The 144,179-nt window shown below is 40.7% G+C and overlaps 1 long non-coding RNA gene across 1 annotated transcript; it reads right to left on the bottom strand.

Moving 5' to 3' along the window:
* Positions 1-77,556: 77,556 nt before the first annotated feature.
* On the bottom strand, positions 77,557-136,309 carry LOC104001605 (uncharacterized). Its single transcript, XR_001708107.2, has 4 exons — positions 136,165-136,309; positions 119,641-119,763; positions 87,484-87,680; positions 77,557-78,269 (listed from the first exon to the last, which is right to left on the bottom strand). It is a non-coding gene; the product is annotated as an uncharacterized LOC104001605 (long non-coding RNA).
* Positions 136,310-144,179: the final 7,870 nt, after the last annotated feature.

Here is a 144,179-nt window from a genome sequence, read left to right as displayed (position 1 = left end):
CTGGGACTATAGGCATGTTCCACCAGGCCTGGCTTTTGTTTTTGTTTGAATAAGAAAGAAATCAGAGAGTCACAGGGATCTTCTTGTGGAGCTTGTCTAGTGCTTCAGCATCAGAACAATCATCTAGTTTAATTTCTGGAAAGCATGGCACGTTAGGAAACCTTATTGACTCTGTAGGCACACGCATGGTCAGCACTAACAATTGCTCACATGGGCAACTTCAAGAACCCCGAGACTCCTTCCTGATCCACATGACTTCCTCTTTCACTTCCCTTGATCTCTGAACAGCTTTATTAGATATTCATTCTTTGCAGTTAAGAATTGACCCATAATAAAAACACAATGCTCATGGAAGAGATAACACATTGAATAACTACCAGCCATTAACTGGTAGTTATTCAGTATGTTTATTTTTGGTTTTGAGACAGAGTTTTGCTCTTGTTGCCCAGGCTGGAGTGCAATGGTGCAATTTTGGCTCACTGCAACCTCCACCTCCCAGGTTCAAGCGATTCTCCTGCCTCAGCCTCCCAAGTAGCTGGGATTACAGGCATATGCCACCATGTCCGGCTAATTTTTTGTACTTTTAGTAGAGATGGGGTTTCACCATGTTGGCCAGGCTGGTCTGGAACTCCTGACCTCAGGTGATCCACCCACCTTGGCCTCATAAAGTGCTGGGATTACAGGCATGAGCCACAGCACCCAGCCTTATTCAGTTTATTTTTATCGCAAAAGTAAGATGCTTTGCTTGTAAAACAAACAAACAAAAAAAACCAACAAAAAAAATCTAAACATTACAAATAAAGCTAAAGCATCCCTTGAGCAGGACCACAATGTCACACAAGTTCACAGAGATTACCTTGCCCAGTGAGTTATGCAGTGCTGACCGGGAGACCCTGCCAAGGACCACCTGCTCTCCACCCCCAGCCCTATCCTCTCACCAGCCAAAAACATTGCCGTCAGTTTAGTGTAAATCTTCCCAGGTATTTTCTGTGCATCTGCATACAAACATATGAGGGGACTTCAATAAGTTTGTGGAAAAATTGAATTAAAAGATAAAAATAAAAAATATATAAACTTTATTTCTTAACATAAGCTCTAACAAGTTCAAGACACTTTCGTAAGCAATGATACCAGCCATTTAGTCCCTCCCTAAAGAACTGAGAATCCTGGGAACTTAACCATGTCTAAGCAGTCTTTTTCACATTATTAACTCAAGAAAAATAGGGGCCCTTTAAGGATGTTTTAAGATTAGGAAACAAAAAGAAACCAGGAGGAGCCAAATCAGACTGTAAGGTGGATGCCTGATAATATCCCTTGGGAGCTCGCAAAATTGCCCTTGTTTGACGAAAGAAATGAGCAGGAACATTGTGATGGTGGAGAAGGACTCTCTGTTGAAGCTTTCCTGGGCATTTTTCTGCTAAAGCTTTGGCTAACCTTCTCAAAACATGATCATAGCAAGCAGATGTTATTGTTCTTTGGCCCTCCAGAAAGTCAACAAACAAAATGCCTTGGGCATCCTCCAAACTTGTTGCCATGACCGTGGCTCTTGACCTTTGCTTTTGTTTTGACTGGACCGCTTCCACTGGTAACTGTTGTTCTGATTGGCTTTGCCTTCAGGATCATACCAGTAGAGCCGTGTTTCATCTCACGTTACAGTTCTTCGAAGAAATGCTTCAGGACCTTGATCCCACTTGTTTCCAGTTTCCATTGAAAGCTCTGCTCTCATCTGTAGCTGATCTGGGTGCAACGGTTTTGGTACTCATTGAAGGGAAAGTTTGCTTAACTTTAAATTTTCAGTAAGAATTGTGTAAACTGAACAAGTTGGGATGTCTATGGTGTTGGCCATTGTTTGTGCTGTTAATTGTTTATCCTCTTCAGTTAAGGCACAAACAAAATGAATTTTTTCCTTGCAAATTAATGTGGATGGTCTGCCACTGAAATGATGGGATTCATTTTCAACACTGTCTCCTCCCTTCTTAAAACAAATTATCCCTTTATGAACAGATGACTCCCTTGGGGGCATTGTCTCCATAAACTTTTTGTAAAGCATTAATGATTTCACCATTCTTCCATCCAAGCTCTACCATAAATTTGATGTTTGTTCTTGCTTCAATTTTAGCAGAATTCATTCTGGTAAAGGTAAGGGCTCTTTTCAAACTGATGTCTTATCCTTCTTAGAGCATCGGCTAGATCCTGTTTAGACACATTATAACAAGTTAGTATGAGTTTATTTTGATTCCAACAAAATTAAAATGAATGCATAGTTTTTTCATATGTGCATTTTCCATGAATTTTTGAAGACCCCTTGGTGTGTACCCACAGTATGTAAGGAACTATTTTGTTTTGTATTCCTTTTTGTATAAATGATATCATGATGTATCTATCTTTCCGCAACGTGTTTTTTTTTTTTTTTTTTTTTGAGATAGAGTCCCATTTTGTTGCCCAGGCTGGAGTGCAATGGTGCCATCTTGGCTCACTGCAACGTCTGCCTCCCTGGTTCATGCGATTCTCCTGCCTCAGCCTCCCAAAAGCTGTGATTACAGGTGTGCACCATTATGCCCAGCTAATTTTTGTATTTTTAGTAGCGATGGGGTTTCACCTTATTGATCAGGCTGGTCTCAAACTCCTGACCTCAGATGATCCACCCACCTTGGCCTCCCAAAGTGCTGGGATTACAGGCATGAGACACTGCACCCCGCCTGCAACGTGATTTTTAAAACTTAACATTACTTGGACTTCTTCCCATATCAGTGTCTACATTTTTTTTTTTTTTGGGACAGAATCTTGCTCTGTTGCCCAGGCTGGAGTGCAGTGGTGCAATCTCGGCTCACTGCAACCTCCGCCTCCTGGTTTCAAGCAATTATCCTGCCTCAGCCTCCCAAGTAGCTGGGACTACAGGCGCACGCCACTGCACCAGGCTAATTTTTGTATTTTTAGTAGAGATGGGGTTTCACCATGTTGGCCAGGCTGGTCTCAAACTCTTGACCTCCTGATCCACCCGCCTCGGCCTCCCAAAGTGCTGGGATTACAGGCGTGAGCCATTGCGTCCGACCTCTACATTTTTATATATTAAAACACAACCAATTTTACACATGGTTAAAAAAAGTCAAATAACAGAAAACATAAAAGCAGCATTTCTCCTTCTTAATACTCCTTCCTCTTGGTCCCACAGCTCTGAGGGAGCTGCTTTTAACGACTGGTTCAAATGCTTCTGACTTTTATGTCTATACATAATATTTATTGATTTATCTATTTGAAATATTGCCTTTTAACTTTCTGTGAGGATGGATGAGGGTTTAACTTCATTTCACTGCCCCTGTGTGCCCGCTTTCACCACATTCAGTTCCTCCACTGGGCTCACCTGTACCTCCAGCCAACTCAACCTCCACTCCTTGTTTCATCTACAATTGTGCCTCTCGAATTACCTGTCACTTGAAAGTCAGCGATAAGGAAATTTCGCATGTCCTGTCTTCCATGGTAGAGCTCTATTAATTTTTTCTTGCCAAGACTGATAATACATTTTATTGTGACACCATAATTAATCTTCCATGATTGATCCATAGATTGGTTTTAGTAGCTGAAAAACAACGGAATGCCAACGGAACTTGCATTGTAATGCCCAGGCAAGCAGTGCTCACTGCAGAGCCCAGCAATGTTGAGATGACCCTTCTCTCCTTTCAGATCTGTGGTCAGAGCCTCTCATGCCTCTCAAAGGAGACAATTTAGAGCTTTAAGTAGAAATGAGTTAGTTCTTCTGTTCCTTCCCCTCCTCCTGCTCCTCTTCTCCATCTTCTTATGTCTCTCCCCCGCCCCCTTCTTCTCTGCCTCACGTTCTATACTCGCACTTTCCTTTTCCACTGTGTGTCTTTTACTCACACCTCCCATCTCAGGCCCTCTCCTCACTCCCACACTTCTGCTTCCTGGCTTCACTCAGATGGGCGCCTCCTGTGGATTCAGGCTGGCTGCTATTCATTTTGGTTTCGTCTGCTTTGTGAACTCTCTTTTCTTCACTCTGTTTTCCAGAAGTATTTAAAAACTCTCCTATTCTCTGTTGTTGTAGAGAGAGAAAAAAAAAAATTCTGGCAGGGCGTGGTGGCTCTTGCCTGTAATCCTAGCACTTTGGGAAGCCAAGGCAAGAAGATCACTTGAGGCCAGGAGTTGGAGACCAGTCTGGGCAGCATAGGGAGACCCTGTCTCTGAAACATAAAAATAAAAAAAAACAACCAGGTATGGTGATGCACACCTGTAGTCCCAACTGCTTGGGAAGCTGAGGCAGCAGGATTGCTTGAGCCCAGGTTGTCGAGGCAGCAGTAAACCATGATTGCACCACTGCACTTCAGCCTGGGCAACTGAGCAAGACTCTGTCTCTTAAAAAATAAATAATTAAAATTTAAAAATTCTTTCATCATGATTTGGAAAAAAAAATTCTTTTGCTGCCATTTGAACGGTGTCTTAGATGAGGAGCATAAACAAATGCTGGTGCTCAACTGCTCTCTTGAACCCAGATATTATTAATATCATCATGTAAATTGGTCACCCTGATCTTTTCCAAAAGGAGAACAATCTGAGAGAGGATTTTTGAATGTGGAAGACAGAAAATAATCACTAACGACAAATAGCATTTTCTGAATTTTCTTCATTTTTTCTATAATATCTGACACCATTGGCCCCTCCCTTTTTTGAAAGTTTCTCCTCCATTAACTTTTTTGTTTGAGATGCAGTTTCGCTCTCGTGTCCAGGCTAGAGTGCAATGGCACCATCTCAGCTCACTGCAAACTCCGCCTCCCCGGTTCAAACTATTCCCCTACCTCAGCCTCCCAAGTAGCTGGGATCTCGGATTACAGGTGCCCACCACCACAGCCGGCTAATTTTTGTATTTTTAGTAGAGACGGGGTTTTACCATGTTGGCCAGGCTGGTCTCGAACTCCTGACCTCAAGTGATCCGCCCACCTCGACCTCCCAAAGTGCTGGAATTACAGAAGTGAGCCACCGCACCCGGCCTCTCTGTTAACTTTTAAGATCCTGTTCCTCTTGCTGTCTTCTCAGCTTAAAAACTCTTTTACCAGCTCCTTTTCCTATGCTTGTCTCTAATGAGTCATCCTCATTCTTCTCTTCTCTATTGTTACACTACCCACAGGCCTCCAGATTTTTATCTCCAATGCCAAAATCCTCTCTGAACTCCAGATTTTCCTCTCAGGCTGCTTACAGGACATCTTTGCCTGCATGTTCCACAGACACACCAGACTCTACTTGCTGAAAAGTGAGATCAGCATCTTTCTATCACATCTGCTTCTCCTACATGTGTCTTATCTTGCTTAACAGAAACACCGTCCAATTAGTCTCTGAAGCTAGAAACTTTGATTCTACCTCTCTGTGGCAGATGCTGGTCACAAACTTATTTCCCATTCCTCCTGTGCACAGCTAAACAATGCTTCCCGGGCTCCACCGCTGTTAGGTATGGCTGACAGAACAGGAGGAAGTGATATATGTCACTTCCAGGTCTGGCCCCCACAGGCAGTCTTCCTTGAGGTCTTGCACTCTCTTCTTCTGTGCCTCTTTGCTGGCTGGAGGTTGACAGCAGGGCTCGTTTTTCCCTTTGTGCATGGTGGAAAGAGCAGTATAAAGTTCTCCTTGACTGAGGAAGGGAAGTTACAGCTTCCAAAGGGATTGTTACTGAGAATGCACTAACCCAGTGTGGTGATGAATTTCATGTGTCAACTTAGCAAGGCTATGGTGCCTAGTTGTTAGGTCAAACACTAGTCTAGATGCTGCTGTGAATATATGTTTTAGATGTGATTAACATTTAGAATCAGTAGGCTTTAAATTAAGCAAATTACCCTCTATAATGTGGATGGACTTAGTCCAATTTGTTGAAAGCCTTAAAAGCAAAGACAGGTTTCCTGAACAAAAAGAAATCGTGCCTCAAGACTGCAGCATAGAAACCCTGCCTGAGTTTCCAGCCTGCTGCCTGCCCTGAAGATTTTGGATTTGCCAGCCACACAATTGTATGAGCCAATTCCTTAAAATAAATCTCTCTTAATCTTTCTTTCAATCTCTTAATCTCTCTCCCTCTATCTATATCCTATCGGTTCTAATTCTCTGGAGAACCCTGACTAGTACACCAAGAAACGAGCCAGTTCCTCTCCATAAGATCCTTTTAACATTCCTATTATGTCAGTGTGAGACTGGATTTAAGTTGTGTCTGTACACATACCAGATCCTGCCCAGGGAGACAAATAAATTGCAAAGTTTTTCTTGAGAGTTGAAGCATAATGGCCCCTTCCCCATCCTGTCCCCATAATAGAGTTTTGGCAAACAAGCCTACAGAACAGACACCCCAATCTTCCCCTTGCTCTCTTCTCAACTTAAAAACTCTTTTACCAGCTCTTTTTTCTATGCTTGTCTCTAATGAGTCATCCTCATTCTTCTCTTCTCTCTCTATTGTTATACTGTACTACTCATTTCCCACTCCCCCTGTGCACAGGAGGAATGGGAAATAAATTTGTGGCCAGCATCTGCCACAGAGTGGCAGAATCAAAGTTTCTAGCTTCAGGGACTAATTGGATGGTGTTTCTGTTAAGCAAGATAAGACACATGTAGGAGAAGCAGATGTGATAGAAAGATGCTGATCTCACTTTTCAGCAAGTAAAGTCTGGTGTGTTTGTGGAACATGTAGGCAAAGATATCCTGTAAGCAGCCTGAGAGGAAAATCTGGAGTTAGGGAGGATTTTGGCATTGGAGATAAAAATTTGGATCCTACTCAAGTTTTATTGGAAACCTAAGAGTAACTTAAAGAGCAATAGAGTTGCCTACTTAAAGGGTCACTGATAAAAAAAACATTTTTTTTCTCTGTCAATTGATACTGGGACAGGCCCCCCCAAAAATGTGCACCTAGGAGGCTGGAATATCCTCTCACAAACATTCTCTTGAAAACATCTCATGCCTCTCCCATCCCACGCTTGCGCAAAAACCCAGATTGAGGCTAGAGAGCAGCAGGGATCCTGAAGTCAGCTGCAGAAAGTCACATCTATCTTGGCTAGGGCTGAAGGTTGCAGCTAAGACATAGTAGCCACCCCCCAAGAAGCAGTCAAATACTGAACCAGAAAAAAAGAAAAAAGAAACACAGAAAAGGTACTATGTTGCCGGAGGCATTGTCAGACCTTAAGAAGAGTGGATGTGGAATTACCTGAATTGGTGTCTCATCTAATTCTAAGGTCAAGATATCATGCAAAGCCTGGGCATAACTGGAAAGTTAGAGATCCCCTTGGCCTGTTCACCAAGCGGAATTTCTCCCCTTTCTTTGTTGGCACATTGCCACAGCACCTGTGGAATCAGTTGTGGTCTAGACGGTATCCCTCTAGAGGCTCCAAGATTAGTCCTTGGTCCACCCATCTGCTATCTGTTATTTTCTGCTCAAAAAGCTCGCTCGTTCTTATAACACAGTGATCGCCTCTCTGCTGCTAATTTCCAGCCCCACTTCTCACTACAGTTCCAGTCCCCTCAATCCTGCTACTTAAAGGGCATCCACCTTTGGTCCATTCCAAACTCCTTTCCATGGTCCTGGCTTGCCTCACTCACAATTTCAGGAGCTTGCAAAATGCCAGCTGTTGGATGAGCTTTAGAAGATTTTCGCAAACAACCTCCCGTTTCCTGCCTCAAAAACACTGTTCTCTACTCTAACCTTCACTCATCTCTGACCCCTGTTTTGCTCCATTCTTCCATATCCTCCATCTGCTCTGTCTCTTTCTATTCTTTAGCCACAATCCCATTTTAGATGCATATTCCTTTTTTTTTTTTTTTTGAGATGGAGCCTCACTCTGTCGCCCAGGCTGGCGTGCAGTGGCACGATCTCGGCTCACTGCAAGCTCCGCCTCCCGGGTTCACGCCATTCTCCTGCCTCAGCCTCCCGAGTAGCTGGGACTACAGGCGCATGCCACCACGCCCGGCTAATTTTTTATATTTTTAGTAGAGAGGGGGTTTCACCGTGTTAGCCAGGATGGTCTTGATCTCCTGACCTTGTGATCCACCTGCCTCGGCCTCCCAAAGTGCTGGGATTACAGGCGTGAGCCACCGTGCCCCGCCTAGATGCATATTCCTTGAATTGAATTATGGCAATTGCCCCCTGGCCTGATCACCACAGCTTCCATGAGAAATTCTCATCTTCCTCCCTGAACCACCTTGTTGGGGCTACTTCTTACCCAGCCTCTCTATGAAGGTACAGTGTTCAGATACACCCATAGCTCTCACACTCTCATTTCCCAATGTCCAAAATTAAGGTCATTGACTCCCTCCAAACCTGCTCCCGTTCCCAGCTTCTCTGCTTCTAACTGCCAAGGTTTGAAACTTTAAAGGCATTTTGAAATCAGATCTCTCCTTTATCCTCTAATTTCATTTAGCACCAAGCCCCAACACTTCTGTGTTTCTGCTTCATCTCTCTAAACCAAGCCCTCATCACCACCCACCTGAATCACACTGTGGTTTCTACTAGGCCTCCTAAACTCAGTTTTCCTCCTCCCTGCCTATCACTGCCATATTACTCCTTCTTGAATGCTCTTCCCTCCTATTATCCACCTACTCATTGACTTTCAGGACTCATCGTTTCCTAGAGCATCAAGGTGAGACTTGTGGTGGCACAGAATGAATACTGCTAAGCTGGGGCATAGAGCTATGCCATATATTAATTTTAGCCCTAAGACTTCTTTTTTCTTTTTTCTTTCATCACCAGCTTTGGACAGAGAAAGCCCTGGAACTTGGGCAAGTAATTAGCTTCCTTGAACCCTTTTAGAAAATCCGTACTATAGTGATAATATGAAGGCACTTAAAAATTTTAATTATAAGGCAGTATATAAACATGAAGTCTGATTGGGGTATTGTTATTAACATACTCATTTTGTGGGGAGAGGTCATCCATACCTCAAGTATTTATCATTTCTTTGTATGAGGAACATTCCAATTCCACTATTTCAGTTATTTAAAAATATACAATAAGTTATCGTTGACTTTAGTCACCCTGTAATGCTCTCAAATACTAGATCTTATTCATTTTAACTATATTTTTGCACCCATTAACCGTTTCCACTCCCCCCACCCCTTCCCAGCCTCTGGTAATCATCATTCTCCTCACTATCTCCATGAGTTCAATTGTTTTAATTTTTGACTCCCACACATGAGTGAGAATATGCATTTATATTTCTGTGCCTGGATTATTTCACTTAACAATGTTCTCCAGCTGCATCCATGTTGTTGCAAATGGCAGGATTTCATTCTATTTTAGAGATGAATAATATTACATTGTGTATATGTACTACAATTATTTTATCCATTCATTCATTGATGGACACTTAGACTGACTCCAAATCTTGGCTGTTGTGAATAGTGTGCAATAAACATGGGGGTACAGATATCTCTTTGATATACTGATTTCCTTCCTTTTGGGTATGTACCCAGCTGTGAGATTGCTGGATCATAAGGCAGCATTATTTTTAGTTTTTTGAGGAACCTCCATCCTGTTCTCCAAAACATGCAAAACCAAAAACATACAAAAGTTCGCCTTTCTCCACATCCTTGCCAGCATTTGCTGTTGCCTGTCTTTTGGTTATGAACCATTTTAACTGCAGTGAGATGCTATCTCATTGCAGTTTTGATTTGCGTTTCTCTGATTGATGTTGAGCATTTTTTCATATATCTGTTGGCCATTCGTGCGTCTTCTTTTGAGAAACGTCTATTCAGATCTTTTGCCCATTTTTTTCTCTGACCTGTCAGGGATGAATTTTGCCCATTTTAATTGGATATTACATTTTTTCCCATTCAGTTCTTTGAGCTTCTTATATATTCTGATTATTAATCTCTTGTCAGATGAGTAGTTTGCAAATATTTTTTCCTATTCTTCACTTGGTTGATTGTTTTCTTTGCTGTGCAGAAGCTTTTTAACTTGATGTGATCCTATTTGTCCATTTTTGCTTTGGTTGCCTGTGCTTTTGAGGTATCACTTGAGAAATCATTGTCCAGACCAAAGTCCTAGAGACTTTCTCCAGTGTTTTCTTTTAGTAGTTTCACAGTTCCAGGTGTTAGATCTAAGTCTTTGGTGCATTTTGATTTGATTCTTATATATGTCAAGAGAGAGGGGTCTAGTTTCATTCTTCTGCATATGGATAGCCAGTGTTCTCAGCTAACATATGCATTTGTCTGGGCTTTAGGATTCCTCATAAACTAGTCCCCAGGCAAGAGTAGGGAGGTTTCTCTTGACACCTGATCTTAAAATTTCCAAGGCAAAGGCTCCCAGGGCATAGCTGGAGTGCATCAAATTACTTTCAGATTTTAACTTGCCCAAATTGTGACATTCCCTATTGGTCTGATTCTGGGTTAGTAAAGTGGCTATAATCTAGGGAGAAGTGTCTTTGTGATCAGAGATCAGATTTTTGTGATCCTTACATACAAAGGTGGTGATTAAAGTCACTGTGAAGAATGTGCTTGCCCAGAAAGAGTGAGGATCTGAGAAGGGGACTGAGGTTAATGCCTAGGGCAACACCCACACAGAGATAGGTCATTTATTAGATTTCCTGGAGCTCAGCTCAGTGCCAACCATGCAGTGGGTAATAGATAAACATTTTTTGAATTGCATTCCATTAAATAGTATATTTTTCACTCATTGATTCATTCACTCAATAGATACTTGTTAAGTACCTAGAAACGGTTAGGTTACGGGCTGGGTACTGAGAATGCAAACTGAAGTGATCAAACTAAGCACTGTGCTGGGAACTTAGAGTTGGGGGACAGGAGGTTGGAGGCAGACCTTCATCAAATAATCTCAACAATACAATCATCAATGTGATAACATATAAGCTAGCCTGGAGTCTAGTGGAATGTATTTCTAATAAAGTGACGTTTAAACTAAGATCTAAAGCCTGGCTGTGTTTTGGAGTGGTCAATAAATTCTTATCAGCAGTGACCGATAGCCTCCGATATTTGACCCAGCAAAGAGACTCTGACACTGGGAATCTCTGGGAGAGAGAAGGTAAAGGCTGCGCCAGAGGAAGGATGCTGGGCAGCCGTATCCTTTTCTGCAAATGAAGCCCAATAGGGTTTCTCAAAAACCCTGTGCAGGTTGCTCCCCACTGCATGCATTAAGTTGCCTTACTTATGAAGAATAATATTAAAAACCTGAGCTTAAAACTTACTTGGAAAAATATTGCAAAGGCACAAGCAAAGTTTAACCTCCATTTGCACAATGACAAAGTTGTCCTCCTAAGTCACATATGTGGACATTCTTTTGGACAATCTCGCTGGAGACCATTGTGCTTAGAACCTGTCTAACCCAGCATCTGGTTCCATCCTGTCTCGGGAAAATAACACAAACGTTTGGCATCAGGCAAGAGACTTCAGCCTGTAGCTAACTAATACCTCCTCTTTACATAATGTAACTTTTTCAGCTGATGGGTTTTCCCGCACTACAATGTGATTAATTGTTTTTGCCACTGGAGGGACATGAGGCTAAGTAGGTTAAGGATTAAAGGGAGTACATGAGAAAAGCAGTTTTCTTGTTTCACTTTTGTCATTTAAAAAGAAAATAATGCTTAGGAAGGTGGGATGGAATTTCCTTGCAGAAACCACAGGATCGGGTTGCAATGTAATTGAGTGTCATGGAAAACAAAGACGATACACTTTAGTAGGTGCTTTCTGGGTCCAGCCCTTTAAAGGCTTCCTCTCAGGGATGCTAGAGCTTCCCAAGGCATTCCTCAGGCTGTGAGACTACACCCATTAAGTATTTTTTTCCATCTCCTCCTTTAACACCTTGCAGAAAAGAATGTTCTAAACACAAAACAATGTGTACATATGGGAATTAAAAAATACGATACATATAAGAAAACAGACCATACTGTTTATGTTTGTCATCTCTATTTCCATATTGCATTTTTTTTGGTCTGCCTTTGAGCACATCACAAAGCTTTTGGGAAGCTGCCTCTTCATTCATCTTTTAGGCTGTTTCTCAGAGCAACTTCATAACTACTATTTTCATATTTTATAACATTAGGGGCAGTTGCATTAAATATTAATTACTTCATATAATACAGAGCTGTAATGTCTTCTAAGTAAACATCTGGGTCACAGCTAGATTATAAAACTAGTTAAATCATTTGAAAGGGTACTTTTCTTAACATTTAATACTCTATTTGCTTTTATTTTAATTACCAAATTCTTTCTTTTTTTAAGCAAAGACATTTGTTCCTTCTGTCATTCTGTATTTGCAAGTCTGTGAAATCTCTGTCAAGCTGGAACTCACACAGCTCTGAAAACCGGGCTGCATTCACATGGGACCTGGTTTGCTTCTTGATCTCTGCAGTTTATGAACCCTCATCCCAGGCACTGTTTTTCTTTAGTCAATAGGTTTTTTTTGTGCCCAAAAGTCTCACAGGGACACATACAGAAACAAAAACACAGCACCCCAGGGTTTGGAGAACATCATCCTCACACCATTATGCTTTTGTTTTATGACCATCCTTGTTCTCTGCAAACAGCATGTTTTTAAAAGGCAAGAGGCTGAAGCAAAGGAATAAAAGAAGAGAAGTGGTAAGGGAGAAAGAAGATAAAAGCGGCCATGATCAAAGAAGAAAGTAGGAAGAGGAAGAAGGCAGCTGAGGCTAAAATTTAGTAGGAGATTCCATGGTCTCATATTTTTAGCACTTTCCGGTTTTGATTCTATTTCCATTATTTGCTGGGTTTAGTATAGAAAATCTTAGCATTTGCAGGGTTAGCCTGGAAGGAGGGAGGCTTGGATGGAGCAGATACAGGCCACATGGAGTTTAGTCTTCTCTCATCCACAGCCAAGAGGGAGTTGGACAAGAATTCTTTTACTCATGACTTTTGTGGGCAACTAACAAAAATGTACTTGAACTAACTTCACCAAAAATGGGAAATTCTCTCGAATCACTGTTAAGACATCTCACAGAACCCAAGGCAGGAAGGCTGCTGAGGGTCCACAGGGATGGAACCAGAAATTACGCATGGTGGGAGTTAGTTTCTCTTAGCTGCACTCCATCTTGTCTCTGCATCTCTCCCTCTCTCTCTGTCTCTCTCCAGTGTCTTGCTCCACAGGTGCACGCCACCACACCCTACTATTTTTATTTTTTATTTTTTTGTAGAGACAGGGTGTTGCCATGTTGCCCAGGCTGGTCTTGAGCTCCTGGGCTGAAGTGATCTTCCCACCTCAGCCTCCCAAAGTTCTGGGATTACAGACGTGTGCCACTGCACCCGGTCTGCATATCTCCTCTTTATTGATCTCTCTGTCTGTAGACTAGCTTTCTCTTCTTCTCTGTGCGTTGGGCTCCTCTCCACACCCTCTCAGTTCCGGGGTTCCTGGTAAACTGACTAGCATCTCAATATCCAAACCCCAAATGCTCAGGATAGAAAAGCTTTTGGGCTCATGCCAACAAATGCCAACAAGTGAAGGCCCTTCCTCTAGATCAGGCGCCCCCTCTTATCCAATCAGTGGAAGAGGTGGGGTCACATGATACAAACATTGCTTTAGGGACCCACATCTGTGTATGTGGACTAGTTCTCAGAGAAGGAAAGTCTGGTGAGGTGGAATTCCCCAAAGCTATATACTACATCCCAGTGCCTTTATTTCCATTTATTTGTTTCCACTCTAAGGAGAACTAGAGAAGGGAGAGGGGAAGGGAGAAAGTCTTGGTTTGTCCACTGAAAGGAGTCAACATTCACAAGTATTTATTGAATGAAACAGAAAGGTGGCAATGTAGAAAAGAAAAAGGATAGGGGGATAAGCATGGATGAAAGTACAGTATTTGATTTCACAGTCATTTTCTTCCAATGTTCCTTTTAAATTAATCCTGCTCTCATTGGGAAATGATTCCAAAGTGATCACTGTATTTATACAACTATACCCATACTCAAAAGCAGTAGACTTCAGGGGAATGCACATTAAAACTATGCTGAATATCATTCACATTCAGCAGAATGGCAAAAATTAAAAGGACTGACAATTCTAAGTGAGAGTAAGAATGTGGAGAAACTGGAACTCTCAGACATCACTTCTGTAGAATGTACAAATTTAAAAAACTGTTTGGTTAAATATAAACCTACCCTCTGATCCAGCAATTTCACTCCTGGGAATATACCCAAGAAAAATGAGCACATATATCCACCAAAAGACATGTATAAGAATATTTACAGAAACTTTATTTTTAATAACTAAAAATTGTAGGCAACCCAACTGTTCAACCATAGTAGAATGAATAAACTCTAGAATATTTATAATAGAATACTACACATCAACAAAAAAATGAACACCTATATTTAACATTGGTGAGGCTCATAGACGTAGTTTGGAGTGATAGAAGAGAAAAACAAAAAGTATATGCTCTAAGAACGTATGGCAGGATTCCATCCACATGAAATTCAAGAATTGACAGAAACAAATCTATAAATGTAGATGTCAGGTTAATGGTTACTTTTGAGGGGTTATTGATTGGCTGGGGGCATGAGGGAATCTCATGAGGTGACAGAAATATTCTATATATTAGCCAGGCATGATGGCTCGCATCCATAATCCCAGTACTTTAGGAGGCCAAGTCATGAGAGGATCACTTGAGGCCAGGAGTTTGAGGTTGCAGTGAGCTATGATCACAACACTGTACTCCAGCCTGAGTGACAGAGTGAGACAAAAAACAAAGAAAAAAGAAATATTCTATTTATTGATCTGAGTGGTTGTTACACAAGGGTAGACTTATGTAAAATTTAATCAAGCTGCACACTTAAGAAAATGAGTGCTTTTTATGTATGTAAGTTATATCTAAATTTCAAAAAATATATACCCATTTGCTCTCTTTACAAAGAAAAATACCTTGGGAGGGTTTCTCCAGTGTCGTAGAGAGTGCCGTCAGAACCCTTTCTGTCCTTTCCTTGGTGGTACTCAAACATACTGATCCAATGCCATGGCTTTCTCCTAAACGCTGCTTCTAAATGTTTGAATTTGATAAAACCACGTTAATAAGCAATAGTGGGACTCTTCAGCATTGTCTACGTGATGGACTAAGCACGAAGTAATATTTTGGTGTTTGGCAACATGGTATGCAGACGATGGGGCAGATAAAAATATAGCATACTTGGCATATGTTCTGCTCTGTGCCTGGGGGACGATTCATGGACAGAGAAACAGATATCCAATGGCATGTTAGTTAGTTCAGAGCCTGTCCTGGCTAGAAATACTGGCCTTCTCTACATTTTCTTCCCGTTTTTGACATAAGAATGCTTTGTGCGAGGAGGTAGTCAAGAGGTCCTGGAGGCCAGTGGGGGGCTGTTCCTCATCTTCAATGCCTTTCTTTAAGGAGACAAGTTCACAGCGTCTTTTGTGGTACAATAGCTAAGCACACTGAGAGGTCCATAATCCCCCCTCACATTGTCTCTATGCTGAGGCCTTCCTCAGCACCATGTCATGTCCTGGACAGGCGCTTAATGAGTTTCCAGGCCCTGGCAAGATTTGGCCTTTCTTTGTGAACCTCAGGGTGGACCCTTTTAATTAATCTCCAAAGCATCTGGATCCTGTTTCTTTACGCAGGTTAAATAACTAAGCTTCTTGAGCCCCTCTATCTAAGCTCCATGAGAATGAAAGCATGAACTACTTTCTGAGGGATTTGCCTCAATTCCATAATATCTTCCTTATATGAGTTGACAAGGTGCTGTGCCCCATTCCCAAGAGTGGATGTCACCAGAGAGTAGGGGATCAATTTAATTTCTGAAATGGGAACAGCACATTGTGGAGTCAAGCAGAAGCTCGTGTGAAATCTCTTTGAGAGGACTGAAAGGTTTTCTTCTATTTTGGATGGCTTTGTTTTTGCCACTCCTTGCATCCTTCCCTGCCTTCTCTTTCATTTCCTTTGCATCCTTTCTCTGCGCCTTCCTATTTTCTCATCGAACTGCAAGAATTAGCCTCTCCCATCAGTTGTATTTCCCAATACCCTTTCCTGTGGCATCACTTTTTTTTTGTAGGAGAGCTAGAACAGACCACCCCACTCTATGCACCTCTTTTATTCCCTCTCCTCTTCTAACCTGACTCCATTTTACAATTTGACTCAACAGAATATGGAAGATGTTGAGAACTGTTCACACAGACACCTTCATTTATTTAAATGAAGGCAGGTTTTGCTAGAAATATAGAATGCTTTTCATTTTAACAAAAATACACCACCAAGATTGATTAAATGAGCTTCTCTGTCTGACTTCTAGCTTGCTTAAGGAGATTTGTTGTTGTTGTTTGTTTTGAAGCAGGGTTTTGCTCTGTCAGCGCAGGCTGAAGTGCGGTAGCGTGATCATGGCTCACTGCAGTGTCAACCTCTGGGGCTCAAGTGTCCTCCTACCTCAGTCTCCTGAGTAGTTGGGACCACAGGTGTGTGCCACCACAACCGGCTAATTTTTTTTTGTTTTTTGTAGACATAGGGGTCTCACTATATTGCCCAGGCTGGTCTCAAACTTCTGGCCTGAAGCAATCCTTCCGCTTTAGCCTCCCAAAGTGCTGGAATTATAGGCATGAGCCACCACATCTGGCCTGTTTAAAGAGATATTTTATGATAATTCTTTATGGCTTTGACTTGTAAAAAATTTTGCAAACACATTTAATTTCACACAAATTCAAAAGCATGATGAGCTCCCATGTGCCTGTCACCCACCTTTCACAATTATCTACAATTTGTCAATCGTTTCATGTATCCACTATGCATATTTTTCTTTCCTTCAATGTTTTAAAGCAGATTTCAGATAGCATTGCATTGCATTGTTCATACTTCATTGTATTTACCGACCTTTAATACTCCTAGGGAAGCACAAAGATAGAAGGTGTGAGAAAAATCTTTAAAACTTTTCATAAAGCTGTTTGTTCATTTTCATTGGTAAATTCATTTGGAAATGTAAAGAGCCAATGTATTTATAGCATAAAAAGTTCAGTTGTGTTTCATATTATTCCAGAGCCTCAGAAACAGGAATTCGTGATAAAAGGTGTATATTTTTCAACTAGCATTTCTTCTTAGTGTTTCCCAGATATATCCATTTACCACAGGGTTCCTACCCTTCTTGGGATCCATGGACTGGAACCAAAACATGACACTTCAAATAATAAGTGAGAGGGGAGATGGCCATCACTCATTGTACTTTGTGGTTTACAACCAGTAGGGCAACGTATTTAGAAGTCTAAAATGTCTTAGTTTTCAAAGTGTTAAGCTCATTTAGTGCCAAAAGGTTATTTAATGTTATAACATGCAAACAAACCAGAGACAATGGAAGTCACCATGCATCAGTAGGCCAGAACCAAAGAGCAATGATGGTAGCCTTTCTTTTCTTTTTTTTTTTTTTTTTGAGACAGCGTCTCTCTCTGTCACCCAGACTAGAGTGCAGTGGCATGATCTCAGCTCACTGCAATCTCACCTCCCAGGCTCAAGTGATTCTCGTGCCTCAGCCTCCTGAGTAGCTGGGATTACAGACGTACACCACCACACCCTGCTAATTTTTGTATTTTTAGTAAAGATGGAGTTTCACCATGTTGGCCAGGTTGGTCTTGAACTCCCAACCTCAGGTGATCCACCCACCTCAGTCTCCCAAACTGCTGGGATTACAGGCGTGAGCCACCCTGCCCAGCCAGATGATAGCTCTTCTATTGGGTGTTCTGGTTCTTAAGTTATTCTGTGCTTTTCCTCCTAATTGAGGTGAACTGTTTATTAAGTTTATCTGGGGTCTCTTAATGAAAGCCTTGTTAAACTTAGATTCTTCTCAGTTTTATGAAGGCAGCCAAAGAGGTCTCAAAGATTTCTACTGTGAAAATGTTTTGCTCTATGTAAATTCTTGCATCCTGAGGTGATTTTGTTAACCTGAAGCTAGAAAGTTGGCCTTTAGTTTGCCTCATATTGTAGATCTTCTATTGAGGGCAGGAATAGTAGAGAATGGACCATCATAAGTCTTAGGCCAATTGTGGAGAGTTGAGGGTTCACCTTAGAATTCATGACAGTGCCAGCTCCCAATATTTCTGTATGGGGGGAGAATGAGAGATGACACACTGAGGATTTGTCTTGAAATTGCAGTTGCCTAGCACTTTATGTAAAATGTAGAAAATGTCAACTGTCCACATCAAAGACAAGGGGCAGTGATAGATTAAGGAGTGTCCAAAGGCTCTTCCATTGCTTCATGTTTATCCCTGGTAGAATCCTATAGTCTCTTCTATGCTTCTGGGTGCTCTTTCTTTTCTTTCCTTTCTTTCTTTTTCTCTTTCTTTCTTCTTTCTTTCTTTCTTTCTTTTTCTCTTTCTTTCTTTTTCTCTTTCTCTCTTTCTTTCTCTCTCTCTCTTTCTTTCTTTCCTTCCTTCCTTCCTTCTTTCTTCCTGCTTTCTTGCTTGCTTGCTTTCTCTCTTTCTTTCTTTCTTTCTTTCTCCCTCTCTCTGTTTTTTGTTGTTGTTGTTGTTTGTTTGTTTTTTTTTTTTTTTAGACAGTGTCTCACTCTGTCACCCAGGCTGGAGTGCAGTGGCATGATCTCGGCTCACTGTAATCTCCAATCTCTGCCTCTGGCTTTAAATGACTCCCAAGTAGCTGGAATTACGAGTGTGCACCAACATGTCTGTCTAATTTTTGTATTTTTTGTAGAGATGAGGTTTCACCATGTTGTGCAGGATGGTCTTAGACTCCTGGGCTCAAGTGATCCACCGGACTCGGCCTCCCAAAGTGTTGGGGTTACAGGCATGCGCCATTGTGCCCAGCCACCCCTGGGGTTTTCATAGCAAACTTTCGCCTAGTTTATTTTCTTGTGGAAATCTTAGGTGAACTTTTCCTATGAATGAACCCATAGAAAGCAGTGACCATTATTATTACTGTATTTATATTCTACCTATTTCCAATAATTGTAGGCAGCCAAGCGTACACAGTTGTCCTTAACTTTTAAAATAATGATGCTCTTGACAGCGAATTGTAATGTGTGTGCATAGGTGAAATTGATAGAGCTGATTCTGGACCACACCATACTCATAAGTTTATTTTCTTTGATTAGAGGCCTTTGAAACTATCAGAAGGGTCTATCTTCCTGGCCATCCTTCTTGGCAGATTCTCTGAGAGGAAGATCCTCATCCAAAAGCAGGGGTTTTCACCTGGGGATGGACATTAGGACGAGCTGTGGAACTCCTGGAAATGTAGGCAGTTTATTGAGGAAGGACTTTTTCTGGAGAACCCACATTTTTCATTAGATTCTTAAATGATTCCTCCCGTCAGAAAAGTTCACTATCAAGGTTTCTAGGCAGATTTGGGGAAAATTCAGAAGAACTGGGCCTTCTCAGCCTTCAGCGCGAGTCTTCACTGCTCAATTGTCATTGCCTTCGTGACCTTGGGCAGCCTGAGAGGTGAGTCCCCTGTGTTTAAACCCATTTGTCTATGCTTGCTATCTGTTGCTACAGCGACAGGAGTCATAAAAAGGCCTTCTTGTAAACATTGTCAAAAGGACATGTATCAGCCCAGGGAAGCTAGGATGAATTTTTTCCCCAGGACTTGTCTAAAACTCCAAAAATGGTGAGCCCTCTTTAGCAGGCACTGCACATGAATTTAGTGACAGAATATCTACTTGATGTGGGTGAACTGCAAAAGGTTAATTCACTTTATCCCTTTCATGATCTGTGGATATCTAACACATTTAGTTATTTTTGGAAACCAACTGTCATTTTCTATAAATGTTGAATTCTCTTTTACCAAATACAGGCATGGTGTGTATGTCAGTAATGTCCTTGACCTACTTGGGCAGATAATGGCATTTGAAAAATTATCCACAATAATGTTCACCTCCATAGATGTAAGTAATCAAGATGTAAGAATCATTAAGGATGACAGGCTTTTAATTATAGTAAAGGCCTTTATAGGAAAAGTTGAAATACAGGCATACACTATTAGAACCATAACACAGCTGCATAATTTGTCTTTATGCTAGGTATGGTAAAGTCTAGCTTTTGGATTTCCAATTCTACCTTCATGTGTGTTTTAAAAAATTTGTCTGCTTCATATTTCTTGAGTTTCTATTGTTGTTTAGCTCTGAATATAAGAAGGACACTTGATCACCATCCCTCTGAGCATCTCTTCAAAAAATAACTTCAGAACCTGCAGTTAAAAACCTCTAAATCGGGGTTTTCTAAACTGTGGCTCATAAACCTTTAGTCATGACATCAATTTAGAGCACTGCAACATGGATGTGTATTTTTAATGAGATAGAATATAAGATATCAGAGGGCATCATATATAGTAATAAATTAATATATTAATAAAGTATTATTTTATTAAATTTTTTATTTAAGTTGTTTATGCCTATGTGTGTTTTGGTAGTGATGTGCTGAAATGTTTAACAACTGTCTCCCTGGGAGAAGAGGTATGTATATATGTAAATATCTGTATAAATTTATTACATATTTTACTGATATAAGGGGTATGTAGCTAAAATTTATAAATAAATAATAAATACATAATAATAAATAAATCATTGTACATTTCATATAGCCATTTTTTAAAATTATACTTTAAGTTTTAGGGTACATGTGCACAATGTGCAGGTTAGTTACATATGTATACATGTGCCATGCTGGTGTGCTGCACCCATTAACTTGTCATTTAGCATTAGGTATATCTCCTAATGCTATCCTTCCCTGCTTCCCCCACCCCACTACAGTCCCCAGAGTGTGATGTTCCCCTTCCTGTGTCCATGTGTTCTCATTGTTCAATTCCCATCTATGAGTGAGAACATGCAGTGTTTGGTTTTTTGTCCTTGCGATAGTTTACTGAGAATGATGATTTCCAATTTCATCCATGTTCCTGCAAAGGACATGAACTCATCCTTGTTTATGGCTGCATTGTATTCCATGGTGTATATGTGCCACATTTTCTTAATCCAGTCTATCATTGTTGGACATTTGGGTTAGTTCCGAGTATTTGCTATTGTGAGTAGTGCCACAGTAAACATATGTGTGCATGTGTCTTTATAGCAGCATGATTTATAGTCCTTTCAGTATATACCCAGTAATGGGATGGCTGGAAATGGTATTTCTAGTTCTAGATCCCTGAGGAATCGCCACACTGACTTCCACAATGGTTGAACTAGTTTACAGTCCCACCAACAGTGTCAAAGTGTTCCTATTTCTCCACATCCTCTCCAGCACCTGTTTTTTCCTGACTTTTTAATGATTGCCATTCTAACTGGTGTGAGATGGTATCTCATTGTGGTTTTGATTTGCATTTGTCTGATGGCCAGTGAGGATGAGCATGTTTTCATGTGTCTTTTGGCTGCATAAATGTCTTCTTTTGAGAAGTGTCTGTTCATGTCCTTCACCCACTTCTTGATGGGGTTGTTTTTTTTTTTGTAAATTTGTTTTGAGTTCATTGTAGATTCTGGATATTAGCCTTTTGTCAGATGAGTAGGTTGCGAAAATTTTCTCCCATTTTGTAGGTTGCCTGTTCACTCTGATGGTAGTTTCTTTTGCTGTGCAGAAGCTCTTTAGTTTAATTAGATCCCATTTGTCAATTTTGTCTTTTGTTGCCATTGCTTTTGGTGTTTTAGACATGAAGTCCTTGCCCATGCCTATGTCCTAAATGGTAATGCCTAGGTTTTCTTCTAGGGATTTTACGGTTTTAGGTCTAACGTTTAAGTCTTTAATCCATCTTGAATTAATTTTTGTATAAGGTGTAAGGAAGGGATCCAGTTTCAGCTTTCTACATATGGCTAGCCAGTTTTCCCAGCACCATTTATTAAATAGGGAATCCTTTTCCCATTGCTTGTTTTTCTCAGGTTTGTCAAAGATCAAATAGTTGTAGATATGCGGCATTATTTCTGAGGGCTCTGTTCTGTTCCATTGATCTATATCTTTGTTTTGGTACCAGTACAATGCTGTTTTGTTTACTGTAGCCTTGTAGTATAGTTTGAAGTCAGGTAGTGTGATGCCTCCAGCTTTGTTCTTTTGGCTTAGGATTGACTTGGCGATGCGGGCTCTTTTTTTGGTTCCATATGAACTTTAAAGTAGTTTTTTCCAATTCTGTGAAGAAAGTCATTGATAGCTTGATGGGGATGGCATTGAATCTATAAATTACCTTGGGCAGTATGGCCATTTTCACGATATTGATTCTTCCTACCCATGAGCATGGAATGTTCTTCCATTTGTTTGTATCCTCTTTTATTTCATTGAGCAGTGGTTTGTAGTTCTCCTTGAAGTAGCCATTGACTTTTGCCAAACTTTCGCATTCATAGCCAATCTGTGGTTACAATTCAACTCTAATTTGAGAAAATCAGACTACAAATAAATGCTTGATATCTATCAAATTCAGCAAAGAAGTCCCTCACATTATTGATGAATGAGTGTATTCTGGTGTAAGTGTTAATTGATATTTTAATTTACATTAACAAATAAGATGAAAGTGAAACAATGAAGACATTTCGGAACTTCACTAGTTTATCAATGACATGGAGAAATCTTTGTTGAACTGGATAATAGTTTTCAAATATTAGAAGAGTATTTCCTCAATTTTTTGTGCTATTCACAATGTAACAGTTATAGACACTTTTAAATTTAATCTGCGTTTTTGTTTTCTTCACTTTCATGAATAGAGGATCAACAAAACAATAAATCAAGAAATCAAGCCCTGATTTATAGTGTTTGCCAGTTTCTTCTTTTTCTTTTCTTTTTTTTTTTTTTTTGAGATGGAGTCTCACTCTATCGCCCAGGTTGGAGTGCAGTGGTGTGATCTCGGCTCACTGCAACCTCCGCCTCCCAGGTTCAAGTGATTCTCCTGCCTCAGCCTCCCAAGTAGCTGGGATTAGAGGCATGTGCCACTGTGCCCTGCTAATTTTTGTATTGTTAGTAGAGACGGGTTTCGCCATGTTGGCCAGGCTAGTCTTGAACTCCTGACCTCAGGTGATCTGTCTGGCTCAGCCTCCCAAAGTGCTGGGATTACAGGCATGAGCCACCACGCCCGGCCATATTGGCCAGTTTCTGTGGTATATATAAATATTCCCACCATGGTTATTTCAGACTACCACTGTGATATCACAGGAGTCAGAGTTGGAAAGAAATGCAGTAGTAGCACATATTTATTTATTTATATTATTACTTGTTTTGAGACAGAGTCTCTCTCTGTTGCCTGGGCGGGAGTGCAGCAGTGCTATGTTGGCTCACTGCAACCTCCACCTCTCGGGTTCAAGTGATTCTCATGTCTCAGCCACCCAAATAGCTGGAATTACAGGCGTGTACCACCATGCCTGCCTAGTTTTTGTATTTTTAGTAGAGACAGAATTTCACCATGTTAGCCAGGCTGGTCTCGAACTCCTGGCCTCAAGTGATCCACTTGCTTTGGCCTCCCAAAGTGCTGGGATTACAGGCGTGAGCCACCGTGCCCTGCCTAGCGCATCATCATATGGCATTTCTACCACTCAGATAGGAGAGACGTAACTGCAAGAATAGAGATGACAGGAAAATGTATTACAATAATTAAGAAATGATGAGTTTTGAGTAATTATTATTTGTTTTTAACAGTGCTTAATTTTAACTTTCTATAATTTATTTACACATTTTATTATTTTTTGTAGAGACAGGGTCTCACTATGTTGCCCAGGCTGGTCTCGAACTCCTGGGCTCAAGCAATTCTCCCATCTCAGCCTCCCAAAGTGCTGTGATTATAAGCGTGAGCCACCATGCCTAGCCAAATTTTTAATAATGATGGTATTTAATAGTGGCTCACAATTTATAAAAACATAACAATCTGCTTTCATGAGCCCACATAAGCTGGCTCTAGCACACCACTGCTTGTGTGTCACAGTGTAAAGCGCATTTCTTACTGAAGGTTGTGGTCAAAAACAAGTATAACCAACACTGCTCTAAAAATCTATTAGTGTAGGTGCTGACATGCTCAGTGGCCAGGTGGCTTGGCATTGAACTTCATAGAGTTGTCTACCTATTAGAAGAAGTAAATTAGGTTATTTCCTGCATATTCTTTGGCATTTGGTTCCTTTTTTTTTTTTTTTTTCTTGAGACGGAGTTTCACTCTTGTTGCCCAGGATGGAGTGCAATGGCGCGATCTCAGCTCACTGCAACCTCCACCTCCCAGGTTCAAGCGATTCTCCTGCCTCAGCCTCCCGAGTAGCTGGGATTACAGGCACATGCCACCCAGCCCGGCTAATTTTTGTATTTTTAGTAGAGACAGGGTTTCTCCATGTTGGCCAGGCTAGTCCCGAACTCCTGGCCTCAGGTGATCCATCCGCCTCGGCCTCCCAAAGTGCTGGGATTATAGGTGTGAGCCACTGCGTGCAGCCGGCATTTGATTCCTTAATACCTAAAATCAGATGTTTCCCTTTGTCTTGTTTTTAGGTCAGAAGAACTTTACCCAAATATTCCAGATCAGACTCTCTTTTAGGGCTTGTTTCTGTGACCATTTGAAATCTAGAGGGAACCACTGAGAATTCCATAAGTTTGAATGTCAAGGGGACCCTTGGCTCTGCTTGCCAATCCTATTACATTTATTCTTCTCATTCTCTCTGAAATGACCAATACTACCTTCTCCTCTTTTCTCAACCATTCTTCCCAGTCCTCACAACTCAGAGGTATCAGACATTACCATGGTTAATATTTTGATATAGCTTTCTAGCTTTTTCTATATGGATATGTAGACTTTGCCTACCAAGTTTATTGAGGTATAATTGACAAGTAAATATTGAATTTATTTAAGATGTACAGTGTAATGTTTTGATATACATATACACTGTGAAATGATTACCCCAATCAAGCTAATTCACATATCCATTACTGATATGGTTTGGGTGTATGTCCCCTCCAAATCACAAGTTTTTTTGTTTGTTTGTTTGTTTGTTTGAGACGGAGTCTTGCTCTGTTGCCCAGGCTGGAGTGCAGTGGCACGATCTCATCACTGCAACCTCCGACTCCCAGGTTCAAGTGATTTTCCTGTCTCAGCCTCCGGAGTAGCTGGGATTACAGGCACATGCCACAACATCTGGGTAATTTTTGTATTTTTAGTAGCTATGGCATTTCACTATGTTGGCCAGGCTGGTCTTGAACTCCTGACCTCAAGTGATCCACCTGTCTCAACCTCCCAAAATTCTGGGATTACAGGTGTGAGCCACCACACCTGGCCCAAACCTCATGTTGAAGTGTGAGCCCCAGTGTTGGAGATGGGGCCTGGTGGGAGGTGTTTGGTTCATGGCGGCAGATCCCTCTTCAGTGGCTTGGTGCCCTCCTCACAATAATGAGTGAGTTCTCGCCCTGAGTTCATGTGAGATCTGGTTGTTTAAAAGAGTGTGGCACCTCCCTCAATCTCACGCTCCTGTTCTCACCATGTGATGTGCTGGCTCTCCCTTTGATCTTCCACCATGATTGGAAGCTCCCTGAGGCCTCACCAGAGGCAGATGCTGGCACCATGCTTCCTGTACAGCCTACAGAACATAGAGCCAATTAAATCTCTTTTTAAAATAAATTACCCAGTCTCAGATATTCCTTTATAGAAATGCAAGAATAGGCTAACACAATTACTTAATATAGTTGTATTTCTTATGTGTGGTGAGAACACTTAAGAGCTACTCTCTTAGCAAATTTCAAGTATATAATATATTATTATTAAGTATAGTCACCATTGGGTGCCCAGGATATAAATTCATCTTATAACTGAAAGTTTGCACCCTTTGACCAATGTCACCTCATTTCCCCCATCCCCAGCCCCGGTCACCACTCTTCTACTCTCTGTTTCTATGACTGCAACTTTTTTAGATTCCAGGTATAAGTGAGATCATGTAGTATTTGTCTTTCTGTGTCTGGCTTATTTCTGTTGGCATAATATCTTCTAGTTTCATCTATGTTGTTGCAAATGGCAGAATTTCCTTTTTAATGGCTGATAATATTCTATTGTCTAACTTGCAGTCTAGATGCCTTATGGTGTCATGGAGAAAGCAGGTCTTCTCTGTTTCTGCATAATACTTGACACGATATGGGCTTCATTCTTTGAGTAGTTTCTCCCTCCCTCATGGCTGCAGCAGCAGTCAAGCTGTATGCCTCTTTGTTTACACCCAGCCAGGGCAGAAGAGATTGGTTATCCATAGTTTCTTTTCTGAAGACCCTAAGAAGGCTCTCCTCAGGCCTCATTAGCCCAAAGTGGCTGAGTCCTGCCTATCTTGGAACAACTACTATGACTGAGATGATCATGGATATGTCACAGTTCTTCTCTGTGGCACTCAGGGCAATTTTAAATCCTGCTTTGTTACCTACTTTTCTTTTTCTTTATTTATTTTCTTCTCTTTTTTTGATACAGGATCTCACTCTGTCACCCAGGCTGAGTGCAGTGGCACAAAATCATGGCTCACTGCAACCTCGACCTCCCAGGCTCAAGAGTTTCTCCCATCTCAGCCTCCCAGTTAGCTGAGACTACAGGTGTGCCTCACCACACCTGGCGAATATTTTTTTTTTTTTAATTGTAGAGACGGGGTCCCACTACATTGCTCAGGCTGATCTTGAACTCCTGGACTCAAGCTATCCTCCCACCTCGGCCTCCCAAAGTCCTGGGATTACAGGACTGGCCCACTTTCCTTATTTTACAACACATTGTGGACATTTTTCAACTTTTCTCTTAAAATGTAGTTTATAATAACTGCTTTATTCATTTATGCAATATTCAATATAATTGGCATCCTAACTCTATTTCAGGGAACCCAATAGATACAAATAAGTTTCTGGAATGAATCCCTCACTATCCAGCTCTTTGTTCTGATATCTGAGCATTAGGAACAAAATAAAGTAAGATAATTTTTTGATAAACACCTCAATATGTAAACTCTCACTAATCCCTATTCAAAATTCAGAAATCAAGTGGAGTTAGATGACGCAGTATGCCTCACTATTCAAATGCAGGTACTAAATCGATTCAGGGGACGGGGAATACTTGCATCTACACTCTTGGCAAATTTTCAGTATACAATACGATATTATTAACTATAATCATCATACTATACATTAGATCTCTAGATTCACCCTACCTAACTGCAAAGTTGTAATCTTTGACCTCTTCATTTCCTCCCCCTCCTCACCCGTAGTAACAACAGTTTTACTCTGTTTTTGTTTATTCTACTTTAAAAAAAAAAGATTCTGCATTTAAGTGAGATAGATTTTAGGTGCCCTTAACACACACAGACACTGGGGTAATTACGGAAGTTGATGGATATGTAAATTTATTTGACTGTAGTAATCATTTCACTATGTATATCGAGACATTATATTATACACCTCAAGTATGTATGCTAAAAATAAACAACAAGAACATAAACACTTTAATGGCTTCCCCTTGCATGTAAAAAGAAACTCATACTCCTCATGATGGTCTGGATGTCTTTCTCTACTTCATCTTATACCACTCTAGCCATACCAGCCTTCTTCCTGTTTCCTGAGCATGCCAAGTCAGATCCAGCTTCAGGCCATTATCCTCCTCTTCCCCCTGCCCGAACCCCTCTCTCCCTACCCCACCTTCTTCACAGAGCTGGTTCCTTCTCATCATTTATACCTCAGCTTAGGTGTCACCTTCTCAAAAAGGTCTTCCCAGACTACCCCTTCTAAAGCAGTGCCCTTCCAAGGCAATTACAATGATATTGTTCATTTATTTGTTACTGTGACCCATTTCCCCTACGAGAATAGAAGTCTGCGAGAATGGGGACATTAATTTATTTTCCACTGTATCCTCAGCATCTGGGATAAATGCTAGCCAGTAGAAGGCATTTAATAAATGTTTGTTGAATTAATGAATCTCATACAGTCCTTAGAATAACTTTCCCCCATTATACAGATGAGGAAATAAAGACACAAAAAAGATAAACCACTCAATGGCAGGGGGAAAAAGATTTGGACCTAACTTGTTTAACCGCAGTCAAAACCCTTTAATACCACATTTTTAGCTTTTCATTTATAGATGTAACACCTAGATTGCATGTTTCTCCATAGGAACTATAAATAAATTTTTTCTTTTTGTCGCCTTAGAAAAATGTCTATTAGCTTTTCACAGTCGTCTGCTCTGCTGTGGAAGCAGCCGTTTCATTGCAAACTAAAAGTCATGGAAGAAATTGACAAGCAGCTCTCTTGAATGAGCAAGGCTGATTATTCTAAGAAGACATGGTTTTTCTAAACGCTGTCATCCACAAATAGGTTTCAGGAAAGAACACCATAGGTGACATAAACCTTGCTTTCTGAAAAAGAAAACCAAGGACTGGATTCAGATTAGCAAATGGAACACAATTGGTTCATCTGAACTTCGAGCTAAATTATTTCTGTAGATCTCAGTTGGCTGCCCAGAGTCCAACTGATCTGCTTTCTCAGCCACAACTTTATAGTTCACATGAAGAAGCAAGGAAAACATTCTCAGATCTTGTATCCCTTTAAAAAAATTTCAGGTTATTTCTCCAAGAAGGATTTCACAGAGGTAAAATTGGCATGATCTCAAATTTCCCATGAGTAAGCCAGCTATAATGAAAGGTTGCTAAGAAATACTTTGTTTCCATCAAAGAACCACTTGGGGAAGTGGAGCCATGGGTGTTTCCCACTGCCCCAGGCTCTAAAGCCCTTCTAAACAGGTTCATTTTAGCTCCTCAGGTATTAGCTAGAATCATACTGGAAAATCTCTGCAAGATGAAATAGTAATATGTTCCTAAATTATAGGATTATTTTTCTGGGCTTCAAGCATTTAAAGTATTTACAAGAATTAGCCGTAAGCAAATATTACAAGATATGGTCTACACATGCTACCTTGCCTCTTGTTAAGCTGACAGTCCTTCAGATTGCTAAGGTTTACCACCAGTACATATCTAATTCATACAGCTCCTCACTTTCCAATAATTTTTTCCACCAGAAATTGGCTTAAGACAAAGAAGTGGAAAGCTAGGGAGCCTGGGGTGCATTTTTAAATTTTTAAGTTATTTTTATTTTTGTTTTTATTTCAATAGTTTTTCAGGTACGGGTTGTTTTGGTTACATGGATAAGTTATTTAATGTTGATTTCTGAGATTTTGGTGCACCCATCACCTGAACTGTATACCATACCCTATATATCATCTTTTATCCCTCATCCCCCTCTCAGCTTTCCTCCTCGAATCCCCGAAGTTCATTATATCATTCTTATGCCTTTGCATCCTCATAGCTTAGCTCCCACTTATAGGTGAGAACATACGGTATTTGGTTTTCCATTCCTGAGTTACTCCACTTAGAATAATGGCCTCCAGCTCCATCCAAGTTGCCCTTTTTATGGCTGAGTAGTATTCCATGGTATATTTATACCACATTTTCTTTATCCACTTGTTGGTTAATTGGCACTTACGCTGGTTCCATATATTTGCAATTGTGAATTGTGTTGCTATAAACATGCAGGTGCATGTGTCTTTTTCATATAATAACTTATGTTCCTCTGGGTAGATATGCAGTAGTGGGATTGCTGGATCGAATGGTAGTTCTACTTTCAGTTCTTTAAGGAGTCTCCACACCGGTTTCCATAGTGGTTGTACTAATTTACATTCCCACCAGCAGGGTAAAAGTGTTCCCTTTTCACCACATCCATGTCAACATCTATGGTTTTTTCACTTTTTAAATTATGGCCATTCTTGCAGGAGTAACATGGTATCTCATTGTGGTTTTAATTTGCATCTCCCTGATCATTACTGATGTTGAGCATTTATTCATATGTTTATTGACTGTGCATCTTCTTTTGAGAATTTTCTATTCATATTATTTTGCCCACTTTTAATGGGATTATTTGTTTTTTTTCTTGCTGATTTGTTTGAGTTCCTTGCAGATTCTGGATATTAGTCCTTTGTTGGATGCATAGTTTGTGAATATTTTTTCCTGGGGTGCATTTAATGAGACACATGAGGAAATAAATTATGTTTACATTAGGAAGAATGTATAACATACTGCAAACATGCTGAAAATATTCTGATTTCCAAATTCTATTTAAAAGTGTCCTGGCCTATGCCTAGTAGTGGCAAAGAGGCAGAGCATGATAAAACTTATACTCTTCTTGCAGTTTTGCTTATCTTGAAGGTCAGCCACCACTTTGGACCTAGTGCCAATTTTCTCATTACAACATGAAAAGCAAATAACTCTGTTATTTCTCTCATACCCCAATGCCAGGATTATAACAGGGTAGTTTTGTTGTTGTTGTTTTTGGTTTTTTGCCTCGTTCTTATGTCTTTAACATCCTAGGAAATACTTCAGTGAATCTTTTCACTTTATCAGATTGGCAAAGAATAAAAGCCTGACAATACTGAATGTTGACAAGAATGCGGAACAATGAGAACATTCATACAATGCTGATGGGACTATATATTGGTTAATCCCCTTGGAAATCAACTTGTCAATGTTTAGAATAGATTCATATAACCTCAGACCTAGCAGTGCTACTTCTGGGAATAAACTCTGAATGTTTCTATAAAAAACACTTATGAGAATGTTCCTTATGGCTTTATTGGTAATTGTAAAAACTGGAAATAGGATACATTTCCATTTAAAGTAGAATAGATAAATTGTAGTATATATTTGTTTCAGATCTTATATTTGTTTTAAGGGAATATGTACATATTTTTCTATATTTGAAACAAATATAGCAAAATGTTAAAATTTTATAAAGTTGGTCTGTGGATACATTGGTGATGGCCATATATTCTCTATACTCCCCTGTTTTTGAAATGTTACGAAAAAAGCACTACTGCTATAGGTTGTTTATTTTCATTCAATAAATGAGTTGAGCATCTTCTACTCAATAAATGAGTCAGGCATTATGCTAAGTGCTAGGAGTCCCTGTCTTCAGAAAACTTGGAATAATGTGGGGACTTTCTGAAATAATCCTCTCTGACTCCATGGCAATTAATTTGTACCTCTGTTATCATCTTCTGCCTTCTATTATGGCTTCAGGTTCATGACATTTTTCTCTCTATAGCAATGCTATCCCATACAACTTTCCACAGCAATCAAAATATTCTATAGCTCTGTTGTTCAATATGGTAGCCACCAGCCACCGTTTAGCCATTGAATACTTGAAATGTGACTAATTTAACTGAGGAACTGGATTTTTAATTCTAATTAATTTTGTTTTAAATAGCCTCATGTCACTAGAAGCTACCATATTGGACAGCACAGCTGCAGAGTATCTGTTCTTTGAGGGTAAGGACTGTGTCTTTCTCATTTTTGTAGCCCCTGCCTGGAGTCCTAGTTACGTTCTCAGAGAGTACCTAGCAAGATACTGTATCTCACAGAAGATTTTTTTTTTTTTTCAGACAGGATCTCACTCTGTCACCCAGGCTGGAGTGCACTGGTGTGATCCTAGCTCACCACAACCTCAAACTCCCAGGCTCAAGCAATCCTCCTGCTTCAGCCTCCCCAGTGGCTGGGGGCTGGGACTAGAGGAATGCATCACCATGCCCAACTAATTTAAAAAAAATTTTTTTTTTTGTAGAGACAGGATCTCACTATATTGCCCAGGCTGGTCTCGAACTTCTGAGCTTAACGGTCCTGCTGCCTCAGCCTCCCAAAGTGTTGGCATTACAGGTGTGAGTCACTGCACCTGGCTCACAGAAGACATTTGACAAATATCTGTTGAATTCTGGAATTAAATCCTTGTTGGTGTCATTACCTACCATGTTCTCCTGGGAAATTCACTTAATCCTTGTTTATTCATTTATCAAATATGTACTGTACACCAGTTCTGTGATGAGCCAAGGGAATACAAAAATAAATAAAATATAGACACTGTCCTTGAGGAATTCATGATCTTGTCTGAGCAATAGTTGTCTTAGAAATAAAACAAGAAGGTTAATCCTGAAGATTTCTAAGATATCTTCCAGCCTTAACGTTCTATGAATACATTTATTGAATTGTTCATTTGTGCCTATGATCACTTTGAAAGTTTATGCAAATTGACAATAAATCAATAAAATAAAGGTATTTAAACTTGTCAACAGCCTTTGGTCTCATTCATTCATTTAACAAATATTTACAAAACACTTGCTATGGATGTTTTGATTGCCTCCTCTTTGGTGAGAGCAACTTTCACTCCAGGATCATGGGGATAGCTGAACACACAACAGCTCACTACTAGACAGTTGAGATTGATAGTAGTTTGTTAGTCACATGAAGTCACAGCCCGGGGGAGGAAGATACCCCATGCCATGCAGGGCCACACAGGGTTGCACTCAGGGCCAGAGTGAAGAGCCAAGTGCCATGGAGGCAGGATTTGTAGTATCAAGGGGGTGAGGTGGCCTAGTTCCTGTGGGAGGAAGTGATTGACTTGTTTGAATAATTCCCTAAGCAGGCAGAGAACCCACTAGTACGGGATAAACAGGAACTCTGTCTGGTTCATTTGATAAGGAGGGCTATTTGGCTAGGGGACCTTATTCATGGGAGCAGAACAGGTGAGAAGAAACTTGCAGTTAGGCCATTTGATACCCTCCTGATTTTACCATATATGTCAAGGCAACACGTAAAATTGAGGCTTAATAGGCAACACATAAAATTGAGCCTTAATTCTAGGATTTCCATCACAATGGGTCAGACATTATGCCAGGCACCCTCATGGGCAAGACAAGAACAAGTGGGTCCTGCCCTCATGGGTCTTACAGTTTAACTTTTAGGGGCATATTGGTGGAATCAGTGGATTATACTGTAGTTTACAACAGGAACCTTTGTTGCCACCTCTCTAACTCTGCCATGGGTCCCAGGGCCCAAGAGCATGGAGAATGGATGATGGCGTCTTTTGGCCACTAGAGGGCATTTCCTGCTTTCTGCATAGGCCCCTGGGTTCCTTGGGTTTTTGCTAAAATTGCGAGTTCAGTGCGCCGGTTGATTCTTAACTCTGGTACGCATCAGAACCAGTTGGGAAAATTTTAAAACAGAGCTTCACCTCCAGAGATTCTATTCGGTAGGAATAGGGTTGAGCTCGGGCCTCTGTGATTTGCCATTTCCCATGTGATTCTGATGGGTAAGCAGAGCTGAACAGTGAAACCTTTCAATAAGATAAGACTACATTCCAATTTACAGGGATTCTCATTTTAGCGTAAGAAATAAAATGAGGATTCCTCACATGTTTACCTATTCAATTAGCCCATCACGGCATAAACAACCATCCTTTTTTTTTCTTACAAAGCATGTCTGAAGGCCAGAACAACTATCCCTTTTGAGTTAAATTTTAAAGTAAAATTTGATCATTCTTGGGTTCAGGATTTTATTTTATTGATTTTTTTCAATGTTCAATTTCTTCTTAATTTTGTCTAGATTCTCTGTTCTCCAAATGTAAAATCAAGAATGAGAACGCTGGCAGAAGTAAGGAAAGATGAGACCTGTTTTGAAAACGAAGTTTTAGAGGAACGATGTGAACAGATTGTGTTCTTCAGGGGCCTGGCACACGATGACATCTAACACCCATGGCCAACAGCATTCATAATCACCAATACGCAGCATCATACTCTGCCTACTGGCAATTCCCAGAGATCCAAGAAATATGTAAAACACTGGCTAGAAAGTGTTCTTGTGGCACGAGGCGGTGCTCCTCAGGTGGCTTTAGGGTGCACTGGTCACCTGTTACGTGCAGGTCTCCTGGAGGACCTGAGTCCCTGCCCCAGCTCAGCCCACACCACCTCTGTCACCCTGAGACTTATAACCAGGCCAGGCGCCATGGCTCATGCCTATAATCTCAGCATGATGGGAGGCCGAGGCGAGTGGATCACTTGAGGTCAGGAGTTCAAGACCAGCCTAGCCAACATCTCTACTAAAAATATACAAAAATTAGCCGGGCGTGGTGGTACACGACTGTAGTCCCAGCTACTTGGGAGACTGAGGCAGGCGAGTTGCTTGAATCCGGGAGGTGGAGGTTGCAGTGAGCTGAGATCGCGCCACTGCACTCCAGTCTGAGCGACGGAGCAAGACCCCAGCTCAAAAAAAAAAAAAGGCCATTGAGTCCCTGTCTCTTCAGTAGTACTCTCCTCAAGGTCATTGGGAGGATTAAATGAGATCATGTAATGTACATTAAAGTCATTTATAAATATTTCTAAATGATTTATAAATTATTTCTAAAACCAAAATAGCCCAGACCTCACCAGACTCAGCCTGTGAGTGGCAACAAGTCACACTGACATTCATGCTGAATTGTAATGATGGGCTACTTAAGAATGAATGCTTGTGGCTGCCCTGAGTCTAAATACAAAAGCCGCCTTGCCTTTGGAAGCAAGGTAGAGGTGGGAAGGCTGGCCCTATCACCACCCAATGCTGCGCATGTCGTCTAGATTCCCAAAGCTGCAAGCTTGCAAACTAGGTGCTTTGGTTTGGGCTCTGGAGAAACCCCTCCAGCCAGTGTGAACCTGTATGAGTGTTGGGGGGTGGGGAGGGGGAGCAAAATAGATGGGACTTTATGCCTTCCCCTTCTATTTTCTTTATGCGCTCTCCACCATCTCTCTCCCAGGCCAGACACAAAATTCTTCTCTTCTTCTGCCCAAAAACCAAACTCTCCCAAGCATTCACTTCTGCAAGCAGCTACCTGAAGGAGTCACCATCTATAAACAGCTCCTGTCTGAATGGCATTGAGGCACAATAGGGCACCCTGCCACAGAGATATACAGGATTATCATGCCCACCTCCTGACTCACTCCTTTCTCATTTGATCCTGAGAAACAGGAAGTAAAAGGCCACAATAATTGGAAATGACCTGACTTCCCATCCACTTAACATTGAGTCACCGAGTCCTTAGGTGCTCTCCTCTGTTAAAGTTTTACCATGATGACTTTTGCTGTTGTTGCTGCTTCGTTTTGATTGGTGAATGAAATGGCTCCCCCAAAACCTTAAGTAAGTTCTTGAGTGATGTGTGTATGGTTGCTTGTTTTAAAATCAGTGTTATTATTTGATTATAAATTCTTCTATGAAAGAAGTTGAAAGGAAGACTCCAGGCAAGAGACACACGGAGTTATTTAAGGATTATAGACTTATTTTCAAGGCAGTTATGCTAAATTATGGATGATGCACTCCCTGGAAGACAATGTGAGCCTCTCTAGAAAAGGCAAGTGTTTCTCTTTTAGGTAAGTTGACAATTTATGTCTGCCCTCCGGTGACTTTAAAATCACACAAAAGACTATCCTATTTATTAATTGTCAAGAATTTTTTTAAAGCTCCCAGGGCTAAATTATATATGTCCCCTTCCAACCAGGATAATTAAATAATAGAATACAGTATATCGGGTCCTGGTGGGGTGGACAGCAGAGCTGCCGACCAAACACGCTGGGACCTCACTTGGCCTGAGAACTATCCGAGAGCACATTTTTTTTTCTTTTAAAACCCAGTTTAGGAGGCTCATTTATGAGCCTATGCAAATCAGACGTTCCTCAGTGTTTGCTTCTGAATTATTCATTTGTATCCCTCATCCTACTACTCAGGAAACAGAACAAGAATTTACCAAATAATAACTTGAATGAAGTTGTCTGTCCCAATGCCCAAGACATCCCACAAAATTTGAAGTTTTCTCCAGGGGCATGGGTGTGTCAGGGTGTGAACTTATAAATGATTCTCTCTTGCACAAAACATGTAATTAGAAATTCCATATCAGATCTGCCTACTTCAGATAGTGCAACCAAAAAGAATCATAATGTCATTTATATTAAAATGTAACAAATAATCTATTATAAATCTTGCTTCTCTTTTTCATAATTGCCCACCATTTACAAAATGCGTGTCTATGCAAATCAAGCTCCTCAACAGAGTATTAGAAAGTATAGGCTTTACTTGTTTTATAAAGCCAAGCCATAACTGTAACAGCTAGTAATAACAGCTGCCATTTTATAGAACACTGGCTTACTATTCACAGGGCACCGTCCTTGCATTTTACACTCGCTATCTCATTTAACCTCCTGCCAACCCTCGAAATAGGTACTGTTATTTTGTCTGTTTTACAGATGGGGAAACCAAGGCTCAGAAAGGTCAAGCAACCTGCTCAGGTTGACCAATAGTAAAGTCTGGATAGGGCACTTACATAGAGTTGCGTAAGTCACTCACTGCCCCAAAGGCACTGGCAGCCAAAGGAATAAATAGAGGCCAAAATCCAGCCTGTGTTTCACTTGCCCAGCCACATGCTGGCAGGGCTGCACCCACTAGAGGGGACACCTTCCTCTAACATGAACAAAGGCACTAAATGGGCTAGCAGCAGCCCTGGGGCTGGAACCTGGCATCAAACCCACTGAGCTGATTCCACAGCCCCTGTGCTTCACACTAGACTGACTACCTTGCCACGTACATTTTCCTACCTCAGAGGGGCCCATAAAGGTCACACACTATTCCATTATTTTCTACTGGCTGGGCTTGGGGATGGGCATAGGCAGGAGGATGAGTTTATCCCCCAAAATAAGGGGATAGATACCCTGTAACTTTGGAGTAGCCTGGTTTTCTGTTTTAGTGTGAAGGGTAGTGACTGGGAGCAGCAGCAGAGCATTGTCCCATAAACTGCCGGTGACCTGACCCTTGGGAGGTTTTCCTGGCCTGCTTTATGGAGCTCACCCAACTGTGAGAGTCAAAGTGGTGCTGATGAGTGGCTGCAGAGGCGCTGATGAGAGAAAACACTCCAATACAATAAGCCAACAGACAGGAATCCTCACGCTGACTCCACCACTCACTGTCATTTGACCTTTGATTGGTCACTTAGCCTCAGTGACTTCTATTTTCCATCTGAGAATGCAGACAATGATAACAGATGCCCCTGAAGTCTTCAAGGGAACAGTGCTCAGAAGTAACCCTAGGCAACATTTTGAAGCAGGCATTTATCTTTGGTACTTATGTCACCTGTCCAGCTCTTTCTGCTTCATTTCTTCCCACCCCACCCCCACCCAGCATTCCCCTCTTCCCTAATCTTTCTATGCGGAGAGAGGAGTCAGCCGATAAAACCAATTAGCAATATAGATGTTAGGGATTAAAAGTATTCACTTTCCCAAAACTATCTTTATCCCAAAGAGAAGGCAAGGAAGGCTTTGCCCAAAGATCCAATTACAGTTGGGTGAATTTTTGTGGCAGATGCGGGTTTTGGTTCTTTCTGGAGCCTGTAAATTACATAAAGTAAGCAATGAAGGATTAGGCTGTCCTGGGACAACTTTGTAAACTAGTTTTTTAAAAAAGAAACTCACACACATATATATATATATATATATATATATATATATATATATATATAAGCTTGGTAGAATATTGCATAATTATTATAAATAGTCATTTACAAAGATTATGAGGCAACAGCAGGGACAACTCCCAAGTATAATACCCAGAGCACATGCCCTGAGCACCACTCCCAGGTGTAATGTGACACTATTTAAAGAAGCAGGGGCCCAAAACATGTGTCAGCTCTGAGACACAGCTACATAAAAATTACATGCATAAATAAACAGAGAGAGCCTGGAACGTACTATAGAAAAGTGAAAACAAATTATTGGTTGAAGTGATGCAACAGTGAGTGATTTTTAAACTTTTATTCAATGTTACAACAGTGTAAAATATATTTAGAAATGCTAAAAAAGAAAAAATCATTAAAAATTTATAGAAAATTGATAGCATAGGTAAATTAATTCTGTATTGTCATAATTTCAGAATGGTTATATATATATATTTTTTAACTAGTATAAGATATTTTAGCTGGGCATGGTGGCACACACCTGTAGTTTCAGCTACTTAGGAGGTTGAAATGGGAGGATCACTTGAGGCCAGGAGTTTGAGGCCAACCTGGGCAACATAGCAAGGCTTCTCTCCAAAAAATAAAAAGTAAAAAAGGAATTTTAAGATTTAACATTTCCGTGAAGCTCAATATTGTTTTTGCCAATATAAACACGCTATGTCATCAACCAAATGCTTGACAGTCTTTTTATTAAGATGTTATGTTTATCTAAAAACAATTTGTCAAGGTTCTTTTAAAAAGGAAAACTAGTCAAAAATATAGGAAAACATTGTGGTGATTCTGAGGACAGAGAATAGCATGAGGCAACTTTATACCTCAGGACAAATCAGAGGTATGTGCTTTGTAAATGTTCACCAAATAGATGAGTGAGTCATTTTCCAGAAGTGTTCAGATGAATCTAAAATCTCCTTTAATCTAATCACCACCTTCGCAGGGGTTTCTGAATGAATACTCACAGACACCTGTTAGGTAGAGAGCTAATGATCGTGTCATTCCCATCTCCCACATAACAGATACGATGTTTCCTGTTAATGTGATTTCTGTTCTAATTCAAAGGAAAAATTAAAACAGAAATTTCACACACTGCAACTAGCTTTGCGCTTGATCAGCTTTAAAGATTTTTTTCACACGCATACCTTAGAGTCTGTGACCTTTTTAAGCTACCCTCCTGTTCTTCACCCTTAAAAAGCAAATCTGTTGAATCACAGACTGCCAAAGCTAGAAGGAACTTTATCAGTCATTTGGCTTATTTTACAGATGAGAAGAATGGAAGCTCAGAAGCTGAAACAACTTGCCCAAGGTCACACAACAGGTTAGGAGCAAAATCAGGATGATTTGTTTTCTTTGGACACTTATCCTGCTCTAAGATCTGCCTATCCATGACATACATTTAAATTAATGGACTCTCCCACTCCAACTACAAGAGTAATTTGTGCTTGCTACATGAAATATTAAAATATAAAAATTATTCATAATTCTACCACCCAGAGATAACCACCATTAACACGTATGTATCTTTCTGGGCCCTTAGTCACTGCAAATGGACAGGAGCACGGGATAACAAGTGTGCAGGGGACTGGGGGACGTGACATGGCTGAGCTCTGGTCAAGGCAGGGTTCCTGCACCACATGCTTCTGCTCCTTTGGCTTCCCTCCTGGGGCAGCCTTGGCACATGGAGCCCAGGGTAGTCTATGAGAGGGACTTACATCATGTCTACACCAGCCATATCCATCTTGGGTATATCCACCCATCTCCAGAACTGTGAGGAAATAAATTTTTGTTGTTTATGCTACCCACTCTGTGGTATTGTCTTATGGCAGCCCAAGCTGACAAATAGATTTTGGTACCATGAAGAGGGGTGCTGCTATAACAAATACCTAAACATGTAAAGTGGCTTTGTAGCTGGGTAATGGGTAGAAGCTGCAAGTCTGAGATGAGGTCACCCACGTGATTGAGTCCTAGTAAGGGCTCTCTTCTGGGCCTGCGGTTGGCCGCCTTCTCACTGGGCTCTCACATGGCCTTTGCTTGGAGAGAGATCTCTCTCTTTTCCTCTCCTTATAAAGGCACTAATCCCATCAGAAGGACCCCACCGTCATGATCTCATCTAAACTTAAGTACTTCCTAAAGACCCTATCTCCAAATACCATTGTATTGGCGGTTATGGCTTTAACACATGAATTGTGGGGGGACAGGAACATCAGTCCATAGCCCTACGGGAGAATGCTTGAATTGTGAGAACGCCAAGTTGGGGACAGCTGGGAGAACAGGAATATTTGGTATACACCAATTTCTTCTTTCCTTTTCCTGTCCACTCCACTACATCTAATAAATAGCTTTATTTTATTTTCATTGTAACTAGTCCCTCTTTCTATAGGATAAAATGTACGGATCGAGGAGGGTTTAGTTATCCTTCGATTCTTCTACCTATCACTGAGGTTTTCTGCAAAATTTATTTGCCAATGAATTGTGAACATTTTCCTACATTAATAAACCTTCTTCTATAATTGATTGTTTAGCCTCTTCATAAGAGTCTACAAAATGCATGAATCATACTTAATTTAATTAGGATTATTTTTGGAAATGTAGATTGTTTCCAATTTTTTACTATTGAAAACAAAACTGTAATGAACATCCTTGAATAGTAAAATATTTGTGCACATCTACTGTTTTTTTTAGGATAAATACTTAGAATTGCTGTATGAAAGAGTATAAATATTTTAAAGGCATGTGATACACCATGCCTAATTAACTCCAGAAAGATGTTTTAATGTTCAATTCTACCTTTCTGAGTTGGGCCCTGTTTTAGGTTGGCCAAACTTTGGAAATCATTCCCTTGTGCCATCTAGGCCTCACTTTGGTTACTTAAATCACAAGAAGGTAGAAAACTTAGGTTGCAGGAGACACAAGTTTCAGATAAGAAGAGAGAACCCAGTCAAAGGGTTTTCCTTGTCCCTTTATTTCCTACTTAAGACAGAGCTAAGCAGCATTCAGACATCCCCTCTGCTCTCTGCCAAAGTGACATAACGTTGAACATCTGAGAAGTCCAGGATTTCTGAACTGACTCAGTTCAGTTTGGACAAAAAGAAGGATAAAGAGGGTTTTGTCCACAAATCACAGCCAAGCTCAGTGGGGTGACAGTTTCTGGGCCCTTTGGTTACCTCGCCTTGGTCAGAAATGGTAGACCAAGGCGGCCTCTAGTCACAGTCCCTTTCCTCTTTTATTGCAGACTCAATACCAATTGTCCTTCCTCATTTAAGACACTGTTGTCTAATGAAAACATTAAACAACATGCAAGCAAACTTTTTGGTTGAGAAGGAACTTTTCACAAGAATTCTGCAAACATTGCATGTTTCTTTTTTTAATTCTCTTTGTTCCAAATATTTAAATATTTTGTCTGCCTCCAGGGAAAAGGATTCACAGATCCTAGTAGAAAGTGCTTACTTCTACCTTCTGAAAACAGGAAATAATAGGGACTAGCATATATACAGTACCTACTCTGTGCTAGCAGTGTCATAAACACTTTATGCCAATTTATTCACTTTATCTTTGTAATAGCCTGCTCTTGTAGATATTATTGTTGACATTTTTATCTCCATTATACAGATGAAGTAATAGAGGCACAAGAAGTTAAATAATTTACAACTAGTACATGGCAAAGCCGAAAGCGCAGCTTGGCTTAGGGATCAAGCTCAACAGCATTACACCCGTGGGCTCCTGACTCCCTCTGTGATCCTGGCTGAGATCTTGCCTCACAGGCCCTTTATTTTTCATTCACAGCAAAATAGACAGACATGACTGGAAAGGGTCCCTTTCAGTTATTGTAGTGGCTCCTGGATTATCTTCCTACCTTTGTCCATATCTTTCCTTCCTAATCCCGATTCCCTTTTCTTCTTTGTCCAATTTTATCTATTTAACACCATTTCTCTTCTGCCTTCATCTGGCTATGGTTTTTGGTTCTCTCACCCATGCTTAAAACCTATGAAATCAGTGTGGCTCAGAGTGGCTCAATCCCTTTTCCTACCTCTCAGCCCAGTTTTCAGGCTGACAGTGGTTACTGTACATTTGAATTGCAGTAACACTTAATTATAACTGTGACAGCAGCAGGTATGACATGCAGAAGACAATACATAGAATTGATTTAGTAAACACATGTATACACCTATGAAAAGTATTTCCATTATTCGAGTAGACAAAAGAAATACTTTTACTTGGAAGCTTAAGGGCAGCAGGGAACAGAACCATGCCTTCTGTAGCTGGCATGTTTATATCAAGGTTGTTTATGAGAATTTGTCATGTGCTTGCTTGCCATTCCTCCAAGGCACACAGTGTAAGCTCTCTTTTGCAAATGGGACTCTTGAGACTGAAGAGGTAAGGTGAGCTGATTCCAGTGGGTCTGAGGCAAGGCCAGATGTGTACCAGTGCTCCATCCTGCTGGTTCAGATGCTGATCCAGAGGCCTGTGCTCTCTGATTCCCTTGCTATTGATGTCATATGATATAATGAACCAGAAAATCTAGGACTGAAGATTAACATCTTCCTCTTTGGAAAGAAATCTTCCTCTTTGCCAATGACAATGCCAAGATATGGGTTATAAATTCCTGTAAGAAAGAAACATCAGCTGGCTTAAAAGGAAAAATCACCCACCCCACCTACATTTATCAGTGATAGCTGATAGGACTATCAGATACTGAAGAAGTGAAAAGACAGGTCTCACCCACACCCTATGCAGTGACTCTCTGCAATCTTTTAAATGTGCTGGTGGTTTCACACAAGGTATCCAATCTGCCCCAAATGCCCCTCAGTTTGTATTTCATTTTCTTTTCTTATAAACCATTCTCTGTCTTTTTTCTCTCCCCCACCAACACTCTGTATATACATATACCTATATTGTACACATGTATGCATATACATACATGCATAGATGTAATCACACCTTTTAAGCTATATTTTTCCCTTTTTTTCTTAGCTCACTCTTTCTTCTTTCTTCCCCTTCTTCTCACATGAGCCACTCTCCAAAGGAAACCATGTTGTTTACATGACTGTTTCTTCCATAGTTTTACCAATGCTCATCTAATCCTATTTAAATAAATATGTAAACACACAAATGCATTTTCACACATACATTTTATACAGGTGCATGCCATTTTTTTTTTTTTTACAAAGATGAGATCATATTATATGTACTTTTTTTTTTTTAATGAGTGTTGCCCTGTCTGTTGTCCAGGCTGAAGTATAGTGGTGCAATCTTAGCTCACTGCAACTTCCGCCTCCCAGGTTCAAGCGATTCTCCTGCCTCAGCCTCACGAGTAGCTGGGACTACAGGTGCTTGCCACATGCTCAGCTAATTTTTGTATTTTTAGTACAGATGAGGTTTCACCATGTTGACCAGGCTGGTCTCGAACTCCTGACCTCAAGCGATCCGCCTGCCTGGGCCTTCCAAAGTGTTGGGATTGCAGGCGTGAGCCATCGCACCCAGACTGTATGTACTTCTTCGAGCCAATTTAAAATAAATCTTTGTATAAAATGATGTTGATACTAATTTTTCAGCATTATTTGAATTAAAATATTTTTTCCAGGTAAGTAAATTCTAGTATCAACAATATTGTACCTTGTACCTGTTCTGTCCAAAACTTCTTGTGTGATATGAGGTTTTTGGGGTTTTGTGAGTTTTGTTTGTTTGTTTTGCTTTGTTCTGAGAGAGGGTCTCCCTCTGTCACTCAGGCTGGAGTGCAGTGGCTCAATCTCAGCTCACTACACCTCTACCTCCTGGGCTCAAGTGATCCTCTCATTTCAGCCTCCTGAGTAGCTGGGACCGCAGGCACACGCCACCAAGCCTAGCTAATTTTTAAGCTTTTTCTAGACACGGGGTCTTGCTATGTTGCCCAGGCTGGTCTGGAATTCCTGGACTCAAGTGATTGTCCCACCTCAGCCTCCCAAAGCTGGGGTTACAGGTGTGAGCCACTGTGCCTGGCATGATATGAGTTTTTAATATTATATAAACACGTCTATCTTTGTATTTATTTATTTATTTATTGAGACAGGGTTTCACTCACATCACCCAGGCTGGAGTGCAGTGGCATGCTCTTAGCTCACTACAACCTCTGCTTCAGGGGCTCAAGCAATCCTCCTTCCTCAGCCTCCCAAGTAACTGGGGCTATAGGCAGGCACCACCAGACCTGGCTAATTTTTGTATTTTTAGTAGAGATGGTGTTTCACCATGTTGCCCGGGCTGGTCTCAAACTCCTGACCTCAAGTGATCCATCTACCTCCGCCTCCCAAAGGGTTGGGATTACAGGTGTGGGCCACCGTGCCCGGCCTATCTTTTCTATTATAGCTTCTTGAGTTTCCTCTTTATTTTCTTCTCTCATCTAATCCTTCTGACTCACACTTACTCAACTTCCCAGAATCAACTCAAACTCAGAAGTCACCTCTTAAGTATCAACTTCCCTGACTCACCCTTCCTTCCATCCCAGGCAGGGTTAATTCTCTTTCCTCTGTGCAAAGCTCCTTAGCACACATTGAATTGTTCTTGTCTGAGTTTGTCAGCCCCACTGATTACAAACTTCTAGAAGGCAGACTCAGTATCCTATTCACCTTTACCAAATCCAGCAGCAAACAGAGTGCTTTAAATGCCACTACTCGATATTTCATTGACAAATTACATATTTCAATGTTTTTATGTAAATTTTTATTTTATACCTAGTGTAAATGATTTAATCAGTGCTTCCAAAAAACAAACTGAAAGCAAAAGATTAGGTTAACTTGATTTCCTGAATGAGGTGACAAGAGTGTATACATGTGATGCTTAGTGGATCTTTTAGGGGGGAAAAAAGCATTTATTCATTTTACCATAGACTCTGAATTACTACACAGAGGGAGACAAGTCAAGAACCAGTGCAATATTTGTCCTGTGCCTGACTTGTTTCACTTAACGCATTGTCCTCCAGATTTATCCATATTCTCACAAATGACAGGACTTTGTTTTTTATGACCAAATAGTATTCCATCATATGTATATAACACATTTAAAAAATCCATTCATTTGTTGATGAACACTTAGGTTGATTCCATATCTTGGCTATTGTAAATAGTGCTGTAATAAATATGAGAGTACAGATATCACTTTGACACACTGATTTCATTTCCTTTGTATATATACCCAGCAGTGGTATTGCTGAATCACGTGGTACTTCTATTTTTAATTCTTGGAAACTCCATACTGTTTTCCATAATGGCTGTACTAATTTACTTTTCCACCAACAGCGTATAAGAATTCCCCTTTCTCCACACATAAGGACAAATACTGCATGATCTCACTCATAGGTGGAATATTAAAAAATGGATCTCATAGAAGTAGAGAGTAGAATGGTGGTTATCAGAGGCTGGGGAGAGTAAGGAGGAGAGGGGGATGGGGACAGGCTGTCAACAGGTACAAAGGTACAGGTCCATTGGATGGATACTGCTGGTGTTCCAGGGTACAGTAGGGTGACTATAGTCAACAATAGCTATTGTATACTTCCAAGTTGCTAGAAGAGAGAATTTTGAATGTTCTTACCACAAAGGAATAAAAAGTGTTTGAGGTGATGGCTATGCTCATTATCCTGATTTGATCATTATGCAATGTATAATATATGTATCAAAACATGACATTCTACCCCATAAATATGTACAGGTATTATGTGTCAATTAGAAATAAAATAATCATTTTTAAAATGAATTAATGTGCATTTTTGTAGACATTAAGTCTTTATCAAAAAATTAAATGCCTGAATGTATGATGTGCATGTTTCCAACAATATAAAGTGATTGATACTGATACTCACCGTCCTAAGATGGCCACCATTATGTAGATGCTTTATTGCTTTAGAATTTTAATTTGCTGTCAGAAAGTATTCTGTTGGGTAAAATTTCCTGTGGAGTTATCAGATCTTCTTACTTTCTTACTTTCGTCTTTTGTCTACTTCAAATGATTATTGAGGAGAAAAGCTTAGGAATGTAGATATTTAAAATGAAAGCCTTGACTTTGCCTAATTCTTTTTTTTTTTTTTTTTTAATTTTGGGACAGGGTCTTGCTCTGTCACTTAGGCTGGAGTGCAGTGATGCAATCACTGCTCACTGCAGCTTCCATCTCCCTGGCTCAAGCCATCCTCCTGCCTCAGCTGCCAGAGTAGCTGGAAGTACAGGCTCAGACCACCACACTTGGCCAATTTTTTTTTTTTTAATTTTTAGTAGACATGAGGTCTCTCTTTTTTGCCTGGGCTCAAGAGATCCTCCTGCCCCAGCCCCCTAACGTGCTGGGATTACAGGCGTGAGCCACTGTGCCTGGTCTACTTCTTTATCAAAAGTTTTTTTTTCCCCTTAACAGAACCAGTCACCTTGAAAACTATTGGAATAAAATTATTGTGATTATCTTAAAACCTAGTGTTTGTTCCTGTTTCTGTAACATTTACTATTTGGAAGGCAATAGTAAACTTCAATTTATCTTAAAGTTAAATTTGGCTTAAACCAACATGTAGTTCCTGGAAGATGATAGATGCTTAATAAATATTTATTGGATGAAGAACTGATGAATTGTGGTAACTGACAACCTCATTTCTAACTCTGTTAACTCACATATATTTGCAGTTGTTTTAAAATACACTCACTATTTTCTAACTTGTTGCTTTAAAAAAAGTTAATCCCCAAAAAGGGCATTTGGCAGAAAGTAATATTGCTCAAGGACCCCGACAGGAAACCTATGTTTGGAGTCTTTCCTCCTTGGCAATTTAGGACCAAAAGCAACTTCTAGTAACAAGCTTATGGCAGCGCTCTTTTGAGCGTTGGCTCATGCAAATATTTTGTGGTTTTGGTGTCAAGTATAAACAAACTAAAAAACTAAAAATAAATCTAAAAGTAGACCTTTCTTCAGAATTTGACTTGGGAATATGGATCTTACTCTATATGTTACTGGGCAAATAATAAGTATACTAAGGAAGGTATGAAATTTGATATGGGCTGCAATGCTAAAAAACACAAAATGACTTAAATCTTCCATCACCACTCAAGCCATTTGGAAGGTAAATCAGAGAATAGAATTTTCTTAAAGAACTTATTAAACAATGTATCAATTCTTTAGCAATAAATAAAAAATAAAAAGCATTGCACAATCTTCCCTTCTTCAGCCAACATTCCAGTCTCCCAACATCTGGGAAACTGGACAGGGAGGAAGCAGACTGCTTCTAATTACCCTGTGGCAGCCAAAGATGGCTTCAACTTTTAAGGTATGAGAATATTAAAAATAGTAAATGTTTTTACAAACTTCTCACAGATATTTAGCTTGAAAAATAAATAAAAACATTCAGCTCTAGTTTTCTTATTTTGCCCTTGGCATCACTTCCCAAGTATTTGATCCTGATGGAAAATTGTGATTTTATTGACGGCCCCCATCAGGATTCTGTAACTCTTCCTTGGGTACTGGAGAAAGAAACAGGTCCTACTGGTGGACCTCACAGTCCAGTGGCTCAATCACAGGGCATTCGGAGGAAGAACAATCTGGCTCTCAGAGGCACCCAACGCAAGTGACATTCACTACAACTAATGTGCAGGTGGTAAGACTGCAAAGATGAATCCAAGGCAGAGACAACTTTCCAGAACTCTCTTCCCTTCCAGAGTCTGGTCTCCATTCTCCTGGACCAGGGACTGGCTTCTATTAAAATAAGTCTTGTAATTTCCAGAACAATGAATTCAGACCATGTCAAATTTGTTTCTTTTTTAAGCTAGGGAACTCTAATGAGCCTTCCTCCAAGATTTCCTAGGTCTGAGGAAACTGTGCCTCCTTCAGGGTCTCCAGGAGGAGCACTTCTTACTAAAACTTAGCAGGCAGAAACATTGGAAATGGTTCAAGAGGCAACTGGAGCAGCCATTTCTCTGGTATGTGACAACTGTGGCCCATAGCAGGGACAGCCTCAACTCCAGAATCCTTTAATCTATATCCGTTCTAAGAAGGTAAACCTAATGTGATCAGACTCCAGGGACCCAGCCTCATGTTCAAAGGGCTCCCATGTAGAGTCAGAACATATTTATTGAGCACCTACTTAGTGCCAGGCATTGTGCCAGGCTCTGGAAACACAGTCACGTGCAAGATGGGTTTTTGTCCTCAGAGATCTCACAGTCTAAGAAAAGGAAGCAGGTTCTTACAACAGTGATTGTGAAAGTGCTAAATGCCTCAGGACCACGTGAGAGGGAGCACCCAGGAATAGAGCTGCATCCTACTCTTTTCTCTATTTCTTTCAGAGAAGTTGCCCTTTGATTGGGCAATATTGGTATTCCAGCCTGTGGACATAGGAAGACGGCAAATAGGAAATGATGGTCAATTATATTCAATGTCATGCACATACATTTTGCTCCTCAGCACTGCCTTTGCTGCAGTAACAGACTTTTTCACTTTGGGAAAGTAGGCAGAGTCCAATGTCACTCAATAAACCAGTGACCGGCACTCTTCCTGGTGGCAGGCCTTCTCAAACACCCCTCAATTCTGAGGATGTAAACAGTCAAAAGGCCAGGGCATGTGGCCAAATGTAATATTGTGTTAATGTGAGACTTACAAAGCCTCAGTCCTCATGTGTGTCGTTATCTGGACTGTGCATTTTGAACTCTGGATGCTTCTGATTGTGAGCCAAAAAGAGCCACTTAGGAACGTCAACTGTCCATAGAGGGGACTTTCCATTTGATTTTGGTCTTTGTGAGCAATGATTAAGTCTTGCTCCATCTTCCATTGTCTTCCACACAATACAGCCTTAGTTTAAGTTCTCCCGAAGCAGACCTTGAGATGTGGATTCATGGGCAAGGGATGTATAGAGAAAGTGGCCTGTGAGGAGGCTGGGGTGGGGCAGGGGGGAGTTTGAGAAGCAGGACAGGGAGGAGAAGGATCTGAGCGAAGGCACGATATCAGGCAAAGTCCCAGCTCCCGCCTGCTCCTGCAGGAGAGCAGCTCAGGAGAATGAATCATGCCTTAGAGCTTGTCCCAACTGGAGGCCAGGCAGTTGGTCTTTCATACATCCACACCAATCACTCATTGACTAAGGGCCACCCCAAGGAAACATACATTCCTAGGTATGCAGACAGTTTTCTGTGTGTGGGAAAAATGGCTCTGGTACCCTAGGGCAGGGCTCAAGGTGAGTCGCCGTTGCAGGCCATTTAGAAGTACAGGCACACAGAAGTCCAACAGGAGCACAGACTCCTACAGGGGATCCAAGGAGATCTGGGCAGAACACAGTGTTGCTGCACCCACCAGCATGCTGCATGCTCTCTCTGCCTGGTAAGCACGCTTCTCATTGACAACTGGGAGGGCTACTTATAGCCAGAAAGAAGTGATAAAGACATATTAAAAGATTTTTTTATGATATATACCATACATGTCATACTTTTTAAGCAATACATGTAAGTTTTAGAAGAAAAGAGGATTCCAGTTTATTTTACTGACACTATCAGATTAGGTGTCAGGAAAGGTGATTGCTACCTCCGTTGCTATCGCTAACCAGCTGTGTGACCTTTGACAACATAATTTGTTGCAATTCAGTAACCGTTTACAGATCTCCTGTGTTTCTGGGCTGCAACTCACAGTACCTACAATGGTGTCTTTCAGTGTACAGGCTAGAAACAGATGAGGCTCCAGTACATAAGTGCATGAAGAGCACTGGAAACGTGCAAGAGAAAAGTAAACCAGAGAAGGAAATCTTGGTGGGAGGGATTTAGGAGAGGAGTTTTGGAGGAAGTTACATATGAGCTGGGTCTCAGAGGGTGAGCAGGGTGTTGATACGTAGAAAGAGGAAGAATGTTCCCAACCGAGCAAAGGCAAGGAGGTGAGAAAGGAGCATATCAGGCTATTCAAGTCGACCGACCAGAGCAACCTTGTAGGGGTCATTTGGAAAAACAACCTGGGAAAAGAACTTCAGGGTCAGATTTTGGGGCCTTGAATATCCAGATGGGATGTTTATATTTAAGATGTTAAGTCAAAAACTAAAAGTTTTTGAGAAAGAGAACTATATGGCTTAAACGCACTCTCGGTCATTTCCTCAAGGCCACCCACAGTGGTGGAGTGTCTAGGAGGGTCAGAGAGGAGGGTCTCCCACATCAGCCCGTGTCGAACCATCTGCCATGACTACCCAGGCCCTGGGAAGAAACTGAAATCTTGTGCCACATTGTTCTCTCCAGAGGTGAGCTTCTCCTTGGGGTCATAGTGCTGTCTGCCTTGTGGCCTTGTACTGTGGCCAGTTTAATCCAGTATAGATGTTTTATTAACATCTCAAAGAAGGAAGGGGCTTGGCATCCCTATCCTTCTCCTTTGAATCTCCTTGGCTTTTGTGCCAGTTTGCAATTTATTTGCAGCAACATCTGGGCCCTTTGCTAAAAGGGGCCAAGCAGATGGATCTTCCTAAGACAAAGATCTGTCTGTGCAAGGTAACTGGATATCTCCACAGCAAGAAAGAGGAACAATACTGATTAAAATATGGTTCAATGTCTACTTTTCATGGCAGTTTCACTTAAAAGAAATGGGAGAGAAAAATGAACGTTCCCCCACGTTGGGCACCATGTGCTGCATATAGTTGAGCCACCTAGAAATTTCCCAATGTGCAGTGATTTATGTCAATACTGGGAATATTTAAACTCCAAGACAGACTTACCACAACTAACTAGGAGTTAGACACCTAAGAAGCTAGCAGGAAAGCAAGTCCTCCAGGCCGTCCATGCTGAATGAGCTGGAAAAAATTAAAGCTGCTTCACATTAAGGGTTGCCTAGCCTCAAAACAGATCTGTAAGGACCTCACATGGCACAAATCACATGCAGTGATTTGGTGGCATCATACGCAGCACCTATTATGGTGGCAACCCCTCTGCCATCGGTTGAAATTCCTGACCCAGATGCCAGACATACTGAGTCACCTGGAATCCCCTGCCCTCCACACCTCCCACTGCTGGCTGCATAAATATGTATGTGTGGTTACGAGAGTTGATTTAAGTAATTTGCCTCTAGGGGGTGGTTTGTACCACATGTAGGAGAAAACAATCTACCAACATGTATAAAATTAACCTTTTAAATTCTTCTGTCTGGGGACAAAAAGGATTTTGTCTGTTTGTTGATCTATTCTTTACTTGGAAATGAATGACATAACAGAGAAACTGGTAAAACCGTACTGTTTGCCTTTCAGATTATTTCTGGCAGGTAACCTTGTCTTCACTGGATGGAACATAGCAGCAATGTGAAATTTTAAACTTTTTGAAAAACACAGGGTCATAAACATAAGAGAAAGTCTGAAATTTGCAGTTGGAGTCTGGCTCCAAAAGAGGTTTGCAAAACATCAAAGATGACAAAGTTCTGAGTCGCAGGACATTCTTGGCCTCACTGATGAAAAACAGCTTGTATAGCACGCATGTTTTGCCACATTTTCTACTCTTTTGCATCCTCAACTATTGTTTATGAGTAAAACCCCCAAACTTAGGCTGAAATATAAAAACCTTGAAAATCCAACCCAAATCCATTTTCTAGCTTTTACTTCCACCTCACCCTCCTTAAAATCAACACCCCAATTTCATAGGATTATCCATTGTTCTTTGTATATAACATAGTCTCGCACCTCAATATTGTTCACGGGATGTTTTCTCTATTCAAGAGGCTCTTGTTATCTTCTTAACCTGACAAAACTCAGCTCAAAAGTCGTCTTTTACCAAAGGCTTTAAAACAGATCACTCCCTTTTTTGTGCACCTATAACACTTAGCACTTAATTAAAAAACGTTTTTTTGGCCGGGCGCGGTGGCTCATGCCTGTAATCCCAGCGCTTTGGGAGGCTGAGGCGGGTGGATCACGAGGTCAGGAGATTGAGACCCATCCTGGCTAACCCGGTGAAACCCCGTCTCTATTAAAAAAAAATACAGAAAATTAGCCGGGCATGGTGGCAGGCACCTGTAGTCCCAGCTACTCAGGAGGCTGGGGCAGGAGAATGACATGAACCCAGGAGGCAGAGCTTGCAGTGAGCCGAGATTGCACTATTGCACTCCAGCCTCGGCAACAGAGCAAGACTGTGTCTCAGAAAAAAAAATTATTTCCTAGGTTTTAGGGAACAGGTGGTATTTGGTTACATGAATAAGTTTATTGGCGGTGATTTGTGAGATTTTTGTGCACCCATCACCTGCGCAGTACACACTGAACCCTATTTGTAGTCTTTTATTCCTCAACCCTTTTCCACCCTTTTCCCGCTGAGTCTCCAAAGTCTATTGTGTCATTCTTATGCCTTTGCATCCTCATAGCTTAGCTCCCACTTATGAGTGAGAACATACAATGTTTGGTTTTCCATTCTTCAACTATTTCACTTAAAATAATAGTTTCCAATCCCATCCAGCTTGCTGTGAATGCCATTAATTCATTCCCTTTTATGGCTGAGTAGTATTCCATCGTGTATATATATGCCACAGTTTCTTTATCACTCACTGATTGATGGACATTTGGATTGGTTCCATGATTTTGCAGTTGTGAATTGTGCTGCTATAAACATGTGTGCACAAGTATCTTTTTCATATAATGACTTCTTTTCCTCTGGGTAGATACACAGTAGTGGGATTGCTGGGTCAAATGGTAGTTCTACTTTTAGTTCTTTAAGGAATGTTCACACTATTTTCCATAGTGGTTGTAGTAGTTTACATTCCCACCCACAGTGTAGAAAATGTAACCTGTTCATCGCATCCATGTCAATATCTATTTTTTTTATTAAGGCCATTTTTGAAGGAGTAAGGTGGTACTGCATTGTGGTTTTGATTTGCGTTTCCCTGATCATTAGTGATGTTGAGCATTTTTTCATATGTTTGTTGGCCATTTGTATATCTTCTTTTGAGAATTGTCTATTCATGTCCTTAGCCCACTTTTTGATGGGACTGTTTGTTTTTTTCTTGCTAATTTGTTTAAGTTCATTGTAGATTCCGGATATTAGTCCTTTGTCAGATGTATAGATTGTGAAGATGTTTTCCCACTCTGTGGGTTGTCTGTTTACTCTGCTGACTGTTCCTTTTGCCATGCAAAAGCTCTTCAGTTTAATTAAGTCCCAGACATTTATCTTTGTTTTTATTGCATTTGCTTTTGGGTTCTTGGTCATGAAATCCTTGCCTAAGCCAATGTCTAGAAGGTTTTTTTCAATGTTATCTTCTAGAATTTTTATAGTTTCAGGTCTTAGATTTAAGTCCTTGATCCATCTTGAGTTGATTTCTGTATAAACTGAGAGGTGAGGGTCCAGTTCCATTCTCCTACATGTGTCTTGCCAATGATCCCAGGACCATTTGTTGAATAGGGTGTACTTTCCCCACTTTATGTTTTTGTTTGCTTTGTTGAAGATCAGTTGGCTATAAGTATTTGGGTTTATTTCTGGGTTCTCTATTCTGTTCCATTGGTCTATGTGCCTATTTTTATACCATGACCATGCTCTTTTGATGACTATGGCCTTATAGTATAGTTTGAAATCAGGTAATGTGATGCCTTCAGATTTGTTCCTTTTGCTTAGTCTTGCTTTGGCTATGTGAGCTCTTTTTTGGTTCCATATGAATTTTAGAATATTTTTTTCCAGTTCTGTGAAGAATGATGGTGGTATTTTAATGGGAATTGCTTTGAATTTGTAGATTGCTTTTGGCAGTATGGTCATTTTCACAATATTGATTCTACCCATCTGTGAGTATGGGATGTGTTTCCATTTGTTTGTGTCATCTATGATTTCTTTCAGCAGTGTTTTGTAGTTTTCCTTGCAGAGGTCTTTCACCTCCTCAGTTAGGTATATTCCTAAGTATTTTATTTTTTGCAGTTATTGTAAAAGGAGTTTGATTTGATTCTCAGCTTGGTTGCTGTTGGTGTACAGGAGAGCTACTGATTTGTGTACATTAATTTTGTATCTGGAAAATTTGCTGAATTATTTTATCAGTTGTAGGAGCTTTTTAGAGGAGTCTAGGGTTTTTTATGTATACAATCATAGCATCAGCAAACAGTGACAGTTTGACTTCCTCTTTACCAATTTAGATGCCTTTTATTTCTTTCTCTTGTGTGATTGCTCTGGCTAAGACTTCCAGCACTATGTTGAATTAGAAGTGGTGAAAGTGGACATCCTTGCCTTGTTCCAGTTCTCAGAGGAAATGCTTTCAACTTTTCCCCATTCAGTGTTATGTTGGCTGTGGGTTTGTCATAGATGGCTTTTATTATACTGAGGTATGTCCCTTGTACGCCGATTTTGCTGAGAGTTTTAATCTTAAAGGATGCTGGATTTTGTCAAATGTTTCTTCTGCATCTATTGAGGTGATCAGGTATACTATTTTATCACATGGTATTGTGATTATTTGCTCACTCATCTATTGCTATCTCCTCTATGAGATTTGAGCTCCTTCAGGGAAAAATACTATCTGTTTCTCTACATCTGCCCTGAGCCTAACAATAACAATGCCTGAAACATAGGATCTACTCAACAAATGTATGTTGGTCAGTGTTATTGAAGATCAATAACTTGCTGAGCAGCACATTCTTTCCTGAACAGAAGCAAAGCACCCAATACCAGGCTTAGCTGTCTCGGTTCCAAGACCAACCATGCAGTTACCCAGGAGGCTATGAAGATAATGACACAGAATCAAGTGAATTTTCATGTGCAGTTTGCTATGATCTTATGCCTTCATTGGAGAACCTGGGTTTTGGCCTTGATCCTGGAACAATTCTCTCAACTCATCACTAGACCCACATTTTAATCTTGTGTGTCCAAGTTTCTATTTTGGTAATATGCTGGTCCAAGGATTACCAAAAGTAAGGTTTCTCTCCTTTTCTAGGCAAGACTATATTTTGATTCCTTTTCTGGCAATGTAATGGAAATTTCAAAACATTAGGAAGCTAGTCAAAAAGTTTCACCCTTAAGAGGTGGAGCTTGCAGTGAGCGGAGATCGTGCCACTGCACTCCAGCCTGGGTGACAGAGCGAGACTCCGTCTCAAAAAAAAAAAAGTTTCGCCCTTAATTCTCTATTAAACACAATGTTAGGAGCAGCAGTACTTGTATTGTGTCTAGCCCTTGACCTAAAGGTGAGATTCTTCAAGTATCTAAACCATTCCAGGTGGAGGCTTTGACTAGAGCCACAGGGTAAGTGGAATGATGGGGCATGGGGTCTGTGGAGGGAGTTGTGATGGCTCTAAATCATTGCTGCAAATTTTTTGACACTCCTCCCATCTAGAAGTGGCATCTAAGTCCCCACTCCTTGAATCTAGGTGGACATAGAGAGTATGGTGGAAGTGATGCCATGTGATTTCTAGGGCTAGATCATAAAAGATCATGCAGCTTCCTCCTTATTTACTGGAAGACTACTCTTGGAACCCTGAACTTCATGTAAGAATCTAGTTTGAATCATGCTATGAACTGAATGTTTATGTTGCCCCCAAAATTCATATGTTGAAACCCAATCCCTAAAGGAATGGTATTTGGAGATGGGGCCTTTGGAAGGTGATTAGGTCCTGAGGGCAGAGCCCTCATGAATGGGATTAGTGCCCTTATGAAAGAGACCCTGAAGAGATCCTTTGCCCCCCTCTACCACATGAGGTTACAGTGAAAATATGGCTACCTCTGAACCAGGAAGCAGACCTCTATCAGACACTGAATCTGCTGGTAGGTTGATCTTCGTCTTCCCAGTCTCCAGATATGTGAGAACTACCGTTTATGAGACACCTGAGTCTAGGGTAGTTTGTTATAGCAGCCTGAATTGACTAAGACACACCATCAGCAGAGCCACGTCGCCAACAGAACTGCTGTTGCCTCCATGATCTAAAAAGCCACTGGCTCTTAAATCATGTCACCAATGCCACAATTGGGAGTCCACCACAATCAGGAAGTCACTATGATCTGGTGACTGTTCCAGTCTCAGCATTATATTACCTTGCTGCAATCTGCACCAGCAAAGTGAACGCCCTGGACCCCACCTCTGATCACCTGCAACCAACAGCTCTGTGACCATGGTTATGAGCAGAAAGAGCAGGAGGGGAAGATGTTATGGCCCCTGGTTTGCTTTCATTTTTGTTTTTTTAGCATTCCAGGCTTTGTAGCATAAAAAAGCACGCTTAAAGTGGAATGGATGTAGAGTGCAAATCTGCAATATCATCATGATGTCTTTTTTCTTCTATAGGACTATAAGCAATTTACATAAGCACCTTAATATCCAATACCCCAAAGTATCCAGCAATTTTCAAGTCATTATTGAGATAAGGAAGGGGTGTTCCTGAGGGGGCAAAAAAGAGGGAAGAATCCCGAAGTCCTATATGCCGCATGCAAGTCTGCCAGGAAATGGAGCCCTCAAGGGTAGGATGATATGGTCTTAGTCTGGAAAAAGCTTCTGTTCTAGATATTCTCCATTTGCCCATCCTACTCCAGACCCACTCTTCACTCATCTCCACTATACCTTGTGCCCTGGGAGGCTGACCTCCACAGATGGCATCGCCTGGGTTCCTGTGCTCCCGACTTCTGGTTGGGCTTAGCCAGTGAGAGGCACCAGCAAAAGATCAGATAGCAAGGAGAGAGTGGTCAGCTTGTTCATTCCCTGGCTCCTTCTGTACCAGGCTATCATTTGGCCGTAGCTACTTTTCTCTACCTAATACTGCCACCCAAGTCAGAGCACTTGTCAGGTTAGCCCCAGGCCACCAGCAATAGCTCTTGCTGGTAACTGCCTTCCCTTACCCTTTCAGGACCAGTAGTATTAATGACTTCCCATTGATTCTAGTCACAGAATGTAATTACCATCCTCCATCTTTGCAAGAATACTGGTTACTGAGTGTGCTGTTTGTTTACTGCTTGAACACAGACTTCGGAATGATTGCTAGAGTCTCCAGAGATCATTTGCCCATGCATTCCACCACCTCTTGCACAGCACCATGCTTTACAGATCCCATGTTCCACCTAACTAGTCAGACTTTCTTCCTTGCATTCAAGCTGAGTCAGCTTCTTCAGGAGTGGTGCTCCCAGTACATGAAGTAGCTGTGGCTCGACATAAAGTGTCTTGAGAACAAGTGAACCGGCTTTGAGAGGACAATGGCTGCCATTGGTTGGATATGTGGTTCCAGGCCTTCAAGTGCTCAATTTCAGTTCCTCACCTGTAAAGGGGAGAATAGCAACCACTGTCAGGATTGAATAAGGTTAAGTATGTAAAACAGCAGGGGTAAACAGCAGACAGCTTTACGAATACTAGCTATCACCTTTACCTTTTGGAAGCTTGGCACTCTTTCCATTTATCTCCACTGTTACATTTTTCCTTCTGCTAATTAAGTTTCTTATTGGTAACAAATTGATGTTTTAATTAGTACTACAATCCTGGTGGTCTACATCTTTGTTCCAGCAAGAAAGGAATGAGAAAAGAAAAAAAAGGCAAGGCTAGGGTGGCTAATAAAAAGTCATTTTCACTCCTGAAAAGAGAACACTGTGCCAGGGTCCCTACACTTTCTCACTTATTAACTTGCGGTGGACAATTGGCAAAAAAAGTTTTACTGTGGTTTGTAACTTTGGTCAGTCAACAGAGCCTTTGGCCTTGGGCTGAAATAGATAGTTTAGAGTCATTGTGACAGAATGAAACCAGAGTAAAGTGTGGCCAATCTGCTGATTTCCACGGCACTTTGGGTCCCAGTTGTTCCAGATCTCTTCCAGATCTCAGACAGCTTTTAGGATTTCAGCTAAAAGAGTGGCCAGGACAGCTGGACAACCTGGCAGAGTTTTAATAGGTTTTGAATCCTGACTTTCCATTTTATTAAAGAAGCATTTAAAATATTTAGGGGGCTCTAATTACAACCAATAACAAAAGACATCTTAAAGAAGGCAAGCTTCATATAATTATAAAAGATTAAGGTTTTTAAAGAATTCACAGGACTAGAGAGAATGATGTAATTGTATGGGAAAGGTGAAGATTTGCTTACAAGATGCAGGTAAAATTTACCAAAATTCTTCAGGATATTATTAAAAAAGAGAAGGTCTACATGATGAATTATTCTAATATCATCAAATATTCCAAATCTAAACTGAGTCACAGCCAGGCACGGTAGCTCACATCTGTAATCCCAGTGCTTCGGGAGAACAAGGCAGGAAGATCTCTTGAGTCCAGGAGGTCAAGACCAACCTGGGCAACATAGTAAGACTCTGTCTCTACAGAACATTTAAAATATTAGCTGGGCATGGTGGTGTGCACCTGTAGTTCTAGCTACTCTGGAGGCTGAGGCAGGAGGATCACTTGAGCCTAGGAGTTTGAGATTATAGTGAGCTACGATTGCACCACTGCACTCCAGCCTGGGTGACAGAGAGAGACCCTGTCTCTATAGACAAACACACACAGTCACATTTAAGCCCCAAACTAAGGCATGCCTGAACTAAAACCTATGGCATTAACTCTTCCATTATGGTAAGAATTTACAACTCAGTGACTAAACATAAACAGGCTCAAGGGAACAACGAGAAAGGTACCTGTCTGCTGACACAGCTATTTAAGGTACACATACCTGTAGGGAGGATGGTCCAAGCATTTAATAATTGGCATTGCTTGGCACAAGCACCAACCAGGTAGAGCAGATTTTACCATGATCTGCTATTCGGCTGAACCAGGGCACGCCACCTGAACACCATCTCTGCCTACGTTCTATGCAACAGCTCTCTGCTCATCACCTGCAGCGGCTCCTCAGCCTATGACAAAACCATCCACCATTCACAGCACTCCACGTTTCCCAAAAATGAAGCCTTTTTTTTCCCCAAAAAAGTCCAAATTCTTTAGCATTATTTTATTCTTCACTGTCTGTCTTCTCCATTCCACTACCAAAACCAACTTTGTAACTTCTTGGCAACTTGCAAGCAGATGGTTCTCCCAAGCAAGCAGAGAATACTGTCCTGAATTAAGAGACGCTGCCTTGAAGGGGGCAGCTGGCCTCAGTGAGTCATTGCTCCTGTCTCTTGAGGATGCAGCTCTCCTCACCTTTGAAAGGGTGATGAGGGCGTGGGCAGCTGAGCAGAATCAGGCCTGTTGAGACGTCTCTTACCACTCAAGCCTGGTTACACTGAACTCCATCCTGATCAGCCCAGTGAAAAATAAAAAACAAAGAGTTCCAGTCACCAAGGAGTTGGCAAGCTCAGCAGCAAGTAGGTTAGGTGGATTTATTTATTTGTTATTTATTAATTTTTTTTATTTGAGTGGCTTTTCTGGGCTTTCATAACCCGCTGCAGTTAGCTTTTGCTGTTCCTGCGCTGGATCAAAATCATTTCCTTAGACTTCTGTCTTTGCTGCTGCTACTCCTTAAGGGCAGGAGCTTTGTCTCATTCTTTGCTATATTCCCAGAGCCTAATCCAGTGCCAGGCATACCTGCCATGTACTCAGAGAAGATTTGTTGAGCAAAACAGGATTGGGCTTAGAGTAAAGAAAAAATTGCACTGTACTAAAACAGCAGTCTCTCTGCATCCACTTTGTGGTTAATCCAATATAAGAAAATGATAATTAGATTACATTTAATGTTTTATAATTATATATTTCTAGCCTAAGAATTTTAGTAGCTGGTGAGAATAAACTTGACGCCCACGGACTGAAGCTCTCAAAGCATACTTTTAGTATTATACATATAAACACGAATCAAAAGTAAACCAGCATTTAGAAAATATATTTTAAATTGCTTAGCATTCTCTTTTTAGAAATTATCAGCCAAGCATGGCGGCTCATGCCTGTAACCTCAGCACTTTGGGAGGCCAAGGTGGGTGGATCACTTGAGATCAGGAGTTCGAGACCAGCCTGGCCAACATGGTGAAACCCCATCTCCACTAAAAATACAAAAATTAGCCAGGCATGGTGGCGGGCACCTGTAATCCTGGGTGGCTACTTGGGAGGCTGAGACAGGAGAATCGTTCGAACCCAGGAGGCAGAGGTTGCAGTGAGCTGAGATTGCACCACTGCACTCCAGCCTGGGACACAGTGAGATTCTATCTCCAAAAAAAATAAACAAAACAAAAACAAAAAACAAAAAACAAAAAAACCACAAAATTATCTACAAAATCATTTTCTTTACAAACAACAAAATAATCAGTTTAGTAAAAAAAAAATTTTTTTAGTGATCCTGGAATAAAGTTTCCCACAAATGAAAGTTATAACTTACTGGGGAGATAAATAGAGATGTGAATTATAGGAAACAGGTCATGTTCCTTCTATTAAAAAAAAAACAAACAGCAATAAGCTTTTACTGTTTTCTCTTTTATTTTAAAAGGAACAACTTTTCCTTGATAAAACTTGGAAAAATATGGATAAGGGATTTAAAAAATCATCCTAATCTACATTCTATAAATAATCAGTGCAGAGAGTTTGAGTATTTCTTTTTAGTCTTATTTCTATACATTCACATAATTATTACATGGTTGAGATTGTATTGTTTACATGGTTTCACATCTGGTTCCTTTTTTACTTAATGTCATAGCTTGAGCCCCATTAAAAAAATAAAACGGTGACACTGATACACTTTTGGACAAGACCATGTTTGGCCTTGCCTTTTTCATGTTGGTGAGTGACAAACTGACCATCTCACTCTTGTCCCAGTACCATTCCTGGGTAGAGATGGGCTGGGCTTAGCAGTATAGTCTCTGGCTTTATGCACAACTGGGCCTTATTTTTAATGTATCTGGTTATGTCTCAAACACCTGACCAAATATTGCACCTTAGGAGGGGCAGGAGGAAGAGCAGTACCCAGAGGAAAGCAACAAATGTGGTGAAAGGGTCGTCTAAGGAAAGAACTGGGTTGCTTTCCCCGAACACAGAGGAGAATAGTAATAGTGAGTGGCCTGGCTCACTGGGAGTCATGACTGATTTGCTTTCACTACTCTGCTGGGTGTCTGCCTGGGCTCCTCCCACCCTCTCCACCTGCTGGGTCCCTGGGAGGCTGACCTGCAGGAGCGGCTCCACAGGCTCTCTTGCCCTGTGACTTCAAGCTGGGTTGGCCAGTGGGGAGCCCTGATGGGCTTAAGGAGAATGACACTGGTGTATTCACTCTCCAGCTCCCTTTCTGTGGAGTCACTGCAGACTGGCTGTATCTCCCCACCAAAGGCCACACATGCCCCGTCATGCACCCTCTCCATGGGGCCCTCTGACTCTGCCTCTGGTAAGCACCCTCTCCTCTTATCCTGTCAGGTCTGGGCATGGATGGAGGATAGAGGGGTGGTAGCAGTGCTTGTCATTACTAATTCTGGGCACTGCACTACTCTTTTCCCTACACTTTGACGATCTCTTAAATAGCCTTCTTTTAAACTCTTCAAATTATCCAATATGAGGGCACCCTTTATTTCCTGCCAAGATTCTGATAGAAATATTGAAACCACATGTCCCTCCTCCAAGGCTAGCGTATTTCATTCAATATTCAGAATCCAACTATTACCTGAATTTCCTCAGCAGGGTCATTTGAGGATAATAAATGTATAAATAACCCATCTCCAGTTCTAGCAAGTGGCTGTTTCTAATGGCGCTGCTGCTGCTGGCGATGATGAACAGTAATGCCAGCTGCCGTCATGTACCCATTCAATGCCTGGGCCACACACTCTTCATGACTGGGCTTGATCCTCAGAACAAGTCATTAACAAGGTGGCTTTTGTTCCCACTTTAGAGTTGAGTAAATCAAGTATCTAGAAATTTAGACTAATGTGTGCACATCCATTGCCTCACCTCCTTTAAACCTTGACTCAAATGACATTTTCTCAGTTAAGCCTTTCCGGGCTACTCCAATTTTAACATTTCCCATGCCCCTTCCCTGCTTTATTTTTCTCCTCAGCATATCATTGGCTAATATACCTTTTTCTCCTCATTTGTCTTGATTCATGTCTATCTCACTCCACTTGAATGTAAGCTTCATGAAGACAGTGTTTTGTTTTCTGTTTTTTTTTTTGTTGTTTGTTTGTTTTTATACAGTCTTGCTCTATTGCCCAGGCTGGAGTGCAGTGGCTCAATCACAGCTCACTGCAGCCTCGAACTCCCGGGCTCAAGCGATCCTCCCACCTCAGCCTCCCAAGTAGCTGGGTAGCTGGGACTATAATCATGTGCCACCATGCTCAGCTAATTTTTAAAAAGTTTTTCTTAGAGATGGAGGCCTTGCTTTGTTGCCCAGGCTGGTCCTGAACTCCTAGCCTCAAGTCATCCTCCTGTCTCACCCTCCCAAAGCACTGGGATTAGAGGTGTGAGCAACCATGTCTGGTGTTTTATTCACTGCTTTATCCCAGCACTTAAAATGATTCCTGGCATGTAGTAGGTCCTGAGTGTATATATATATATACACACATATATATATGCACACACACATAGATATACACATATATATACATATATACACATATATACACATATATACATATATATACACATATATATATACACATATATATATATACACACACATATTTATTCAGGACCTACTATGTGCCAGGCATATATCAATCAATACATTATTATTGCTGGCACATAGTAGGTCCTGAATAAATATGTGTATATATATGTATATATGTGTATATATATGTATATATGTGTATATATGTATATACATATGTATATATGTGTGTGTATGTGTGTGTGTATATATATGTGTGTATATGTGTGTGTATATGTGTGTGTGTGTCTATATATATATATATATATAGACACACACACACATATTTATTCAGGACCTACTATGTGCCAGGGATCATTTTAAGTGCTGGGATAAAGCAGTGAATAAAACACCAGACATGGTTGCTCACAACTCTAATCCCAGTGCTTTGGGAGGGTGAGACAGGAGGATGACTTGAGGCTAGGAGTTCAGGACCAGCCTGGACAACATAGCAAGGCCCCCATCTCTAAGAAAAACTTTTTAAAAATTAGCTGAGCATGGTGGCACATGCTTATAGTCCCAGCTACCCAGCTACTTGGGAGGCTGAGGTGGGAGGATCGCTCGAGCCCAGAAGTTCGAGGCTGCAGTGAGCTGTGATTGAGCCACTGCACTCCAGCCTGGGCAATAGAGCAAGACTGTATTAAAAAAAAAAGAAAAAGAAAAAGAAAAAAACACTGTCTTCATGGAGCTTACATTCAAGTGGAGTGAGATAGACATGAATCAAGACAAATGAGGAGAAAAAGGTATATTAGCCAATGATATGCTGAGGAGAAAAATAAAGCAGGGAAGGGGCATAGGAAATGTTAAAATTGGAGTATATATACATATTTATTCAGGACCTACTATGTACCAGGAATATATATATATATATATATATATATATATATATAAATTCTCCTGCCTCGGCCTCCTAAGTAGCTGAGATTACAGGCGTGTGCCACCACACCTAACAATTTTTTTGTATTTTTTAGTAGAGATGAGGTTTCACCATGTTGGCCAGGCTGGTCTTGAACTCCTGACCTCAGGTGATCCATCCGCCTCAGCTTCCCAAAGTGCTGGGACTACAGCTATGAGCCTCCGCGCCTGGCCTTGAATAAATATTTTTAAATGAATGGATGATAAAGTCAGAATTCAGAGTCAGGCCTGTCTACCTTGAAGGTTTTTGTTTTTCTACAATATCCTTCTTAGCTAGTCACAAGCAATGTAACTAGATAACAGCCTCAAAGAGAAAAGACAATAGCATTATTTTGTGCTAGATGTAACCATTATGCAACCTGTTATGACTGTAACATGAGACCACTAATGAAAGAAAACAAAATGATGCTGACATATTTGTTTTTAAAAATGTGTTTACTACCAAGACAACGAGACATATGGTAAGACCATGTGGGGTTTCACAGAAATGAGGAACCATTTGGAATGGAGAAGAAAGAATATTGAGCAATGGATTTTGGTGCAGATAGCAGCCACTCACTATTGACTCAGTGAAGGTGCAGGTGCTCATGGAGTGAATAGAAGCTTTCTTCAGGGTCAGAAGAGACAGATGACATAGGCATGCAAGTTGAGAATGCATGGTCAACTGGTGGGAGCATGGGTCTGGAAGAGGCAGACATTCTGGAACTGAATCCTGAATGTTGCCTTTTCCTTGGTCTTTGAGTGCTTTATGCTTCATTTCCCATGGTACTTAGGAAAGGGGAAAGGAATAGTAATGACTGAACAGATTGGTGGTAAGAAATACATTCAGCGGCGGCTGGGCACGGCGGCTCACACCTGTAATCCCTGCACTTTGGGAGGCCAAGGTGGGTGGGTCACGAGGTCAAGAGATCGAGACCATCCTGGCCAACATGGTGAAACCCCGTCTCTACTAAAAATACAAAAATTAGCTGGGCGTGTTGGTGCGCGCCTGTAGTCCCAGCTACTGGGGAGGCTGAGGCAGAAGAATCACTTGAACCTGGGAGGTGGAGGTTGCAATGAGCCAAGATTGCGCCACTGCACTCCAGCCTGGTGACAGAACGAGACTCGGTCTAAAAAAAGAAAAGAAATACATTCAACAGCAAGTTGCAAAGTCCTTGCTTTCCAACTGTGGATATTCCAGAGAGATCAATGATTACCTGGTGACTAGAGCATAGGCTGTGGCCTTAGAGACACATGGGTTTACCTGCTTGCTCCACCACTCACCTTGACCTTGAGCAAGCTACTTAACCTTGCTAAGCATCAGTTTCCTTGGTTACATAATTGGATAATAATAGTATTGATTTCATTGTTATAAAGATTACAGGAGATAACCCTTGCACCTAGCACAGAAGAGATGCCCAATAAATAAGTGTTCAAAATCACAGTTATGTTGGACTAATAACTGGATTTGGATGGAGTCAAATTGCTGACCAGAGGGAGTTACCACTCTCTCCAGCATGAGGTCTCCTGTCATTACAGGGAAGGGTAATAGTGATAGAGGACCTCAGGAACTTATCCCACCCAGGATCTGGGACCTCTGACATCACTAGGTAACAGTTTTTCCTTCTCATAGAAAGCGGGTAGAATTAAAAGACCGGACTATTTGTTCAAAGTTCTCTGGGTGCCCCTTCCCAGAGAAAGGCTCTATTTTGCCCAAAATCTTCTTAAAGATTGTGCCTGCTTGCGGTTTAACATTTCTATTAGAAATATGTAGAAGCTTGCCCTTTGGCATCCCAAACGGCATAGGAAAATTATGAGTGATTGTCACAAAGGGCCTATAATTTATTCCTTGAAAAAAATAATAAAATGACTGAGAAGACGCCTCCCACCTTAGGAAATGCAGCCCACCAGGACTGCTGGACTCATCAGCAATGCATGAGCATGCCCTCTCTTTTCTACCCCCAAGAATGTAGACATTACCTACTAGCCACGTGAGGGTATTTAAATTTAAATTGATTTAAAAATATTAAAAAGTCAGCTCTTCAGTGGCATCGATCACGTTTCTAGTGCTCCATAGCTGTATGTGGCTAGTAGATACCATATTGGATTCTGCAGATATGGAATATTTCTATCATCATGGAAGGATCTACTGGATTGTGCTGTCTAGTGGGTAATGCCAGCTCAAGGCTCAGAGTCATTCAGACGAAGTAAAAAGCTTCATTTTCAGACCAGCGTTGCAAGTGGTAAGGGCAAATTGAATATTGCTTAGCATGGAATATCATGGAGAAAATAAGAGACCAGAAAATCTTTTCAACCGGACTCTAAGTGTCCTCAAAGTTCCATGTCACTGCGATTTTTTTAAAAGTGTGATCCAATCTAGAGAGAGCATTGTACCTGCATTTTGCCACATCTTAAAATAATGATTCAAATCTTCTCTAAAATATAATTTTATTGTAGAACTGTAAGTCAAGCAAACACTTAGAATCCTGAAGAACCCTCACTCAGGTCCTTACTGAAGGCTCAAACCCTGTGTTTCAACTAAGGCAAAAGAGGTTTTGGAGATTTTTAATGAAACAGGGCCCTGGCTCTAGAGGCCTGGGTACCTCACATGACTCAGATCACCACCTACTACCCTGACACCCCTCTCCCTTATGTCTTCTTCCCCCCAAACACATTCACTCAGCCATCTCTAACCCTTTCTATTCCACTTCCTGTGTTGCCTCCCAACCTCTGCCTCGGTCATTGGTCATTGGTATTGGTCATTCTCAGTCAATTCAAGCTCCTGTGATGGATGAGGGATGGGTCAAGTAGGGTGGAAGGTCCTTAAAACCTTGAAAAGTGGGCCAGGAACGGTGGCTCACACCTGTAATCCCAGCACTTTGCGAGGCTGAGGTGGGTGGATCACCTGAGGTCAGGAGTTCGAGACCAGCCTGGCCAACATGGTGAACCCCCATCTCTACTAAAAATACAAAAAAAATGAGCCGGGCGTGGTGGTGGGCACCTGTAATCCCAGCTACTCAGGAGGCTGAGGCAGGAGAATCACTTGAATCCAGGAGGTGGAGGTTGCAGTGAGCTGAAATCACGACATTGCACTCCAGCCTGGGTGACAAGAGCAAGACTCTGTCAAAAAACAAAACAAAACAAAACAAAACCTTGAAAGATGAATGGAACAAGAGAGTCACAGAGGCCCCTGTGGCAGTCTGATTGCAGGGCCACAGAATAAAGCATCTAAAAAACAACCCGAGCTTTTGCACACAGTGAAAACACAAACACAAAAACAAAACCTCCTACTAGCATTTTCGTATTATGCTAAGAGTCGTTGTCTCCTTCTTGGTTTCGAGTTAAATTTTAAACAGCTCTCTCTTATTACTTTAGGCTCAGTAGCTGTTGAGCACTAGGAAAGCAGGCATAAAAAGACTTGTTCTGCCACACTGGCAACCTTGAATAGCCCACAGGCTCACAAGGCTAGGCTATATCATCAGTGCCAAATAAAATGAGAGAAGTTTCTGAATATAAGCAAGAAGAGTCTTCAAATATCCAAGAAAACAAGAATGATCTTATTTCCAAAGGAAATAATGTAGGGTGGTTGCCCCTGCAGTTTAGTTAAAGGGCTAGTAAATTCCCCAAGTCAGTGTTTGTGAAGTTCTTTACATTTCTTAGAAAAAAAACAGCCCAGTGGTCCCTCAAGTTAATATCATCCCATTGTGCAGTTTACATTCCTCGCACAGTGTTTCCACTGCTCTGGAAAAAGCCTACTGTGGCCCAGTGGTTTTCAGAATCTGCAAAGCTATGAAAGCTGCTCTTAAATGAAATCTGACAAGAAGCCTGACATGTAAAAGAGACGGAAGTGAAGCTGCTCTGGTTGAAGGAGGAAGGAGGCCCAGGCTGTCACCTTGGAGTCCCTAGGAACCTGGAGGGCTTGTGGAGCACCATTCGAGCTTCACTACCCCATATGGACTTATTAGAAACCTCACACTGCACAGTTCAATGTCAAAGATGCTCGGGTTGGGGAAGATTATCATCTGTCACTTTCAAAAGAAGTTTGTAAACAATGCTGCAAGCGATTACTTCAAGGACCAAGCAAATTCAAGGATGCCGAGACTAAAAAGAATTATTCATCCACATTTAATATTCATCTGCCACACTCATGCAAAAGAGTGAATTCTTTGCAGCTTTAGTGTTATTTTAATAGGTTATTGCTATTGCTTTTACCTTTATGGCGTGAGAGGGCTTCTGTACCTGTACAGACTGATGTCCAGAAGTCCAGTAAGTGACCACATGAAAGAATAAAGCAAACATTTCATTAAAACTTTTTTCTTTTTCCTTTTTTTATTGAGGTAAAATATACATATGAAATTTACCATCTTTACCATTTTTTTTCTTTTTCTTTTTGAGACGGAGTCTTGCTCTGTCGCCCAGGCTAGAGTGCAGTGGTGAGATATCAGCTCACTGCAACCTCCACCTCCTGCGTTCAAGGATTCCCCAGCCTCAGCCTCCCGAGTAGCTGGGATTACAGGCACCCGCACCACACCCAGTTAATTTTTGTATTTTTTGTAGAGATGGGATTTCGCCATGTTGGCCAGACTGGTCTCGAACTCCTGACCTCAGGATCCACCCACCTTGGCCTCCCAATGTGCTGGGATTACAGGCATGAGTCACCCAACCTGGCCTCATCTTTACCATTTTTAAACATACAGTTCTGTGGTAATAAATCCACTTAGAATCTTTTTTCCCTTTATTTTCCTCTCCTGCAAAGGTCTCATTTTCAATTTACAAAACATTTTACAAATTATTGCTTAAAGATGATCACATTCTAAATTTTTATTTTGCGATGCATAGCATTTTGGTGCTAGGAGAAGAAAAAGAAGATATTGGTGTCAGGGGCAGCTACAGGACAATAGGGGAAAAAAGAAAGAAGAAAATTTTCAGGGGAGATTTTTGGTGTTCTTAGAGGTGGCTTTCATGCCCTGTAAAGATTGCTCAGGTCTTTTCTATATTCCTTTACATTTTAAATGACAACTGAAAAAGTTTTGTTCTTTCTTAAGATGTCAACTTATAAATCTTATTGTCGCATTTATTAATACAAATCTAGAAGAGTTCAATAATCACATTTTAGCTTTTACAGCTTAATCTTTTAAGCATTTAAAATTATACTTATAATTTTAATATAAATAAATTTTCTTGCCTTAGTTGGTTATCAAATGAACTTTATTGTATATTTATATAATTCTTGTACATCTAATTAAATTTACAAAGATGGTTAAACTTAAGTTCTTTTAATTATTCCATTATTGCTTGTAATCCAAGTAAAATTATCTTATTCCTCTGAAGTCTAAATCAACTCAATTAACTCTTTCTAAATTGGAATCACAACTTGCTAAATTCCTTAAAATGCCAAATTCTTAAATACTGCAAGCACTTAGCATACCAGAAAAACACAGATTATTCTAAACTTAACATGGAAGTATAAATAATTTGAGTTTTATTTATTTCATCATTTTTCTATTTAATAATAAATCTTTTCAATGGGAAAATAATGTCAGCCCAAACCATAGTTGATGTTTTTGACCCAGTGCACTGAGCTTCTTGATTGTACGCAGAAAGCTCCTGTCCAGACCACAGGATTCCATCCTTTTATTTAATTCTAATGGGTCACATGAAGCCCAAGTCCTTTTAATAGTGACCATAATGAGCTTCTATAATTTTCAAAAAGGGTGGGTGTCCTAGACCATCTCCTTGAGTTTAAATCATATTATTACCTAATTGTCTTTATTATTGGAAATCTGTAACTCCATTAAAATTGTAACTAACTCTTGTAGTTCTTTGGGTCTCCTAAGATAGAAATGTCATTTTATTTAATTCTTCTTGCCTTGAGGATTGGTCTAATTAGTCACAAATAAAATCATGCTGATAACAAATAATAAAGAAAAGGACTGTGGAATTAAATACAATTTTATAGAAAAGGTTTGAGCCCAAAAAGAGAAAACACAATCGCAGATGAAGGAAATAACTAAAAAGTTAGTTAAGTGGGCATTATTTAAGACCTTTTTTGTTTTTGTTTTTGTTTTGTTTTGTTTTGTTTTTTGGACACAGGGTCTTGCTGTGTCACCCAGGCTGGAGTGCAGTGGCAATCTCGAAATCTCGGCTCACTGCAACCTCCGCCTCCTGGGCTCAAGCAATTCTCCTGCCTCAGCCTCCTGAGTAGCTGGAATTACAGACGCACGCTACCATGCCTGGCTAATTTTTGTATTTTTAGTAGAGACGGGGTTTCATCATGTTGGCCAGGCTGGTCTGGAACTTCTGACCTCAGGTGATCCACCTGCCTCAGCCTCCCAAAGTGCCAGGATTACAAGTGTGAGCCACTGCGCCTGGCCTCTATTTAAGACCATTTAAATTAGGTGTATCATCTGGTGGGATTGTAAACATAGAATAAAGGATGAAGAAAAAGAGAATTTAATTCCAGATGTGCCATTAATTACTAGAAACAGTTTTGTCAACACTGCTAAATATTTAGCTACATAAATTTATAGCTCTGTCACCTGAGCCTGAATAAATCCAAACAGGAAAGTCCTCTGGGTTGTTATTAGAAAATCCAGGTCACTATTTAGAGTACCTAAACTCTACTATTTAGAGTTTTGCCACAGACGGATTTCATGAGAAAGTAAACATTTTGACCAGCCTGGCCAACATGGTGAAACCTCATCTCTACTAAAAGTGCAAAAATTAGCCAGGCGTGGTGGTGGGTGCCTGTAGACCCAGCTACTTGGGAGACTGAGGCAGGAGAATCACTTGAACCCAGGGAGGCAGAGGTTGCGGTGAGCCAACATTGCACCACTGCACTCCAGCCTGGGTGACAAGACTGAGACTCCATCTCAAAAACAAAACAAAGACAAAAAGTAAACATTTTATGCATTTAATGTATCCATTTTATTCATCTACTTAGTTATGTATATTAGTTACTGCTCTTACCCCAAACAATCAGTGGTTGAACACAGCATAAGTTTAATGCACAATCATCTCATGGAATAGTCCAACGTAGGTTGGAGAGGGGTTAGACTCTCTTCCCCACTGTCATTCAAGGACCCAAACTTCTTATATTCAATGTCCTCTGTTGAATCTCTGAGTTCTGCCCAGCAAGTGGGAGTAGGGAAATCACATGGAAAACTCTGGGAGAGGTTTTATGGGTCACCTTCCTGACTTCTGCCTGTCTCCTTTTAGTCAGAACTCAACCACGTGGCCCCACCTGCCTGGAAGAATGTCTACTGGATCCAGGAGGAAAATAGAACAGCATGGTGAACACCTAGCCAGTCTGCCTCATTATAGCATAGCTGTAGACTAATACTTAGGGTTTCATTCTGTAATTAAATCAAATAGACAAAGTTTATCATCAACATACAAATTGATGTGGTAAAAGAAAAGTGAGTATAATTTTATCACGCATGAAGGTCATGCCACAGATAGCTAAGTAATGATGTTCACACTCCTGTATCACTTAAATTCTGATGCACCACATTTTCACAACTGCTTGCAAGTTGAGACTAACTACAACATTGAAATAGATGCTGTGAAAGTGAACTTTTTTTTTTAAAGAAGACAGTTATGGTCAAATTTTCAAATACAAAATTTTTAGTAGATCACCATGATTACTTGATAAGAGTTCATCTTCATATAATGCTTCACTTTATGAAGTATGGGTTTATAAGAAGGGAGATAATTTACTATGCCTTATGTTTAGTGTGAAGAATGGAGGAGGGAGACATGGAAGATGTGAAGGCTACTACCTGATATTTCTTGGTCTGAATCAGGCCTGGAAATGAGGAGAGGAAGGATATGGGAGGTTGGTAGAGATGCTCTGAGGGAGTGACAGAGCCATTATGAGGTTTCTGGGTTTCTGCTATAAGACACAAGGAGGACAACAACATCATTAGTTGTGATGGGGAGCTCTGGAGAACTGGGTAGAAAAAACAAGGTTTAGTTTTTTAAAACAAGATTTAAGGATTTCACAACATAGATAAGTGATGAAAAGCATGAGTTTGTGGCCAGTAAGACCTAGTTTTGAGTCTCTGATGCACCACTTGCTAGCTCTGAGAACTTGGACATATTCACCTCTATAACTATCTGTAAAATGTGGATAAGACCTATCTCAAAGAGATGTCATCATAATTAAAATACCTATTTTTCTCACTAAAATTTAAGGTTTGTGAGGCTGGAAACCTCTTTCTTACTCATTGATATATTCCTGCCACATGCTAAGCTCCCGGTATCAGATAGTTTTATGATTTTAATAAGTTTACTATTATCATTATCCATGTAAATATATCTAGCAGGTAGCCAATAATTAAAGCTTATAATTCAGGAGCCGTGCTCCCCTGAGACACACAAAAGAGGGGCCCTTGCCTTGGGCCTGGGTTTCAGAGCAGTGCAATTCATGAGGTGGTCCAGGGACCAGTCAGTCCACAGGTGGCCTGTTACTAGGTCACATGAAATAAGCACAGAAATTGAGAGTAAGCATTTAGAAACTTTTGTACCAATCTGACATTGGTTCATCGTCTCATTAAATAGGGTATAGGCCAGCTATCGTATGGTCAAATAGAGTACTGAATCACACATGATGTAGATTCCATACTGTTATGGACAATACAACTGCTTTTCAACATGTGATATACTCAGGTTAGTCACCTATAACCTAAAAGTAAAATATAAATAGATGAAAGCATTTCTTTTTAAGTTTTTTAAAACTTATTTTTAAATTTACAAATAAAAATATATTTAATTGAAAGTATTTCTTTATTTTTATAACTTACTGTTTATATCATTTTAATATTAATCAAGCTAGTCTTTAAAATATATATATATTTGGCCGAGCATGATGGCTCATGCCTATAATCCCAGCACTTTGGGAGGCCGAGGCAGGCAGATCACTTGAGGTCAGGAGCTCAAGACCAGTCCGGCCAACATGATGAAAGCTTGTCTCTACTAAAAACACAAAAATTAGCTGGGTGTGGTGGCACATGCCTGTAGCCCCAGCTACTCAGGAGGATAAGGCAGGAGAATCGCTTGAACCCAGGAGGTAGAGGCTGCAGTGAACTGAGATCACGCCACTGCACTCCAGCCTGGGCGACGGAGTGAGATTCCATCTCAAACAAACAAACAAATAAAAAAAGTATATATATTTAACCTAATAGCTAAAGTAAGAATATAAACTTTATAAAATTTATTTTTAACCCTAATTGGCAAATTGGGAAACAAGTTTTACAAGATTTCTTTTTCAAGAATCAACACACATTGCAAATGTTGTAGTTGTAGTAAACCAAATGACAATGGAAGTTGATTCTGAAGAAATAGAGACCAAAAAAGTTCATACTCATTTTATTTGGATGTATAATTTTCATGTGTTGAGTTCACTTTGTAGTCATCATTGATGATAAAATGCTAAAACTATAGTGTATTATTCATAGCACTGTACTGACTAATGAAGCAATGAAACCATTAAAATTTAAGTGGCATTTGCATACCATATGTAAAAAATAAGAGCAAAATCAGAAGAATTCTTTGAAAGAAGGAGTATTGAATTTAAAATCTGACAGAAGCAGATGTTAACTATTTCACATGAAAGAAACTTTGCAGGCTTCTTATAAAGTAGTATTTGGGATTGCTAAGATCAAACATATATACAATTGCCAAGACATGAATGCAAGACTGCATGCATCAAAGATATTGGCTTTAAAATGTTGGGTGATACTGTGCAAGAGAAGTAGCTCAAATGCCATTTTCTGGTGAAACTATAGCTCAACATATTTGGGAATTGGCTAGTGATATGGAAGGTTAACTCACAGGGAAAAAATGAAATTAGCAGAATATTTCTCATTGCAACTAGATGAATGCACAGATATAGTTATGGCCATTCAGTTACTATATGTATGATTTCAATGTGATTGCTATTGGAAGAAATAGTCCTTTTATTTTTTTAGCCTCACAGCCAATAAATACAACTGTGAATTGTATAAAACTATAAAGGATTCCATTGTTCATAAATGTGTCTGGAGTTTAGGATTTTGTGTAGGATTATATTCTGATGGCACAGCTGCCATGACTGAAAAACATTCTGGATTAGTTACCCAGTATAAGGAACTTGTGCCAGAATGTAAATCAACATTCTGCTTCGTTCATCAAGAAAGAAGTCAGCTGAACATAGGCTGGTCTCAATTCATGAGCCTGAAATGCCTTTCATAGGAAGATAATTTAAATTTCATTATAATTTTAGAAGGTAAGTTATTGGAACTGGCTACTGATGAAGGATTGAAGATGAATTTTGCTCCATTTTGTATAAAAATCAAAAATGAATGACCTGAGCTTGCTGAAATTACTCTGAATATCTTATTCCATCCACCCATCAAAATACCCCTGTGAGACCGATTTTGTTACAAAGCATGAAAACAGTTTAGATATATGTTATTACCTATAAGCGGTATTTTATCAACTCAACCAAGATTGAACAGGTAATAGGCAAACTCATTTGTCACATTAAAACTCTTAAATATTGACATGAATGGTGCTGTGTGCTATAGACATCTAATACTTGGGAATTCTATTTTATTCATAAAGTTTTGTTTAGTTATGACACTGGAGCAATCAAAGTTATGAAGAGGGTAGTGATTGCACATGTTAATTATCTGTACACACACAACAACAATGTTGATTTTGTGATTTTTTCTCTTTTATGTTTTTATTATATTTATGGAAATGTTATTTTATGCCTAACAATAAGAAACATGGATTTGTATTTTGTATGTCTTTGTTTTTATTTCACTTTTTTAGCAATTCTTTTTTTCTCTTTTTTTTTTTTTTTTTGAGAAGGAGTCTTGCTCTGTTGCCCAGGGTGGGCTCACTGTAGCTTTGACCCCCCAGACTCAGTCATCCTCTCACCTCAGCCTCCAGAATCGCTGGGACCACAGGTACATACCACCATGCTGCCTAATTTGTTTTAAAAGTTTTTTATAGAGACGAGGTCTTCCTATGTTGCCCAGGCTGGTCTCAAACTCCTGGGCTCAAGCAATCCTCCTGCCTCAGCCTCCCAGAGTTTTGGGATTACAAGTGTGAGTCACCGTGCCTGGCTACTATTCATTTTGTTGCAGTAAAATAGTGTTGATCTGTAACAGATAGGAAGTCAAAAAACAGGGGGAAAGATCTTTCATGACAAATTGAAAAATGCTGCTTTAGAGGGTCAGTCTAGTGCAAGGGGTCTGTGGGGCCAACAGAGCATGCTTACCCAGAGCCCATGGTCAGCATTCCCAAAGAATCCCAGCCCCAGTGGCCCGAGTCTTCCTGGGAGGCCCATGCAAGTTTCTTCCCTAGGAGCACATGCTGGGGGTGAATGGTACCACCAGTGTGCAAAGCCCAGAGCCTAGAGTGTTTGTGGGATGTGTGAGTAGAGCTGGGAAGCACAGGCTGTGTGTGCACAAGGCCTTTCACAGTGTGCAGGGAAAGGAGGGGGCAGTCCAGGGGCAAGAGCCAGCTTGTTCGATGCCGCTGTGTTCCAGCATGAACTCCACAGAGTCCAAGAAGTCTAAATTTAATCCGTATTGTTAAGAAGATATATTTGTCAAGCAGGATAATAGAATGTACTTAACAGTTGATAGTTTCACTTATAACTTTAAAAGTTTCAGACATTTAGAATGCGAGCTCCGTTTTGGTTTTTGTATGAGCCCCATAAATGTTAGGAAAGAACCTGTCCAGGAGTTACATCAAAACTACAGCCATAGGTCAGGGGTGGTGGCTCACACCTGTAATCCCAACACTTTGGAAGGCCAAGGTGGGAGGACTGTTTGAGGCCAGGAGTTTGAGATCAGCCTGGGCAACATAGTGAGACCCCATCTCTACTAAAAATAAAAAAAGTTAGCCAGACCTCATAGCATGTCCCTGTAGCCCCAGCTACTCAGGAGGCTGAAGTGGTAGGATCCCTTGAGCCCGGGAGTTCGAGGTTGCAATGAGCTATGATCACGCCACTGCATTTCAGCCTGGGTTACCAAGGGAGACCTCATTTCAAAGATAAAAATGAAGCAAAGCAAAACAAAACAAAACAAAAATAACTGAAGTCATAGATGGAGCAGTCAGCATGGAGGAGATATTTGAAGCTGAGGGAGAGGCAGTAGAGTGTAAAGAGGGCAAGTTCTACATTCAGACTGCCTGGTTCTAATCCCAGATCAGCCACCTACTAGCTGTAGTACTTAGGGCTACCTTCTGTACCTTGATTTTCTCATTTGTGAAATGGAGATGTTAATAGCACCTCATGGGAATGTTTCAAATGTCCAGTGAGTTCATCCATGTGAAGCACTTAGAACAGGGTGGCATAGAGTAAGCTCTCAATACCAAGCAAGTGGCTAAATAACCTGCAGAAGGAGCACAGAGCAAGAACAGAAGATGCTCAGGGAAGCCTTGGAAAGAAAGCCTAAAGACGCATGGAGGGCAGACAGTGTCCCCAGAACCCAGTGCAGTACCAGGCAGGTGGCAAGTGCTCAGTAACTGTGGATGGATTTGTAAAGGATCCTGGAAAGGAGACCGAGAAGGAGCACTTAACACACCAAATGAAGCAGAAAGGTCAAATGATGGGAGCCCTTAGATTCCTAATCAGGAAATACCTTTAAAAGGACATTTCAATTCACAGAAAGTCAGATGGCAGTAGATTAAAGAATAAGTGGGTAGATACTTCTCTTTTTAGTTTAGCTTAGTAACTCTAGTGGAAGCTACTCTTTTTAAAGAGTTGACCGTGAAGGGAATGAAAGGGATAAAATAGTAGCTGGAGGGGGATGCAAGGTTGAGAGAACTTCCTTTTATGTTAGAGGAAATATGGGCAGACATGCTGCTAAGAGAAAGAAACCAGCGGAGAGGAAGGGATGATTAATGGAGCAAGAATCTAGGAGAAGGATGGGAGAAAATGGAACCAAGAGAAAAAAGCATAGGAGTCAGTCTTATAAAAGAATGCCGTGCCTGAGGTGAAAGGAAGCAGGATGATCGATAAGGATATAGAGAAGTATTGAGGCATAATAAGTTGAAGAAATTCTTTCAGTTCATGCAGGGGAACTTGCATTACTGGAAGAGCAAATACACATAGCTGACTAACAGGGAGCATATTCCTTTACCCATTGTGGTGAGACTCTAAAGAGGCTCACACACTGTAGCCTCTGCCTAGCTTGTGTCCCTATTCCATGGAGCGGTAGTTGGCAAACTACAGCCTACGGGCAAGATTTAGCCTGCTGCCTGTTTGTGCACAGCCCCTGAGCTAGGAGTAGTTTTTGCTTTTTTTTTTTAATTGTGATAAAACATACATAACATAACATTTACCATGTTACCCACTTTTAAGTGTACAATTCAGTGGAATTAAGTAAATTCACAGTATTATGTGACCATCACCACTATCCATTTCCAGAATGTCATCATCCCAGACAGAAACTCTGTATCTATTAAACACCAACTCTCCATTCCCCTCTCGTCCCAGCCCCTGGAAACATCTTTTGTACTTTCTATCTCTATGAATCTGCCTATTCTAGGTACCTCATGTAAGTGGAATGATACGATATTTGTCCTTCTGTGTCTGCCTTGTTTCACTTAGCATAATGCTTTCAAGGTTCATCCATGTTGTAGCATTTATCAGGATTTCATTTCTTTTTATGGCTCAATAATATTCTATTGAGTGTATATACTATACTTTATTAATTCATCTGTTGATGAGGGTTTGGGTTGTTTCCACATTTTGGCTATTGTGAATAATGCTGCTGTGAAAGTTAGGATATAAGTATCTAATTGAGTTCCTGCTTTAAATTCTTTGGGTTACATACTGTATTAGTCCATTCTCACACTGCTGTAAAGAACTACCTGAGACTGGGTAATTTATGAAGCAAAGAGGTTTAATTGGCTCACAGTTTCTCAGGTTGTTCAGGAAGCATGGTTTGGGAGGCCTCAGGAAACTTACAATCATGGTGGAAGGGCAAAGGGGAAGCAAGCACCTTCTCCACATGGCAGAGCAGGAGAGAGAGAGAGAGCCAAGGGGGAAGTACTACACACTGTTAAACAACCAGAGAACACATTGACTATCATGAGAACAGCAAGAGGGAAGTCCGCCCCCATGATTCAATCACTTCCCACCAGGCCTCTCCTCCAACATGTAGGGATTACAATTCAACATGAGATTTGGGTGGAAACACGGAGCCAAACCATATCACGTACCTGGGAGTGGAATTGTCAGATCATACAGTAATTCTTGAGAAACAGCTAAACTGCTTTCCACAGCAGTTGCATCATTTTACCTTCCCACTAGCAAGATCAAGGGATTTGATTTCCCCACATCTTCATAGTACTTGTTATTTTCTGGGTTTTTAAAAATTAGGATGGCTGCTAATGAGTAGTCATGCTAACAGATATGAGGTGAGATCTCGTTGTAGTTTTGATTTGCATTTCCCCATTGGCTAGAGAGGTTGAGCATCTTTTCTTGTGCTTATCGGCCATTTGTATGTTTTCTTTAGATAAATGTTTATTCAAGTCCTTTGCCCATTTTTAAAGCAGGTTGTTTTGTTATTGTCATTGTTGTTGAGTTTTAGGAGTTCTTTATACATTTTGTATATTACTCTCTTATCTGATATGTGATTTGCAAATATTTTTTCCCATTCTGTGGGTTGCCTTTTCACTCTTTTGACAGTATATGTGAGAGTTTGAATTATCATAACAACTCGTATGTGAGTTTATGTGTGTTAGATGTGAGCTACCTAATACTCCTTCAATAAAACTCTTCCTGCCTCAACAGTTAGGGTGGCCTCTGTTGTCTGCAATCAAGAACTCTGATTGATACATTCAGTGAAGACAATTATATTATACTCGGCAATATTTCCTTAAAAGGTAGTGTTTTATGAGAAACCCTTAATTTCAATTGGGACTTTTGCTCCTAACCTTCCAATGTTTGTAAAACTGGTTTAATAGAATTTTTATGTCACAAAGGGGGTACAATGAAGATTATAAAACTAATAGATGAAATCTAGACACAAAAAAGTAAAACTCTGAATAAGAAACCATAACTGAAATAGCACATTTAATTGTAGGAGTTTAACTCCGCATACACTCGATTTTGCTGCAACTGGACAAGAAAGAGATACATTTCTGAGAAAAAAGCAAAGAAAATCAAGTCCCAGTAGTCTAAGTTTTTAGAGCAGAAATCCTAAGAGTATCTCAAAAGAAGCGAGATTGTTGATCATGGAAGTGATTGATTATCATGAGGTTAACACACCTTGGAGGAGATGGAGATAAGCAGGTAGAGAAGGAGGTAAATGCTCCAGGCCCAAGGTAACAATTCAGGATTCTAATCTTAGTTATTTCACTTACATGCTGAGTAAGTTATTCATTCAGAGCTGCTCCTATTAATTCCAGCCAATGATTATACTCTTAAAAAAACAAGGTGCGCAAATTAGAATGCTTGCTTTCTTGTTATTTATGCATGTTCTCTGTCTCTCCCACACAGCCATGTGAGTAATAGTGACCTCATCACAAAAAAGAAAAAAAGAAAAAAAAACTCGCATAAACTCTGCTACAGGAATGCACGTGTTTTTCGGACCCGGACTTTTTTTTTTTTTCCTGTTTGATTTATCTCTCTATTATTGGAGATTTTACTTTTTCTTCCTGGTTTGCACATGCTGGTCTTATCAAGAGAGAAGTACTTCTGTCCCATGTTCACCACTTCCATAGAAACAATTCTTTCCAATCTTTCTAATATGAGAAAAGCTGGAAGACAGAAATGAAAAAAACAATTTAAATTGGAATAAAGATTTTTGTTTTTTTTTAAAAGCGCACATCCACTTCCGCTGACAAGATGATTCCTGAAGAAATCAGAACAGACAAAGAAGCAAGACAGAGAGAATAGGTAAGCTAGTACTAAGTGAAAGGTTGACAGGGAAGTCAGTTCTCTTCGGAGCAAAGCACACCCTGGCAGAGATGAGCGGGCATTTAACTCTCCAAGTCCACACCCAGTGGAGTGCGTCACCCAGGCTCTTACCTTTCGTAGCTGAAGAACGCCCTGTGCAATGACCTGTGTCACAGCCAGCTAATGACATGCAGCATCAGGCATCTGAGAAATAATTAACTGCCTGCCCTTCATTTTCAGCTTACAATTAGACAACTGTGGCTGCAATTGTGTGTGCAGTTTTCCAACAACAAATAATTGTGGCTAAAGGCATGCTTGCATTGTGAAAGGGAGACATAATTGGGACCCCCCTTTAATAAGTTAGTACCTAAAATGTAAGCAAGTATATAATTTGGCTAGTGGAAAGACAACCCTGACTTTTTTTTAATTACATTTTTATATTTTAACAAATGCTTTCCCTAGCCCATTTGCAGACCTCACTGCAGCATTGTTGGCATAGAACAATCATAATTAAACTATAAGTAAGAAATGCCACATCACAGATGAACCAACACTGAATCCTAGCAGACCGTAGGGTACCCTGTATTCATTGCAGAAGAGGCACCAATAAAGGCCCAAAAAGCAAAGGACGCAAATTATTTCATTCTACTTGAAATATTAACAGAGTCAACCGCAGGGCACCCAGCACAGTGCCCAACACGTGGAAGACACACGTGTCTCTAATTGATGCTGTGTTGAGTCCCCTTCCTTGTGCTCCCGCAGCATTTAAAAGGTGGCTTTACTTTAGCCCTTAGTGCTTCCTGTCTTCTTTCCATTTGCTTGTCTGTCTGTCTCCCCCACTGTCCTGTGAGCTATTGGAAGGAAACATCCATGTCTTTTTCATCCTTTATTTTCCTGAGCATATTTCTGTCTCTGGTGTCAGAAAGCCACATTAGCCTCTGTCAAACAAAACAAAACAAAACAAAATGACAGGAAAACAGGGGGAGCTCTTAGTAGGATTCCCTTTCTTTCCTCCATCTCATTGGGCTGCCTCCTTTAGGGAGCTGGCCTCGTTCTCTCTGCTGCAGGTGGGTGTTCTCTATGTGGGTGATAGCATAAGCGGATGGCTCTTCAGTCAGACTGCCTCAGCTTGAATCTGGTTCCACTACTTACTTAGAATAAATTACTTAAGCTCTTTGAGTCTCAGTTTCCTCATCTGTAAAACAGAGACAACAACAATAATAATACCTACCTACCCTATAAGGTGGTTGTAAAGATTAAATGAGATGATAATACACAAGCAGAGCCAGGCATGGTGGCTCATGCCTGTAATCCCAGCACTTTCGGAGGCCGCGGCAGGAGTATCACCTAAGCCCAGGAATTCAAGACCAGCCTGGGCAACATAGTAAGACCTTGTTCTACTAAAAATAATAAAGTTAACCAGTCACAGTGATGCATGCCTGTACCAGCTGCTTGGGAGGTTGAGGCAGGAGGATGGCTTGAGCCCAGGAGTGCGAGGTTGTAGTAAGCCATGATTTCGCCACTGCACTCCAGCCTGGGTGACAGAGCGAGACGCTATCTCAAACATTTTTTAAAAAGGCACAAGCAACTCACAGCGGTACCCAACACATGGAATGTGCTCAATAAATGTATGCTAATATACTATTAGTGTTGCTATTTTTGTGGAAGAGGTAGAGAGATAGGCATGACTATAGACATTTCTAGGTGATATCATCCTAACTTAGAGACCCCAAAGGAAAAAGGGGAACATTTATATCCCAGTATCTATATAAACAATTTCCAGGAGGGACTGATTAGCTATGTGTTATAGAGTTCACCACAAGCCAGGCACTACGGTAGGTGCTTCCTATGCGTCATCTCAGTGAATTTTTACCACAGTTCTATGATGTAAGTACTTTTTTTTTTTTCTCCATGAGACAGAGTTTCTCTCTGTTGCCCCAGCCAGAGTGCAGTGGCAGGATCTTGGCTGACTGCAACCTTTGCCTTCCAGGTTCAAGCAATTCTCCTGTCTTAGCCTCCCGAGTAGCTGGGACTACAGGCGCACGCCACCACGCCCAGCTAATTTTTGTATTTTTAGCAGAGACCAGGCTTCACCATATTGGCCAGGCTGGTCTGGAACTCCTGACCTCAGGTGATCCACCCACCTTGGCCTCCTGAAATGCTGAGATTACAGGCGTGAGCCACTGCACCCATACGTAAGTATCATTTAGATCCTCACTTTACAGGAAAAGCAAGGCTTAGACAAGTTTATTATTGATAAAACCAAGGCTTAGAGAAGTATATTACTGATAATTCAGGGGTTGTAAAACTCTCTTCTGTAAAGAACCAGGTATTAAATATTTTAGGATCTGCAGGCTAGATGGTTTCTGTCACAACTACTTAACCCTGTCACTGTAGAACTGAAAGCAGTCATAGACAATATGCAAACAAATGAACATGGTTGCGTTCCCACCAAACTTATTTTATGGGCACTGAATTTTGAATTTCATATAATTTTCATGTGTCATAAAATATTATTTTTCTTTTTTTTTTCATTCACTTAAGAATATAAAAGCTATTCTTAGCTTAAGAACTCTACAAATAGAGGTGGCAGCTGGATTTTATCCTTGGGCTGTTTGCTGATTCCTGTTTTAGTCACTTTCCAAAGGCCACATAGCTAAAAGTGGAGGATCAGCCAGGAGCAGTGGCGAGGGCCTGTAGTCCCAGCTACTTGGGAGGCTGAGGCAGGAGGATCACTTCAGGCCAGGAGTTCGAGCTGTAGTGCATAATGATCATACCTCTGAACAGCCACTGTATTCTAGCCTGAACAACATAGCAAGACCCCATTTCTGAAAATAAATAAATAAAAATGGTGGCTCCCAGCTTCAGGTCCAAGTACCATGACTCTTGGGGTCTGCACACTTAACCACAACGATGCTAGCAAAGCAAACAATTTTTGATGGAAGGAAAATGCCCCCTCCCTCCATGAAAAAGCCAGTTTTGTATCTATTTGTAAATTCATTTTAATATTCCCAATCCATATATGTGTCTGTTCTTTGGATTTTCCTTTGAACTGGTTGTGCCATCAACCTGATTCCCTCAGTAAATAATGAGTGAAATAATATCTTTAACATGTATTCACCTTATATCTGAAGGAGAATCAGGATTTTACTTTTTCTTAAAATTATCCTCTAGGAAAAGGCACACCTGTAATCCCAGCACTTTGGGAGGCCAAGGCAGGTGGCTCAGTTGAGCTCAGGCATTCAAGACCAGCCTGGGCAAATGGCGAAACCCCATCTCTACTAAAAATACAAAAATTAGCCAGGCGTGGTGGTGCATGCCTGTAATCCCAGCTACTCAGGGACCTGAGGCAGGAGAATCTCTTGAACCCAGAAGCAGAGGCTGAAGTGAGATCTTAACCACTGCGCTCCAGCCAGGCCGACAGTGATGTCTCAAAAATTTTTTTAAAAAGTTTTTTAAATTAAAAAACTAAAATTATCCTCTAGCAGTTTTGGAGGTCTTCCACTGAGATGCTCAGTGGGTTCACGTGACAGAGCCAGGTAAACTCCATCAACAGAAATGGGCAGCTTCATGGGCAGCTTAAGTCCAGGCACATTCATTCTTAATTTTTAGAGGCGAAATCAAAATGACAACAGAACTTTGCTTGCTCCTTGCTTTTGTTGTTGTTGTTGTTGTTGTTGTTGAGACAGGGTCTCGCTCTGTTGCCCCGGCTGGAATGCAGTGTGATCTCAGCTCACTGAAACCTCTGCCTCCCAGGCTAACCTCAGCCTTCTGAGTAGCTGGGATTACAGGCATGTGCCACCATATTGGGCTAATATATATATATTATATATATATTTATATATTTTACATATATTTTTATATATATATATATATCTTTTTTTTTTTTTTTTTTTTTTTGCAGAGACAGGGTTTCGCCATGTTGCCCAAGCTGATCTCTAATTCCTGGGCACAAGTGATTCACCTGCCTCAAACCTCCCAAAGTTACTCCTTGTTTTTCTAATTTTAATTTTCCCTCTGCCAATTTTGTGTTTTGTTTTGTTTTGAGACAGGGTCTTTCTATTTTGCCCAGGCTGGTCTCAAACTCCTGGGCTTGAGTAATCCTCTCCCCTCAGCCTCCTGAGTTGCTGGGATTACAGGTGTGCAACCACCATGCCTGGCTTGTTTTTGTTTTTGATTTGTTTATGGCTGATAAGTTGTTCCTCACTGGTGACAGCAATGACTGGGAATTTGGTTTATGGTTTGACCATTTGGTGATTTCTGTAAATGAATTATTGAATTATAGAGATCTATTCTCTAAATGATTTGTTAGACTTTTGACTCTAGTTTGTATGTCTACTTGACTATTTTCAGCTAAATCAGGTCAGAAATAGAGAGAGAGATTTGTAGATGCTTAGTTGCTGGCTTTGAAGATAAGGGAAGGGGCCACAAGCCAAGAAATGTAGGTAGAAAAGGCAAAGAAATGCATTTTCTCCTAGAGCTTCCAGAGAGAATGCAGCCCCTTGCTTTTGCCCCTTGAGACCCATCTGAGACTTCTGACCTTCGGAACTGTGAATGATAAATTTGTGTTATTTTAAGCCAGTAAGTTTGTAGACATTTGTTACATTAGTATTGCTTTGTCAGCAATAAGACACTAATAAAGAGTCATTAATAACATGTCCTTTCACCAGAATATAATTGGAAAAATCTGTTATTCAACCAACACCTAGAATGCAATTTTTGAGCATAATGTTCATTTAATCAGGTATTACAACAAGCACTTTTAAGGCACTAAGATGGCCTGTATGGAGCCAATAATCACAAAGCCCTTCCAGGAAAACTGTCCCAGTATTTGGCTTAAAGGTCCCAGTCTTACAGGTGAGAAGGAATTTGTCCAAATTTATAGGTACTGCAAGTGAAATCTAGTGGAGAGTTTCTTGGCTTTGGTTTCCTAGCCTCAGGAAATAATAAAGGCTTTTAAAAGTCCAATCACATTCTTCATGAAAACTTTCAGCAAAACAAACTTAGATGTGTTTGTCACGGTCTATATGGTAAATTTACATTCTTGTTATGCCCATGTAAATAATCAGGCCAAATATAAAAACTAGTGATCAAGAATAACCTATTTTTGAGGTTATTTTTACTAAGAAGAGGAGACTATAAGGAAAATTTTAAAACTTTAAAACAAGCAAAAGAGACTACTGGATATTCTTTCACGAAAATGCTAGAGACTTCAGAAATTCATTCTATAAGGATATGCACTTTTTTTTGAGTAGTCTATATTATAACTCTGTAACTTACAGAAAAGTGATAGCATTGCAAAATTTTGTCTACAGACATGCAAATAAATTATATCTGGTGGTAGAGGGACAAAAGCCAGTTTTGTACCTATCTGAAAATTCATTTTAATATCCCTGATCTAGAACTATATCTGCTTTCTGAGTTCTCTCAATTATGATATATTTGCCTGATTCCCTCAGTAAATGATGAGCTAAGCAGAATCTTTAAAATATATTCATTTTCTACCTGAATGACAGTCATAATTTTATCATTTTTGAAAATTATTCTTTGCCAAGACTCAGGTAAATAATATTATTAATATTTTTATATATGTTCATTTAGGAAAGTTCATTATCGTGTGCAGTCCATTTTATGGTCAGACAGCTCTAATTACTAAAAACATACTTCTATTAACTCCAAATTAGCATCTCTATAATTTCACTTATTTGTCCTATTTTTGTCCCAAAATCTAAATAAAATAATCCAAAGGATCTGTCTTTTTCAAATATTTAAAGTCATTTGGGCTCGCAGCCCCATTTCTCCATGTCAGGCTTTCTCACCTTACAGTCCTTGCTTTCTTGACCAGATCACCTAATCCATCTGCTCCTTTCTGGTTGCTGCCCCTCTGGTTATTGAGAAAGTTATTTTTCTCCCAGAATGGAGTGCAAAGTTAGGGAGAAAAATGTCCACACCACCCCCTCTCCAACAACACGTGTGCATGCACACTCTTGCACATTCACATACACTTATCAGTACCATTCTATATTTACTTTCTAAAAAAGATCTGTTTAAGGACACAAGTGTTTTGTTCTTAAAGAGTTTTTATTTTAGCCTCTATAGAGACAATGATAAAAAGGCAAAATCGGCCAGGCACAGTGGCTCACACCTGTAATCCCAGCACTTTGGGAGGCCAAGGCAGGTGGATCACTTGAGGCCAGGAGTTTGAGACCAGCCTAGCCAACATGGTGAAACCCTGTCTCTACTAAAAATACAAAAATATTAGGCGGGCATGGGGGCAGTTGCCTGTAATCCTAGCTACTCAAGAGGCTGAGGCAGGGGAATCACTTGAACCTGGGAGGTGGAGGTTGCAGTGAGCCGAGATTGTGCCACTGCACTCCAGCCTGGGTGATAGAGCAAGACTCTGCCTCAAAAAAAAAAAAAGCAAAATTTGGGCCCTATTAGCAGTTCGAGTCTTATACATGTTCACTCCTACCATTTCATCATTCCTAGCCTCTCATCAAACACACACCTAGATGTCCTAGTTCTTGCCCTGCCAAACTATTAGTCCCACCCAGTGTTTGATGACAGGCTAGGCTGAGCCACTCAGGTCATCACCCAAGGGCATCTGGGGGAGCACTGACATAGGTCCAGTGGAATCTTTGTCTTCCCCTAGATCAGCCTCCAGGTATGAGGCACCCCAGGAGAAGGGGTTACTATTTCTCAGTCTCCCACCCCCAAATGCATTCTGTGGGTTTTAAGCTATCCTAAACAGTAGCCTCCTCAGGCATATGTAGAATTTTCTGTGATTCCTTTTTGGCCTACAGCGATAGTTTTTAAAGTGCTCCAGGAACCAGCAGCATCCACATCACTTGGACATTTCTTAGAAAACAAATTCTCAAGCCTTCCCTCAACCTACTGAGTCAGAAACTCTGGGAGTGGAACTCAGCAATCTGTGCTTTAACAATCCCTCTGGTTAATTTTAATGCACGTTCAAGTTTGAGAGCCACTGGGTTACAGACCTTATTAGAGTACAGTGGGGTCTGATTCTACTCTTCACACAGCCCTGAGCTATGTCTTGGGCACTTGGTCTCAATGATGATCATGTGGCCTCTGGTCAGTCCCTCACCTGCTTCTCCCCCAGCAGATTTTCCCATTTTTTCTATTTATAAGCAGCTTCCTGACTGGACCACGTCCCAGGTTTCTCCTTCTGGTCTGAGGATGATCTCAAAGTTTAAAGAGACAGCAAAGAAGAAGCACACACCCTGAGCGGCAGGGAGTCCTTCGTGGACCAGGTCTACAGCTTTACATACCCTGAATGCCATCCTCTTCCAAGTGTGCCCTCCCTGTCCCTCAACCCCATGAAACAGGGCAGTTCTCCAGAACTGTCCTTTTAGACTCACCCACAAAACAAGAACACCTTCTTTACACATTTCTGTGTTTTCTGGTTTTGTTTTTGTTTTTATTTATTTATTTTTGAGGTAGAGTTTCGCTCTGTTGCCTAGGCTGCAGTGCAGTGGTGCAATCTTGGCTCACTGCAACCTCTGCCTGCAGGGCTCAAGCAATCCTCCCACTTTGGCCTCCATAGTAGCTGGAACTATAGGCAAGCACCACCATGCCCGGCTAAATTTTTGTATTTTTCATAGCGATGGGGTTTCGCTATGTTGCCTGGGCTGGTCTTGAACTCCTGAGCTCAAGCAATCTGCCCGCTTTGGCCTCCCAAAGTGCTGGGATTACAGGCATGAGCCACCGTGCCCGGCCCTGTTTTCTGGTTTTCATACAACGTGCATAGATTATAGTGAGGGCGGGAGAGCTATTTTTATTTGAACACACACACACACACAAATTTACAAGACAATAATCCTAGTTTTGTAAGTGTGTGTGTGTGTATGTGTGTGTGTATAAAAAAGACATTGGCAAGGTGGTCATTGCCAGTGATAGGATTATAGGTGAATTGAATGGTTTCTTTGCCTTTTCATCATTTTCTACTTTTTTACAAAGATAAATTAATAAACAAAAACATATATTATGCATGAGGTATCCACATTTTTAAAATTATTTCATGGTACCTCAATTATCCACCAAATTATAAGGAAATCACGAGTGAGAAGCATTAAAATCAGATTGACTTGTCTGGGGTCTAGAAATACATTAAATAATCCTAAAAATACATATCACAGCTGCAAAAATAAAGGCATAAAAAGGCTGAGGCTCTGGATCCAAAGTGTGGCTGTGCATCTGTAGTTTCCAGTGCATGGAACAGCACCTGACACACAGACGGTGCTCAGTCATGAAGGGAGCTCTCCGACCCATCTCTATTCCTCAGAAGTCTCTAGTACTCCGTGTGTAAATTCGGCTGTCTGTTTAGTTCAATTTGGTGGGCCTCTAGACAAAGAAGCCTCTCTCCCTCTTTCTTCAATCATGCAGTACTTTGCAGACTAGAGGAAGCTCAGAAAGGCCTCATTTTTGAAAGGAGTGACAGAAACAATACACTTTATGCTCAAACAGACCTGGCTCCAAATCTTGGCTTCCCGTTTTCAATTGAGGTCTGCTGTTTATGGACGTCTACACATATCTGCATTCAAAAGTACTATGTGCAGAGGAGAGCCAGACTTTCACTGCCTTTATCAAGCTGTCCACCTGGAAGCCTCTGTTTCTACTTTGTCAAAGGAGGTTGTACTCATTCAACAGGGTCGCCTGGGGCACTAAATGAGACAATGAGCACAAATTGCCTAGATGCCTGGGCTATGATTATTATTAATTGCTGCTGAACTGGATTTAAAGACAAATGACTGTTGTATAATGTTTTCTGAAATCTACTTTAAATCAACAAACATTGTATGAACCCCTATGGGTACAAGGCATTGCACCAGGCAGGGAGTTTTAGGATTAGGAAGATGTATAAATCTGTTTCCAGGCTCTTAAAAATCACTACCCATATCTTTACAAAGGTAATCATGTTTTCCTTGGCAACACCAGTTTGAACATAAAATTAGTCAAAGTTATAATCCTAGAGCTATTCTTCCTACATCCTGTCTTATCCATCCAATTATAGGAACCTCAGCTCTTTTGAAATTCCACCTAAGTTCAATGCATCACCTTTGCTGGCCAAGGCATCTTGTCAGTCACGGCGTGAAGCTCCACTCTTCTGCTGGTAGAAACAGACCTCATGATAGCAAATGGCATCTGCGTGTCCTTCTTCTTGGTCTAGTTGCTGCAAGACCCTCTCACCGCACCATCTGTTCCTCGGCTGGAGCTTGAGCCACACAAGGCCGCAGTTCCCAAACAAATGCCTCCTTGGGGTGAAGAAAACGAGAATGAGTAAGGTACAGTGGCCATTCTCTTCCAACAGCTTCTAGAGCTGCTGATAGAACTGTTTTGGTTTTTACCATCCTGTCTCCCCAGGTCCCTCTCGACAGTCCCTGATGAAGAAAATCTGATAAGCAGTACAGTCCCTGTAAGCAGTATAGTCCCTGTTTTACTCCGGCTTGACTACATCAGCTCTCCTCCCTCAACCTGAGTTCTTTTGCCCTGAGGCCCCCTTGGTCTTTCCTACTGACCCTCTCCTGAAGGAAATTCCCCCACCAGACTTTCAGATATGCCTCCATGTGACAGATTCCTGAGCCCTTAGCCCTGCTACTGCACAGGAAACTAAAATACAGGCAGACCATAATCCATGCTCTATTATAAATTGTATCTCTGATGTTATAGATTGACTGCTTATTTAATTGGAAACTTATGGGATTCACCCACTTTCCTTGTTTCTCTCTTTTTTTAAAACAACTAAACAGTTTGAGAGACACAAAAATTAAATTGTGGTGATTAATTATGGAATTAGTGTTTTTAACATTTATCCCTAAAAGTAACATTGAAACAATCTGATGCAATTTTTAAATTAGTAATTCAATCCTCCAGAATTGATTTAAGGCTTAAAAAACTCTAAACCTTTAACTCAAATCTAAGTCATGCATCACTTAACGATGGGCATACATACTGAGAAATGTGTCATTAGGCAATTTCATCCTTGTGCAAAAATCATAGAGTGGACTCACGCAAGCCTAGATGGTATAGCCTACTTAGCCTATGTTAGTGGAAAAACCGAGCTCTGTAAAATATTTTAAAGAGGTTTATTCTGAGCCAATATGCATGACCATGGTCTGGGGAAATGTGCAAACCCAAGAAGCCTTCACTAAGTGGTCCCAAGGCAGCTAGGTCACAACTCTGTTTCATACATTTTAGGGAAGCAGAAGTTACAGGTAGTCATAAAATCAAAATATATGGGGGTCATGCATTGGTTTGGCTCCCCGAAAGTGGGATACCTTGAAGTGGGAGGCGGGGGCTTACAGGTCATAGATGGATTCAGAGATTCTTTAATTTGCAGTTGGTTAAAGGAGTAAAGCTTTGTCTAAAAACTTAGAAGAAAGGAATGTTTGAAGTTGAGATAAGGAAGTCTGTTAACCAATACAGAGTGAGCTATAAGGGGTGTGTGACTTAACCCTTGTCCGGTATGGCCTTAGGTCCTGTTTATAATGTGGTGTCTTATTGTCACAAAGAGACTGTTTTGTTCATCTTATGATCTCTATTCTAACATTAATGCTGGTCAATTGTGCCTAAACTGCAAAAGAGAGGGGACATAACAAGATGTGTCTAACCTCCCTTCCCATCATGGCTGGGAATTCAATTTTTGAGGTTTCCTGGGGTCTCCTTGGCCAAGAGAGTGTCTGTTCAGTTAGTAGGGGCTTAGCATTTTATTTTTAGTCTATAGCTATATGCTTTAGCCTATTGCTCCTAGGTTACAAATGTGCATGGCATGTTACTGTACTGAATACTGGATACAGCTGTAACACAATGATTACATATTTGTGTATCTAAACATACCTAAACATAAGGTAATTTGTTGTGCTACGACATTATGATGGCTACAACGTCACTAGGCAATAGAAATTCTTTAGCTCCATTATAATCTTATGTGGTCCATCATTGACTGGACCGTCACAATGCAGCACATAACTGTAATGTGATTTTAAGAATTTTCACTTCTTGGTCACCCCTTCAGAACACCTTATAGTGTATAAATTGGTAAAGAAAAAATTATTCTGACACTTGTTAAAATGGTAATATAGGGGAGAGAAAGTAATATCTTTTCCTTACCCATTGCAAGATTTATGGCTGACATCCCTATAACGAAAGATGGATTAACAAGAGAAAAGCATAACAAATTTATTTCATCAAAGTTTTTAGGTGACACAAGAGCCTTCAGAAATGAAGACTCAATGACCCAAGGAAAACTGTATTTTTATGGATGGTTATGCAGAAGTGTGATTAGAGGACAAAGGGTATGACCTGTGTATTAGTCTATTTTGCCTTACTACAAAAGAATACCTGAGACTGGGTAATTTATAAAGAAAAGAGGTTTATTTGGCCCTCTTCTGCAGACTCTATAAGAAGGATGGTGCCAGCATCTGCATCTGGTGAGGTCCTCAGGAAGCTTACAATCATGGCGGAAGGCAAAGGCAGAGCAGGCGTGTCACATGGCGAGAGAAGGAGCCAGAGAGGGGGAGGAGGTGCCAGGCTCTTAAATAATCAACTCTTGTATGAACTGATAGAGTGAGAACTCACTCATTACCATAATGACAGCACCACGCCATTTATGAGGGATCTGCCCCCATGACCCAAACACCTCCCACTAGGCCCCACCTCCAACAGTGGGGATCACATTTCAGCATGAGATTTGGAAGGGACAAATATCCAAACCTCATCAATCTGTTAAAGAAAATTGATGGGAGGCCATTGTTTTGGACTGAGTTCCTGCACCAAAAAACAGTAGATTCACAGCAACCAATTACACAGGGCCCAGTTTACTTCAGCCAGCATGATAAGAAAGTCCCCTCTGTTTTAAGCCTATAAGAAAAGTAACTTTATGATGACCAATCCAGTTTTTGCTCCTTGCTTCTCCTTTCTTCTGCCTTTTTTGCCTATAAAGCCCATCTCCTCTGCTCAGCTCATCTTCAGATGGAATACTGCTCAACTTATGAATTGATAATCAAAGTCAATGAGATCTTTAAACTACACATGTTGAAATTTTGTTTGTTTGACAGATCTAATGGTAATAAACTTGGGGTAACTTAGCAAGGCCTGTTTGTTCAGAATCTTCTGCCTGGCTATAGGGCAGATCCCCCTCTGGAATGAAGGTCTTATGACCCACTTTCAGGGGAGGTAGATCAGAGAACTCTTTCTATGGCCTCAGGGGAGAAAGGTGGAGAAGGTCAGAGTGTGATCTTTCTGCTTCTGCTGTCTTCTCAGTTTCCAAGGTGGCATATTTTGGGGTATGGTGTTGTGAGCCCCAACAGTAAGGAAGACTTTATTCAAAACTGCAATAGGGGAGAGAGATCAGGCTCAACAAAGATAGCTGGGGATTTATAGCCAAGGGGCAGAGTGAGGGGTCAGTGGATAGAAAAGTAAAAATAGGAGACATTTGGGGTAGGAGGGTTCTTGCTGAAGGCAGGCCAGAGTGGTCAGATATCAAGGGTGGAGAGATTCTTGCTAAACTGACTTAGTGTGATTCTTGGTACAACTAGGCTAGGCAGGCCAAAGTCAGGATGGATGCCAAGTTCTTTGAAGCATCACTGAAAAAGGGGCTCAGGGGAGCCTGACTAAAGTTTGGTCAAAGAGAGAGTCTTTGTCACATCGTCGTCTGTTTTAAATCTGACTCTTGAAACTGAACAGTTCAACACAGACAGAGTCTGACCAGTGCAGGATAGAGAACAGATATGTCCTTTCTGGAGATGTATGCTAAATTTCTCTAGCATGTTGACATCGGACTGCTGTGCAGCCATGAAGCCCCATTATGGATTGGCTCGTGTGATATTGTGAAAGTGAACTATATACTTGCTCTTCATCCCCATTTCCTGGCATAGAACTCCTAAAATTTTGGAATCTTCAAAGCAATAAGTATCTTTCTATGCTAATGAGATGACTGGTGGCTGGCAGCCCTTAGGGAGCTTCAGGATGGGGCCTGGTCACCAGAAAAACCAAGGCAGGATTAGAGGGTTCAGACTTTAGCCCCACCATTCAACTTCCAGGGTTTAGTCAATCATGCCTACATAATGAAACTTCCATAAAAGTCCAAAAGGACTGGGTTCAGAGAACTTCCAGATAGCTGAACATGTGGAGGTTCCTGGATAATGGAACATCTAGAGAAGGTCTGGACGTTCCGTGAATCTTCCCACGTGCCTTGCCCCATGCATGTCTTCATCTGTGTCCTTTACAATAAATGAAAAAATGTTGAGTAAAGTGTTTTCCTGTGTTCTGGGAGCTACTTTAGCAAATTAATCAAATCCAAGGAGAGCATCGTAAGAGCCCCAACTTGAAGCTGGTCAGTCAGAAGGACAGGTCAAACAGTCTGGAGCGTGTGATTGGCATCACAAGTGGAGGACAGTCTTGTGGGACTGAGCGCTCAACTCTGAGTTCTGATGGTATCTCCAGGTAGACAGTGTTAGAGCTGAATTATAAGACACATAGCTGGCATTCACTGCAGAACTGATTGGTTGTTGGTGGGGAGAAATCCCTACATACTGGTCAGTGACCAGAGGTCACAGAAGTCTTCTGTGTTGATTGTTGGTGAGGGAGAGAAGAGAAAAAGCACTTGATTTTTATTCCTATATTCTCAGAGCTTGTAATTAAGATTGCAGACAGCTAAAACATCAGGTCCTTTCTCCTAAGAACGTTCTCTTTCCAATTTATCCATCATACAACCCAAGTTACTTTCCCCAGATAGACCTGAGCAACCACCAATTGCCTGCTAAATAAAATCCATCCATCTTAACAGAGCACATTAACCTATCACAACAAGTTCTATTAGTTTGAGCAAATTCTCCCAAATTTGAGGACATCAAGGTCTAACCCAAACCATCTCCCTGAAATAGTGACTTGGGGAGGAGTGGGACCTGAGATTGCTTAATGAGGGGTGGGGCTTCTACCTAAGACCCCAGCAACATCAGGGCATAGATCCCAAGAGCCGTGTCCTGGAGGGCTATTGAGGTCAACACCAGCAAAGCGAGTCTAGAGGTGACCAGGGGGACTGAACACAGAGGAGAAGATTGAACACCAGCTCCCAACTAAAGAGGTTTCACGGAATGGGTGAGGTGGGAGGGAGAGAAGCCAAGAGTATCTGTCAAAGCAGGCAGGGGGTAGGTCAGGGGCTTGGGACAAATTCTGGAGATGGAATTTGGCTCCTACAATGGATTCCCGTCATTATTTAAGTGCGACTCTGCATGCCAGGGACAGGCTCGATCACAGGTGCTACAAAAGTCCTGACAGAATGAGAAATTTTCAGTTTTTGAGACTGTAAGGCTGGGAATTTGACTTAGAACAGGAAGAGTAAGTAGGTTTTGTCTCCTGTGTCACCTCTGATAGATCACTGGTTGCTTGAAGCACTAAGTTGAGAAGGATTCTGAAGATGCATGTAAACTCCATGGGAAAGTATGTCCAAATGGACCAGTGACATCCGTCAATAGTGTGGGGCAAAATGAGAGGTGGCCTGGGAGCCATGTATCGCTACCCCTGTCACGACGCTGCCACAGAAAAGTCCCTCCCCAAGGATCAGCTGGCATTTCTATACCTGCTGCCACATGCCCCTAGATTTCCAGTACCTTGCATATTCATCTCCAATGTAAGATTTATTTCATATTCCTCAGTTATTCTCATGCTCTTATGCATATTTATTTCTTAGATAACTTGGTCCAAAACTACCCAGCTTTTTTTTTTGTTTGTGGCACTCTCAGAGTCTCAGTAAATTTTTCAGTGCCCCGTCCCTAGACCAAAAGAAACGCCTACCAGAGCTATTTGTTAATTAGGTCTAAGCAACTTGATAAATATTTATGACCTAACAACTTAGTCTGAAAAACTGTATATAAAAATTGAAATAAAATAATTGTATTTCATTCTTAAATAATTAAAGTTACCTATTAATGGGAGGCATTTTCCTGTTGAACACTGCATAACTTCTGTCAACCTAAATGGAAGACGCTGAGGCACAAAATATAATTTAAAGAGTTTACTTGAGTGAAAGTGAGGACAGCTGCCCCAGCGATTCAGACCCTAGGAACCTGGAATACAAGCTTCCTTTGGACTTTGTTAATAAGCAGGTTTTTAAAGGCAAAAAAAAAAAAAAAGGAACAGGGAGTAAGCTGATACAAAGTTATTTATCAGGAATTCTCATTAGTTTACAGAAATAACATTGATTAGTGATAGGCTATACATTGTTCAGCTATAGGGTATGGGTTGTATTGTCTGATGCAACATTATTAGGTTAATTTATAGATACTTGTAGCAATAGCAAGCAATTTCAAGAGATGAATATGTAGCTCAAAGGAGGCGATAGAATGTGATTGCTGTTTGATGTTAATGTCTCTCTGGGCTTGGTAATTTAAAAGGATTTGGATTCCTCAGATAAAAGTTCTTCTCTCCTCTTCTCTTAGCTGCTGCTGCTTCTTATTCTTCTTCTTCTTCCTCTTCTTCTTCTCCTTCTGCTTCTTTATCTTCTTCTTTCCTCTCTCTTTCTCTCTCTCTCTCTTTTTCTCTCTCTCTCATTTCTTTGTTTTGTTTTGAAACAGGGTCTTGCTCTGCTGAAATGCAGTGGCATGATTATAGCCCACTGCAGCCTCCAACTCCTGGGCTCAAGCCATCCTCCCACCTCAGCCTCCAGAGTAGCCGGGACTACCACTGTACACCACTACACTCAGCTAATTTTTATTTTTATTTTTGTAGAGACAAGGTCTTCCTCTGTGTTTCCCAGGCTGGTCCCAGATTCCCAGGTTCAAGCAATCTTCCTGCCACGATCTCCCAAAATGCTAGGATTACTGGAGTAAGCCTCCACGCCCAGCCTCTTTTCTCACTTCTCAAGCCTTGGAATTAGACTGGACACCACCACCCTCATTTCCTGTTTCATGTTTCTGCACGTAGTGCCACAGGATAGGCACAGTAGACCCAGCTTCACAAGTAATATGACATAATCAAAAGAAATGTTGAAATGTTGCACAATCTAATGGTGACGCTGTCAACTACCGTGAGCTAATAGTTTGTGTGGTACCTGAATGGGTGTCAAGTATCACTGTGCTTTCCTTACAATTCTAAAATATCCAGTGGCACCCTAGGGCACCTTGGTACACAGCCTGGAAACCATGGGCTTGGAAGGCACTTCATCCATTTCATATTAGTACCTGTTTTCTCTAAAAATAAAAAACCACTTTATATTTTCCTACTGGACATAGTCCCTCTATTAATGAAGCATCCTCCATGAGAAAAATACAAAAAGGCCATTAAAAGTTCAATGAAAGTTATGAAAAAAAGAAAAAAAATGAACTCAGGAAGTCTTCGAAAATGAGACAAGGCACCATGATCTTACTAAATCATCCAACATATGTCAAAATGTGTAATAAAACACATTTTTCCTTTGAATGCTAGCCAACTTCTGTTGTTTGCTTTGATTGACAGCTTGGATAGACTGGAACAGCAGGGAGCTGGTGAAACTACACTCCCAGGACAAAACAGGTTTCTTCATTTTGTTTTGTTTTGTTTTGTTTTGAATTCTTTGAAAACCAAGGAAGAAAGGAGAGGGAACAGGACAAAGAGAAGAAGGCAAGAAGAGATCATCGCTGTCCTCACTTACACAGCTATTTTTTCCATTCAATTATACATTTGGCAAATATTTATATTCTCTTGCCTAGAGGCAATCATATTTGCATCAAATACTTGAATGCAGGATGTTAAAGAAACAACAGGCTGGTCAGAGTCCGGGCTACAAAGGCTTACAAGATCCTTAGGCTTGCGCTAAGCACCTTTCCTCTGCTGCCTTCTGCCCCCGCTTTGGTGAGGTGACATTGTCCAGGCCTGCTCAATTCTTTCCTTTGTTGCACCCTAAGCACCTTCGCACCCCAATCTCTAGGTCCAGCAGGACCAGAACAAGGGAAAACAAAGCCTCACCGCAGGACAGTGTGGTTCAGGGCATGCAGAGCTCTTAAATCTTCAGTCATTCAGAAAGAAGGGACTGTTGCTCTTCACCCAGGAAGAATCTTAATTATCCAAATGCATAGGGGCCCTCATGGGTGGTTCCTTAAAATCTATGTGAGTCATACAATCAAAAAAAAGAAAAAGCAGATCCTGAAATCCGTGAGTAATAGAGCACAGTTTCAGAAGCAGGGGTACATTTCTTTTGCATTTGCTTCCAGATTTCTGAACTTAGGTTTCACTCTATAGAAATCTGAGCTGGTGGTAAAAGGAGTAAAAATGAATGTGTTATGAGCCCCTTGGTTCATAATGGGCATTTTCTTGTTGCCTCGCCACAGAACAAGGAGCAGCAGTAAGATCTTGTTCTCATCTCACAAAGCAGCTGCGCTGACACTTCAAGCAGCTGGCTCTAATGTCAGCAATTGACGTTTACCGTTGATCATTTCACCAGCTAAGTTAAACACATCAGGCTTGCTCATAAGTGCTGGCCATGAAGAAAGTGCTCTGGAAGGCAAACAGCCAGTGAAAAATCCAGCCCCTCAGCACACACAGGAGAAAGTTTCCCTTTTTATAAACTATCTAAAAGGGGAAAAGGGAGAGGCATCATACTTTAAATTATGAATTAGCTATTTCATGCTGCAGCCAAAGCATTTCTCTGTTGGAGTGAGCATATCCCTGTAATGGCTTTTTAAAGGATGTTTGCAAAGTTAAAAGTCTACAATATGAAAGATTTAACTCATTTGCACCATCATTAAGGAATGAATTACAGTCATGACATTTAAGAGTTGACTGTGTTGTTGTTATATGACAAAGAAACATCCTTTGAGCATTTCCCCAGAGCCTAGGCAGGATCTGGATTTCAGGAACCAACAAGGACCAAGTAAGTGCAATTACTGAAGGTATATAAAATCAAAACACCTGCCCCAAAACTTTGGTTTGACTTTAGGAGCTGTAAATTTCCAAAGCCAAACTGAAAAAAAGAATTGCTAGCCCCAACCACATCATTAAATGAGCCTAGCAATGAGGCACTTGGAGGAATCACAACCGTAAACCAAAAGTATCTGCGACAGATCTCAAGGAACTTAGAGATTTTTTTGGCTAAGGTTAAGGATGCACCCATGATACAGCCTCCTGTGACCTCCTGACACAGGAGGTCCTGATGTGCCCAAGGTGGTTGAGCCACAACTTGGTTTTATACATTTTAGGGAGACATAAGGCAAGACATCAATCATCCCATGTAAAATGTACATTCATTCAGTCTAGAAAGGTGGGACAACTGGAAACACCTGGAGGTGGGGTGGCTGCTTCCAGGTCATAGGAGGATTTAAAGATTTTCTGGGCAATTGGTTGAAAGAGTAATTATCAATAGAAAGGAAGGAAGGAATGTCTGGGTTATGATAAGGGGTTGTGGACACCAAAGATTTATCATGCAGATGAAGCCTCCAGGTAGCAGGCTTCAGAGAGCCTGTAAGTGTTTCTTATCAGACTTAAAGAGTCTGTTCTGTCAGTAATTCCAAAAAGGAAGAGGGTATAATGAGGCATGTCTGGCTCCCACTTTCCATAATGGCCTGAACTTGTTTTTTCAGGTTAACTTTGGGATGCCCTTGCCGAGAGGAGGAGTCCATTCAGAGGGTTGGAGGGCTTAGAATTTTATTTTTGGGTTATACAACTCTACCATGGGAGAAAATTTGGAGGTGGACCTCAGACATCCAATGGAATCTAGTTTAGACCTGGGTAAGAAAGATAGTTTAGGAACAAGGAAAATGGAAAAATATAGGTTCCATGGCTTCAAATTCCACCAAAGAAGAGAAACAAGAAAGGAATATATAGAACATTTATAATCTAAACCATACAGAACTCTGATAGTGTCTGAAACGTTGTGGAGGAAGTCAGGAACCCCAGGTGTTTCTTTCAGGGCCAAATAGATCGTGACCCTGAGCAACTGCCCAGCTACAGACTGGGAAAGAAAGGAATGAGTGGAATCCTTGGATCTGGGGTCTCAAGTGCAGATTCTGCTAACAATAGCAATGATAGCAACGTGCAAATTTTTTCCTCCCTTATGGCCTTTGGGCTTGCTCTTCCTTCTACCTATAACCTCCCTGATCCTCATGTGCTGGCTAACTCTCCCCATTCACAACCCGTGTCATAAGACTTTCCCACCCATCAGTCACTCTCGGCCACATCACTCTGCTCAAATTCCTTCACAACTCTTACTACCACCTGAATTTACCTTATTTATTATCCGTGTATTTGTTAATGGTCTGTCTCCCTAGTGGGGTAAGTGTTTAACAACTGGCTATGGGAGAAAAGGAATGTTAGTAAATATATGTAGCACACAACTTCCAAGTAATAATCAACTATACAATACCCTTTATTGTAAATTCCATGTGGTCAGCTGAATCTCACTGAATGCCTTTGTTGATTTTTGCCAAACTCTTGTGTCTGTGACTGCAACTGTGGCTGCCGTTCAACCATGATTTGACAAATGGAGCTGCATCCCTATCTGTTAGCTCTTTTCTCCATAAAAGTATTGCCATTTGATCTGATGTCATCTGCTGTTAAACTATTTCCCACCCTTGTACGAATTCTAGTCCCTAAATTGAAACCTCTTTCAGCTTCAGCCATGTTGTTTTCAACAATGCTAGCTATCATTTTTGTATAGTTGTAAGGACTGGAACAGTGTTTAATAAGAGCTTGCAAAATTTTTGAAAATATAACAATCTGCTTTCATGGGTCAACATGAGCCCTGTGCCTCTCCAGCTTGGATGGTAGTAAGTTTTATGAGAGGACAAAGGGCACCTGGCACATATCAAATATATACTGACTCTTACTTCATAAAAAACATACTAACATCAGTTGGGTGTGGTGTTTCACGCCTGTAATCCCAGCACTTTGGGAGGCCAAGGCAGGCAGATCACTTGAGGTCAGGAGTTCCAAATCAGCCTGGCCAACATGGTGAAACCCCATCTCTACTAAAAATACAAAAATTAGCTGGGCGTGCCGGCGTGCACTTGTAATCCCAGCTACAGGGAGGCTGAGGCAGGAGAATCACTTGAACCAGGTGGCGGAAGTTGCAGTGAGCCTAGATTGCGCCACTGCCCTCCAGCCTGGGCAACAGAGCAAGACTCCATCTCAAATAAATAAATAAATAAATAAATAAAAATAAATAAAGTCCACTAATTTAAAAAAAATACTAATCTTGGTTTTGATTCTCTTATATATACCATCATATACCTAATTCTTCATCTTCCCAGGATGGAAAAACTGGGAAAAGTGCTACCATCCTGGTCAACTAAGGTTGCCCATCTGCTGAGGATGGTAATTACCACCCTCATTATTAGAGGTTTCTAATGATCAAAAATTTTGGTCAGACATGAGATCTTCTCCCTGTCAGACTGTCTTTTTATAGACATTGTGTCACGGGTTCTGAAATGTTGAAAGGGTTTTGGTTTCCTGACTCAGGCTACTTGATTCTGCCTATTCACAGAAGTCTGCAGCACCCACCGAGGTTGGCCATGTGATTGGATATAGCCTTTCTTTAGCTCTGCAGATATGTGGATATATTCATTTGCTAGAGCTGCAATAACAAATACCACAGTCTGGGTTGCTTGCACAACAGAAATTTATTGTCTCACAGCTCTGGAGACTAGAAGTCCAGGATCAAGGTCTTAGCCAATATGGTTCCTTCTGGGGGCTATGAGAGAGACACTGTTCCATGCCTCTCCTAGCTTCTGGTGGTTTGCTGGTTTGCTGGCCATCTTTGGCATTCCTTGGCTGGTAGACGCATCACCCTGATCTCTGTTTTTATGTTCACGTGGTGTTCTTCCCCTGTTCATGTCTCTGTCTAAATTTTCCCCTTTTATAAAGACAGCAGGTATTTAGGGACCCACCTTGCCCTAATATAACCTCATCTTAACTAATTACATCTGCAATGATCTTATCCATTCTGAGGTACAAGGGTTTAGGATTTCAACATATGAATTTTTAGGTGACACAAAGTAACCCAATTTGATAGTAGATGTTTTTATTTGCTTGCTTAACTTTATTTTTTAATCTTTTAATTTTTCTTTGAGACAGGTCTTGCTCTGTCACCCATGCTGGAGGACACTGGCACAATCATGGCTTACTGCCTCCTCAACCTCCCCTGTCCAAGCCATCTTCTCATCCCAGCCTCCTGAGTGGCTGGGACCACAGGCATGCACCACCACAACCAGCTAATTTTTTGATTTTTTGTAGAGACGAGGTCTTGCTATGTTGCCCAGGCTGACCTTGAACTCCTCGGCTCAAGGGGTCCTCCTGCCTTGGCCTCCCAAAGTGCTGGGATTACAGGCATGAGCCACCATGCTCGGCTACTTGTTTAACTTTAACGACCTCTGAACTAGATGAGATTCTAAGAAGATAAGTGAATGTATTTTCTATCTAATAACTAAAAAATGTTAAACTTTATGGGATCTTGCATTCTTTCATAGCTTTAGGACCTTGCAACTTTTAGAACTGTTTAAAGACGTCTCACATGGCTTTGTCTGTCTTACAGTGAGAACTTGGGAGGTCACTCTTTTGATAATCTGGTTTGAGTCAGCAGTGTGCAGTGCTAGATGACATGCCGACAGCATACATTTTATTTCTGGTATCCACTCTGACATCTCTATTTGTTCCTTCCATACTTGCCCTAGAAATCCAACAAGAGAGTTCAGTGATTACATACTATAAATCAATTCTAAGGTGAGCATTTCCCTCTACACTTTAATGTTTCTGAAACCAGAATCTGTTTAGGAACTCTGGTATGCCAAAGTTTCGTTAGCAGCATTTTTTTTCTTTTAGGTGAGATATAAAATTATATGATCTTAATTAATGTTGTCTTAGTTCCAATACAGTATTGAGTACCTATGATATGCAGGCAGTGCTAAACATCTGGAATGTAAAGAATAGTAATAGCAATAGACAAAGGTAAACAATACATTTCAGTATAGTGATCTTTGGAGACAAGTTTTTCTTCCAGTCTCCTAATTGTCACATAGCCCTTTTCAATTGTATTGATTTGTGATTATCAGTTTACCTGCCTGTCTTCTCCTCTAGCAACTCGAGGGTAAGTATCCTGTCTTAATCACCATTGTATTCCTGCTGCCCAGTACTGTGCATGGCCTCATAGTCAACATTCAATGATTAAGTGAATGGATGGATTCCCTCAGCCCACATTGTGCTAGGAAGTCCTACTAAAGAAAATTTAGAATTTAGTTTTAATTACCAAGATATTAAGTCAAGTTTCATTGCCTACTCCAACAGGACTTTCCAGCAGGACTGCCCAGAATGCATACCATTAAATGGCATTTTTGCCTTAGTGGTTTTTGGTAAAAGTTGGAAAATCACGGTAATGTGTAAGGATTGTTCTGTGTTTGTACTGATTTCATGGTCAGCTGTCAGCTTGGCTACAATAGCATTCAGAAATGTGGGGATATGTAGAAATGTGGTGACATGAAGTCTTCCCCTTTTTCCAGGGAAGGATTCTGCCACCTTGATGGTCCTGTTGTTGTCAAGTTCAGACAAAATTAAGTCTAGATGAGCTTTACCTTTTTATTATTATTATTATTATTATTATTATTATTATTATTATTATTATTTTGAGACAGAGTCTCACTCTGTTGCCCAGGCTGGAGTGCTATGGTGCAATCTCAGCTCACTGCAAGCTCCACCTCCAGGATTGAAGCGATTCTCCTGCCTCAGCCTCTGGAGTAGCAGGGATCATAGGCACGCGCCACCAAGCCTGGCTAATTTTTGTATTTTTAGTAGAGACAGGGTTTTGCCATGTTGGCCAAGCTGGTCTCAAACTCCTGACCTCAAGTGATCTGCTCACCTTGGCCTCCCAAAGTGCTCAGATTACAGGCATGAGCCACCACACCCGGCCTACCTTACATTTTGAATAGGTAAATACATCCACAATTGAGAAATAGAGGCAAGATTAAGATTTAAGCGAGATGTAATAAAAGGCATGTGAGTTCGTTTTCTATCACCGCATAAAAAGTTATCACAAATTTAGCAGCTTAAAACAACACCCTTTTACTACTCCACAGTTCCTGTGGGTCAAGAAGCCGGACATGGCTTAACTGGGCCCTCTGCTTAGGGTCTCCCAAGACTGCAAGCAAGGTGTCAGCCAGGCTACATTTTCATCTGGGGGGCTCAACTGGGAAAGATCTGCTTCCAAAGATCACAGGTAGAACTCATTTCCTTGTGGTCATAGGACTGAAGTCCCTTTTCTCGCTGGCTGTGGCCAGGGGCTACTCTCAGCTCCAAAGGTCACTTGAAGTTCCTTGCCAGGCGGTCCTCTCCTTTCTCTCACAACATGGAAATGTACTTCAAAGCCAACAGCAGAGAGTCTCTGACCTAAGAGAGAGTCCTGTACCTGATTAAACCAGGTCCATCCAAGATAATCTCCCTTTTGATTAACTCAAAACACACTGATTTGGGGCCTTGATTACAACTACAAAAATCCCTTTACCTTTGCCATATTCTATTGATCAGAAGTAGATCAGAAGTCTCAACCAAATCCAAGAGGAGGATGTTACATGGGGTGAACGTCAGGGGGTAGGAATCCTGGGACCTATCTTAGAATTCAGCCTGCCTCAGCCTGTATAGCCTCTCACTGTAACATCAGGGCAATGGCATGGGGAAACTATATAAGGTTAACTTCCTGGAATTCCAGGGTTGACATGGGCCTCCAGAGTCATTCTCTGCCCCCACATGAATAATCCTTAACCAAACCTGAAAAATGAATGCTTATCCTCTTACAGATATCCAAGAAAAGTGAATCTCTTTGTAATTAGTCCTTGTGGATAATAAAAGTTAGTGTTGCCAGGAGGAAAATAGGTTTCTTGTCCCACACCACATCCATTTCCTTGGCAGTGGCTTTTTAGCTTTCTGGGGCATAGAGTTGGGAGGATTGTGAAGCTGAGGGCTCGAGTGAAAAAGACTTCTGGGATCAATTATTGATGCCTGCTTGAGAAGGCATAACAGAAACATCCATGTGATATAGTTACCAATGTTGTCATAAGAAGATGACTAGGCTAGAAGACTTCTGTTCTAGTCCCAGCTCCACTCTAGCAAGTAATTTTGAACAAATCACTATCTCTTGGCCCTTGTTTCTTTCTCTGTTTTTTTTTTCAAGGCTGCCTCCTAGGGTTTTCATGAAGATTAAATGATATAACTCAGATGAAGGTGCTCTGTAATGGTAAATCAATAAACAACTATAAGATAGTATTGCCACTGAGCTTCTTGAAAGAAATTATTCCAGCCCATCTTCTGACACAGTTTTTGGCCCAGCATCTTATTTCTGCCTTCTTTAAATATCAAGTGAAAAATAACCTTCTCAAACTTGGACTTGGTGAACTGACAGCTTCCTGCAATAGCTGTCTGGCTTATCATACGGATAAACAATGTGACAACACCATTGTGACTGGTGAGTCAACCCTCATGTCTTCTGGCTCCTTTGAGTTTGCTATATTAAAATTATGGTTCACCCAAAACAAACAAACAACTTTATTTTAATATCATTGTGTGAGTCCTCGGATTGCCAAAATTGTGGCCTATACAGGTACATGAAGAACAATCTTGGGATCAGAAAAGCAAATATTTAGAAAGTAAATGCAATACAGTTTTCCTGGACTCTAAAGATAGGAAATGTCAATTCAGGAGCTCATACCTGCAGGCTCTGCTCTTCCCCTTCTTCATAACTGCAGAAAATGCAAGAGAGGAAACAGTCACCATCCACTAAACCCTTATTACTCAAAAGTGTGGTCCATGAACCTCCAGCATGGGCATCACCTGAGAACTTATTAAAAATGCAGAATCTTGGGCTGAACCTCAGACCTGCTGAATCAGAATAAGCATTTTAACAAGTTCTCCAAATTATATGCATGTACATTAAGGTTTAAGAAGCTGCACTGAATTTTCCAGACATGGAAAATTCATGTTTAAATTACTAGCATTTTAAACATGATTCAAAAGCGTTGCTCTGGCCATTACTTTGTAACCACCCAGTGGGTTCACCTTGCCTGATGCCTAGACGGAGCCAATTTATCAAGACAGGGGAATTGAAATAGAGAAAGAGTAATTCATGCAGAGCTGGCTGTGTGGAGACTGGAGTTTTATTATTACTCAAATCAGTTCTCCCGGAGCATTCAGGGAGCAAAGATTTTAAGGATAATTTGGTGGGTGGGGAAGGCCAGTGAGTTGAGAGTGCTGATTGGTTGGGTTGGAGATGAAATCATGGGAAGTTGAAGCTGTTCTTTTGAACTGAGTCAGTTCCCGGTTGAGGGCCACAAGATCAGATGAGCCAGTTTATCAATGTATAGGTGGTGCCAGCTGATCCATCAAATGCAGGGTCTGCAAAATATCTCAAGCACTGATCTTGGGAATAGGTTAGGGAGGGTCAGAATCTTGTAGCCAACTGTATAACTGTATAACTCCTAAACCATAATTTCTAATTTTGTAGCTAATTTCTTAGTCCTACAAAGGCAGTCTAGTCCCCAGGCAAGAAGAAGGTTTGTTTTGGAAAAGGGCTGTTGTCGTCTTTGTTTTAAACTATAAACTAAGCTCCTCCCAAAGTTAGTTCAGCTTACGCCCAGGAAGGAACAAGGACAGCTTAAAGGTTAGAAGCAAGATGGAGTCGGTTAGGTTAGACCTCTTTCACTGTCTCAGTCATAATTTTGCAGAGGTGGCTTCAATTTCATATTGCTGGCAGCAATATACAGTCCGGTCTATTAGCAGTTTCTATGTAAGATGAGAGAGCACATTGTTAGGATTTTACCAACTTATATTTTAAAGGTTTCACTTGTGATCTGCTCATTAGAAAACAGTTAATCAGGAACAGATTGGGCACAGTTACAATCCAACACCAACTTGGCAGTATTGCAATGACCATAATGCTGATATCCTTAATGATTATTTTACATAGTAGAACCTTGTATCCAACTCTGCTTCATCTAAATGATGTATGAGGTTCCTGTGAACTCCAGAGGAACCCTATCATATCCGCATCTAGATCCCCTATAGGGCCTAATAAAGTATTTTGTAGCAGAAGTATAATTACTAAGGGTACAAGCTTAGAAAACAAGGCTGTACATTTAGAAGAAAAGGAAAATAAATAATGGTGGGGGAAGGGGGGCAAGCAGAAAAAGATGGCCTGGACTTCATTTATCTGTAACCCAGGTGTGATGGGTCCTTGGGAGCCATCTCCTCCAGCTTTGAAAACAGGGTTCAGCCTACATTACATCTGCATCAAGCAAAGGCTGTTCATAAAGCTTCAGAGAACAATGTCAATCTTATCAGATATTTTGTGGAAGACAAAGAGATGGCTTATATCACGTCTGATAAAAGAAAAACTTCAGCTGAATTAAATTTAAAGGAATTTAATTGAGTAATGAATGGTTTGTGAGTTGGGCAGCCCCCTAAGCCAGAATAGGCTCAGAGACTCCTGCACAGCCACGTGGGGGAAGAAGATTTATGGACAGAAAAAGGGAAGTGATGCAAAGAAAACAGAAGTGAGGGACAGAAACAGCTGGATTGTTTACAGTTTGGCATTTACCTTATTTGAACATGGTTTGAACAGTTGGCTACATTTGCTTGCCCAAAACTCAGTGATTGGCACAAGTGTAGGCTACAGTCTGTTTACACCTCCACTTGTTATAGTCTATGATGTACAGAGAAACCTTTAGGCTGAACTTAAATATGTCAGGAGGCAGCTTTAGGCTAAACTGGATTTAACAATTCTCCCCTTTTGATCATCTTTTCAATTTTGAGAAGTTGACCAAAGCTTTAGTCATTGATGTCACTATCACCATTGTAAATGTACTTATTTGGCCTTAGTATTAGTCCGTTTTCATGCTGCTGATAAAGACATACATGAGACTCAGCAATTTACAAAGGAAAGAGGTTTAATGGAGAACTCACAGTTCCGTGTGGCTGGAGAAGCCTCACAACCATGGCAGAAGGCAAGGAGGAGCAAGTCACACCTTACACGGATGGCAGCAGGCAAACAGAGAGCTTATGCAGGGAAACTCCCCCTTATAATACCATCAGATTTCGTGAGACTTATTCACTATCACAACAACAGCACAGGAAGACCTACCCCCATGATGCAATTACCTCCCACCAGGTCCCTCCCACAACACATGGGAATTCAAGATGAGATTTGGGTGGGGACACAGCCAAAGCATATTGTTCCACCCCTATCCCCCGCTAAATCTCATGTCCTCACATTTCAGAACTAATCATGCCTTCCCAATATTCCCCCAAAGTCTTGACTGATTTCAGCATTAACTCAAAAATCCACAGTCCAACATCTCATCTGAGACAAGGCAAGTAACTTCTGCCTATGAGCCTGTAAAATCAAAGGCAAGTTAGTTACTTTTTAAATACAATGGGGGCACAGGTATTGGGTAAATACAGCTATTCCAAATGGGAGAAATTGGCCAAAACAAAGGGGGCTACAGGCCTCATGCAAGTCCGAAATCCAGCAGGGCAGGAAAATCTTTTTTTTTTTTTTTTTAGGTTTCTTTTTTTATTTTATTATTATTATACTTTAAGTTTTAGGGTACATGTGCACAATGTTCAGGTTAGTTACATATGTATACATGTGCCATGCTGGTGTGCTGCACCTATTAACTCGTCATTTAGCATTAGGTATATCTCCTAATGCTATCCCTCCCCCCTCCCCCCTCCCCCCACCCCACCACAGTCCCCAGAGTGTGATGTTCCCCTTCCTGTGTCCATGTGTCCTCATTGTTCAATTCCCACCTATGAGTGAGAATATGCGGTGTTTGGTTTTTTGTTCTTGTGATAGTTGACTGAGAATGATGATTTCCAATTTCATCCATGTCCCTGCAAAGGACATGAACTCATCATTCTTTATGGCTGCATAGTATTCCATGGTGTATATGTGCCACATTTTCTTAATCCAGTCTATCGTTGTTGGACATTTGGGTTGGTTCCAAGTCTTTGCTATTGTGAATAGTGCCACAATAAACATACGTGTGCATGTGTCTTTATAGCAGCATGATTTATAGTCCTTTCAGTATATACCCAGTAATGGGATGGCTGGGTCAAATGGTATTTCTAGTTCTAGATCCCTGAGGAATCACCACACTGACTTCCACAATGGTTGAACTAGTTTACAGTCCCACCAACAGTGTAAAAGTGTTCCTATTTCTCCACATCCTCTCCAGCACCTGTTGTTTCCTGACTCTTTAATGATTGCCATTCTAACTGGTGTGAGATGGTATCTCATTGTGGTTTTGATTTGCATTTCTCTGATGGCCAGTGATGGTGAGCATTTTTTCATGTGTTTTTTGGCTGCATAAATGTCTTCTTTTGAGAAGTGTCTGTTCATGTCCTTTGCCCACTTTTTGATGGGGTTGTTTGTTTTTTTCTTGTAAATTTGTTTGAGTTCATTGTAGATTCTGGATATTAGCCCTTTGTCAGATGAGTAGGTTGCGAAAATTTTCTCCCATTTTGGAGGTTGCCTGTTCACTCTGATGGTAGTTTCTTTTGCTGTGCAGAAGCTCTTTAGTTTAATTAGATCCCATTTGTCAATTTTGGCTTTTGTTGCCATTGCTTTTGGTGTTTTAGACATGAAGTCCTTGCCCATGCCTATGTCCTGAATGGTAATGCCTAGATTTTCTTCTAGGGTTTTTATGGTTTTAGGTCTAATGTTTAAGTCTTTAATCCATCTTGAATTAATTTTTGTATAAGGTGTAAGGAAGGGATCCAGTTTCAGCTTTCTACATATGGCTAGCCAGTTTTCCCAGCACCATTTATTAAATAGGGAATCCTTTCCCCATTGCTTGTTTTTCTTAGGTTTGTCAAAGATCAAATACTTGTAGATATGTGGCGTTATTTCTGAGGGCTCTGTTCTGTTCCATTGATCTATATCTCTGTTTTGGTACCAGTACCATGCTGTTTTGGTTACTGTAGCCTTGTAGTATAGTTTGAAGTCAGGTAGCATGATGCCTCCAGCTTTGTTCTTTTGGCTTAGGATTGACTTGGTGATGCGGGCTGTTTTTGGTTCCATATGAACTTTAAAGTAGTTTTTTCCAATTCTGTGAAGAAAGTCATTGGTAGCTTGATGGGGATGGCATTGAATCTATAAACTACCTTGGGCAGTATGGCCATTTTCACGATATTGATTCTTCCTACCCATGAGCATGGAATGTTCTTCCATTTGTTTGTATCCTCTTTAATTTCATTGAGCAGTGGTTTTCAGTTCTCCTTGAAGAGGTCCTTCATGTCCCTTGTAAGTTGGATTCCTGGGTATTTTATTCTCTTTGAAGCAATTGTGAATGGGAGTTCACTCATGATTTGGCTCTCTGTTATTGGTGTATAAGAATGCTTGTGATTTTTGTACATTGATTTTGTATCCTGAGACTTTGCTGAAGTTGCTTATCAGCTTAAGGAGATTTTGGGCTGAGACAATGGGGTTTTCTAGATATACAATCATGTCAACTGCAAACAGGGACAATTTGACTTCCTCTTTTCCTAATTGAATACCTTTATTTGCCCTGGCCAGAACTTCCAACACTATGTTGAATAGGAGTGGTGAGAGAGGGCATCCCTGTCTTGTGCCAGTTTTCAAAGCGAATGCTTCCAGTTTTTGTCCATTCAGTATGATATTGGCTGTGGGTTTGTCATAGATAGCTCTTATTATTTTGAGATATGTCCCATCAATACCTAATTTATTGAGAGTTTTTAGCATGAAGAGTTGTTGAATTTTGTCAAAGGCCTTTTCTGCATCTGTTGAGATAATCATGTGGTTTTTGTCTTTGGTTCTGTTTATATGCTGGATTACATTTATTGATTTGCGTATATTGAACTAGCCTTGCATCCAAGGGATGAAGCCCACTTGATCATGGTGGATAAGCTTTTTGATGTGTTGCTGGATTCGGTTTGCCAGTATTTTATTGAGGATTTTTGCATCAATATTCATCAAGGATATTGGTCTAAAATTCTCTTTTTTGGTTGTGTCTCTGCCCGGCTTTGGTATCAGGATGATGCTGGCCTCATAAAATGAGTTAGGGAGGATTCCCTCTTTTTCTATTGATTGGAATAGTTTCGGAAGGAATGGTACCAGCTCCTCCTTGTACCTCTGGTAGAATTTGGCTGTGAATCCATCTGGTCCTGGACTCTTTTTGGTTGGTAAGCTATTGATTATTGCCACAATTTCAGAGCCTGTTATTGGTCTACTCAGAGATTCAACTTCTTCCTGGTTTAGTCTTGGGAGGGTGTATGTGTCGAGGAATTTATTCATTTCTTCTAGATTTTCTAGTTTATTTGTGTAGAGGTGTTTGTAGTATTCTCTGATGGTAGTTTGTATTTCTGTGGGATCAGTGGTGATATCCCCTTTATCATTTTTTATTGCATCTATTTGATTCTTCTCTCTTTTCTTCTTTATTAGTCTTGCTAGCGGTCTATCAATTTTGTTGATCCTTTCAAAAAACCAGCTCCTGGATTCATTAATTTTTGAAGGGTTTTTTGTGTCTCTATTTCCTTCGGTTCTGCTCTGATTTTAGTTATTTCTTGCCTTCTGTTGCTTTTGAATGTGTTTGCTCTTGCTTTTCTAGTTCTTTTAATTGTGATGTTAGGGTGTCAATTTTGGATCTTTCCTGCTTTCTCTTGTGGGCATTTAGTTCTATAAATTTCCCTCTACACACTGCTTTGAATGTGTCCCAGAGATTCTGGTATGTTGTGTCTTTGTTCTTGTTGGTTTCAAAGAACATCTTTATTTCTGCCTTCATTTCATTATGTACCCAGTAGTCATTCAGGAGCAGGTTGTTCAGTTTCCATGTAGTTGAGTGGTTTTGAGAGAGTTTCTTAATCCTGAGTTCTAGTTTGATTGCACTGTGGTCTGAGAGACAGTTTGTTATAATTTCTGTTCTTTTACATTTGCTGAGGAGAGCTTTACTTCCAACTATGTGGTCAATTTTGGAATAGGTTTGGTGTGGTGCTGAAAAAAATGTATATTCTATTGATTTGGGGTGGAGAATTCTGTAGATGTCTATTAGGTCCGCTTGGTGCAGAGCTGAGTTCAATTCCTGGGTATCCTTGTTGACTTTCTGTCTTGTTGATCTGTCTAATGTTGACAGTGGGGTGTTAAAATCTCCCATTATTATTGTGTGGGAGTCTAAGTCTCTTTGTAGGTCACTCAGGACTTGCTTTATGAATCTGGGTGCTCCTGTATTGGGTGCATATATATTTAGGATAGTTAGCTCTTCTTGTTGAATTGATCCCTTTACCATTATGTAATGGCCTTGTCTCTTTTGATCTTTGTTGGTTTAAAGTCTGTTTTATCAGAGACTAGGATTGCAACCCCTGCCCTTTTTTGTATTCCATTTGCTTGGTAGATCTTCCTCCATCCTTTCATTTTGAGCTATGTGTGTCTCTGCACGTGAGATGGGTTTCCTGAATACAGCACACTGATGGGTCTTGACTCTTTATCCAATATGCCAGTCTGTGTCTTTTAATTGGAGCATTTAGTCCATTTACATTTAAAGTTAATATTGTTATGTGTGAATTTGATCCTGTGATTATGATGTTAGCTGGTTATTTTGCTCGTTAGTTGATGCAGTTTCTTCCTAGCCTCGATGGTCTTTACAATTTGGCATGATTTTGCAGTGGCTGATACCGGTTGTTCCTTTCCATGTTTAGTGTTTCCTTCAGGAGCTCTTTTAGGGCAGGCCTGGTGGTGACAAAATCTCTCAGCATTTGCTTGTCTGTAAAGGATTTTATTTCTCCTTCACTTATGACGCTTAGTTTGGCTGGATATGAAATTCTGGGTTGAAAATTCTTTTCTTTAAGGATATTGAATATTGAACCCCACTCTCTTCTGGCTTGCAGAGTTTCTGCTGAGAGATCTGCTGTTAGTCTGATGGGCTTCCCTTTGTGGGTAACCCGACCTTTCTCTCTGGCTGTCCTTAACATTTTTTCCTTCATTTCAACTTTGGTGAAACTGACAATTATGTGTCTTGGAGTTGCTGTTCTCGAAGAGTATCTTTGTGACATTCTCTGTATTTCCTGAATCTGAATGTTGGACTGCCTTGCTAGATTGGGGAAGTTCTCCTGGATAATATCCTGCAGAGTGTTTTCCAACTTGGTTCCATTCTCCCCGTCACTTTCAGGTACACCAATCAGAGGTAGATTTGGTCTTTTCACATAGTCCCATATTTCTTGGAGGCTTTGTTCGTTTCTTTTTATTCTTTTTTCTGTAAACTTCACTTCTTGCTTTATTTCATTCATTTCATCTTCCATCACTGATACCCTTTCTTCCAGTTGATCGCATCAGCTCCTGAGGCTTCTGCATTCTTCACGTAGTTCTCAAGCCTTGGCTTTCAGCTCCATCAGCTCCTTTAAGCATTTCTCTGTATTGGTTATTCTAGTTATACATTCATCTAAATTTTTTTCAAAGTTTTTAACTTCTTTGCCTTTAGTTTGAATTTCCTCCTGTAGCTCGGAGTAGTTTGATCATCTGAAGCCTTCTACTCTCAACTCGTCAAAGTCATTCTCCGTCCAGCTTTGTTCCGTTGCTGGTGAGGAACTGCGTTCCTTTGGAGGAGGAGAGGTACTCTGCTTTTTAGAGTTTCTAGTTTTTCTGCTCTGTATTTTCCCCCATTTTTGTGGTTTTATCTACTTTTGGTCTTTGATGATGGTGATGTACAGAGGGGTTTTTGGTGTGGATGTCCTTTCTGTTTGTTAGTTTTCCTTCTAACAGACAGGACCCTCAGCTGTGGTCTGTTGGAGTTTGCTAGAGATCCACTCCAGACCCTGTTTGCCTGGGTATCAGCAGCGGTGGCTGCAGAACAGTGGATTTTCGTGAACCGCAAATGCTGCTGTCTGATCGTTCCTCTGGAAGTTTTGTCTCAGAGGAGTACCCGGCCGTGTGAGGTTTCAGTCTGCCCCTACTGGGGGGTGCCTCCCAGTTAGGCTGCTCAGGGGTCAGGGTTCAGGGACCCACTTGAGGAGGTAGTCTGACCGTTCTCAGATCTCCGGCTGCGTGCTGGGAGAACCACTGCTCTCTTCAAAGCTGTCAGACAGGGACATTTAAGTCTGAAGAGGTTACTGCTGTCTTTTTGTTTGTCTGTGCCCTGCCCTCAGAGGTGGAGCCTACAGAGGCAGGCAGGCCTCCTTGAGCTGTGGTGGGCTCCACCGAGTTCGAGCTTCCCAGCTGCTTTGTTTACCTAAGCAAGCCTGGGCAATAGCGTGTGCCCCTCTGCCAGCCTCGCTGCCACCTTGCAGTTTGATCTCAGATTGCTGTGCTAGCAATCAGTGAGACTCCGTGGGCGTAGGACCCTCCGAGCCATGTGCGGGATATAATCTCCTGGTGCGCCGTTTTTTAAGCCCATCGAAAAAGTGCAGTATTAGGGTGGGAGTGACCCGATTTTCCAGGTGCCGTCTGTCACCCCTTTCTTTGACTAGGAAAGGGAACTCCCTGACCCCTTGCACTTCCCGAGTGAGGCAATGCCTTGCCCTGCTTCGGCTTGCGCATGGCGCGCTGCACCCACTGTCCTGCACCCACTGTCTGGCACTCCCTAGTGAGATGAACCCGGTACCTCAGATGGAAATGCAGAAATCACCTGTCTTCTGCATCGCTCATGCTGGGAGCTGTAGACCAGAGCTGTTCCTTTTCGGCCATCTTGGCTCAGTCTACCAGGAAAGTCTTAAAGCTCCAAAATGATCTCCTTTGACTCCATGTCTCACATCCAAGTCACGCTGATATAAGAGATGGGTTCCCATGATCTTGGGCAGCTTTGCCCCTGTGGCTCTGCAGGGTACAGCCTCCCTCCCGACTGCTTTCATGGGCTGGCGTTGCGTGTCTGTGGCTTTTCCAGGCGCACAGTACAAGCTGTCAGTGGATCTACCATTCTGGGGTCTGGAGGACAGTGGCCCTCCTCTCACAGCTCCACTAGGTGGTGCCCCAGTAGGGAATCTGTGTGGGGGGTCCCACCTCACATTTCTCTTCTGCTAGGACCTCCAAACAAGCTCTCAAAACAATGGCCTCCCATAATTTTGCTTTAAAAAATTCCCCCTTTTTGATCAGGTTCTTACTTAGGTGAGAGTGTGATCAAAACTTAGGGCCTTAGTGCCACCCACAATTTTGGGTTTCTGGTCTCAGCATATTATTCATAGGTTATGGTGCCCTCATGTTCACATACTCCTTTCAGGTCTTGTCATTCCAGTTAAAGAGAGACCATTTGACATTCTTGAGATGGCTGCATGCAAACATTTAAAACTTTTGAGGGAATACAGCACACCAGGGAGACTACTATTATGACTATCAGGAGGATAATACAAAATGTTTGGAGTATGCTCCTTACCCAGGGTCCACTAAACCAAACCACCTAAAATTAAATACATCAAAGAATGAGCTAGACAAAGAATTGACTCACTTAACTAAGCAGTTTCTTCATTAATCCCCTACAACTGAATCTCTATAATCTACATTTGATGTATGTCTCCATAGACCACAAATGCCAGCAGCTGCACAAATACTTTTCCATTTAGCCACTAAATAATCTAGAGCTATTCTTTTATTTAGCATAACTTTCACAAGAGAATTTAAAGTCTATTGTGTAACCACAGCCTTTACAGTAGAACCTGCTATAGAGCCTTTCATGAGGGATACATTTCTAATCATTGCCTCTTTTACTCCAAATCATGGGAAAAGGACCTAGCAAATGATGCCCTTCTAGAAGAGTGAAGGCCTCCTGGCAATGTTCTCTTTAACCCATGATATGGATTAAGAGGAGTGAACCAATGTTCTGTTTCTGACTGATTACAAAGCAACACATGTACCATTAGTTTTTCATCTACATTGGGCCTTAATTTTTCATCTATCAAGGTATAAGGTTATCCATGTATAAGGCTGGCTGCAAAATCCTTCATAAATAAAAGTATAACCCATGAGTGCACACAACAGACCCCTCTTTCACTTCTATTGTCCACAGAAGCATAACCAAGGAAAAAAATATCCAAAGATAAGAGTCTCATGATAGTAGAGAGGTCATGATCTGTGATCTTGGGAAAAGCTCTTCACATCAAGTATGCCATCTTCTTCTGGGGAGAAACTTTCCTGGTTAGCTTTACCTAAAGAGTTCCAGTGGGTGTACAGTTCCAAGAGTGTGGAGGGACCCTTCTCAGTTGTGAGATTATGAACACACGGTTCAAGGTCCTGAAGTTTTGCTGCAGTGTGGATGGCAAGGGCAGGCTTTCTCTGATGTTCCCAGAAAATCCAATCTTCAGATTCTAGATCGTGAAGGTGTTGATTGTCCTCAGTCAGTAAACCATAAAAAGTTTTCTTTACCTAGTGAAAATATACTGTGGCATAATAACCTACTGTTATAACATCAGCCCTCTTGCATGGGAGACCTTTTATATAACCAGAAAACACTCATTGAAAATGACAGTTGAATGAAATCCCTCTATAAATGTTTAAATGGCCCATCAGGTAGCTGAATGTACCTGAAGCTTTGATTGTCTTCCCAGGAATATGGGTTTAACAAACCAAACACTGGTCATAAACAATTTTAGTAATTTAGAAATCACCACAACAATATACGTTTAATTTGGATCATTGTATCTTTCCCATGATGAGCCATGGAATGCAGAACTTTTAATAATAAAAGCTTTAAGAACTCAGGAATGACAAGGCAGCTGTCCTGGTTCTCTGTGATTCCATGCTTAACACTGGACTTATGTCCTCTTGAATACCAGTTGTTCCTCCAACTTAGGTGCATAGCACTGATAACTAATGGGTTATCATAGGTAATTTGACTTAGACCATGGAGTTCATTCAAATTGTATATCTAAACAATTTCAGTATCAGCTGATTTAGCATGAAAATCTGGCAAGGTATTTTCTTGGTATTAAATTAATTTTTGTTCTACTTGAGTTGGCAGTTTTGTAAACCAGTCAGTCTTTTCATTAAAGCTCCAGGAATTCATACGTAGTCCAGATGATATGATTCTAAAGTTACCAAAAACCTGTATTCAAGAGTACTTTTCAGAGTCCTTTCCATTCTTTCATGAACCTCCTAAAATATGCCATATTCTAGGATTTTGCATGCTTGTGAAGTTTTCAGAAACTATCAGCATTAAGCAATTAACTGTGGAAATGACTTTAAGTAGTCATAGTTAAAGACACAATTGACAAGCATATTTGGTTATTTCCATGGTCTACAATAATTTAACATAATAACCCTACTTATGATTGATAGCGTATATTCAAGCATATTAGAATTTTAGAAATCCCATACAGTTTTGGAAAGTATATTAATAACATTCACTAGAATGTAACCTGAAGAAGGTTAAGCATTGTTTTTTATTTTGACAATGCTTCCCATGTACTTAACATGTTAAATAGTCTTGTTTACTTCTCTTTTTGGTGCTTCAGGGGCCCTCTGTAGTATCCCAAAGTTAGAGGTCAGAAAAGATGATTTTGAAGCTGAAATTTGATTTTGGGAAGCCTGTCAAATACATTAAAGGTTTAAAACACTTGATATTATGAGATAGAATTCCAGGTCACCATAAGTCATTCATTTAGCCAAAATCATGACTCAAAAAATTTTAAAAAGGCAGAAACCTTTACTAACTGAAGACTTAGTTTTCCAAACAATCTGTCTCTTGTGTTTCTCTTCTTTTTCCTGTAGCTTATTCAAAGGGCAAACAAAAATATTTGATTATCCTTCAATATTATGTGAAAATCTTGTTCAAAAGATAAAGCCAAATTTCACCCTTGCATTAGCATACTATTAATGTCAACCCCAATCTTTAATAAATCATAGAGGCAAATTTATCCAATCTTAATCAGTTTGATCATAAGGTGAGATTCTCATAAATCTTTTATAACCCTTTACAAATATTTGTTAAAGAGCAGATCAGTGCTCTAAGAAAACCCTGTTGTGCCTTTATTTTAATGTTCAATTTACAGAAAAAACAAGTAATACCCCTTTAAATGTAGCCAATATGTTCACACACAGAATTTTCTTTCTTTCTTTTTTTTTTTTTTGAGATGGAGTCTCACTGTTGTCAGGCTGGAGTGCAGTGGCGTGATCTCGGCTCACTGCAAGCTCCACCTCCTAGGTTCATGCCATTCTCCTGCCTCAGCCTCCCGAGTAGCTGGGACTACAGGTGCCTGCCACCACACCTGGCTAATTTTTTGTATTTTTAGTAGAGATGGGGTTTCACCATGTTAGCCAGGATGTTCTCAATCTCCTGACCTCGTGATCTGCCTGCCTCAGCCTCCCAAAGTGCTGGGATTACAGGCATGAGCCACTGTGCCCGGCCAATAATTTTTTTTTACAAGATTAATTTTTCATAAATCTTCCACAATTTGCTCAAACCTTCAGCTTTATCCTATCTAATTTAAAACAATCCTTTAACCCTCTAAACTAGATAAAAATTTACATTCCTGCTCCATCTTATAATCTTTTGCTAAAAGCATATTTCACTTTCCTCACACACCTTGCACATAAAATGGTTTTTTCCGTGGTCTCAGTTACATGTTACAATGTTAACTCTTAGCAATTTTTATTTTTGGTGAAAAACCCTGGTAAGTAGGTGATTTTAATTATGTACCAGGTGTGGAGCCTAGGACACTAAACAGAAGTATAGATAAAGTCTGACTCTTTTTAGCATAGCCAAGGGGCCTGGCTAACTTTGCATATCCTTAGACCTTACTTCGAATCTAAAGCAGGCTCCAAAGCAGGTAAGTTGAAAAATTTTCAAAAGTCAAAGAAGCAGTTTATTACCTTAAAGTATTTAGCAAATCTAGGCCGGGTGCAGTGGCTCACGCCTGTAATCCCAACACTTTGGGAAGCCAAGGCGGGTGAATTGCTTAAGGTCAGGAGTTTGAGACCAGCCTGGCCAACATGGTGAAACCCCATCTCTACTAAAAATACAAAAATTAGCTGGGCGTGGTGGTGGGTGCCTGTAATCCCAGCCACTCAGGAGGCTGAAGCAGGAGAATTGCTTGAACCAGGGAGGCAGAGGTTTCAGTGAGCCGAGATCACGCCACTGCACCCCAACCTAGGGGGTTATTTAGCAAATCTAATATGTGACCTGCCTAATTTAGACCAAATGTCTTTAATTATTTCCCAAAGCTTACTAAAGTCACATGAACTAAAAGGCATTACAGTTTTAATTTTTCTTACAAAATTTTTTTATTTAAGTGCTTTTCTTTTTAAGCCAATTAATCAGAGCTCTTTTATATACAAACGTCACACACAGAACACATATAAATACATAGAAACACAGAAGATCCAGTAGTTGTAAGATGTTTCATTTGCCAGTTTTTAAATTTCTTAACTGGATTACTGGATTCAGGGTGGAGTCCTCGGAGGAAGAGGGCTAAGAAAACATGCAGTTTCTAGGTCCTAATAAGTAAGCACAGCTGGAAGGCAAAACAGATCTCCAAAAATACAGGATCCCAATTTTATATTGGATCCTGGATCCTCAAAAGAGAAATGCTATGGAACAAGACAGTGCAATGATTTGACCGTGCATTTCAATGCAAAGCCACCCAAAGCTGATCAGCCCATTCTGTGATTAGCCCACCCCAATGGGAGTCTTATCTCTTGCTGGGGGATGGGGACATTTCCATACTTTCCAGATGGCCAAGAGCATGCTTCTCTGATCCAATGTGCAAAGAGCTGAGTATTTCCCCAACTGCCATTTGCCATCCCTAAAAGTATATTTAGCCTTAGATTTTGAGAGAGATCTATCTGCTTCTAATTCCTGGGGTTTCACGAGGAAAACAGAGGTTTTTCCCAAAATGGGGTCTGTGGCACCTCCTCTGTTTTTCCCAAGGAGTCCCAGGCTGTTAGAAGTTATCTTAGGTCCTCTCATGTATGCATCAAGAGCGGCAAGAAGAAAAAAATGGAGAAAAACAATTCAGTTGCCTGAAAAGGAAAAAAAAAAGATCCAAAAAGAGAAAAAAACCATAAAGGCCTTTTAAATATACCTGTAGCTTGAACATCCACTTTTAACTGAGCGTTTTGTTTTGTTTTTTGGGGGACAGAGTCTCACTCTGTCACCCAGGCTGGACTGCAGCGGTGTGATCTTGGCTCACCTCAACCTCTGCTTCCCAAGTTCAAGTGATTCTCTTGCCTCAGCCTCCTGAGTAGCTGGGATTACAGGCACACAGCACCATGCCTGGATAATTTTTTTGTATTTTTAATAGAGATGGGGTTTCGCCATTTTGGCCAGGCTGCTCTCGAACTCCTGACCTCAAGTGATCTGCCCTCCTCAGCCTCGCAAAGTGCTGGGATTACAGGCGTGGGCCACTGCACCTGGCCTATGCTGACTTTTAACCAAATATTTTTTTAACCGGATTCTAGCCAGAACAAATAGCAAATATTTCTGGCTTTTGAACTTTACCAAAGGTAACCTCCCAGGTGCTCAGAGAAAGAAGAATTCAAGATGCGAAGTCAAAAGGAGAGGGAGAGAATCAATAAATAGAAATAGCCACTTAGATATCAAACCAGAAAGGACTCATCCCCTAAGCCAGGAATTGAATCCTGGATGCCATTGAGAAGAGACAAAGCCTTCGCCATGAAGCTACAGCGTTGAGCAGTTTCTGTTGTTTCTTCCCAGAAGGAGCCTAGAGCAGTCAATTTTGAGATGCAATGGCTTTTAAATGTTCACAATAATTTTTAGAACTGTCACATGAACCCCCAAATTCCTGTTTCCTGGATGGCGGAAGCCAAGAGAAAGTACCACCCTGTGGTTACAAGGTCAGGCTCCCAAGGGCATGAAACAAGACAAGAGGGAAACGCTCATCCAGTTTGTTGTTGTTGTTGTTGTTGTTGATGATGTTTGTTTCAGGGACCTGCAGCAAAGTTTATAACGACCAGTTTGCTAGGTTGGCTTGTGCAGAAGCTTACGGGGGCCTAGGCCTGCATTCCATCTTATGGTACCCCTTTTTATGACTGAATGATGCAGAAAGACAAATTCATAACACAAAGTACACCAGATTCGCTACAGCTTAAGACCAGCCTCATGAATCCTTTTCTCATTAATTAAAACTTTACAAGAGATAGTAATTTTTTACCATTCCTACAACCAGTTTGCACAGAGAGAGAGGAAAGGACAGGGAGAAAAAGCGTTGCTTGCAGCAGGGTAAAGAAGGCAAGCCACTCAAGGAGGCCAGAGTAAGACCCACCCATTGTAGCAACGCTGAATCAAAAGTTCAGATGGCCACGTGTCAATTGTGAAGGGATATTTTCCAGCAATCCCATCAGCCCTCAAGTTTCCCCCTTTGGGGAAGGTTCCCCAGGTCCCATGATCCTGTACATGCCTAATCCTGTCACCCATTGTCATCAGCAAAAAGTACAAGACAGATTAATCCAAAGAGAATAGCAGTTAACAGCCCATTGTGCCAAATCCATTTTTAACCAAGAGGGACTTTACTGAGGGGAGGGCCTCTAACCCAATTCTCTAACCCAATACAGGTAAAATGTACTCCACTACTTACCCAAAGTCAGCCAATTGGTGCTGCAGTTACTTCCTTTGGATTAGTATAGTAACTAAGCCAAAAGGTTAGCAGATTTAATTTTTTTAATCAATTAGTCACTTAAGCTTTTTATTTGCCTTTCATAAAGTCTTCATATAAAAATACTGAAATCTTTTTACAAGCTTCTGCATATCAATACAGATGAGACTAATTTGGAAGCCCTCATTTTCTAACACACTTCAGTGCAGTGTTGTTCATTTGGAACATTCCACTGTAAGTTATCTTTAGTAAGATTTAGTAAGATTTTGCCATTTCTTTAAGACTTTGCTGCTTATAAGGCCTAACACTTGTGTGTGTATAAGCCAGAAGGAACTCAATTCTTCAGAAACTAAGGATCTCATTTTTACCTCAAATATTGGCTTTGCTTTCAGGTTCCCTTGATCAACTTAGTCAGTGATTGATTTTTTTTCCTACCTAAGTGCACAAGAAAAATGAACCAAAGGGGTAGAACACAAAAATCCCTGTGAATTTCCAAAAGCAAAATTTTACACCTCCTGCAATATTGCCATTTACTACTGGTTTCCTTCTGACCCAGTCAGATGTAAGAAGCCTCTAGCTGGATCCAAACCAGCTAATTACTGGACCCAGTCCAGTTTCTCGTCACAACTTCCAAATCCAGTTTGGATCAGAAACTTGCTCAAAGAAACTCGGAGAGCTAAAAACACAAATCCGTGGAGCTTTGGAATCTGAGAGAGAACTTACCACAATCCCCAGCTGCTCCAAGAGATCAATGGACACAATCAGTCCAGAGAGTTCCTCACTTGGTCACTCAGTGCTCCTAGGGGATGTTAGAAGCTCTACTTTGGATCCCACTTCTGACACCATCTGATAAAAGAAAAACTTCAGCTGAATTAAATTTAAAAGAGTTTAACTGAGCAATGAACGATTCCTGAATTGGGCAGCCTCCTGAGCCAGAATAGGCTCAGAGACTCCAGCAGAGCCACATGGGGGAAGAAGATTTATGGACAGAAAAGGAAAGTGACATACAGAAAAAAGAAGTGAGGTACAGAAACAGCTGGATTGGTTACAATTCGGTGTTTGCCTTATTTAAATATGGTTCAAACAATTGGCTACATTTGATTGGCCAAACCTTGATGATTGGCACAAATGTAGGCTATGGTCTATTTCTACTTCCACTTGTTATAGTTCACGTGTACTGAGATACCCTTAGGCTGAACTTAATATATGTAAGGAGGCAGCTTTGGGCTAAACTTGATTTAACTCATCTTAAACTGCAAACAACCTAGTAAGATTCCCCATTAGACCTTTCTGTTAATCCACCAGCTCTGGGCTGCCCTAGAACATGTCACTTAATCCATTTTCCTCCCATGCTCCTAATTTTCCACATCCCCCTACCCCTTAATCCTTTCCTGTGAGAATAATATGGCTCTGTCTCAAATCTTTCAATTTTGCGTAACTGCACATTACTTATACTATCTTTAAGAAGGATGATTCACTTTGCAGTCAGGAAACAAATGATGCTCCAGTTGCTGGGGTCTACCTTCCTTATGGGCTGCAGGGGATCGAAAATATTCAATGACTCTGCAGTCTAACCTAGCAGTTGAAGGGTTTGGTTCTGGTGTCAAGATTCCATTCTGTGACCTCATGTAAATTACTTGGCCCCTCTAAGCCTCAGCTTCTTAATTTGTAAAATGAAATGTGGACCCTGAGTAGTAAAGACTGCATCTTGGGTAATAAAAATAATGCCTACCTTATGCATTCGGGGAGGGTCATGTCAGATATTATACGACAAGGACTTCTCTAATCCCAGTGCCTAGCACAAGGTATTATAATAATAATTATTAAATCCCTCCCAATCTTAATAATTCTAAGTATTTGACAGTTTACTAATTGAACTCCAAATACTCATTTAATAAGCATCCATTTAATGACTACTATTTAATATGCGCATAGCACTAAAAACTAAATAAGGAGGAAGGAAGTAAGGAAAAATAAACATCTACTGAGAGCTATCTATGTGCCAGGCACTTTACATAAATCATCTTGTTTACTCCTTCAAATAACTTGAGAAAGCTTTGTGTCCTCACTTCTATGGATGGCACAGAGCTATGAGAGGTTATATAACTTGCCTGTAAGGCACAAATCTGAGTTGGTACCCAAGTCTGTTTCACTCAGGGGCCCTTTCTCCTCCACAAATTGCTGTGCCTCACAAGTAGAGTGTATGTCTCAAACTGACCAAACCTTAAATTCAAAAGGAAAAGGGAAGAAAAGAGAGGTCAGATGAATGGAAAGTGGAGGAGAAAGAGGGAAGGATAGGAAGGAGGATGACCGGAAGGAGAATCAGATGTTGAGGAAGAGATAATGGAACAACAGGGAGATGCCAAGTAGCTCCTCCACTTCCATCCCTTGCAGTGGTTGGTGGAGAGCCAGCCCCTTTAGCTCATCCTTATCACCTTAGGTGACATGTCCCTGCCAAACAAACTAGTGCCAAAAGGAAATGCATCATGTCTGTGACTTCCCACAAACTCGAGCTAACCAGAGCTGATCTCACCCTCTCCTTTTGGAAGCTCCAACAAAAGCACTATAGCCTTCTAGGTAGATTCTAACTCCCTGTCTTATTTACAGTTTAATTTTGTACTGGTAATTGTCTCATGTGGGCTCATCTTATTCTCACACCCAAGCTATAAAATATTCAATGCATGCATTTTGGTTTACTCTTCTGTAAGAAGATGGTCACAGATGAAAGCACACTACAAAATTTTATAAGACTTTTCTGAGAAGAAACTGAAAAACTCTGCCCAGAACTTGGGGTAGCTACTCACAGATTACTTGTTGGGGTAGAGAGAGTTACTTGAGAGCGAATAGCATAAACTCTGGAAATATACTGCCAGATATTATGAGGTTATCCTAATAACCTCATATATCCAATATCCAATGATCCCATGATGATGGGGGTGTCTGCTGAAGGGAATGAGCCCTTGTCATTGGGAAGAGGTCAGTTTGAGAGTAGGGAACAGAGACTCTGGAAGGAGCTTATCTGGTAGTGGTAGGAGGAATATTTTCTTTGCTCTAGATCTGGCCAATGCTTGGCAGTCTCAGGGTCATGCAATTGCCGGAAGCATTTCTGTTGGTGGAGGGTGGCTTTCCTTGTCCCTGGGCGATTACCTGTAAGAGAACCTGGGACCGTGCCAAGGAAAGGGCCTCGGGTTGGGTCCTGACTCGGCAGTGCGTCTGAATCATGCTCTGTGCCACGTGTCCTTTCATCATCAGTACAGTCTGTCCTGCATTGGATCAGGGAGGGGTCCACATCCACATCTTTGTCAGGACCATGCAGGGAAATGCTGGACCCCTTCCCTGGAGGTCAGGTGATGGTGCCAACAGAGGACAACAGGGCTCAGCAGCAGCCAGAGTACTGCCTAGGGGTGTTACCTTGTAATATGAAAAGAAGCAATATCTCCCTCTTGGTTGTCACGAGATTTAGAGGAAAGATGTGCAAAGTGACTGGAATTCATATCCTCATTCAACGTTTATTCATCTCATTACATGGTGTAGTTACTTCACGCCAAGCTCCAGGCAATAGGAATACAGCAATGAGGGAGCTGGGTCAAGTCACTGCTCTCTTAGTTTATATCCTCTTGAGAAGTGGGGACAGACAGTAAGAAGATAAACACACTGTCAGGGACTGAGATGGGGATTTGGGTGCATGTGATTTATTGAAGATGTTCTCCTCAGGAAAACCTGTAAAGGATGAAACAATCAGGATGGGGAAGGGGAAGAAGCCAAGCAGAGGGGTGCTGTAGAAAAATCTAGCCTGGGCCTGATCCCTGGGGGCCCTGAAGTGCAAATCACACCTTCAGAGTTGTCCTTGAAAGCAAGAGTGGGGAGCTTTTGTACCCGTCTCTGTCAGTCATTGGCCACCCCAGGGTGTTGTAGTAGCCTCTCAGGTAAAGAGGCTCCTTAGGCAAGAGCATTTCTTAGAAGAAGGCCATGGGTGTAAGGTGTTAGCTGCTGCGTGCCCAGGAGTGGGGCACACGGGCTGGTTATGGGTCATGCGCAGAGTGTCAACAACATCAGCTACATCTCTTCATAAGGGGAAAAGTCAGGCAGTGGGAACTGCTAGGAGAGAATGGAAATTCAGCGACAGCAGAGGGACTGTACCGTTGCTTTAGACTGCGTGGCCATGAAATGGGCAGATTCAGATTTTATAGATTTTGAGACTTACAATTTGGAGGTGCCTTTTTAAAGTAAAAGACTGTGAAATCATGAATACAAAGCTAGCACAAACATGAAAATTTATTCAAAATGAGAAGACAAAGAATTACAAATAAAAGCTAAGAAATAAGCATCACAAAATCCAGAAAAAATAATTAATATTTAATTAAAGTTAATAAAACTTTCTGACATACCTCTACAATACCTTTTCCTACATTATTTGGCCATATATATTTTGATTACCTCCTTATATGATAATGGCTTGGTATTTGCTTTTTATTAAGAGACTAGAAAGACATTTTGGTCTTTCCCTTAAAGTGGTAAACCATTTGTTGTTAATACTTCTAAAAAATTTTTCAGCTTCACAACTTGTTATTTGGTAAAATTATGTGAATTTTGAGGATGATTATCAAGATTGGGAAACCCTCAATTAAGCTTCTTTCATATATGAGCTATAAGCTTTGAAAAGATGCCCCACAGATAGCTTCTGACTCCACACATTTCAAACTCACTTTTGCCAGGCACAGTGGCTCACACTTGTAATCCCAGTTATTAGGGAGGCTGAGGTGGGAGGATCCTTTGAGCCCAGGAGTTTGAGACCATCCTGGACAACATAGTGAGATCCTGTCTCTTCAAGCAAATTGGTCGGGGGTGGTGGCTCACGCCTGTAATCCCAGCACTTTGGGAGGCCGAGGCGGGTGTATCATCTGAGTTCAGGAGTTTGAGACCAGCCTGGCCGACATGGTGAAACCCCATCGCTACTAAAAATAGAAAAAAAATTAGCTGGGCGCGGTGGTGGGTGCCTGTAATCCCAGCTACTCAGAAGGCTGAGGCAGGAGAATCACTTGGACCCTGGAGGCAGAGGTTGCAGTGAGCCGAGATCGCGCCATTGCACTCCAGCCTGGGTGACGAGCAAAACTCCGTCTCGAAAAAAAAAAATTTTTTTAAAGAAAAAGAAAATAAAAATAAAACAAACTCACTTTCCTCCCATACTATCCTTGTCTTCTGGTGCTGGGTGTTGTAGGACATTTTCATGTTGAGATGTCTTTGTGTGACGATAACAGGTGGTCGGCAGTGAGTGATGAGTATTCCAGGAAATCATTACTATACAAGAGTACCACACAAGGAAGTCACTGCAAACCACTTACATACTTCCCCTCAATTCAATGAACCCCTAAATCAACTTCCCCTTTGCCAGGTCCTCCAAAGGCCTATAGCCACTCCAATGCCAATGGAAGAGAGGCAAGAGGTAGAGAAAATTGGAATAAAAAGAGAGAGTAGCCTTAAGTTTTAACTGATTGTGGTTAAAATATTTTACTTTTGCAACATTTACAAAAACACACACGCATGTGAATAGATCACTAGAGTCCCTCCCAGAACTTACAAATGACCCCTGCAAGTGAGGGGCTCTGAAATGTAAGCCTCATTGTTTTCACCATAAATCCATCTCTGTCAGTGAGGGACTGTTTGAGGAGATGACATGTAGCTGAAAGCACTTAGATGACATTCAGTAAGTTATTATTAATTGGAGACTCATGGTAAATCTACTGCAGTCTTTGAAAGCAGAGATCTCTTGCTCCATCCTGAGTCTCAGACTAACTTATACAAGGACAGGAAGACAGCACTTCCCCAGGAAGGCCTCTTTAAAAATAGAAGCTGCCAGTGTCAGAGACCATCCCAAAATTACCGCACTTTGGCCATCCATGCATACAGGGAATGCACAGTAACAGTCTGAGTGTCTCTGCAGCATTGGTTGGAGTCTATAAAGATCTGAAATCAATGCCTTGTTTGACTGTGATTTGCATCCTCTTTTTCTTTGCTGGCTCTGGGTCTCTGGGGGAAGGAGTCCCTTGTGCCTGCCAGGTGCTCTTGATTAGAGTTTGGGGCTCCCAGCATTGTAATTATTTGTTTACCTGCCTATCTCCTTTGCAAAAGTGAGCTGTGCCAAGCAAGGGCCCTATCTTATTTATGCTTGCATCCCCAGGGCCTAGCACACAGCCTAGCACACAGAGGGCACTCCATTCATGTTTCCAGATGAGTACATAATTGCCTATCCAGCAATGTATGAAAGAAAAAAAATATCATTCCACCCATTTCTTGATTTCATCTCAAATTCTCCAAAACAGGTAAGTTAATACTTTGTACAATTTGGTCAGTAATGCAATGTTTGACCCTGAATCACTTAAAAATATTTCTGTTTTTCAAATCATTTGCAGAAGGCATGAGCGAGTTTACATAAATAATTTTCACTCTTTGATAGAAAGCATTCACAAAATCAAGGAGAAATAACATACAATACGCAGTTTTCACTCTGGGTGCTCCGCACTGAAAAATGCAACAGATTCTCTTTCTTATTTTTGAGAAGGACAAGAGAGCTGCTTGTCTAGAATCACTGTTCCCTTTGTCAATAAATAAAAGGCCCTTGTATTTGCAAGGATTTCACATGATGTTACCAAAAAAAAAGAAAGAAAAGGCGTGTAAAGTTTTCCATAGCAAGTGTGCTCACCAAATTTGGCTGTACCGCTTAATTACAGAGTACTCAGAGGGAAAACCCAGAGTTCCGTGCGGTGCTATTAGAAAGGCTTCAGGGTGTCTGGGTGTCTTTTCCTTGGGGTCTCCTCTTTCCTCTCTTTCACAAATTAAAAAAAAAAAGTTAATTAAAGCTGAACAGTTGAAGCTGATTTCCAAGGGACTGACAACATCTGACACCAAGCTGAATTAATAGCAGAGAAAATATTTTTTTCCTGTATTGAAACTACCAACAGTGTTTAGCAAAAGTGATTTAAATCCTTTATAAAGTTTCTAGAGTTCTTAAATAAACACTGGACTAAGATAAAGGCCTAGTTAATTCCAAATGTTTCAAAGAGGTTAAACAATATAAATACTTTCTTAAAAGTTAAAATCGAGATGAATCTCGAAACTAGTAAATGAAGATTAATTCTGGATATTTAGAAAAGATCTTTATCTAACAAATATCTATGTTTGTAAGACAAGAAGAGCCTTGGTTTCATTAAGGAAGGAATAGCAGGGGCTGGCAAATGGAATTTTATTAAGTAAAGGTCAATCCACGTAGCATCAGATGATAGCCCTGTCACCAACTGCCCTACTTCTATGGATAATTTTTAATGATATTAAAAGTTTTTGTCTAACTCCACTTAGCTATTTCTGCCCACTGTTGTACTATGTATGTGAAAACCCTGGCATCAGCCTCATTTAGCTCTGCTAAAAGAAGTTAGTTCTTATTAATCATTAATAGCTTATTGAATTGACATTTGCACTAGCAAGAATGTGAAAGAAAGAACACAGAGTAAGTATGTGGGCTACAGGGGTCAGGAAGGTTGAACACATAAAATGGTTTCCTAAGAGTGGTAAAGGCAGCTGTCCCTGGGAGAGATATCCTCTCCCTGGGTGGAACTTGTAGAATGAGGTGGTTCTGGATGACACCCTGGACTGTGGTCATCTCACCCCAGTCATGCCATCTTGAAGGCTTTTCAGGTGATGCCGGATCACCTTCTCCAGGGTGTGTTCTCTTCTCTCTCAATGTGGCCTTGCAGTCGTGGTCAAACCCATGGGCTCTGCAACCAGACTGAGGTCCATTGCTCAATTACAATTTCAGCTGTGCCACCTAGGAGGGGGTACTTTTTTGTTTATACATGTCTGCCCCATTAAAATGTAACTTTCATGAGGGCAGCAACTTTCATTCACAGCCATAGAAGAGGGCTCAGTTCATGGTGGGTGCTCAATACTTAATTTAAATTTATTAAAAGAATAAATGAATAAGTGACTGAGTGGATGAAGTGTTTAACCTCTCTGGGCCTAGTTTTCTCATCTGTAAAACGAGGGTAATAACAGCACTCAGTATGACATCTACACAGGTAGCAACCAGTGTCAGAATGCAGCAACAGGGTTTACCTAGCCAAGGGGTCCTTTATATTCTTCCTGTTTAGGGAGAATGTGGTTTCAGGATGTGCAGCTGCTGGCAGAAGGGTGAAAGCTAAAGCAACTGCAGGTGGGTCCTGTTATGCGTTGTTTAATCATGTTCACTTGGAAACTCACTCTGCTTTTTCAAGGAGATTTGGTCATACAGATGACCTTAGGTCATGCTGTTATTTTTGTTTCCACAGGACAGCCATTTATATTTAATGAAATAAAAGAAACTCAAATAATGTGTAATTGAAGAAGGAAGAAGGATAGGAGCAAGACTTTCCAGTTATATCTCATGGCTCTCATTCTCATTTCACCTATACGACTTGGGTAGGAAAGTATTTTTAGAATTCAGTATGCTCAGTTGCAAAATAAGTGTATAAACATTGGTATCTTTCCTACATATGGCTCTGTTCGGTTGGAAAAAAAAAATGAATATCGTTTTGCAATAGCAAAACTAAATATTAAATACCCATGAATAAACTTAACAACAAATACAAAGGCCTATGTAAAGAATCCTTTACAATTTTACTCAGAGACAAAAAAGGAAACAATCAAATGAAGTGAGATACTTTATTTCTGGATGAAAAGATTCATTGTTATAAAGGCATCAATTTCCAAGTCAATTTATAAATTTAATGTGAAAATTTCCACAGCGTATTTCTTGGATCTATTCAAAATAATTTTAAACATTATCTGAAAGACTAAACTTATAAAAATAACCATATCATTTAGAAAAATCAGAAGAATATGGTTAATTGTTTAATAAAACACACCATAAAGCTATAGTATTTAAGGTATAATAAATAAGATTGCTAGTCATGACCTCCTAAATTATTTCATAGCCTACTAAGGGTCATGAACTGCAGACTAAAAAACATTGGTTTATAAATATCCAAAACTGAGCAGTTTCGTTAAATATATTATAATATACTCATAATGCAGAATATATGCCGTTATTAAAAATAATGTGGTAGAACTATATCGGTACGGAAAGATGTCGACAACGCATGGGTGAAAAATTTACTAGAATCACCCTATTTTGAAAGGAAAAAATATCATATATTTTTATATATGCAGAGAAAGAGCACATGGACAGAAAATTACCAATATATTAACAATAGCCCATTTGTCTGTAGCTGCTGGGTTTATGGGCAAGTGTAATCTTCTTTTTACTATCTGTAATGAATATGCATTATTACTTAAAATATGAATTTTAAACATTTTAGACTGTTACATAATACATAGATTTTGTTCATTATTTTCAGGAAAAATGCAGATTTGGTCCTTAATACATAATTAATATCCATTACATGATTTTTTAGCAAAGATATTATAAAGTTATAGTACTTAGAGTATAATAAATAAGTTTGCTAGTCATGACCTCCTAAATTATTTCATAGCTTACTGAAGGTCATGAACTGCAGTTTTATTATATTTTCTGTCATTTTCTTTGACAGAAGATATGATAAAATGAAACATTCTTGATTTCTTTAACATTAAATTTACAGCAGTAAGCAATCCTCAATCCAAATAATCATATTGTTAGCTGCAAAATAGGAAACACTTCTTCCAATTCCTGTCATAGAACTTCTCTAAGAATAAAACAGCTGCTTAGCTATCATTGCCTTTAAAGGAAAAAATACCATCATTAAACTGCTGCTTTGGGTATTTGAGTCGAGGTGCTCTAGTGGCTATTGTAACACTGTGCCTCCTGTCACGCTACCAACCTGCTGGGTTGAGTGGGCCATCCAGGCTTAGAGTTGTCTCTAGCCAAGAACGGTAGAAGTCAAGATTTATTTATGCTGGGGCTGCTGAATAAGGCAGTTACTCATGAGGACATTTTTAAACCGGTACAAGTAAACCCAAGCAACCTTTAAGGGGAGAAGTCACAAACAAACACATTAAGTCTGGAGCTGGACATGTGTCTTGGAAGAAGAGACACGGGTGAGGGAAGATGATGCTCGCAGATTTCCAGTGTGCACCTCCCTCTTTAGCTGTGGCTGGTAAAGTTACCTGAGTCATTGATTTTCTCCCCTCTAGATGCTGCCCTGAATTTCACTTTTGTCTGCTTTCATAATTGAGTGACCAGAATAACAGTCTGTCAACCATTCCACAAAATATTTGCCTCAAGTCAAAAATATCCTAGAAAAGAGTTGTTGGTGAATATAAGGCCAATTTCATGCTCTCTTAATGACACTTCCAAGGGTAGAAACTGAATAAGTTTCATAGTTCATGTCTCTTGTTCTAGACTTCTATATCAGGAAATGTTATAATTTTCAAGGCATATAGATTCAGTAAAAAAAAAAAAAAAAAAAAAAAAACAGAGAGAAAGAAAAGAAAGCTTGAACTCGGGAGGTGAAGGTTGCAGTGAGCCAAGATCATGCCACTGCACTCCAGCCTGGTGACAGAGCGAGATTCTGTCTCAAAAAAAAAGAAAAAGAAATGTTACAATTTCACTGTTTTCGGAATTCATTCATTCCAAAATTTTGTACATCTATAAGTTGAAAGAACTAGATGAGATGGTTTTGAATAGAAGTACTGAGTGAGAACATTCTCTAGCACATTATCTGGCAATATGGGATGTTGTAATACAATGTTAACAGTATACAATGTAAAGATACCAATGTATACTGTTAACACTGTAACAGTGCACATTACACATTGCCTCATAATATTAAAAACTCATAAACTTCATCTTAATGGCAGAATAATATTCTAAGATGTGATTAGGAAATCATTTTGTAAACCTTGTTTCCAATTTTTTTGTTATTTTAAACAATATTATGATTTCTAACTTTATGAAAAAAACATTTTCCAAATTTCAGGTCATGCCTTTAGGATAGATTCACAAAGTAGAATTACCATAATAAACATTTTAAGGTTACATTGCAAAATTATTTTCTAAAAGGCTTGTAGCAATTTTCATCCCTACCTGCAATGTATCAATAGCCACTTCCTTGTTTCCTCATTCATATTAGGTGTCTCATTTACAAAAATGAATACATACAAAAAATTTTATAAAATATTTGATACATTAATAAGTTAAGAATTTGGTTCACTGTTGTTTTAATTTGTATATATTTTTATTTACAGTGAGATTAAACACTTTTCCATATGTTATTTGGTCATTTGTATTTCCTCCTTTGTGTTTTGTTGTGCATGCCTTTGGCCTGAAAAGGACCATTTCCTTTTCAGTAATAATCAACATTAACTACCATGATGACTACTATGACAGGAGAGCTGATTCAGCTTGGGCTTGGGGGGAGGAAGCAACAGAGGTCTGTCTGCTGGAAAGTGACCTTTGAGTGGATATTCAAATGATGATGGTGGGAGGTAGAGAGATTGGGCAGTAGCTTTCCTGGCAGAGGGACAGAATCGTTTGTTTTGAGGCAGGTCTGACCTGTGAGTCCAGGGCTGTCCAGAGAATAAGAATGCTGGCTCTAAGGGACATGGACATTCTGGTCAAATGAAGAACATTTTTATTCATGCTTTGATGAGACAGACCTCAAACTACTATCATACTACTGTGATACAATAGATGATGACTACTATGATATGATTTTTTTTCATTCCTAGACAATGTAGTATAATATAATCTCATATCAAAACTCAGGGTCTAAAACCTTCTCCCATCTAAAGTGCTACCTTATCATAAAATAATGAAAGGTTTTAAGATAGCTAAGAAATGTAGGCTGGGCGCGGTGGCTCACGCCTGTAATCCCAGCACTTTGGGAGGCTGAGACGGGCAGATCACGAGGTCAGGAGATCGAGACCATCCTGGCTAACATGGTGAAACCCTGTCTCTACTAAAAATACAAAAAAAAATTAGCCAGGCGTGGTGGCGGGCGCCTGTAGTCTCAGCTACTCGGGAGGCTGAGGCAGGAGAATGGCGTGAACCCAGGAAGGGGAGCTTGCAGTGAGCAGAGATTGTGCCACTGCACTTCAGCCTGGGTGACAGAGCGAGACTCCATCTCAAAAAAAAAACAGAAATGTAATGCCCTACAAATTTATTATAATCATTTCTTGCCAAAGACATTTTCATTTATGCTGATACTTCAAATACAAGGACTTTTTAATTTCTTCTTTTTCCTAAATGCCATAAAAGTAATTGTAACTAATATGTTGGGCCATTAAGAAATTTTATTTACACAGGATAAAATTCCTTTATGAATGAACAAAATATTTTTTAATTGGATTGCATTGTGATCCAAAAGACCTTAAAAAATAAAAGAAGCTGAATGAGCTGAAACTAATTCTTGATCTATTTTCAGCCATCAATAGAACTATTGCAAAACTTTCAGGACATACTTACGGTGTCATAGGGAAGGCAGTCATTATTTTGTTTTCATAAGTTGGGTATTTTATTAAGTAAAAGCACTTTAAATCAGTGCTTTTGAAAGTGTGAATCATGATCATGACCATTAGTGAGTCATGAAGTTAGTGGATCAGACTGGCCTTTTTTTTTTTTTTTTGAGACGGAGTTTCACTCTTGTTGCCCAGGCTGGTGTGCAATGGCATGCTCTCAACTCACTGCAACCTCCACTTCTCGGGTTCAAGTGATTCTCCTGCCTCAACCTGCTGAGTAGCTGGTATTACAGCCACACACCACCGCACCCAGCTTATTTTTGTTATTTTTAGTAGAGATGGGGTTTCACCATATTGGCCTGGCTGGTCTTCGAACTCCTGGCCTCCTGTGATCCACCCACCTCAGCCTCCCAAAGTATTGGGATTACAGGTGTGAGCCACTGCTCCCAGTCTTTTTTTTTTTTAATGAACTAGAATGGAAGGGAAAAGAAAAGAGCATTGCAAGGTAAGTATTACCTTGCAAAAGAAAAGGTAAGTATTACCTTGCAAAAGAAAAGGTAAGTATTACTTCAAGTGGATGTGCCACATTGCTACGTAAAATGCATTCCTATTGTAAGACTGTGGTCAAACTGGTTTAAAAAGCACTGGAATTCAGGCATGGTGGCTTATGCCTGTAATCCTGCCACTTTGGGAGGCCAAGGCAGGAGAAAGGACCACTTGAGAAGCTCAAGATCACTCTGGGCAGCATAGTGAGACTCTGTCTCTACAAAAAAAATAAAAATAAAAATATATAATAAGTAAAAATTAGTCTAGCATGGCGGCACACACCTGTAGTCCTAGCTACTCAGGAGGCTGAGGTGAATGAATTGCTTGAGCCCAGGAGGTCGAGCTACAGTGAGACGTGACTGCACCACTGCACTCCAGCCTGGGTGATACAGCAGGACCCTGTCTCTAAGCAATAATAATAATAATTGTTTTTTAAACATTTTAAAGCACTAGACTTTACATAATAGCTGGTACACTTCTTATTTTTAAAAAGTCTTAAATTATTCTATCCTCACCCCAGCGATTACTCTCCATTAACATTAGCCTTTAATAAGGTAAATTTAAAGTTAAATGTGCTGCTACCATGTGTTAGGCACTGTTCTAGGCCCTGAGGATGCAATGGTAATAAATTGGGATCCTGGCTCTCATACAGCTTCCATAAAGTTGGGAAGACAGAAGAAATATATGAAATACAGAGTCAAGTTGTTCTGCAAGCACCAGGAAAAGAAGAAGCGTAATGGCAAGGCAATGACTCAGGTGCAATTTTATGTAGGATGGTCAAAGAAGGCATCATTGAGAAAGTGACATTTGAACAGAGTCCAATATTTACGTTTTTAATCTAGCATTTTAAATGTTATTTTAAATTTAAGTGAACATTTTGATAAATAATAGCTAACAACTGCTGAGATTTAAAATTTTATTAACTATTTCATTCCCTATTATGATGCTTAACTTTTTGTTCATTTGTATATTTAGTCATTTACTCAACAAATATTTATTTTGTGCTCACCAAGGGCTGGCCACTGTACTGAGCCTTGGGGATTGAGCTGAGGAAAAGACAAACTTATTTCTTGCTCTTAGAAGTGTCTGGCCTCCTGAGGTGTACACTGAGGCAGGAGAATTGCTTGAATCCTGGAGGTGGAGGTTTTTGTACACTGGTGTGTACAAAAAAAAAAAAAAAGAAAGAAAAGAAATAGGCAATTCCAAAGTCATAAGTGGGTCATGGGTTAGAACAGATTGCAGTTCCCTTCTTGGAAGATCAGAGAAGACTTCCTGGAGCAATAATGATTAAATTGAGATATAGAGGGTAAAATTAAATTAAATTTCAAATTTTTGCACACATCTGCATTTTAAATTTTAGTTGAGGCCATAGGCTTTTAGTGGTGCTTAATAAGAAACTTTGAGTTGTGACAAAAGTACTTTTAACTTCACTAGATTAGTCATTACCCCCGATTTAAAAAATACAGAAGTTTAGAGAATGTTTACACGCTTGTTACCATTAAATTTACATTAAATCTATAATCATTCTGTATCTTGTAATCATAAACTTAGATTTCCCTCTATTTACTAAGAAGGGCAAAGAGTGTCCCTGTAATATTCAGAGGTATGTTTTTCCAGTTTGAAGGGCTGTTGATTTATAATCTGGAGACTGCAAATGTTCGTACTGCAGAACTGTAGTCTACACTGTTGAATGTTGTTGTAGAGAATCGTGTTTGTTCACTTGAGGTTGCAAACTGTGTTTGTCACACGAGGTTAAACTTGCTCACCAACCCCATGATAATTAACCAGCAAGGCCTCACTGGTGTTGTTATAATGAACTCAACCAGTGTAAAGGCCTGTGGGTTTTCTTGACATAAGGAAAGTATTTGAAGCTTTTTCCTTGTATAGTTTATGCAAATAAAAATAAATAGGTAAGGCTAAGCCAATTAATTTCAAGCACAACCCCAAATCTCATTCTTCCGCAGAAGTTGGCACGCAAGGTGGAGCAGAAGAGTCTAGTTTTCCAGATCAAGGGAACTGAATACAGCAGAGGCCTCAAGGCCAAAACCGGCAGGTTTATTTCAGGAACTTGAAAGTAGTTCAGATGCGAAGCTTCCAGGTGAAGAGGGCAGGTTGAATAGATCATGTTATCTCTCTCCCTGACCCAAACTTAATCCACTAATGCAATGCCCTCCAAAAATGGCATTTCATAACTACCACCACCCAATTTTTGTCCAAAAGCATTTATCACTCTCTAATATACTATATATTTTATTTCGTTATTTTCTGCCCCCAACCCATTCCCACGGCCATTAGAATATAAGCTGATGGAGTATAGTAATTTTGTCTATTTTCCTTACTAAAGCTCCAGATTGAGGATGGGGGAGTAAAGACTGATTGGAAGTTCAAAGCTGAGGCTTATTAATTTTGACCTTTACTCTAGGTCCAAGGTGCTTTGGGTAGACTATTTTTTGACTCCCCTCATCCCCACCCTTAACCTCCATGTCAGTATTTAAAAGTATTTCCCTTTGGGCTGGTTGGAAATTTCCCAGAGAAGAGTCTTCCAGCCTCTTGCCTGGAGGGTAAGGTCTGGGAAACTGTCAGATTCTGGGAGCTGAGTGGGAGAGAGGTCTGGAGTACCTGCATCATGGGCATTAAAATGCAAGCAGCCACTACACCTATGCTTTCCACAGAGGGTACCATTCCTTCACCTATGTCTGGTATCTCTCACTCCAGAGACTCTATTTTGCCCTCTCTAGAAGATAAACCTCCAGTCTTCAAGGGGCTATAGCCTCAGCCACCCAGTGATCTGGAGTGGGGCAAGAGGTGAGAGAGTCCAGAACTCCAGAACACAAAAGCCAGCCCGCCTGCCTTCCTGGGAGGGTGAAGGAGAAAATCACCTTTCCTTATTTCATTGATGACTCTGATCCAACAGTGAACTAGTTCCAAGTATATTTCTATTTTAAATTATTAATCTACACCCTGTCACATTAGCTAACGCCAATGAAACCCAGGGAAGCTCATTGCTTTATGATCCATTAAAAGAAAAGAGCTCCACCTGCCTTCATAAACATTTGTTCTCTTTTTGATGTGCTTTTTAGAGCATACTAAATAAGAGGCCCATGATAAGACATTAAATGTTAAGCTAAGCATTGACCTAAAGTCTGAATCTGTGTTCCCAATGTGGGGAGAAGAGTTTGGGTTTAAATGTTTGACATATTACACTTGTACAACATTCTTGTAGCACTTTGACAAGTATACTAATTATATTTCTGATGGCATTATTAAAAATTTGTATTATCTGTGTTTAAGGAAATATTTGTGAATTTGAGGAGGGTAGCTCATTCTCCCCACCCCCATAACCCAGGTTTCCAAACCTTCTCTGAGGAGGTCAGAGGAATTAGAAAAGAAACCTAGGGCTGGGCACAGAGCTCACACCTGTAATCCCAGCATTTTGGGAAACTAAGATGGGCAGATTGCTTGAGCCCAGAAGTTCAAGACCAGCCTGGGCAATAAGGCAAAACTCCATCTTTACAAAAAATACAAAAATTAGCCGGGCATGGTGGTGAGTGCCTGTAGACCCAGCTATTCAGGAAGGCTGAGGCGGAAGGATCACCTGAGCCCACGGAGGTCAAAGCTACATTGAGCCATGATCATGCCACTGCACTCCAGCCTGGGTGACAGAAACCTTGTCTCAAAAAAATAAAAATAAAAAAGAAACCCATTTACTTGACAATTTGCCTGGGGATGTTTCTGCACAGCCTCAACCTTTGCTCAGCCCTGGTCCTAAGATCTCTTTTGAAGAGGTCCCATCTGAACTAAAAGTCTACTCAAGTCTTTCACTACTTAAGGTCCAGGACCTCAGCTAAGGACACCTGTTATGAGGTGAAAGTATTCATAGCTTCAACTGAAAAAAGTTCTAAGTCTTTTGGAGAAGCTCTTAAATACCAGTAGATATTAATGTTGCTCTGTTTCCTATCACAGTGACAGTCTACATGACGCTGCACCTTACTGCACCACCCCGTACTCACCCAGGGAAGCAGCAGAAGTCAGAATATTAGTCATTAGCATTCAGCAGACTTATTATGAACTTTTCTACGTGGCCTTTCAGACTCAGGAGCAAATTTATGTCCAAGTTAGCTCAGTTCAAGACATAGAAGCAAAAAGCTGATTATTTGTCCTGACTTCTCTTTCTATCTATGCTTCCAACTTCTGCTAGTTCCCTTCAACAGTCTGGCTGATAATGGTTAGGCCCCATTCATCAACTCAAATATTAAGATATGGCTGTTCACTTACCTAAGTCTATAATATGCTCCATATGGATCTCTGGCTTCAGACATCCCCTCTCTTTCTTCTTCATCCTTCTACTCCAAATGAACTACACCTTCTCTTCTTATTAATATTTAGGACAGGAGCTGTCTTATGTAGGATAGACCTTACTTATTTCCTTTACACAAGGCAAGCAGAAGCCTCACATATGACTGAAGTCACATGTATTTCTGACTAAAGAAAATGAGGTAAAGGGAAAAGGAAGCAAAGGAACTCACAGGAACACTGAAGTTCCATAACACAGCATATTCAGTATGTTTATGAAAAGTTTATGGACTCCATTAACTCTAGCATATGTATACAAAGATTTCATTTGATGAACTTCATTGATCCATGAAGTCATATCAGCAAGAAAACTGTCCTTCAAGATCAATTCCTTCTTTGCTGGACCTTCCACTAATTCTCCTGGTTCCAAGCTACCAAGTTGCAAATGAGTTGCAATGACAAGTCAAGATCACTATTTAGCCAGCATTTGCAGATGGGGATTCTGGAACTCTCAGATAGATGAAGACACCCTTCTGAAATAATGGTCGATTATTTACTTAATGCTGGTTTAACTTGCTTTTTTAACCTGGCAGCCAAAACACAGTCTGCTGTTGGTAACAATGGAGAAATTTTATTCAGTAGAATTCCTTTTAGGGAGAGCACTGCACTTGTTTCAAATTAATGTCTTGATAAGACATTTTGGGAGTATTTTTAAAAAGCCTACCAACCCAAGTGTCCATCAATGGATGAATGGATAAACAAAACGTGGTGAAGGGAACCAGAATATGACACCCCAAAATATGCCACTTTGGCATAAGAATTATTTTGAGCTGAAGACAATCAAGAAACAGCAGACAGAAAACAAAAAACAAACAAGCAAACAAAAAACTCTCTGCCCTCCCCCTATCTGGCTAAAAGCAGGACATGACTTTCCATTTTTAATGGAAAAACCAAAGTCTGCAGAACAGTTTAAAGAGATTTTTCAGAACCAACATGAGGGGCCATGACCTGGAGAAACACAACCTTAAGTGGTCTTGAGAAAGTGTGCTCATGGCCAGGCACAGTGGCTCACACCTGTAATCTCAGCACTTTGGGAGGCCAAAGCAGGTGGATCACTTGAGGTGAGGAGTTCAAGACCAGCCTGGCAAACATGGCGAAACACTGTCTATACTAAAAATGCAAAAATTAGTTGGGCATGGTGGTGGGCACCTGTAGTCCCAGCTACTCGGGAGGCTGAGGCATGAGAATCACTTGAACCCAGGAGGTAGAGGCTGCAGCGAGCCGAGATCATTCCATAGCACTCCAGCCTGGGCAACAGAGGGAGACTATGTCAAAAAAAAAAAAAAAAAAAATCAGAGAAAGTGTGTCCAAAGCAGTCGGGTTATAGTTTGGTTGTATACATTTCAAGGAGATAGGAATTACAGCTAAAGACATAAATCACTTTATGGAAGACAATATCGGTTCAGCCCAAAAAGGCAGGACATCCTGAGGTGGGGAGAAGAGCACTTACAAGTCATAGGTGGGTTTTGGGGATTCTTTAGTTGGAAATTGGTTGAAAAAATTAAGCTTTGTCTAAAGATTTGAAGTCGGTAGAAAGGAATGTTTAAGTTAAGGAGGTTCATTACCCAATACACTAGGTCAGAGTGACCCGTAGGGATGTGACTTAACCCTTGTCTGGCATGGTCATAGGTCCCGTTTACAATTTGGTATCTTACTGTCACAAAGAGTCTGTTTTGTCAGTCTTATGATCTCTATTTTAACATTAATACTGGTCAGTTGTGCCTAAACTCCAGAAGGGAGGGAGTATAACAAAGTGTGTTCAACCTCACTTCCTGTCATGGTTGGAAATTCAGTTCTTAAGGTTTTTTGTGTCTCCATGGCCAAGAAGGATCTGTTCAGTCAGTGTGGGCTTAGGATTTTATTTTTAGGTTATGCGTTTATAAAGGTGTCCTCTCCCTTGCCAAGGAAGAGAACAACTCTTAATGCAATTGCCTGATGGGTTTGGTCTACCCTCTGCACAGACAAATCCAATTTACTGAGATTGTGGTATTGCAGTAAAGAAAGAGTTTAATTAACACTAGGCTGGCCACATGGACTTCCTGAAGGCTTGGAGGTTAGGGTTTCTTAAGGATAGCTTGGTGGGTAGGGGACTAGGGAATACGTGTTGCTGACTGACTGAGGATACAATCATAGGGTTGTGGAAAATGGTCCTCATGCACTGAGTCTGCCTCTGGGTGGGGGCCATGGGACCGGCTGAGTCATGAGTCAGTAGCGTCAGTCAGTGGCCAAAATGCAAAAGTCTGAAAAACATCTCAAAAGATCAATCTTAAGTTCTACAATCATAATGTTATCTATAGGAGCAATAGGGGAAGTCACAAATCTTGTGACCTCTGGCCACATGACTCCTGAGTAGTAAGGGATTATAGAAACTATATTTTAGCAGAATTTAGGCCACTCCCATAATTCTAATCTTGCAGTCTTTCATCAGTTTTACAAAGGTGGTTTCAGCTCCTGAACAAGGAGGGGATCAGTTTTAGGGAGGGATTGTCATCCTTGCTTCCACATTAAACTAGAAACTAAATCCCTTCCATGGTTAGCTTCCTATGCCCAGGAATGAGTGAAGACAGCCAGTCTGTGAGGCTAGAAGTAAGATGGAGTCGGTCATGTTAGACTCCTCTTGCTGTCATAATCTTCGCAAAGGTGGTTTCATTAATCATCGGGACTCTTCATCACTGGAGATGACTCTAGATTCTTTTCAGCCCAAAGACCTGGAGAGGAATGTATATAACAAACCTTACTAAACCACCCTTTTCTTCTATGTATTTCCCTATATATTTCCTTTCCACAAGTTACCACCCTTAGGAATCCCCCTTTTCCTTTGTCTTGTCAGTCTCTGCAATGTATCAAATGTATCACTGTTTGTCAAAATGCTGTGTCACCTCTTAGGTCTAACTGCTTCTCTGCCCCTTCACTTTTCTAGGAAGGCCCCTGTATATATACATGATAAACCTTTCCTCCTGCTAATCTGTCTTTTGTCAGTCTAATTTGCAGGGCCCCAGATACTGAACCTAAGAAGGTAAAGGAAAACATTTTTTTCTTCCCTCACAGTGGTATATGCATACCATGAACTATTATTACTTAGCATTTCAAAGGATGGAAATTCTGACATATGCTATACTATGCATGAACCTTGTGGACATTATGCTAAGTGAAATAAGCCAGTCACAATAAGATGAATACTATAAAATTCCACTGGTGGGAGTGTCTAAAATAGTCAAATTTATAGGGACAGAAAGTAGAATGGTTGTTGTCAGGCACTAGGGGGATGGGGAAATGAGAAGTTGTGTAATAGCCATAGAAGTTCAGTTTTGCAAGGCGAGAATGTTCTGGAGATTAGTTAACTAGGGGCCAAGGGAAAAGTTCCCCTTCTCCCTATGAAGTTTCACTGAAAAATCAACTCACAAAAGGCAGACTAATAGGAGAAATAACATACAAATGCATTTAATGTGTACGTGGGAACCTTCAGAATGAAGACAGAGGAAAGTGCACATTTTTATGCTTAGGTTCAAAAAGTATGTAGAGCTGTTTAGAAATATGACTGGACAAAAGGGTATGATCTAACTTTAACAGATGGAGTGAGGAAACCCAGCAAGGCCTGTCTGTCTAGATTCTTCTTGGCCTCTCTGAGCAGCATTTCTTCCTTCTGGGTATGGGACAGGACCCTTTCTGGAATGGGGGTCTTATGACCTACAGTCAAACAAGGTAGGTCCGATCATTTCCTTATGACCAGTTTTTATACAGAATGTAAACCAAAAGTATATGAGACAGGTCCCAATCAATGTAGAAAGTTTATTTTGCCAAGGTTAAGGACACACCCATGACACAGCCTCAAGAGGCCCTGCCTATGTGCCTAAGGTGGTCAGGCCACGACTTTGTTTTATACATTTTAGGGAAACATGAGACATCAATCAATACATGTAAGATGTACATTGGTTTGGTCCAGAAAGGTGGGACAACTCAAAGTGGGGACTTCCAGGTCATAGAGAGATTTAAAGATTTTCTGATTTGCAATTGGTTGAAAGAGTTATTATCAATAGAAAGGAATGTCTGGGTTATGATAAAGGATTGTGGAGACGAAGGTTTTATCGTGCAGGTTAAGCCTTCAGAGAGAACAGATTGTAAATGTTTCTTATCAGACTTAAGGAGTCTGTTCTATCAACAATTCTAAAAGGAAGAGGGTACAATGAGGCATGTCTGGCTCCCCCTTCCCATCATGGCCTGAACTTGTTTTTCAGGTTAACTTTGGGATGCCCTTGCCAAGAAGAGGAGTCCGTTCAGATGGTTGGAGTACTTAGAATTTTATTTTTGGTTTACAAGAAAGGCGGATGAAAAGTTTGATAATATTTTTAGGTTTTATAGCTGGCTTTTGGGAAAAGGGGTTCTGGTTTCTAGGACCCACCTGGGGAAGAGGGATTCTAGTTTCTATGGCTGCCCTTGGGGAAGAGTGGGACTGAGAGACAGGAGGCGAGCAGGAGAAGGTCAAAGAAAACCTTTTGCTTCTCAGGCTGCTTCTGAGGCCTTCATTTTAGGGTATTGTTTTCCATGTCCCAACAGTGACACAACAGTGTAAATGTACTTAAAACTACTGAACTGTAGTTTTAAAAATGGTTATGATGGTAAATTTTGTGTTATATGTGTATTATCACAGTTTTTTTTTTTTTTTTTTTTGAGATGGAGTCTCGCTGTGTCGCCCAGGCTGGAGTGCAGTGGCGCTATCTTGGCTCACTGCAAGCTCCGCCTCCCAGGTTCACGCCATTCTCCTGCCTCAGCCTCCTGAGTAGCTGAGACTACAGGCGCCCACCACCGTGCCCGGCTAATTTTTTGTATTTTTAGTAGAGACGGGGTTTCACCGCGTTAGCCAGGATGGTCTCGACCTCCTGACCTCGTGATCTGCCCGCCTTGGCCTCCCAAAGTGCTGGGATTACAGACATGAGCCACCACGCCCGGCCATTATTACCACAATTTTTTTTAAAACCTATTTTAAAAAGACCACGAAACACTTTAAACATTAAAAATAATCAAATATTTTTTAATTGCTTATTTAAATAGACTTATGATGGCTTTTCAACCTACACAGTTGTTGAGTTTTTTGTTGTTGTTTGTTTGTCTGTTTGTTTATTTAGTAGAGATGGGGGTTCACCCTGTTGGCTAGGCTGGTCTCGAACTCCTGACCTCAAGTGATCCACCTGCCTCTGCCTCCCAAAGTGCTGGGATTACAGGTGCGAGCCACCATGCCTGGCTCATTCAACTTATACAGTTGTTTTTAAAATAAAAAATACATAAGCCAGGCACAGTGTTGCACACCTGTAGTCCTGATTACTCAGAGGTTGAGGTGGGAAGATTGCTTGAGCCCAGGAGTTCAATGTCAACCTGGGCAACATGGTGAAACTTCTTCTCTAAAATAAAATATATGTAATAAAAAATTTAGGCTGGGCACTGTGTCTTGCATCTGTAATCCCAGCACTCTGGGAGACCCAAGGCAGGTGGACCACTCGAGACCAGGAGTTCAAGACCAGCCTGGGCAACATGGCAAAACTCCATCTTTACAAAAAACACAAAATTAGCCAGGCATGGGGGCATGTGCCTGCAGTCCCAGCTACTTGGGAGGCTAAGGCAGGAGGATCGCTTGAGCTCACTGGAGGTTGCAGTGAGCTGAGATCACACCACTGCACTCCAGCCTGGGTGACAGAGCAAGACTCTGTCTCAAAAAAAATTTTTTTTAAGACTATAGGTATTTTCATTATTTTTCTCATGACTCTTCTCATCCTTCTGATATTTGTACCTCAATCCTCAGACCACTGTCCCTGTCCATTCTATTTGGGTAACAACCAGTAAGTGGACATTTACAAATTTCCTAGTTTTTACTGGGGATGACAGTCCCCAATGCTAAGTTGCATCGCCTTTTACCTGCCTGACTGGTATACTAAAAAATCAACTCTCAGTTGTTACAGGTAATCATCATGATTAATAGAAAATACGTTACTCTTTTCACCTGTTCTGCAGATAGGACAAAGTAGGTGCAGAATGGTTAATTCACCTGAACAAGTCATAGCAAAGGTCTCAAATGAGGGCTTGTGCAGGGTCAGCTTTCTGGGCTTGAGACCTGTACAGTCACATAGGTCGCCACATTTAGAGGAGCTCCATGCTTGTTTGATGTTCTCTGTTATCATCTTGACATTTTTAATATATATATATTTTAACAAAAGGCCCCATATTTCCTTTTTGCACTGGGCCCTGCAAATTATCTTGCTGGTCCAGGACTTAGGTCACTGATCTCAAAATATGATGTTCTAGGCTCAGCAGTGGGAAGGGTCGTACAAGTAAAGAAGCATTATCCCTTTTATTCAAGATTCAGCGTAGCTATTTTATACACAATGGTCATACTGATTTTGCTGTAGAGCACTGCAATACTAACACTAGAATCCACCATTTAAAGGGAAGCTAGAGCCCTCAATAGTTACATCCACATTTCAGAGAGAAATCCCCACAAAGACGGATATAATTTTCTCATAAATATTTACAAGTTTTAAATAGTTGGATGTTAGTCGCCCCATTTATCTTGGTGTTTCCTTGTGAATGAAGCCCGTCCAACGTCGACATCGTATTGAGAAAAATCTGTGAAGCTAATGAAGAAAGAAGAATCAAGAGTGCCAAAAATAAATGTTTCCATCCTGAGCCAAAGAATGAATCACTTGTGCATTCATATGTTATAGAAAATGTGATTCCTTTTTTCCAGTTTTACAAGGCCAACACCTATCAGCAACACAAATTCTGACTTTTACTGACTTAGACTAGGTCTCAAAAGCCATAAAAAGGCCGTTCATGGAAATGAACAAAGAATGTATTTGTATCTTTATCTGAGAAGTCATGCCAGAATCCCTTTCAAATCAGCAGGGTAACATTTGGTTTTACATTTGTATGTTTTAGTGAGTTTTATAAACCCTGAAGCTAACCGATTTTTCTTGTAAAGTAGAGAAGTAAACTGATTTTGGGAGAGACGCCTAGGGATATAGCAGAGCTGAAATGTTTGTGCCTTGTTTATTAAACATGATCATCCTCGCCAGAAATTACCATAGCATCAGGTTTCCCAGAAGGTTCTGAGGGCCAGAGTTTGTGCTTCACTTCTTCCTTATTCCTAAGGCACCTAACACGATGCTAGCATGTGAGAAGTACCCAGCAAACCCTCTCTTCACCCTCTCTCCAATTTTGGCCTCTCGTGGGAAAACCCCCTCCTTGCCCATGATGTTTCACCCACATCTGTCTTGACTGGGCAATGCCCCCATGCAGCCAACTTTTCATATTCTCTCTTTCACACTTTCATTATAATGTATTTGTCCTTGGTCCCACTGCCTTTGATTTCTAAGATAAAAATGATTTGAAAACTAACTCAGTCTTAAGTTTTGAAGAATTAACAGCGTAGTACAAGACCTCTGTTCTCCTTTAGGTAATTTTTTTTTTTTACAGTAACAATGATATTTTAAGGCAGTGGCCAATGGAATTAATCTAAAAGTTGAAATGTCTTATTAGGCAATGGGGATTTTGAAACACTTCTGAGTCTCATGATTTAGGTTGCAGTCTATGGAGAGGACTGGCTCTTTCTAAAAGATATTCATTCATTCATTTAATCATCAAACATATCCTGAAGACTTACTCTGTGCCAGGGACTGCTGTGGGTGCTGGGATGCAACACTGAACGGGATGACCAGGACCCTATTCTCATGGCACTTACATTCTGAGGTGGCAGGAATGTATAAATAAGGAGAAAACATGTAATAATAGTAAATGGTATGACGAAGATAAGACAGAGATGTGCAAGGAAATGACAGCTGGGGTGCAGGAACTGGGGGCTACATCTAAGTGGTCAAAGGTCTCTCAAAGAGGATGGCATTGAAGTTGAAACCCGAATAAGAAGGAACCAGACATGGGACGACTTAGGA

This window comes from Pan troglodytes, chromosome 10 (genome assembly GCF_028858775.2).
Source record: "Pan troglodytes isolate AG18354 chromosome 10, NHGRI_mPanTro3-v2.0_pri, whole genome shotgun sequence".
Classification (NCBI taxonomy): domain Eukaryota; kingdom Metazoa; phylum Chordata; class Mammalia; order Primates; family Hominidae; genus Pan; species Pan troglodytes.
Note: the sequence above shows the minus strand (reverse complement) of the source record. Positions and strands in the feature narration are given on the sequence as shown.